Below are 144,179 nucleotides of genomic sequence, written 5' to 3'. Positions count from 1 at the left end.
AGCAGACGTGAAATACAGAGGGGTCTCTTGTGACTAGAAATCTGAAATGTCTCTTTTCCATGCAAAGCTTACCACTGCCTCAGTTCTGATCTTTAACCAAAGACAAGCCCAGTGACAACTACACCACCTGTTTCAGTATAGTTTCTTAAAGCCTCTGTCAAGTTTCTGCAGTACTTTCTCAGAAAATAAAAACTGGTCTTCAGACCAATGCCGTGCAAAAAACTATTATTTTCCAGGCAATAAGAGGATCACTTTTATACTTTTATAAAAATAACTTTATTACGATTTCTTCTCTAAGCACCCACTCCCCTCAGCTGTGCCTAGATATCTTACTAGAAATCAGCTTAACATCTGTACAAAATTGACCAAGGCAGCACGTTCTACTGACTTCAAGAACAGAAAGATACTCGTATCCCAATGCTTTTTAGATAACAGATCTGATGTGAGATCTGCAGTAAATTGAAACCTCCCACTGACTTCAGATGGCTCCCAGATTAGGTGTTTGGGAAGGCCACAAACACCACCTGTGACAGAGAAGTAATTCAAGTGGTGAAATGCCAGGTTTTCTGCCTCTGACTGACCTCTCATAGCAGGCTATAGCAGTGTGTTAACTGTGCTGGGCTGCTGTTCTGGTGAATTTACTGAGTGTGGTTTCTGAACACAGAGCTTCACCAGGCACCCACCTGGCCCATCTGGGGGCTGAGATGCGAACTCTTGCAGTTGTGATTTGATTGACTTTAGCATCTCCCATGAACCTCCAGGGCAAAGTGAGGATGGCTGTGATGCATCCCATAGCAACTGTCAGCAGACTTCTGGGAAGCTCTGTGGGATCCACATGCACTTGCTCCTTCATCCTTCACAGTTACCTTGGATTGTCAGAGAAGTGCAGCAGAGCAGACTCCTCCTCTGCCCATGGTGCACAGACACTCAGGACTGTGCTGTGCTCAGGGTCACAGCCACTTGAAAACTGTTTACATAAGTCACAACCCAACAGAATTTACAAGCTGCTATTTGCTCTTGCATTCTTATGGTCTTCACTGATCCTTCTAATCTGGCTATAATTTACAACCGCATCTGTTTTGGGGAGTGAGGTGGGAGAGGTGAGTCAAATTCAACAGCTGCAACAAGGTCTAAGTAATGCCCAACATCATTTGAGGCGGGAGGAGAACTCAAGACAACCACATGGGTCTGCTGTTTTTGTACCATCACTTGTAGTTGTCAGACCCCTCTTTAGGTCACGTAACTGGTGCATCAGCTGGTTGGTTCAGCTCGGTGAAGGTCACAAAAAGATCCAGAGCCTGTGCAAAAATGGGGGAGCAGGAGGCTGAGAGACTGCACTGGATGTACCAGGGATCTTGGGGAGTGGTGGAGCTGTGCTCAGAGGCAGGAGCTGTGCTATTGCAGAAGCAGAGAGAGCAGCAGGTCATGGGGAGGGAAAATCTTGCTCCTGACTGCTTCCAGCTGTGCTCTCCCTTCCTCTCCTGTGGGCCAGCTCTGGCACACTTAATCAACTGGCTGAGCAGGCAGAACAGCACGCAGGGAATAAAAGAGGCGTTTGCATCTCAGAGGGATCTGAATGAGTGCAGCAAAGGGTCCCTGTGAGGGAGGGATGGGGACAAAGGCAGAGCTGTCCCCTCAGTCTGTGCAAGGGGAAGGTCCTGCAGCACGGACAAAGCCCAGGAGTTGATTCCTGGGGAGAGCAGGTGAGTGAAACCAAGGGAGCACTCGCCATCACTGTGTCCAGAGATGTGAGGATCAGGCTGAGAGCATGAAGGCAGCACATAGCCAATGTCCTGTCTGTGCCAGCTGGGTGCTGGAACAGAAAACAAGGAGAGCACTATGTGCTGAGATTTCTCTGGTACGCTATCCCACTTTCCAGATATCCATGGCTTAAAGGCTTCCTGAGTTAGACATCATGCCTTTGTGTTCCGTGGCCCTTGGCATGCCTTCCTCCTGGAAATATATTTTTCATGTCTTTGAACCCATGAAAGCTTCAAGCTTCAGCATGATAATTGATAAAAGATCCTTGGATGAAAAGAGCCACAGTGATACAAAAACAGATCGTGCAGGATTTTTCCAGTATGATGAAAAATTCATGTAAACAGCACAAATGTTTTTCATAGAATATGTGTGTGTGTATATATATATATATATATATGAAAACAAACCCAAAATTATTCAAATATCAGTAAAATCCATATACCTTTTGCAAAATCATTCTTCTGTTTTTCTCTTCACTGAAATAATGAGGATTTTGTTATATTTATGCTGCCCCTACGTGGCCTAAGGGGTTTTGCCCATATTAACAGTGACTCTGTCTCTCCTCCTGCCTTGAGCACCCACAGTGGGGGAAATTTAGGAGCTGTGGCTGTTGCTAGAGGTGTAGGTACCATGGTATGGTGTTACAGGTGTAGCTTTGAAGTGCCAGAACCAGCCAGCAGCCACCTACACCCCTGATTCCCAGTGTTTACCAACGCAGGGGAAAGCCAAATGATATCATCACCACCAGCAAAACTTCCAGTAACTTCCCAAGCCTAGGGGTGCCCCCAGAGCCAAGACATCTTGGTGTGACCAAGGAGGTGGATGCTAAGAAACCTTCTGTAGGCTTCCAGTGTCCCACTTGCACTTTCCTGATGGAAAAATCTTCTGTGTTGCCCCGTGGAATTTTACTGCACCAACTGGCACCATTTTGCAGACACACAGGTCTCTTCATATTTTATTTTTGCCTTCTCTCTTCAGGAAGAGTGAACAACTGGGCAATAGCCAGGTGAATTTACCAGCTGTGTGACTTTGGAACATCAGGGAAGCTGGCTTCAGAAAAGAAATTTCTCCTGTATTTTACTTGACTAAATCAGAAGAATTTGACAGGGACTTAGAACCACCAGATCAACCCTTCACCCTACTGAGAAGACAGATAGCTTCTACATTAGATCAGGTTGTTTGGTGTCTCGTATGGTTTAGTTTTGATTATCTCCATGGATGGAGATACCACCATCTCTCTGGCCTCCTGCTTAACTGCTTTCATCATTAGTAATTTCTTAATATTGATTGGAATTTTTCTGACGGAGATTGGATCTGTTGCCTCTCATCCTCTCCCTAGGCACACGTGAGAGGAGTCTGGTTTCATGTTCTTTGTAGTCTTCATTTGATACTGATAACAGGTGATTTAGTCCTTTCCACTCGCTGAAAAGAGGGCAGAACTGTGAAGCAAAAATGTTCCAGTCCCATCCCTCCCCTCTTTTCTTTTTGGTCTTGTTTCCAATGAGTAGTGATCTTCTGTGTGACTTCGGGGTGGTGTTCCTCGCAATTCTCTCATTTTTTCGCTCTCATTGACACTGCAGTTTTTTCAGGTGACCCACACTTTACCTGGCTTCTTATACAGCCCCTGTAACGCTAGTTTGGCTTTATTACCACCTGCAGGGACACTGCCCAAAAAGTGCAGACCTGCAACAGAGCCCCTGGGTTGGGTGAGAGGTGTGACACCCCCACAACACAGCCCAGCTCAAGGCTCATGGCCCTGGCTGTGCGTTGGAGGCTCTTGACGATTTTTTTTTTTTTTTTTTTTTTTTTTTTTTTTTTTTTTTTTTTTTTTTTGGTGGTTCCAATCTCTGCTGAATGTCTGAGCTTGTCCTGCAGGGAGTGAGCAGCAGAGCTCTGCCAGTGAGAACTCCCTGGCATGATTTGCATTGCTCTGTTCCGTGTGTTCTGTAAAACCAGAGCAAACCTGTCCATGGGCGCTCCTTGCTTTGGTTTAGTTTCTCACCAGATTAAAGCAAACCGATAGGAGCCTGGGTTTAACACGGGAGCATCCCTCCCTCCGCTCGCTCCGGGGTTTCTATTAGTTTAATGAATTGGTTTAAATTAACATCTACTTGAATGGGTGCAACTCTTTCATGTAGATGAGGCCTAAGGCTAAGAGATAAACAAGAGATGAGGTGAGAAGACCTTTAAATTATTCACAGCCCAGCAGAAACCCATATGAATGGACTGAGAGCTATTTTTCTCCTTATTCTCCTACCTTTTAAAAGATATCATAAAATGGCCGGAACAACTCTTAGCAGAAAGCCAGGGCCAAGGGAGCGGGTGGAGAAGAATGCCAGAAGGTTATGGGTGCAACTTTTGGAGTTTGTACCTTTGAGTGCCTCATCCCAAACAAAGCCAGAGGAGCTGCCAGAGAGCTGCACATGTGCAGCACATGAATGGGTAAAAAGAGGAAACGCAGGGAAAGGCTGCGGGGCTAAATCCCGATCCCATTTAAAGTCAGTGGCAGAGCTACACTGACTAAGATTGGCCCTCAGCCCTGACTTCATTTGCTCTGAGGGTTTGCTTGTGCAATTGTTCATCTGTGCTGATGAGCAATAATTGCTACAGGAAGGGAAAAGCGAAGAGGAGGCAGCACAAAAGCCGTGGAGTCTGTCCTGACCCTGCCTGGACACGGCATTTCACTGCACGGTCCCACTCCGCACTGCTGGAGGGGAGCATCCTCCCTTTGCCAATGCCACATCAGAGGGCAGTGTGCGGTGCAGGCTCCCGGCATCCCGGGCTTGCAGACAGTAACAGCCTGAGCCGCCTGTGAAATGAGCTGGGGTACGGGACTGCTGCCGGACAAAGGCCCACGCTCCTTCTGGAGACATCTGGGGGAACGTAAAACCCAGTCAGTCATACTGGGGGGATTCAGGAAACTCTTGCTGTCGTGAATGTGACAGTGTGACAGCCACATGTGGGGTTTACAAATCAGTGCTTCCCCAAGAAGGCGGCTGACATCATCCCAGTGGGCGTAAGAGCAGCGCAGCGGTCACTGTCAGGGGTCAGATGTAGTCTGGGGGTCAGGGATGATTCTCCTGGAGGAGATTGTCCTCTCTCAACTGTCCATCATCTAGCTGGGTTTCTGCATTGAGGGTCCTTCTCCATCTCTGGCTGTGGTGGGCCACTGGCACAAATCCCGTGGCCTGGGAGGCAGCACAGGACATCAGCAGCTGTTTCCCACTTTCAAATCTCCATCCCGTACGTGGAGGAGCTGGCAAGCTCCCATCTTTTATGAATGCCTGACACTGCATAACTTCTAATCTTGGATATCTGCTGCATTTTCTTCTCCATATCTTCCATTCCTCCCTCCAGCCAGGCAGCCTTAACATCTGGAGTTGAGTTGGGAAGATTACCAGCCTGCAAAGGCTTGAGATTGCGTGAAACCAGACCACTGAGCAGGCTGTCCTGTACTGGTGCTTCCCCTTTTCTCAGAAAAATATCCCATCTAGTCTTTGCTGCAAAGTAGCTACTTTTGGTCTCTAATGAGACTCCTCATCCAGCCTTTATTTTCAGACTGGAATGAAAATAGCAGAACTGCTTTAATTTCCATTAATAATCTTAGCAGCTGAAAGATTGGGCAGAACTTTTGCAAATGTTAGTTCACAGTGTGTTTTCAGACTTTTGGCTCTTCAGATAAACACCCAAACCAGGTTTTTCCCATGTTCTCTCTCACTCCCATTTCAAGCATTGAAAATATAATATATATATATAACAAATGAAATAGAAAATATAATTTAAAACTTTATTAAACATACAAATTTCTGATTACTCAGAAGAGATCCACCCACTAAAGCAAATTTCTTTGGATTTTGTATCACACAGTTTAACAATTAATAATAAACAGCTGTACAGAAGTTTGCCAGAGTTTAAAAATAAAAGTGTTTACATAGGAATTACTTAAAATTCTTACAGCCTGGTATTTATTTTCTTTGTTTCTGTGGTATAACTGTCCTATAACACTTCAGACTCCCAGGCCTGGTTTCAGAGTTTCTGACAGTGAGGATGCTGCACTTGGTTTATTTGGCTTACTTGGCAATATTAAGGACGTAGAGGAGTGGAGAAAAGACCTGTTGATGATATTTCTGGGTAAATGAGATAGCAAGGCAAGGAGGGACATTAAAGAGGGTAGAAAAATGAGACAGATTGGGCTCCCAACAGCCACGGAGGGCAGAGCAAGGAAGAAGATGACATTCATTTGGAAAACTGCAAGCTGGGGAAACAGAGAGGTGCTGGATGCAGCTCCTGGGCATCCTTGCAGAGGCTGGCAGCTTTTTAAAAAGTAGGAAACGTGTTTTCCTCGTTGACTGTTTTTCGCTTCCACCTCCTCCTGCTCTTGTGCAATAGGAATTTTTTTTCACTGAATGCACTGACCAAAAGTAAGGACTTTTACTAGATGGATTGTTTTAAATCTTGTGTTTTGGGCCTTTCTTACTCTTCTTACTCTTAATGTATGTAACCTAGTAAGGTTGACCCACTCAGTTAGTGAAACTGTCCTTTTATTAAATACAACGGAGCATTTTCAGAGAAACTTAAATAATTTTTATTTATAAGAAAAACACTTAGAGATCAGTTTGCCAAGGTGTACTTAGCTTCCATTTGTTGTCCAATGTGTTGTTTCTCTCTTTGTCCACTTCTTTTAAACCTGAGCTAATCCATCAAAGGCTCATCCCTGTCCGTGGAGTCAAACATTCCAGTGGCCAGTGTTGCCCTCAGTCAGAGGAGATCCCGTTTTCCTCTGCAGTAGCTGGAAAATGCAATTCAAAATGGGAGGACCTAGAGCTCCCGTGGTCTCTTGCTTTCATTTGAAGTCTGAGTGTTTTTGCAGCTTTTATTCCTTTACACACTTTATTTCTCCTTGCCTGGTTACAGCTGAGAGGCAAAGGCCCAAGTGTATGCGAAGGAACTGGTGTGACAGAGATAAAGGTTACACTCCATCTCTAGAGAGATCCATCTCTGGATGGATGAGCAATGTCCCTCACACAAGTAATCACACAAGACATCAATATGCTAATGGCTCTCTGTCATTTAGTAGCAGCATTTTTTTTTTTTTTAATTCTTCTGTTCATCCAAGACTACTCTTGTGTCATCAGCCATTTCCTATTTCCTATTCATGTTCTCTCTGCTTCAACAAACAGAAGAGACCAAGACTTACACTTACATTTACACTGTGTTTTTCCTGTTTCAGATTCAGACTTAAACTCAGAGTTTATAGTTTAAGACTTTGTCCCTGGTAAGTCCTAGGATGTGAAAATGTTCCATTCCGTGGTGACAGCGATGTTGCTAAATACAACAGGGCAGATTTCTTTGTTTTCAGCCCCAAAGAAAAGTGACACAGCCAGTTATGTACAGAAGGTCTGTGGTGCTGTGGTTTGCTCTGTACTATCCATACTGCCTTTTAGGAATGCCTGCTTTCCTCAAGCCATGCCAGGCATGCTGTGGGAAGGTATTGATGGGTACAGGCCACAGCTTTATGATGAAAGGCACTGCCAGTTTAGCAGGGCACACAACTAATAGTCGAGAGCTTAAGTTTGATTTGGTTCTGGAATTAAACACACCTGATCTATGAGTAGAGATGATAGGGGTTTTCTCCCTTGTGATTTTGGGTTGTTGTCATCACATGTAATGCTTTGTTAGTGGTTCAGACTGACCCAGAGCACACAGCGAAGCTGCTCGTCGCAGGTATTGTGACATTTCTGTGGTCAGCTTGTGATGAAAGAGAGGTTTGATGGAGGGACGTTTTCAGGCTCGCTAAACACCTCCAGCTGCTCAAAAAATCCTGCTGAAGTTGTAGGGAATGGCAGTTCTGAGGACTGGGCCTGAAGAAATTATTGTTAAGCATTTTGCTGTGCAAGGGAAGAAAAAGGGAGGGGATGGGAAAAGTGAGATAAGATTTGTCATTCAACCAAAACACAGAATAGCCTCACCTTAAATCTTTAAATCTGCATCAATTATAATGCCTTGTTCACTTGCAAATTTCACTTTAAGATAAAGAATCATGGCTGGTTTGTTTGCCATTCCTATAGCCAGAGACAAGCTTCACTTACTCCCATTTTCTTTTCAATGACTAAGACTGAAAGAGCTAAATTACATTTCCTCCCCCCTATGGAAACCTGATGAACCAGTGTGAACCTGCACCTGAGAAGCCCCGGGAACGCCGAGGATTTGGCCACACAGATTGGACAGTTGGATGCTTAATTGCGTTCCGGGCACAAAGCCTGCTTGAATGTGCGTCTTTTATGAAGTGCGTGGGAGGCCAGCAAGAAAAATTAGACCCCATAAAGGTGCCAGAAGGAGGAGAGCGGTGCAAAGGCCTTGCAGTGGCTGTCTGTGCTGTACTGGAGAGCACCAAGCTGCCCGTGTCAGAAGCCCTCTGAAAATTGTACCCTGAGCACCAGCAGGGAGCTCTTAAGAAAGACACAAAGGTTTGCTGCAGGTGCTGGTAGAGACCTGGATGAACAGTTATTTATGGAGTTGACAAATAAAGCTGGTGCCAGGAGCAAAACCTGGAAAGAGAACCAGAGTGCATGTGGAGGGACAAGCAGAGCACAGGCAGAGCCATACGAGTAGCTGCTTATGGCCTACAATGGAGATGATCCTTCAGTAAAAGGATTCACCCAGAGATGGAGGTGGAAACTGAATTTTGGTCTAGACAGGGAAGTGAAGAACAAGGACTCGCTGGCATAATTGGATGAGTTCAGGAAGTGCAAATTTTGTCAGATGAAAGGGCCGTGATTTTTCAATTTGCTAAGGATTAAATTAGCAGTGTGTCATCTACCCCAGGTCTGTGTTTACACTTTCCCAGGCTTTGCAAAAATAGATGATACAGAGCCTTTTTCTGGATGGGAGCCTCCTTAGTCTATGTATCCTTGCATGAATTGCTGTGGATGCCTGTAGCTGGAGCAAGGTCTGTGCCTCCCAGACAAAACAGCACCTTGTGTCTGCCCTTTCCTGCCACCTTGGCCCCTTGGTGAAGACACTGGCACACAGATGAGTGTGCTTACTTCAGTCACGAACAAGCATAGTGCGGTATAAACAGACACGTTAATATTTTGAGTTTCAGGACCTTTTCAATCACCTCCTCATTATATTTCGTAGTCGCAACCCAGCCGAAGCACAAAAAGCCAGCATAGTTTGTGTCCAATATATCTTACGGCGCTCACTCGGGGTTTGTAACTCGGGGCTGTCCTCGGACTCTAAATCAGGACATGAGTGAAGCGCATTGAATGATCCCATTAATATAAATAGCGCTAAAGTTAAAAGCAGGGCTCCGTGAAAGGACTTTTGATACAGTGGCTGCCGTCGCCCTCGAGTCAGCAGGTGGCATTATAGAACAATCAGGAATGCCCAAACCTCGGCCGCTTCCCGCCCGCAGCCCCAGACCTGAGCCCACGGGGGAATGAGCATGAAACCCGCCTGTTCAGCGCAGCTGGAGCCGCACAATGAGCACTTGCCAATTAGGGACGGGGCTATTGTCTGCGAAAGGTCAAGTGCTGGCCTTGCCGAAATCTTTCAACACCGGCTCCAGCGCGATTGGGACTTAATGTATTTCGTACAGCTGAAAACTTGCTCGGCCCTACGCAGGGCAGAGCCAGCCTTTCCTCTGCCCTTCCCCCGTATTCCCCAGGCCGGCAATACGTGCTGGGAAACCTCAGCGAGGGAGGAACCTGGCTTTTTAATCTGCTACCACCTCCCTCCCTGTAGGTATTGTGGAAGAATTGAGTTGTTGGCAGGGCGGTAGAAAAGGAGGTGGTTTGGCAACGTGGGCCAGGGGAGGGTGTTTGGGACTGGGTTTGTTTTACCATCTCCCAAGAGATTTTCTTTATAGCTCTGGTGGTACATGTTTTTACAGCTTACTACTTTTAGTATCTGTCACTTGAAAAGAATAGATGGTCTAGATACACGAGGGAAAAAAAAAAAACAAAAAAACAACCCCATGTGCAAGCAGCAACATGTAACCAAGAAAAAGAAAACTTTCCCATGAAATGTCCAAGCGATACAGATGTTGCAGGGTGCTTAAGGAACAGCAGGTTGGGGAAAAACTCAGCGCTTCTGGCCAGCTTCTGGATCCAGAAGATGCAGATGAGAGCCTTCAAGCCCCCTTGGGTCGGATGCCAGATGATCCATCAGCCCGATGGCCATGCCAGGACACGGTACCTTCCAGCAGCTGTTCCTGGCAAGGGTCTCTTCCCTGACTCCCAGCCAGGAACCGAAACTGCACAAGTGCCTTTAGCCCCAGTGCTGTAATTAACTGCTGCATGGACCAGCATTGCCTGGTGGGGATCCTGGTGACACAGGGGTTTCAGTTTGCACAGAGGCAGAGGTGAGTCCCCTCCCTCCATTCCCAGTGGACGATGAACTCCTGGTGTTACTCCTTTCACCCCTTCATTTGGGGACAGCCCTTATTCAAGCAGATGGTGGCTTTGATTCCCAGGCCACAGTGATTAGTGTCTGCGGTGTCCCCGTGGGCTCTGGGCTACAGCGCCCCCTTGGGGGTGCAAATTCAACTTTTAAACCCCCGCGCAGGAGGTGACCCCTGTTTCCGCCAGTGGCGCAATTAGGATGGACTCAGGGTGGTCCTGGGGAGGACCTCAGCCTCGCTGTAATTGCTGGTGACAACAACCACAGGCCGCGTCGGACGTGGCCCGCATTCTTGTGTTGTCACCACTGCGCTGTGTGACTTTGTGCGGATGTTTTCCAGTGGGCATTGGCCTGGAGCCAGGCCACAGCCCCAGTTACTGGTTAAACCCATGGTTTTAATGCGCTAATCCCCGAGTCTGAGCTACACGTACTGTGTGGCTGTGTGTGGTCTTGAAAACTCACCAGTCTACTTGCAAATTAAAAAAAAAAAAAAAAAAAAAAAAAAAAAAAAAAAAAAAAAAAAAAGGAAAAAAAAAAAACCCCGAAAACACTATGATATTTGCCCATTTGTTGCCATGGTGATGAAGGAGTGTGGGACAAAAGAAAGATATTCCGGTTGCCCCCGGGCCTGTGAACAAGCAGAATCAGAGAGAGTGGGTGAGAATGTGCTGTTAATTGTAACCAGAAATGCAGTAGGTCAGCCACCATCGCCGCAAAGTGTTCTTCAAACCTCCTTTCATGTCCCGAAACGACATCCTGTAAAAGCTGGTGAAAGCACTGACAGCGGGACTTCCATTGTACCGGGCGAGACTTGGCCCATAAATTAAGCAAAACTGAAAACCTAGCCTTGCTCCCTCCAGGTATTCGTTTTCCTCACTCCATCGATAAGGTGGCAGGAGCAGATCTTGAACTAAATGTTATCTCGGCGCTGCCAGGACATGCCGGCAGCTGGAGGGGGAAGGCAGCGCTGCTGACTCCCGGAGATAACAGGTGGAATGCAACAGGCGCTGCTTTTGTCTGCCGTAACTTGCACTTCAAGCTCTCGGATGCTGCCGGGCCCTTTGCTGTCCCAGCCTGCAGACTTTCCTGCCAGCCTGGATAAACGCATGCAAAAGAAATCCGAGGCATTTCACAACTTCCAGGTTCTGATAGAGTTGAGAAAAATGCATAAAATCCCTATAAAACCCCTTCCCCCGTGCATTTGTTGTGCTAAGGAGGCACATCGCTGTTTTCTTGTATACAGAGCAGTGGGCTCAGAAATTAACTGTAATTGTTGGTTCTCATTCTGTACGTGCACAACTTTTGGCATGAAAAGTGTCTGCATCTTCTGAAAATCCCTCTTCAATTATGTGGAAGTGTTGGGCTTAATTTAAACCACGGCTGCTCCCACCAAGTTTAAAAATAAGATAACATAAAAACAGAACCACCCAAATCAGTCATAGTATCTTGGTCATGTTTATGTTATATATAGTTAAATTTGCTCCTATATAGATGGAAACCTGAAGCCCACTCTCAGAGCTACCTAGTTTGTAAAGTTTCAAGAGGCTGTTTGATCCATGTGTAGTTGGTTCTTTCTTCTGAGAAATTATTTTCCCCTCTCAACCCACGTTCTTCTATCCGTAAGAACTCAGAAGGTAATGCAACCTTCAGAAAAAAGCCAGTACTCTTGGTTCATGGCCATAAGGATGCTCAAGCACAGTATTTTTAGAGGCAGTAATATATAGCTCTTGCTAGGTAATTGCCTAGCCTTAAGCCATTGCCTTAAAAATGTGCCCATATTAAATGCAGTCTTATTGACACAGTTTTAAACACAAAGCTGGTCAATATAAAGATCACAGAATCTGGCTTTCAGTCATCAGAGATGGAAAAATACCTATCAGACAAAGCTCCACAAGGGCAGAATCTGGTCCCCCCTAAAAGAGGACTGGCTCTCATCTTTCATTGTTCTTTCTTACATTAACTTGGTCTTTGATCTTAGTTCCTGTTAGAAATATCTGTAAACAGTGATCAAGTCCTAGGCCATTAACCAGATGTTTAACATTGTGAGAAGATCCCTGCCTCTAACAGACCATCTGATAAAGAAATAGATACAAAAGAAATAATAATAATAATAATAATAATAATAATAATAATAATAATAAAAGAAGACAAACATTTTCATTTCCTGAAGGATCTGTCTGTCACCTTTGAAGCAAATCAGGTGGCTGGAAATGTGGTTCACATTTCAGAACCATCCCTTTCAGAATCATCAGGCTCAAGCATCCAAAGCCAAGCTAATATTTTAGTTTAACAAATATGATAGTTCAATTCAACTATATTAATTTGCTACTCAATCCACCAACAAGTCCTTGACTGAAAAGATACTTAAAGAACAGATATTACAGAAACTGACCTTGTAACGGGGCATTGCAATTCCTTGAGTTTAACCTCAGTCTATATAGGATTCAAATCCCTGAAGCTTCCAGCCCCACACAGGTGACATGCTGGGAGCTCCTGGACCGTGGTTAGTGCTGTGGAAGGACTGTGTTTTCAGGGAGAGCTGCCTGGAAAGCCTTCCCACAAAAGATCTGGCTTAACCCAGGCTGATGATGTTCAGGGAGAGCTGCAAAGTGCATTTTTTAATTCACAAAGTCTTCCCCTGACCTAAATGATACATAAACCCACACTGGCCATGCTCTTCACTGAGGAAGGAAGCAAGGAAAAAAGTCAATAGCTTTATTTTAAGTTTTTATAGCCCAGTAATTTTGTACAGCATGGTAGGCAATACGTAATGGAAAGGTGCGTGGAACCATCAGGTTAGAGAATTAAATTCTGTGTATTATATAGCCATTATTTATAAGCTATGGCTAAGGCATTATTTAGTCCCAACACAATCCTGAGTATTTAAAAGTTAAAGCCTATCACTGCAAAAATGAGGCAGAGAAGGAGATCTGCTTTAAATGTACTCCTAATTACTGCAAGAGAGCTTTTATGAAGAACAGACCACAGCACTTCCTATTGTTTTACATTTTGTCCTGTTTTAGAGCCTCAAGAGTGATGTCATAACAGGGGGAAACTTGTCACGGACACACACTAAACCCTGGATGCAAGGAGAAGACCTTTGATAACAGATATTCAGATACATAGATGGGTAATTCAATAAGGGGAGAAAATGCTGAATTAAAGACATTTTTAGAGTTACTTATATGCATGTCTCAGAAATTCTACCTCTGTTCAGAGGCACATGCTGAACTGCAATCAAATTACTATGTCCAGCTCTGCAATTTTAATCATTTATCCCATTTATAGGGGTCTTTTTGTCTTGAATTAGGCAAAATGTGAGCCCAACAGGAAATTAAGCAACTAAGCAAAATCAGGAAATTCACTCAAGTGGCTTAGTCAGTGGAATGCCACTGCTATCTTCAAGCTACAACTCCAAAGAAGTTGAACTGCAGAGGGATTTATTTTCAAAGTGGCTAATGTGCTTTTAATTTGTACAAGGTTGGTAACCAGGAAAAAAATACATTGAAGCTTGCCTTTAATTTTTTTCACAGAAGGCCTCAGCATACAGACAAACACAATGAGTTAAAAAATGTAGAAAAATCAGAACAGCTATTTTAATGACAAAGTTTGAGATGCTTATTTTAAATAAGTACCCGCTGTCTTTAGAACATTAAAAAAAGAACTGAAACAGAAAAAATACACTCAAAGATTATACTTCTTCCTCAAAACACATATTTGATGATAGCACTTGGGGTGGAGAGAGAGGAATTCTTTTAGCTGTTTACAGTGCCTCCCTGCATTTGGGATCTACAGATCTGTATACAGAATATTTTAAGTGATTTTTCTGGGAGGACAAGCTACATTTTTTGCTTCACAGAAAACACTCTACTGCCCTGAACCCTCAAAACAATTTCTTGCTTGTAGATTACCATTATTATTTATCCACCCAAAGTACCTGGGAACTCTTGTGATGGTCCAGGTCCCTGTTGTGCCCGGCAGTGTACCAACACAGAATAAGTGTATAATTCTTGCCAAGAGACACACAAAAGCCAAGAGGTGTCTTTTTGTAGTTTAAAAAGAAGACAGAGGTACCATGGCTGGTCTTTATTATAATTCCACTGGTCCTCATTGTGTTGATCTATTGCTGTTTGAAATCAGACATTTTCTTGTGATTTTAAATAATTATTGCTGCTTGCACAGCAATGCAGTGCACTTGCCTTTGCTTTAAACTAAGCCATGAGATGCTTCATTAGCTTCAAGAGGAAACCATGGAGCCTCAGCCTGTGGGTTTGGAGCTGGAGGGTTTCACTGCTGGTTTCTGAGCCCAGTACCTGTGTCACACTCTTCCTGCCCAGTTCCTTCTTTCTGGGAGTAAATCTTTGTGGGCAGCCTTTGCTGGTGTTGGAACAATTCCTGTTCTGTATAACTATACCTACAGCTACAACTAAATTTTCTGCCTTTAACCAACAGTATCAGAGATGAGGGAGAAAAAAAGAATAGATTTATACTAGATAGAAGGAAGATATTTTTTATTATGAAACTGCTGAAACACTGGCTCAGGTTATCCAGAGGGGGATACCCCATTCCTGGACACATCAAGGCCAGGTGGGCTGGAGCTCTGAGCAACCTGATCAAGCTGAAGATGTCCCTGATCATTGCAGGGGTGTTGAACTAGATGGCCTTTAGAGGTCCCTTCCAAGCCAAACCATTCTGTGCTTCTGTGATAACACACAGCCACTGTTGTCATCTGTGCCTGTCTGTGCATATCTGTACATGATGTAAGAGATTTAAAACCAGTTGGGCAACTTCAACTGAATTTGGTAGAGGCTCAGAGACTTTTTGGAGATGGCACAAAATTCACGGAAGTACCCAACTGAATAGAAAACACCCAAGAAGTATTTCTGCTGAAGACAAGACTTCTTAAACAGCTCCTGTGGTCTCAGACAACAGAGAACACGGAAAAAAAAAAAAAACCAAATTTGTGAGGGTTTCTCCTAATCTAGTGCAGAAAAAGTTTCAGCCAGGATTTGCAACTTAGTCAATCAGCCTTGAAACATATTCAAAAGACACCAAGTTTCATTAAAACAGATTTTAAAATGTACTAGTTCCAATATTATCTCCTCCCCTCTTCACAAACATCCTAGAGGTCTCATAGCTCAAAACACAGAACAGTTCATGTGGGCGCTTGGATGTGATGAGGAAACCCCTCTTTCTACAGAACTGATGGATGTCTCTTGCTCCCTTGCACAGGGTTGATTGGGGGTCAGAAAGACATTTCCCTCCCAGTCAGGGAAGAAGGGACATGAAGATTAATTTGTCTTTTTTTTTTTATCCCTTTCCTCTACAGCCAGCGGCCTCGCTGACCTCCTGAATCATTCAGGTCATCATAAAAAAGCCTCAGGCCGTGGTGATCACTCTTGTTTTGTGCTTGTGAAACACAGGTTACTCTCCTGAGAATGAAAATGCTTTGGTTTAATTGAAACCTTTGGGCTTCATCTATGAGTACCTTTGTTAAATGTAAAGGCCCGAGGTAAGAAGAGGTCACACTGGTGCAGTTCAGAGCATCTGGGGGGCTCGAGGGGCAGAACAGCCTTTGCTTTAGTGAAAGGTAGACAGAGGCACAACAGGCTGTGAAGGGCTTCAAACGAAAAGATGCTTAGTTTGTGGCTGATGCACTAAATAGAGCACAAAAACTGAGCCACCGGTGTTAGGAGGAGGAGGCTGGTGTGGCTAAAGGACATGGCTGGACAGCCACTGCAGCAGTGGGTGGGACTGGATGGGATGAGATTGTGTTAATTGAGGGGAAAACTGAGAGAAAATGAAAAGCTCTGTTTGAGACACAGTGGGCTCGATCTCTCACTTATGTGTCAGGGACAGGATTTCTGACAGGCTGTGATTTCAGCTGGAGCAGAGAAGGCAGGTCTGTTTGAACTGATTTCTGCATGGGAAATTATCCAGAAATACAAGATGTAAGAGAGAACCCTTCAATACTTGAATATCTATCCCCCATGATTAGTATGCTACAAAGCTATGAGAAGGATTCATGGTTAAAATCTTGGGTAGATATCACTCTGCTTGGCTGAAACACAAGGAAAATTCATCCCTATATTCCTGTTTTGATTTGAGGATTAAAATAGTCCCTGCTTTATCTAACCACAGTCAATTTAGGAATGAGATGAAGTGACATACAGATATTATTGGCTTGCAATCACTTTGTTCTCCAGTGAAGTTCCACATCTGAAAGATCTTTGTTTCCTGAGAGATGGTAAAAGATATTAAGGCCTGACACTGTGACACTGCCCCCTGCACATCTACCACTTCACAGACAAGTTTGAGGCAGAATAAAAGAAAATAATACCTATGCAGGTATAAACAATTCTAACACTAACAAAATATTTTCCAGTGTGTTTTCACAGGAAAATTAACTTGCTAATTGCTCTCTCATTCCTGGGTAAGTAAAAGCAGAAAAGTACCAGAACAGTGTTAACTACCATCTCCTTGAAACACAAACCAAAATGAAACAAAAACCAAAATGAAACAAAACAAACAAATACTGCACAACAACAACAAAACCCAAAAAAACCCAAAATCAGCAAAAAAAACCACAAACAAACAAAAAAAGAAAACAAAAAACCCCAAACCACCAAACAAATAAAACCACAAAAACACACACAAAACCCCCCAAAATTAAGCAAAACCAACCAAAACCAGCCCAAACCAAACAAAAAATTTCCAATCTTAACTCATAAAATGAGAAGCAGATGAAATGGCTCATACAGAAACACTATATTAAGGATGGTGAACCATAACAAGTGTGATATGTTGTGCAGAGTGGGCTTTGAGTAATATGGCTTATTAATCATATTTATTTGTTAGTTATATGCTTTCTCTATGCCTTATATTGCAAATCACTGGAGGAGTTTGCAGGAATTCTGCAAGCCCTGTCCTGGCAGAAAAACTGCAAATCTGAGAGCTCCAGCAGCAGGATGCACGTACCTGATGCACCTGTGCTGCCCCTGGCTTTTTCAAGGAGACACAAACTGGGGAAAAGTTCTGGGCTGAGAAAAAGCTCAGCCAAGAGATGAACAAGCCATTTGGAAAAGCAGACAAGTGTTGGAAAGTCTAGGAAGGAAGTGCTGTATACAGCAAAAAGAACAAGGCACTTAGAAATGTAGGTAGGAAGGACTAGAAACTTGAGTAGGCAGAAGATGCTTTGGCTGAACTCTCAGCGGTTTAGAGTTCTCAGGAGCGGGGTTGTTCCTCAGGGACTGCAGTGAAGAGCTGAACAATGCTGTATTGGCTCAGCACATGGAGCTTGATTGGCCCTTTTTGAAATCCGGTGGCTAATTCATACCCTACAAAAGGAAGTATATCCTGGCCAGTTGGCTCAGTTTAAGAAGACACAGGCAAGTGTGTAGCTGGAATAACAGGTAATGGAGGTGAAAGGCTGGGTGTAGGAAAAATCAGCTGTGTGCAGGGAGCATGGGATGGAGCCACCCTTCCATGTAATCCAATAAAAACTGATCTGGTCATGATTAACTCAATGTTTTCAAAATCCTTTTAAGAGTTCATAAGGAACATAATATCTAGCCAGCTCGTAGTGGTATGTGAGAGACCCCTGACTCTAATATCCCTGGATGTCAGTCCACTGCTTGTTTCAGATTTTGATGCTGAACACTGCTCTGCTTCTCAGTTCCAGCTTATTTATTTAGCATTCTTATTGCTTTATCTCATTTATAGCAAGCTTGTGAATTTAAGTAAGGAAAAGTACCCATACATCTATTTGAGCAGTCGGAGCAAGGTCTACATTAAACCCACCAACTGATACATATAATTAGTGGCAGAACTTCCTCTTGTGTCCAGAACCTGTGAAACCGCTCGACAGAGAGAATGGAGAAGTGTGAAAAGCTGCTTTGGTGGGGCTCAGCCATGCTCAAACATCCCCTCAAAACAGGAAGAACATCACAGTGAACTCAGTACCCAAACAGTGTCTCCTATACCTGCTCTGTGTCAGACTCCAGAGTCAGTCCAGTGTCTTTCTTTACCCCTTGAGTGGGGACTCCCTGGGCTGGGAGATAGAATCCACATTGCCCTCTTGTTCCTCAGGGGGAGTGCTAAGTGTCCCTGAGGGAAACATGATCAGTGAAGGATTTTATTGGATCTGGACTCTTTCTGACAGGCCTTCATAAATGTGTCTTTTAAAACAGAGGCCCCTTTGCCATTATATATATTTTATCGGAGAAGCAGATGAATGGTCAACAGTGACTGCTACAAGAAGAGAAATAGCATGATTTGGGGTAAATTTACCTGAGACTTGCTATCCCAACTGAGACCTGCTATCCCAACCTGCTTGTCTTGCTTCTGTAATTCACTGTTAAAAGAATACTGTATGCAGTAAATACACTAAGTTTTGGCGTTCTAATCTTGACCTAACCAGCAAATCCACAGCAAAACACTTTGCAATCAGTTTGAAATAGTGTTGGAAATGCTCATCTGACCTTTATGAGCAGTTGTGCATGTTACAGAGTGTCAACTATTTTTGCACTTCATGACCTTACATCAAATAGCTGCTTGTCTAAAACAGGTTCCTTGTCTAAAACAGTATGAAAATAATAACAAAAAAAGAACGGAGTTGCACAGTCTCCTCTGCTTCCCCTCCTGATCTTAGGTGGTAATTTGCCTAGATAGGCAGCAGCTTAGTTGTAACACACACCCATAGCATTCAGGTGTGTTTGCTGTTTTTGTCTGAGAGGCGATGCCAGAGTATCACCCATGCCTACCTGCCATGCTCTAAGGAAGGGAAAACATTCCCTTTCTTGAGTACCTGGATCCATGACCTGGATGTGGAGATAGGAGATTAGAGGAGCTGCTATTTCTTTATGGAACATGGGAGTCAAGATGGACCAACCTCATCCTGTAGTGAAGACTTCCATATTCTTAATGCAGCAGTTTAGGTGCAAAAAATAATGCTCAGAAGGACATCTTAGAGAAGCCATGCCATCCATTGGTTCCCTAGGTGAAAAATGTCTCCTGAGGTTCATTCTGATTGCACCTATTTCAGCTTGTGCTTTGTTGAAAAGACAGCTTTGTGTCTCTCTTTAGTTTGTTTTCTTTCCCCTGTTTTTTTTTTTTTTTTTTTTTTTTTTTTTTTTTTTTTTTTTTTTAATTTAGAAACCTGCCTACATTCGTGTCTCACTGTTTTGTTGAAAACAGATGGCCCTTCCTGAAGACACACAGTTGAGTGAACAGACACAGACCACTTTACCATGTGGTAGCATGTTTGTAATTAGATATTTAAAGTGCTAGACAATTACTATTGAACCTTGTCATGAGGGAAATTTAGGTCTGTGTTTACCAAGATCTGAATTATAAACTGGGTCCCTGCCAGGGCTTTACTCTTGGGTATAAAATGAAAGAAGACTCTGGTTGAATACTAAGTGACATTGATTAGAGCCACCACCTGCCCTGTCTCAGACATGATCACTCACTCCTCTCTCCCACTCCGTCCTGTAGTTTTTGTTGACCACTGCATGTGATTTCACCATCTGATAAGTTTTGGGACCATAGGAGGTACCACATCTGTAACATCTCTAGTTAAAGGTGTTGCCATATTATGTGAGCTTTTGTGAGATGTTTATAGCTCTGACTGAATTTTCGCACAGCTTTCAGATGTAAACATCTTGGTTTTTTACATTCCTTCTGATGATAGTCAGCTGATGGACTTCTAGCCTGGCCAGTGGGATGGAGAGGTGGTAGCCTTGTTCTCCAATCCCTGGTCATTCTTCAAGACCTATAAAAGTGAGGTCTTTGTAAACAATAAAGTCTTTTCTCCTTCAGCCTTCATTTTGTGGAGTTAAATCTGTATTTACTCGTGTCCACTACCGACATTAAAGGCTCATCTTCCCACATGATTTTGGACTACAGAGAGGTAAAAGCAGTTCCATCACAAAAGAAGCCAGTATAGAGTATTGTCACATTGGGAAAAAAGCAGATGAAGTTGGAGAAGAGAATGGAAAGTGATAAACCAGGGGAGAAATTACAGGGGAACATTACAGAAGAAGAGAAAGAAGTTCAGGGATTTATCTAATGCATAAAATAGTTTAATTCCTGCAAAGTTTTTGCCCGAGATGGAAATACCCAGCCTGTGGAAGCTGAGAGCAGCAGCACTGGCTGCAGGGGAAGGGCAGCTGTGCCTCTTTCATGTGCCTGCCCCAGCACTGCAGCCACAGCTGTGACTGAACAGTTGCAATCAAGAAACTTCAATTTCAGATACGTGCAGTTCCCTCTGGTTTTACCTTGCTCGATACAGAAATAGCACAGGAGTCTGGAGGAAAGTATAATGGAAACACAAATGTTTGCGAACTATGGAAATGGTTAAAGTCATAGGTAAAGGAAAACCAGTTTTACGTCAAAGTCTCACACCTGAGCTGCTCTGCTCCAGTGGAATACTTGTAATGGTTGTGAAAGACAAATTATATCATGACTTCATTTAAAAAAAAAAAAACAAAACCCAAAATTTGTTAATTCTAATTTTGGATAAGGATTTAGCAACGGAATGCTTCAGGGATAACTTGTTTTCAGTGGGGAATTCTGTGAACAAAAACTGATTACAGGATGGAGCCAAATCCCTGCCAAGGACACAAACAGGATCATGGAAGCAGATGAACTACAATTTCCCATGCACCAGAATCCACAATAAGGCCAGGAGCAAAATGAGCACAATCAGGAAGCATTTCAAGAGCCAGGACTGAGCAATGGGAGAAAGCTGTGTACTTTCTTCTGTGTACCTGTAATCGCTTGTAAGATCTTTCTGAAGAGAGGTATGTGTTGATCTTACAGAGAACTAGAACACTGATTTAAATATTCATTGTATAATCAGGGGAAGGAATCTTGGAAACTATGTGAAAAAAGTATTGTGGGGTTGCACAGAGTGCAAAAGATGGGAGGACAGTGATGGAGACGAGCAGTAAAACCAGGTAATGTTGTTTAAAATAAAATTTGGTTTAATTTATTGGTCTCTTAAGGTTCAAATTTGAAAGTAAGCTAGCCAAAGTAAGCATTTCCCAGGAACACAGTTTTGATTTGGATTCTGCATCGCGATGTTAACTCGGGTATCTTTTGCAGCATCGTCCTGTAATTCAGCAAAATCTCACAGAGAAATAAGGTAAATTCAGTGAAAACCTCGCGGGCCGAAGGAAAGGTGAGTGAAATAAAACTCCATGTGCAAACACAGAAGAACAGGTTGCAGAAGGTTGAAACAACAGATGATTGTCACAGGGACAAGAGCTTGATAACAGTTACCGTGCATACGAAATACCTGCACCGCAGTAATGTTAGGCCTGTGGGCAGCAGTAAATCAGGGTTTGGTTTCTCATGACGTTAAGGATTATGCACCCACATAAAGCAGCCTCTGCCCTGACAAGCGCACGGTGTAATTGTTGTCCAAACACATCCCACTTCCTCGCTCCGGCTGACTCACGGCCGCCTTGAGAAACTCCCATCGGAACGCTTCTTGCGGGGCGGGCAGCAGCAGATGCTGCCCTGCATTTTGGGGGCGATGAGGAGCTCGCTGCGGGTGTGACGGGAAGCAGGGAGCGGGCAAGCAGAGGGCAGTGTTAGCACACGGACACAGCGCCGGGGAGCGCCGAGGGAACAGCGGGAGCGCCTCGGGCCGGGGGGCTCTGAGGGCAGCCGCGGGTGTCCCGCCGCACCTGGGCCTGCTTGTGGAAGGCAAACACATTGTCATGACTTCATTCTTATTAAAAACAAATAATTAAATAAAGATTTCTAACTCTGGATGGGATTTAGCAACGGAATGCTTCAAGGGATAACTTGTTTTCAATGGGGAATTCTGCGAACAAGGGCTGATTACAAGGATGGAGCCAAATCCCTGCCAAGGATACGGGCAAGGATCGTGGAAGCAGATGAGCAACAATTTCCCATGCACCAGAATCCACAACGGGACCAGGAGAAAATGAGAACAGGCAGAAAAGGTGCCAAGAGCGAGAAAGAGGAGGAAGAGAAATCGGAAGAGGTAGAATAGGAAGAGAAGGAGGAAGAGGAAAAGGAGGAAGAAAAGGAAGAAGACCAGAAGGAAGATGAGGAAAAGGAAAAAGAGGAGGAGGAGGGTGCGCATCCCCCTTGCGGCTCTATCCGGGCACGCGATGACGTCATCATCCGCGCGCACGAAGCGCGTATTCACCGCCGCGCGCCCCTCGCCTCTCCGCACGCAGGCTGCCCAGCCAATGACCGCGGCGCGTCACCGCAAGGCCTCCTGGGGGTTGTAGTCCAACGCGCGCTCACCACCCCACCCGGCACCACAGCTGCGCGTCCCTGCCGCGACAGGGACAGCGCCCGCCCCCCGCCCCTATGTGGGCGAGGCCGGACCTCTCCGCTGGCCAATGGCAGAGCGGGTCAAGGTTCGGCGGTCGGACGGCGCGGCCAATGGGCGCGGGCGGGCGGTGGAGGGGGCGTGGTCAGCGGTGTTTTGTTCGGTTGCCATTGAGCAGCCCGGTCCATACGCGCGGGGGAGGCGGCGCGGCCGCTCAGGTACCGGCGGCCGCCTTTGGGGTGCACGGGGCGGGGGGGGCAACGAGCGTGGCCGGCAGGTAACAGTCGGGCGGGTGGCAGGTAACAGCCGTGTAGGTAACAGTCAGACAGGTAATAACAGCCCTGCAGGCAGCAGCCGACCAGGCAGCAGCCCCGCTGTCGGCCCGTAGGCAGTGCGGCGCAGAGAGGAGGCGGCCCGGCCATCCTCGGACCCCTTCGCGGAGCCCAAGAGGCCGTGCGCACCGCGCAGCTCCGGGCGGGCGGGGCAGCCAGCGCGGCCCGGGGGGACCCTGCGGGGCGGGGGTGTCACCCCGAGGCTGCGCTTCCCTGCAGCGGCACCTCCTGCTGCCGCAGGGCTGCATGCTGCTCATCCCTCCGGTTCCCTCGACAGATAGGTGAAGCGATGTGGGTATTGTGCATTTTGTTGTTATTGCCCGTGCTCGGCCCGGGTCGCGCTGCCCCCCGCACCGCCGGGGCCGCTGCCGTGCGCCCCATGGGAGCTGGAGGCGTCTGCCCCGCCGGGAGGCAGAAAACCCATAACCCCCAAAATGAAGTTATTAGCGTTAATAAGCGCTGCTGAGGCGGGATCCGGGCCGGCTGCGCGGCGCTGCCATGTCTCCCAGGGGCCTGGCCTGGCCCGGCCGTGCGGGGAAGGGAAGGTGTCCGGCCGCGGCGGGGCTCGGACATTCCTTTGTGCCGCTGCCCTGCAAACACATGTCTGCAGGCACGTACCTCGGCGATTTTGAGGCGATTTCCTTCCCCCCCCACGTCTGGTTCAAGGATAGCGTTACCTCTGTGGAGGTGCCTCTTTTTCCACAACTGCTGACTTCCATAATGATTCCTGGGTGGAAAGGGTGGTTATTTTCTTCCTTCCCCTCCCCTCAGCAATAGGAAAGTTGATTTCTAGTTTTTATGGCCCCGAAGTGTAAGGACCAGTTGGGCTCAGTGGGCAAGTGAATGGGCTCTTTGTGTTATCCCAGCTTTTCTAAGGGCAATAACATGGCTTTGTTCTGGTTATTTGGCTTATTAAATGTCTTCTGGCCTACTGGAAGGCTGGCTGGAAATGCATGGTTGAAATTCTGGGTGCTATTTCAGGAGGTGGCTTTAGGTCCTGTGAGATAGGGCAGCCACCCGCTGTGGAGGCTTCTCAGGATTAGTGTTTGGGGATCTGAACTCCTGGGGTTGGGTTGGAAACGTTCAGGCGTTTTCCCCTTTAGGGAAGTGCATCCCCATCCCAGCATTCAGAAGCTTGGGAGCAACCCCTCAGCATTGGGGTTGAGAGGGACTGGGTGATTCTGTCCCTGGCTTTCACCATGAGCGCCAAGTCCTCTGCCTGGGGATGAGTTGAGCCAGCTGGTCAAATCCATTTTCTGGTTTGCTGTGCCTACATTAAAATCAGCTCCTGAGTACAGTTATTAGAGCCATTACGGTTGCATTGCCTCCCGTGCATTTGCCTGATAGCAAATACTTTTGTCAGAAAAATTTGCCATTTTTGGCAAGAGCCAGTAAGTTTGTATCTCTTGTGGCAAGCTGAAATGTTTCTGGGTGTGTTTTAATTGTGAATGGTCTGCTTGCTTCTAGTCAGGCTTACGAAATGTGGAGCACAATGTTTGCTGAATAGCAAAAACTTTCCTGATGAAGCATGTTACTTGATCTGGTTTTATTGGAGATGCTGTGTACTTATTCAAGCCCAGAGAGCTTGTATCCTTATGGTTATTTAGCATCCAAAAATGCCTGGAAGAATTGTGCTAAGAGGCACGAGACTAAAACATACCTTTTAAATAGCTCTACATATGCTGGTGGAACTCTGAACAAGAAAATGGGTTCACAAATTCATTTGGAATTTTCTGAAAATACTGTTCATATTAACGTGTCTGCTATTTCTAATGAGCCCGATTTTTTTTTTTTTTTTGCATCGGTAGCAAGATGCTGCTCTTCATCATGTGGAAGTAAATGCTACCTATTAGACACAAACTCAAAATAGTGATCTGCAAGATCAGCCCCCTAATGATATGATACACTTTTGGGATGTTCCTGTGGTAATCTGGCAGTCCTCTAGCGGCCTTTACCTGCCAGTGCGTAACCCATAATTACTGTCTCTTTAACTGGGGAATTAAAGTTGGTTAAATAATTGTAAAGGGTTATTTTAAATTCAGTATGGTTAAACTTCTCTACATCCTTTCAAAAAGCTGTTTTTTTTCTGCAGGGTACTATGATTCAGAAGAATGAGGGGGATGAAAGAAGAAATATTTATATTTGCAACCATTGTGTTAAGCTTTGGAAGTTTAGCAGAGGTGTAGAACTATATTTATGAAAATATAGTGGGCAGATAAACTGAAAGCCTGACTGTACTGAGGAGACTGCAATTTATTGCATGGATTGCTTTATTTAAAACAAAACCTTGAAGGATTTATTCTTTCCTTTAGGAATTCCTTGAGAGTCTGGTAGCCATTACTGTGGCTCCCTTTTTTTAGTTCCTTCTTTTCCCTTCTCTGTGCTTTCTCTCCCTTCCTCTGTTGCCTCCCCCCAATCTACATTCCTTTGTGTGAGCAGTGATGATGGCAGTTCTAGTCACCTCCTGTGGTTTGATAGATTATTCCCTTTAGAATCATGGTGTACTTAAAACTTTCCAAACACAATTCTTTCCTTGCTCCTCCAGTTTTTTTTTGATGCTGGCTTTGATTTTTGTTGTAAGATTTTGTTCTCTGTGGTTCTGCTTTGAGTTGTCCTAAAAACTAGTCTCCTTAAGAAGTCTCCCTAAAGCTTTTGTGGACAACATTAGTATTTATGATTTACCTTTCTTTTTGTGTTTGTTGGTGGTCATAATATAAACAGAAATTTTGTTTTGAGGCAAAAGGGAGCTTCTCTCTCCCCTGCAAGCTCAAGAGTTCTGTACTTTCTTTTTAGACAAAATTTTTGCTTGCTTTAAACTGTAATTTTTATTTTTGTGAAATAAACTCCTTGGACTTTTATGATTATGGCATTCTTGAGCTCTGGTGGTCATGTAGGAATGATCTTGCAGGTACAGTTTCAAAACACAAGAGATTCCTGCCCATTGTGGAATTATCTGCAACTTTTACTTTAGATATTTTAAGTAACATAACCTTACTGGGAGGGGTGAAACTACTCACAGAAACCTGTGGAGGGCTTTATGAGCACTCCTGAAGGAAGGGTTAATCAGCACAGGGAAGCCCTGTTCAATTCTAGGGAAGAAGTTCATAGCTAGAAATAGAGGTACTTGAAGTCAGTGCAGTGTCTGGTACTTTCTTGGTAGGTAAGTTTTAATCCCTTGACTCTGTACACTTGTGAGGGAGCCCTTTACGAGGACAATGTGCTTTTTAGATTGTCATAAAGTTTGTGTCCTTAATGAGATCTTAGCACTGAAGTACTGCAATCCAGTGATGAGTCTGAAAATAAAGCCACCTTCACTTTGTTGGTTTCTCTTAACTGTGGCACTCTGTTAGGAGAATTGAGACAGTCATATTTTTGGAAAATAGTTTCTTTAAGGATTTTCTCACTCAAGAGGAGGCCTGTAAAAAAAAAAAAAGGGGAGGGGTGGCATACTTTTAACCCCTTTCTAGGCTTCTCTACTTTTTTTTTTGTGATGATCCAGCTGGATATTTTGGCACTGTTAAGTATAGAGAAACCTGAAATCAAGGTAACTGTCAACTCCTAATGTGGCCCTTTCTCCATTTGGTGATTTTTTTGTTGTTGTTGTTTTGGGGAATAATATCATTAGCAAGCTGGCAAGAAGCTGCTCAGCTAACTGCTAATGCTTTGCAGTGGGTGTAAATAACTTCTGAAGGCCTGTTTCTGCTAATTTTTAGGTTGAGGAGAGGAAGTAGGCAGGGTTGTTACTAAATACATTATCTGGGTTATGGCTCTCAGTTTACTGACAGCACTTTTTTTTTAAACAAGCAGTTGAATATTATGCTTTAAGGTAATATGAAATGTTTCAATTAGGATATTTACTGAGTTATAAAAGCAAAACTAATATAATTTGCTTTCTTCTGTTTGAACTTGAGTGTATTCTGGTAAAATGCAGCTGCTATGTTTTGCAGGTTGGGTGTTAACAGAAAGATCAAGGGTTCTGAGCACCTGATGTTCACATCATTGCTCTGAACCTGGTATGACAACCTTGTTTTAAGATCCTGTGAGAGTTAAACTGTAGGAAAGCACTGGGGAAAATTGTCAGTGGTGTATCAGGCCCAGAGCTTGGGACAGCAGTGCCAGTGATGGCAGCTGCTCTTCAGCGTGTGTGTGGGTCTGTCAGATAGAGCCAAGGGTGTGAAGTCAAACTGTATTTTGCCTGGTGCTTTCATTAGAAGTGTCACTTGCAAAACCAACTCTGTGTACCAAGACCTACACGTCATTGTGGGGAAGGCATTTGAGCTGCAAGAGAGCTGTTTCAGGTTTGGAGCGCCCAGCTGGTACAGGAAATAGTTGAAGAAATAACTGCAGCACTGCTCTCTAAACCTTTATTTTTGTGCTTTAGTCTGAGATCTATGATGCTGGAAGACAGGATCCAAATTCCATTATTTTAAAGGAATACCTGTTTCTCCTTAAGAGTTCCCCTCATCTAGCCAACCTTGATAACCATCTTTCTTGTTTGTTTGCTAATTCAATCCAGCTTTCTTGGGTTGTGAAAGATCACGTTTTTAACTTGCCCAGTTCTACATTAAAGTGTAGGTATTAAAAATTAAGGGAAACATGTACTGTCCTAATAAGACCTCATACAACAGGGCTGTGGCTTTTCTTATACTGTCGCCTCCCCTTCAGTCATTAATAGGAATAATAGAAACTTCTGTTGGTGTTATATTAACTTTAAGTCCCTAATTTGCATCTCAAATAACATTGTGAACAGCATTAATGCCTTCGAGGGGTTTGGGAGGTTTTTTAATTTGTAGGGTAAATGTATTTTTTAACCTAATTGGTTGGTTCAGATTATTATTGCAACACGTTTAATTTTTGCTCTGCACAGCTTGTGTTGATGTCAGTGGCTCTAAATCATTCCTTCAGTGCTGTGCACATGTTATGTTTCACCTTCTTAATTGTGGCTTTAGATTTTGTCTTGGTAAAGTATTCATCCATCTCATACAGTTTACTTCAGATACCATCTAATATTTTTGTTCTTTATTCTACCCTCAAAAGATTGTTTGGAATGAAAATTCTTCTTTTAAAGTTTCTTTTTTCTTTAACTCCCCCTGCTTTCCCAATGAAAAATGCACTTCTCAGTCTTTCTTTGAGGTTTCTGTTGATCTGACCTCCTTTGGTTTTAGAGGGGTGGAAGTTTATTGTGTTTAAGGAAGGGGGCAAGTGACAAAAGCTCTGTGTCATTTGGATCTGTCAAATCCTGTGGCCTTATCAGCTTCCACTGTCCAAAAGCAGTATGCAGAATATGGCAGAGGTTAGTTTGGAGCCTCAGATGTGATGTAGGTTATGAAACAGAATTGCGAGAACATAGTTGAGGGATTCTGCCTTCTGCAGCTCAGCATTTCTTAGTCAATATGTAAATGGCCATTGAGGTGGCAGGTGGTTTTTGTATCATGTTACGTTTTCATGTTGTAGGAAACTTCTGATCTATGGACTGTTTGAGGGTGTGATTTATTGATTAAGTGCCAGTCTCCGTTTAGATACCTGAGACTTATTTGTATATTTGTGCAATGTTTTTGATGAACTGACAGTTAAAATTATAATCCTAGTTCAACAAAGAAAGGAACCTCTTTGCCCAATTGTCCCAGTACGAAATTAGTAGCAAATAATTCATTGCTATCTGTTGGAATGGAGGATAGTGGTGTGTGAATATGCCTCAAGACTACTGCCCTGCTTCAGAGCATAATTTGATGCAGTATTTAGTAAGGAAGAGGAGAGAAGGGTAATGCAAACAGCATTCAAGAACTACTTACATGAATTGACTAAAGTACAGCATGTATTTGTTATAGTGGGAAGGGGGAAGGAACAAGTATCAGCACTTCATCTTTTCATTTCTTAAAAACGATGAAATGAAACAACACAGTTGAACCTTGATGAATCTGAGAAGTGTGAATAACTTGGAGGCTAAGCTGAAGTGTTGCTGCCTGTTGTAAGAGGCTACCAGAGGTTGAGATGACAAGTGTGTTGCTGGTTTAGAGATTGTGGTGGCACTGGAACACAAGCCAGCATGTTCCAGTGCCAACCTGGTACCTGGCCTGTTCCATTCTCAGGATGCATAGTAGTCCCCTTGAGCTTGGCTGCATGTGTGCCTACTGACTTCATCCTTTTCTTCCACTAGCACCCCATCCTGACCAGACCTTTCTGATTCAATATTTGGATAAGAAATTGTTTATCTGTGGGGAGGGTAAGGTGGACTGCAGCTGCTCTTCTGTTTTCATGCTTCACAAATCAGAAGAATTTAATAAAGCAGGAAAGTACCTAGATAAATAACGTGTAGTGCCAAACTGTTACAGCAGATGAAAAAGGATAGTACTCTGTCTTGTTTTATGCTTTTTAGGTGGCCTCTTTATGCTTGAGCTCTTAAGAGTTAATTCCTCTGTGCTTTAGTGACTTTGGATTTTGCAGTTTAAATGTGAACTCTGTCTGTAACTAATGCTCTTTGCTTCAGCTCCCCATCTGTAAAATGCTACACATCTTAATTTTTGTTTTGGAGTATTTGGCTGCTGTGTGCAGCATTTTCCATCCTCAGGAAGTCTTAAGCCAGCCTGAGGCAGTGGGTGTAAAAGGTGCACGCACATGTTTGTGTGACAGTGCCTTGACACCACATCAGTGAAAGCCATTACATCACCCTGCTGGGTTGTTGGAAGGCAAAGCACGCCTGTCTTTCTGAAGTAATAGGCTTCTGGCTTCTCTTGGTCAGAGGAAAGATGCAGCAGGATACTGCAATATTGCTGAAACTTGCATGCTGCCACAAGAGGGGATTGAAGCGGATTGATTTCCGCATGAAGAAAGTATGGGGCAGCTGTGACTTTTTTTTGTAATTATAAAATAACCTGATTATGCAAATCCTGAAGTTTTAATTTTAATAGTCAGAAAAGTAACTTCTAATTCATTGAAACTCAAGGAAGATTGTAGGAGGATAAGCAAAAACATTACAGGGGCTTCAAACTGAGTTTGTCATTAAAAAAAAAAAAGTCTGTGAAAGGTGTAAGCTGGTTGTGAGTCTCCTGCCCCATGCTGGTATTGCACATCAAACGTGATTCATAACAGAAGCCTGAGCAGCTCTTCTTTCTACTTAGTCCAGCGCTTTTCTGTCCTCAGTATTAAAATTTGTTCTGAATATGAAACCAAGACATCATCTTAGTGCAGGTCAAGCTCATTGCCTAGCTCTCTGGGCATAAGGGACAGCTATTCCTTCCCCTGTAGTAAGTAAACTTTAAAAAATATTTGTACTGTTCTTTGCAAGTTCCTGTTTCCTTGTGTCTTGCCCTGCACCCTTGCGATACTTTTGTCCTAAATAAAACGAATGTATTCAGGTCTTCCTGAGAGGTTGTGTTTTTTTCAGCTCTGATCATTCCTGTTGTTCTCTCAAGTTAGTTCATGTTGGGCTTCAAGTGTGGTGCTCAAAACTCAGTCTGTACTGCAGCTGAGACTTTGTGTTGAATAGAGTAAAAAAAATGGCTTCATGTGCCCTGGAGCTGATATTCCTGTTTATGCATCCCCATACATTGGACTTTTTTGCACCAGCTTAACACTCATTTCAAGGTCAGCCTGTTGATCCTACCTAGCTCACAGCTTTCTCCTGAAGAACTTGCCTTCTTGTTTGTTCATTTAATCCTGCCTGAGTATGCCTTTCAGAACTCACTTGTGTCCTGTTACTTGTGGAGCATTTTCCAGCTTGTCAAAGTTATGCAGGATTTTAAGGCTGTCTTGCAGTCCTTCCTGCTGTTCTCCTACATACAACAAGCCTCCTCTGCCAGCAGCAGATCACAGGGAGCACAGAAATGGAACTGAGCTGGGTTCCTGCTCTGTGTGTTCTCCCACACACTGCTGGCAACTGCTCTGGCTGTGATTGTCCCCCAAGGACTGCCTTTGCTTACCTCCCAGCAGCACAAGTCTGTAAAATTTTGGGGTGTGTGCTCACAGGTTCCTCCCTGTCCCTAAACATTGTTACACTGATGTCCCAGTGAACCAGGTGGGTGCTGCACACCTCTAGTGCTCACAAAAGGTTCCCACTCTTCCCAGAGGTTTTACTTAAATGTCGGGGAATTGGAGACGGCTTGCATGAATTTTGACCTTTTTCTTAATGCTGGCATAGAATGAAGAGAGGCCTAACCTCAAACTGATGTCCAAACCCTTTTTTCTTGTTTTTTTTTTTTTTTTTAAAAAGCCCAAACCATGTCCTGTTTCTGTCTGTATTTAAGTATATTATGGTCTAAATCCAGTACCTTGCAGATAATTCCAGGTGTTAGAGTGACTGAAGTCATCTGTAGTTAAAATACTTTGAAGCTGTCCATTCTTGAGATGAAATTGCTCTTTCATTGCAATCCATATGTCAAAGGATAAGCTCCACTACTTGGAACAGCTTTTCTTTAGAGTATTTTTCTTGGATTTGTATTTGTAAGTATTTTTTGACATCTCTATAGGTGCAATTTTCTCTGTTTGAAATCTTAGTTCTCATATTATCTCCCCTGTCGAACTCAATGCACATAATGAATCTTGTGCTGCATAGAAATGGGTTTCTCGGAGCCCTGTCTCTGTTGGGGTTGTTTGACACAGTTCTGTAAGTGCAATTTGTTGTTTTTTCTCCAGCATGTCTTCCTCTAAACTTTCTTTACATCTCTGCCATTCAGTAATTCTCTTAGACTTGCTCTTATCATTGCCTTATTTACAGTCCCTTTATGTATAGCAGTTTATTCTCATCACACATATGTATTTGAGTGTAGTTGAAAATTTTATTGTGCCTGGCTACAAGCTGGAATAATTAATCTCCCAACCGTTCTTTCCACTGGATGCTCTAAGGAGATGGACAGATACACTTTGAAGCCATGTTGCAATGTTAAATTGAGCAGAGGTTTAGAAAGTCTGATGATCCTTTCCTAATGATATTGAATGTTTGTTAGGATTACCTCAGTGACCACTCTGAACCCACAAAATGTTACCAGAACAGTAAGGCAGCATCACCTGGTGTTGGGAAGTTAAAGGCAATGTGGATGGTGAAATTTGTGCTGAGTCGGGGGGGCTGTGTTCAGAAAAGCTCTTTCAAGGTGTGTTCATGGTTGTAGCAGATTTTTCTGTATGAATTGTGATACTCCAATTTTATGAACATAGTTGTCTGCAAAATGCCACATATCTTTGAGATTAAACTTTATAGTTCTGTTAAATACACAGTCTTAAACTTTGGAACTAGTTTGGAGGGACCTTGCCTTTGTCCTTTTCTCCCTGGAGCACAAGCTGATCAAATAATACCAAACCTAATTCTGAGTTCTAAACTAGCTGTTGAACTGAGCCAGACTGCAATGAAGTAAATGCCTGTTGCACCTGCAGAAAAGGCTGCAGCTGTCAGAAGCTTGTTTATCACTTCAGTGTTCTTGAGTCCAGGTGCTCAGCCAGTGACTTCCCCTAACACAGCCATTTGTTTCAGATCTTCAGCAGAAAAGACGTTAGTGCTTTATGCAGATTATAGTGTGCTTAACCTTTGCATGTGTGAAGATGCCAGGAGCGCAGATGTCATTTCAGAGGCTCATTTTAAAGGAAGCTTCGATGGAGTACACTTTTTGTCAGCACTGAAAGATCACTTGAAAGACCGCATCTCTCCTACTGCTGACTTCAGATCAGATAAATCTTTACTGGCTTGTGCTTTCAGCTTGGTTACCAAAGCTGATCTTGTTAGAATGCTGTCTATATATATGTATATATAAAGGTAATTGCCCAGGTGGGAGGTCCCATTTCCCTTCCAAACACTCTTGGTCCTGTCCTCCTTTGCACAGTTGCTGTCTGCAAATGTTATGTGCTGGACTTGCCAAGTTACTTACCTGCTGCCGTTCAAAGCTGCTAAATTTCTGTCTCAGTCAGGGAAGATTACAAGTGAAGGCCTTCCTCAACACTCAGTTTCTCTCCTGGCATTTTTGTGCTCAAATAAAATAGTTATTTTGATTTATACTGACTGAAATACAGTCTATAGTATTTGTGCACCAATTGGCACTTTTCTGCCTTTTTATTTCCTGTACTGGGGCATGGTTTTACATTAAGGCTTTGTAGCCCATCCTCTGTGAGTAAACTGTAATTTGGGGTTCTAGAGACTTCTGTGAATCCCCTTTGACAAGTAAATCTTTCCACAGACTTTGCTTGCAGAAGTAATGAGTTGTTTGTTGAACATCAGGTAGTGTTGAGGAAGTACACAGAAAATACTGAGCTTTTCCATCAAGCAAAGGTGATCTTCCAGTATTTAAAGAAAAAACAATCATACTAATGTAGCTAAAATAGTTCACTTTTTTACCTTCTCTGACATGGTGTAACTTTGTCTCATGACATTTCATTAGTTGATGTAATTGTTACAAGTGCTTTCTCTAAATACCTGCTGCAATGGTTTGTGTCTTGACCTCTAACACGGTGTTTCCTGAATCCAGCTGTTCAGTGTGCTGCTCAAGGCTGAGTGCATAGAGACAAAATGCTTCTCTGGCTTTTCAAACAGTCCAGTGAGCTAGTAAGAGCTGCATAGCTCAACTGAACTAAGTTTTATTGAAGTACCTGTAATAGGTCTGGCAAGAGGGATGTCCCCAGTGACACTTGAAGTAATGTCTGAATTGAATGCTGAAAGCACGCACGGTATTGATGTGTACTGCCTTTGTATTTCATTCCATTATTTTAATGGGCTTTAATTTGTGGTCTGCTCATACTTGGGTCATTTGTGGACTGAGAGCTCACATGTAGAGCAGATTATCTGTAATGCAGATCTCTTCAGAGACTTCACCATTCAGAAGCTTGTGGTATGTGCAAAACAGAAGTTGGAAACCAACTATTAAGTTGACAGGAACCATAGTTTAGCAAAGTAAAGAGCAGCAACCAGAAAGTCTTCAAATTACCATTGAGTTTTGCTGTTTGTAGTGTGACACCAAGGCCTCTTTATTTAAAAGAAAATTTTTCCTATTTGAAAGCTGTGTGGTACTTGGGCTTTATTTTTTGGATTCTAATGGATCTGCTAACTTAGATGGGTGTTGTAGAACTTGGGATCTTTGTGTGCCACCTCTTGAGGTGGTATCTCCTGCCACATGAATTAGGGTTTCTTCAGTGAAAATTGCAGATGGTGAGCCATGATAAGAACAAGTTTGGGCCTTGACAGGGAGCTTGGTTGTCAGCTACATACCATATTTCATACCTGTTCAATGTGTTTCCTTGCTCTTCCCGCACAGATAATGTAGCAGCAAGCTTTAACTACTTTATGCAAGCCTGCATGGAATTTTACTGTTGTGTAAACTCTTTGTGTAATTTGCTCTTATTATATTTTAGGGTTTTATATGAAAATATGTAAACTTGTGTACTTGTGGACTGCTAAAATAAGGCTACACACATCTAAATGCTTATTCAGTGTAGTTGCACAATGAACTTCTGGAGAATTCCAATTTTGAGATAAAGACACTTTCCTTAAACTGCTAAATTGGGCATAATGCTTTGTCATAAGAAGGAAATATTACTCATAATATGAAAAATAAGTACAGTGAGCCTTGGAGAAACGTGCTTCATGTTGCTGTAAGCATTGAGATGTATGGATATTTACAGAATACTGCTCAGAACTTGAGTTCTAAATTTAGTGCTATCTGCAGTTCACCAGCTGTACTGTTTACTAAGAAATATTTGGACTACCATAGGTTCCTCATTTTTAATTACCATATATGCATGTATGCAAGCTAATGAAGAGAGACTTTGCAGATTATATAGCTCATTAGATCCCTGAAATGCCATGAAGTAGCATCTTAACATGCGTGTTTTTCACCTGGCCTGAGGCCTCCACCAAGAACATTTCACACTTGGGATCATAAAAACAAACCTAGTACTTGGGCTTTTTATTTTAAACAAGCCAACCAGATGTCTAAACCTCCTCAGAATGAACCTGAAGGCAAACAGGAGGAGGTTTATTAGCTGTGTGTGTTTTGGGAGTAGGATGTATGGAAGAGATTTGTATAATCCCTCAGCTCCAAGCCCATAGGCTTTGGTAATAGAAGAGTACTTCAGTGCTGGTATTATTCCATTCTGTCACAGGGAAGCAAGATGTGCATGGGGTAATCATTGTTGTCACTGCTATACAAGTTGAGGGTCAGTGCTATTTTTTTTTTAAGCCCTGGATATTTTTAAAGTATACATCTATGCCTGTTGTACTTCTCAGTTTTAAGGGCAATCACTAAGAGAAAGTAGGTGATACTACTCATTATTTTTTTTTTCCTTTCCGCCTCTGGCTTTTCTAACCGGTGAAGCAAACATCTTGGTAGCAGGGCCATTTGTTGTACTTTTTTCATTCTTCAAGCCTTAGAATTAAAAAAAACCAAAAAAACAACAACCAGTCTCAAGGGTCTTGTACAGTCTGGATCACTTACTTTAGTGGAAGTCTGGTAGAATTCTCCCAACAGTAATATTATCAGTATAAATTACTGCTTGAGTCTGAATATTGTATCTTACTGGATGCTTAGTCTATGAAGTAAATACTTCTGTTGGTTTTAAATAGAATATTTATAAAAGCAGTATGTGGAAGTCAAAGTAAAGGTGTAGGACCTGAGCTTTGAGCTTTTAGTAATATACCCTGAAAGTTACAGTAAAGAAGTGGTGATTGCCCACTAGGTTCTGTTCTGAATTGCTTATACAGGCAATAGCTCTTGGTTTGAGTAGTGTAGTCTTGAAATGACTGTTAGCTCATTTAGTTCATAATTACAGCAAAAGCCAAGGGCTTGGTGTTCATGTGTTCAAGCCTCAGTAGATCAGGCTTCTGTTCCTCAAAGTCACATTGTAGCCTTGGGCTTTCTGCAGCAGGCTGAGGGGAAAGAGTCCAAATCTCGCATTGCAGGGAGATGACTGGTCATGGGCCAGTGCTGATGGCTCATTCAAATGGAGCTCCAGACAGAGTATATGTAAATATTCTTCAGCAAAGCTAATGAAATCCTTGCCTTGTCATTGTGGTGGATTATTTTAGGAAAGAGTGTAAGTAACATAAGCATCTTGGAACAGCATCTTTGTACAGCATCAGACACAAGGCAAGCTCATCCATTGTCCTGTCTGACAAAGATACTTTAAAAGATGCAGGATGACTTGTCTGTGATATGAGTATTCGGCCTTCATCAGGTCTGGAAGAAAGGTTTAAACCCGGGACTGACTTCTCACTGATGAGTTGGCAATGAAAAATGCTTTAACCTCTGGCTGGGTTTAGTTCTTAGCCCTAGTTTTCTGTAGTGATATATTCCCTGCTTTAATTAGGTATGACCTGGAAAAAGTCTCTTGAGCTTACTTCACCATTTCTGTTGCTTTGAGAAGTGTACTTTATAAACTGTGACAAAGGTTTAACATTGCCTATCTCCATCCTTCTTTTTCTTTTATGGAAGGAGACTCTTGAGTATCTTGTTTTAAAACCAAACCCAAACCACTGACAGTAACTTGAGAAATAAAAAGGGGTGTATTTATTGCAGACTACAGTTCATGTAAAATATTTTGATTCCAGTTCAAAATGTGTTAAATTATTTTAGGTCTTTGTTTGGTATGTATTCCTCACTGAGCTGGGTGAATTGTACAGCTAAGGATGGGAAACCATCCCATCAAAGGTAGTACTGAAGTATTACCTTCAACCTCTTTGCAGCATATCACCCTTCTTTTAAGTAAAGTGTAATCCAAAGGCTGTGTGTGATGGTTGAAGCTTCCCTTCCTTCTCACAGGAGCTCTTGGATCTGAACTGTGGGAGATGGAGTAGAAGTGAGTGTGTAGCTTTATTTTAGTAGCAGTTTATATTTAGTCTCAGCTGCCTCAGTGACCATTTGGTCTTAGTGATGATGCTTTAGGGTCAAAACAGTGAAATTCTGGACTCAGTAGTGATTTTCTGCATTTGAGGTAAGCGGACCTAATATTTATTCTCATCTATCTCTGGAGGCATTTACAACCCAAACCCTAATTTTTAACCTTAGAGTGGTGATCTGTAGTCCTGCTTTGCACAATAGGTGATGAATGTTTTTCAGCAGACAGTTTTGAGCTCTTGATATTCCTTGTGCTTCCAGAGCCTGTGGAATATCTGAAATTTGTCTCCAGTGGCCATAAGTTGATGTAAAGGATATCTTCTAGCCTATTTTTTTGTCTCTTTTTGGAGTTTTGTGCTGGAGTTGTGTCAACCTGAATCCAAGCTTGAACACCTCATAATATTGAAGTTTCCTTTTAATAAAAAGTGGCTTATGAAAACACTGCGTGGAGAAAGTGAAGAGGTTCTGTAACTCATGAAGTCTGTCTTCAGTCCTTTTGGAGAAACCCTTAAGTTGCAAATTTTGAAACTGGGTTCTTTGGTTGTTTTTTTTCAGAGTTCTGGAATGTGTAGGGTGTGGTGTTAAGGCCTTTTTTTGTCACATCTGAACTCTTCAGGGAGAACAGCTACAATTTAAACAATTTTTTAGACGGTTGTGAAACAGTTTCTACAGAATTACAAACTAGGATTATAAACTCTCTTCTTTGTCCCTTTTGGTCAGAAACTGTTATTCTAATGCACTGCTAAAAACCTCTTTATAAAAATCTCAGAAAATAAAGGGGTGCTAGTTAATGGCATTGAAAAAACTCCTGAAGTATAATATATTGGAAATGGAGGTGTCCTCTTTTAGTACAAATCCCCCAAAATATTGATTGATAACTTTATAGCTTAGGAAACTTCCTAATTAAAACGGATATTTTTTTTTTTTAATGATGTGGAATTTTGGAAGGTTTGCAGAATAGCCACACTGTAGGTTAGTGCTGGAAAGGATAGAGTCCAAATAATTCTCTTTTAAGTGCCTGCTATCAACAACTTTCCTGGGCTAAAAGTTATTAATAATAGACTTATGTTGTAAGGAATGCTTAGCCTCTCTGTGAACTTCTTAGCACTGTAGTAAATAATATGTATTTTTAGAAATAGAATGTTCTTCCCTTTTGGATGTTGGAATTTTGCATTGCAGGAAACTAGACATTTTGTAGCTTTTTATCAGGTGGCATAAAGTATTAGCTTAGCAGTCTCAAAAGTGGGTCTTCCAACTTAGTGTTGCTTCAAGGATAAGTAGGATGAGGACAGACAATGCTCTGTTAAAACTTGATCTGTTTTGTGTGGTGTTTCAATTTTAAAGTGCTTCTTGGATGTTGCAGAAAGTGCCAGGAGGCAAAAAAATCACATCACCTTTCATCTAGAGTCTAGTAGTGAAATAATCTAGATCTGGAGTTAGTACTGCTGGAGTGATTAGCTCCTTTGGCTTGCTGAAGCAGAGATAATATTTTAAAGGACCTACTTAATCCGAATTGGAATTTTGACTCCAGCTAATCCTTTTCTTCTGCAGGGAGCAAGCTAAGTGCATGTATGGGATTGTTGGTAACAAAGGTTCCATGTGGCACTCAGAGCAAAGAGTAGGAAACAATGTGAAGTATCAGAGGAAACAATCCTCTGTGTTCTCACGGGTCATTTTAGTATCATAGGCAGAAAAAATAATGGAATAGTGATCACCAAGAAACACCTACATTTGTCTTATGGGGAAATCATCTAAAAATCTTGTGATCACTTTTTCTCTATCCAAGATGAACTTCCAGAAACAGAGAAGAATTTGTTAGAAGTGTTTCAAACAAATGTAAATTTTCCCATTGAGATGAGCTGTTGCTGGAACATTTTGTCCTGCAGGATGCAGAGGAGGAGGAGGAGTGGGTTGGAAATGAGTCTGGCTGCCTTAATTTCTCAGAGCCAAAGAGATTTTTTTTTTGTGTGTTGGCTTTGTGTTCTTCATCAGGACTCTTCGTCTCTTTGAAAGTAGCTTGTCAAACTGAATGAGCATCTGACATCCTTTAATTGACTAGGAGGTTGGATAATCTATATTTTTAGTAGTCTTCCCCAAAAAAGACACTAGTGATGTCACAGAGAAGATACAGAATTCGTGACATGAGCGCTGTTAATTTTGGCAGATATTTTACAAGTCATTACTACTTGTAGCTAAACTTTTAAAGAAATAATCCCTCTCTGCTTTAGTAGTACTATAGAGATATAATAATGAATCTTTACTTTTCTCAGCCTTCAGAATGAAGAGCAAAGAACTAAATCAGAGACAATGGGGATACTGACTCCATCACAGCTCATTTTCCAGCTTTGAGGAATGTTAGCTTTGGCTTGCATTTGGAGTTTGATTTTTATATTCCATTTATTCCTTTTGATTAGTCTACCTTGCAACAACAACAGAAAAATAGCTTCTCTTCCTCCCCACCTCTCACCTCTTCGCCCCAGCTCAAGGAGATCATAGGAAGATTAAGTCTCTCCCAGGACAGAGACTGAGTAACATCTTTTGTTGTGCATGTTTATCTTGGAAGTCTCAACTTGCTTGCTATCCTACCTAATCAGGCTCCACAAAGGATGGTGTGTTAAGGGAAAGATGGCCATAAACTTGTAGGACTCCATCCAACTTGGAGCTCCAAGGCCTATTGTGATTAGCTCAAGGCTTGGAGGATATTCCTGTTTGAACTGGCAGCTCCTGGCTCTGCTGCTGTCTCTGGAGACATGGTGACAGCAGAGGTGTGTTACCTGTGGGCTGTGCTTCCAGGCTCTGTGGCTCTTGGATTGTGCCAAGATCTCTGCCATGAGGTAGCTGAAAACATGCAAATTCAGCAGCATCCTCATTGCCCTAACAAAGATGGTCAAATGGTTCATATTACTGGAAATCCAATTAGCATGAAGTGCTGAGCAGTTTGAGAGGGATTCAGCCTGATAAGCATAAAGAGTACGATAAGGAGAGACTGAAAAATAAAGTTGGCTGCCTTTAACCAGCTCTAGAAAAATAGCATGGTGGAAAAAGCACATAAAGTAAACAGCTTACTGTATTCTCTCTGGAGATCCATTAAATACCTACCATAGCAGAGAGTCTTGAAATAAACTAAACCCTCAAAAATAGGAAAATTAAGTGAGGAGCTTCTCTCTAGGAGGTTCTGAGGGACAAAAAGCTTATAAGCACATAATAACAAAATTTAAAATGACCACAGTTGAGTGAAGTCATTCTGAAGAATCTTTTGTCTCCTGGCAGCCAGTATTAATTAGCAAAGATGAGGGAAACAATTCCTTGTAGGGTATATATATAGCTCAGCCAGAGTGAACCAAGGGTTTGGTCCTGGAGTTAAGGTGCTGAGGCTGCAGGGAGGATTTCAGATCCCTCTGAGCTGGTGAGTTTGACCAATCAAAGGAGTACAAATTGGAAAGGGAAGATGGGACCAAAGCATGTTCAAACCATGCTTCAGGAGGAGATGCCTAATTTCTAATTAAAGAAGGATCTGTGTGGCTCAGTGTAGGAAAGGCTGATGTCTACTGGCTTTCTTGTGTGGTGAATTTCTTTTTCTTTCTGATGCTGTAGTTGGACAGGTGCTTGGACAAACAGTGTCAGCATCCCACAATGTACCCACACAAGCATTTCAGTCCAGTTCATGGCAAACCAGGCTGGGGAGCTGATCCAGCTGGAGAACTGCATTTCCCAGAAACAAAAGGAAGTGTTTTAATTTCATCCAGTTATAAAAATTCCTTGATCTAGTTCTCTGTGATGAGCAGAAACACTTGTGCTGGCACACTGCTGAGGGCCACAAATAGCCAGAGAAGAGAATGTGTTGGCAGTTGTGATGGCAGCTGAGGTACATCAAACTGCAATCTAGAATGGCTTTCAGTGGTAGGAGTGTGATGGTGACATTTCAGTGGTAGGAGGAGTGTGTTGGTGACATTTTGACCACTTAAACATTCATTGTGTCATCCTTAACAAGAACTGCCCAGTAAAAACAGTCAATACTACTGTACCGATCAAACACATTTAAGAGAGGTGAGAAGGCAATTCACTTTACAAGTGTGCTTCTGATCTGAAATACAACCCCTGCTATCATCTTTGTGCTTCATATTGAGAAATGGAATTTACTTGTGATGGGGAGCAGGAAAAAGTGGGAGCAGATAGATGAAGGTTTTTTTGGACTAAACAGCACCTTTTCATCCCAGCTCCATGTTTAAAAACAAAGTGTCAATGGAGCATGTCTCCATTTGAAAAATAATTATTGTAATTATGAGCTGCTAAAATGAAACTTTTTGGGGGTGTTTTCCACATTGCCCGTGTTCCAGAACTGAGTGGGTTGCATGCTGTCAGGGCATGGTCGCAGTGCCCGAATATTCTTTTCAGTAGCTGATAGGATTTATGACTGTGGGTAACAGCAGTTCAGCATGATTCTGAAAGTGCTATGCTTCTGTGATTTCATTTGCTTTCCCTTTATCCTTTGATTCAATTGGTTCATTAACTAGAGTCTAATGTCATTCTGTCTAGTCTCCTTATTTTATTAAGGAGGCTTGTATTAAGCTGACGTAAATTGCAGTGAAACATTTGAAGATTTGAAGTACTAAGCAAAATATAACTATAATTAACTGATTACAGATCAGTTTTTCTCCCATCTTTGGTAGTTTTATTGGATTTTGATTTTTTTTTTTCCTTGAGGGAAATAAAAACCCACGAATTCTTCCTAGACCTTTCCAAATAGAAGTAACTAAACATGTGCTGAACTTTTCAGCTGGTTCTTAGCAGTAGCCTCTTACTAGTAGAAGCATTCATCCTTAACATAGATCTGAAAGTCTTTGCGCCGGTTATGAAGCTCCTCAGTATTTTTTTAATCTTTAAAGGAACAACATCTGACCTCCAGTCAGCTTTTCTTGTGATTTCTATTCCGGATTTACTTTAAACTCTCCCAGGTTTAAAAGGGACACAGCAGTGTTTGATTGTGCTGCTCTAGATTTTGCTGTGTTCACATGCTTGCCACTAAACTTGGCTTCAGCACTTCATGGACCACACTTAGCTTTGACTGCTCACGTTGAACAGTGTATGTGCCACCTTTACCAGTGAGTGTGTGAACTTGAGGGTTTTTTAATATTTGACCTGGTGTAATTTCAGAACAAGATGTAAATATTTAAAGTTGTGTGCTTTCCTGAAAGATAGAATGCATGAAGTGAAAAAACCAGCGCAGTTGGTTTTCCAGCTGTCTGGGTAGCGTTATTTGTGGTGGAAGAGCATTTCTAAGCATTCTGTCTTAAAGAGAAAAAAAGAGTAGGTAGAAGAACAAGCCCAAAAGTTGGGCAGAAGTTACATTTATGGGACAGCTCTCAGGCTGAGGGAGGCTGGTGTGTAGCAGACGGCTGTGAAGGTGAAATAGTGCATGGTTAGCATATGAAAATCGTATTTGAGGATGTACTTAAAAGGCAACAGGTTTAAAAGGTACTCTAAGATCACCATTACTGCTATTAATATCTTAGTTTTAAGTGGGTTTAACTTGACTCATAGCCCCAAGTTGCTTTTTTCCTTGCTACTACTGGTTATTTAAACAGCTAATTAGTAGTGTAGAAGAGGCAATATTTTTATGGAAACATTACTTGAAAATAATTTTCTGGGTTTTTTAAACTGTAGGTGTTGAAACTAGAAAATGTAAGTAAACTTGTGGTCCTAGTAGCATCAATATTCCTTCCCAAAGCCTCAAAGTTCCCAAAGTTTAAATTTGGAAATATATCTGTGAAGATCTCTTCCCACTTTATGTTCCATAAGTGGTCCCTCAATATGCTTGGCCAACTTAAATCATCGAGCATGTTTAATGCAGGTCACTAGAGAGGAAGAAAATATGCAGAGGAGGTTTAGGATGAAAAGAGGTAGCTGATAAACATAGTGCTTTTGATTTAGATGACTGCTCACAGAATAACGATCTCCAAGCTGTTGTCTGTGATACTTTTATGTGTATGGGAATCTGCCCTGGTTACCAGATCTGCTGTTTAATGACAGGTAACAATTATGTAACCTTTAAAGAAAAAGCTGAAAAAAAAAGGAGGGCTAGGTATTAAAAGTAGCTGAGGGTCTGGGAAGTGGGTATAGTGTTTGTTACCCACTGCTTCACTTTTCTTTTTATCAAGGGATTAGTGATGAAAAAATACAGTAGAATGCTTTAACATGCCAAGTAGTGTTAAATGTGCAGAGCAGTGTGGTGGGTAAGTGCCTGTGTCATATGCTGTTCTAATATACCTGGCTTAGGCTTCAGTAATTTAAATGAGGGAGAGCTTTCCCTCTGCCTTGGACTAAACTCCTGGGTCGAAGCAGTTCAGTAGCAGGAAACAGCCAAACTCTGATCTTCACCATTAATGAGTCTCATCTCTTTTCTGAAATTTTAATCAGTGAAACCTACTCAAATAGGCGTATTCTTTCATGAGTAGAGATGTGTAATCTGAAATGCTAGGCCATCAGCATTGGTGAATATATCACAAATATATCACAAAGTGATATATTTGCATGAAGGAATAGTCCAAATAAGAGTTGTGTTATTACAATACTAATTATGATATATGCAAGAGTTTTTCTGACTTTTTCCTTTTTTTTAATCCAATTTAACAGGAAACCAGACATGATACACTGACAGCATTTGGAAATAAACTTTGGCAGTAAGATGGCAGCATAAATCTCAAGATTCTAGACCAAAACAGAAATGGCTCATGAGTATTGAAAGAAGAGACTGAAGAGCCTCCAACACTTGTGTGAGCAGTGGAAAAGGAACAACTACCATGGTAACACTAATAACAGAAAAGCTGCAGAACCAGAGCTTGGATGATCTGACCTGTAAAACATACAATATTAATCTGGTAAGGATCTACCTAAACAACATGAAATAATGTGAAATGCCAAGTAACTCACAACTGCATAACAAATCCAAGAATGCAGATCAGCCAGAATTCAGCTATTTAAGTTAGGACTGGTTTGCAAGGTTGGGTGAGAGCTCTAAGGGGAAGAAGTGGATCTTCAGTGTTTAGTTCCTTTTTGAAGTGATGCTTTTTTATTTTAATGATCTTTTTAACCTTGCTACTTCATACTAAATAGCAAAAAGCCAGTTCTCTTCATAAAATACTGTTCTAATGACTGAAAAGGATTATCCAAGCTTTTCAGGATTCCTTTTTTGCTAGTAAAATGCACATGTGTTTGTATGGGTTGAAGTTTCCTTCACCCCATATAGACCAAGTGCTTGATATCTTTATATCTGACAAGAATATTTACTTACAAAAATTCCTGACTGCCATGTAGGTAACTATTAGCACTGGGCAGAAGGAGAACAGGTTGTCAAGTAAATACAGTTAAAGTCAGGTTATTACCAGACTGTTGTTGATGCTAGTAGAGTGGATTCTTGCATTTTCAGTGTCTCAGATATCTGCTGCTCTGAAACACTTTATAGTTTATGGTGTTGCTCTTGCTGGTTGAATCTCTGGGTATATTGTGTGGTTCAAGCATGCAATTCAGGCATGAAGGAATCTATTCTCTTCACATCTCTTGTGAATGAAATACCTACTCCAGAGTGAGTAATGCAGAGCAGTCTTGTGTTGGTTTTAAGTGCCTACCTGAGAAGCCCTAAACCATGTTCTGTATGGAATGCACTAGTTTTGTTTTACTGACTCATAATTATGGTGGCACCCTTCTGTAGGTCAAACTTTAATGTTCCAGTGGAGCACAAAAGAACTTAATTTGACTAAATGTCAAGTTGTTGTTCAACTTTACTTTTTAAAATAATCAAATCAACAGTGCTTTTAAAAATAATCAAATACTGCATCCAAAGTATGTCAGTTACTTTAAAATTCTCTGTTGTAAGTTACTTAAACAACTGAACTACTTCCTCATTTATTTCATGAGCGCAAATCAGGTGAAGCATACCTTGAATGTGGTGGAGTTTGTGCACAAGCACCTGCAACTCTCATGTATGCAGTTCCTTGTCCAGTAAGGGTATCTAACAGTAGACATTAATCAAACAGTTTTATTTTCAAAACTGTAGCAGGCCCATTTAGAATTCTTCCAATAATTAGTTTTACTTTTATTTCACCTTCGCCTTATGTGCTATTCTTGAAAGGCAGATTTAAGGTGTTGAAATGATGTTAACTCTCAGGAGAAGTGCTTAGCTTGCATTTATTTTGTCTGGTTTGATGAAGCACTTGGGACATGCAGTTTGTAGGAGAATCTGCTGTATCTGTGAACTGGCAAAGTCACCATTTGTAACTAACCTCTGGAGCCTAATTGTGAGCCAATAATGACTTTTAACCAGTAGCAGTGCTTAGTTCCAAATGTGTAGCAGCACCTTGTGATTTCAAGTCTTTTTACCAATAGTCGCTGTAGGTTTTGGACCACAGACCTCTAATAGCAGAGGAGGACATATTACTGCTTTTACACTGTGTGGAATCTGTACAGGCATGTCTGTGTTGGCATGCTGTAATGTGTTGTAGGTTGGTTGTTTTTTTTATTCCTGTCCTTATCTGGACTTACAATAAGGCATGAAAAAGAATAAGTGGAGTGGAAAATGGCACACGATGTCTCATCAGTTGTTTCCTCCTCGCCCTTCTCCTGTTCCTCTCCTCCTTTTATCTGTCAAGTAATTGGTTTTATAAGTGCTTTAGTTCCTACAGAAAATAGGTTCTGAGGACAGGAACAGGTTCTATTTGTACACAATGGCACCCTGAAAAAGTGTGGAAATTGCATAGTGAGGTGTGGAAATAGAGAAGCAAGTGTGAAAGAAGTGTGCAAGTAGGTTGCTCCCTACTAAACAGGATTCATGGATGCAAATAATGACTTCCTGACTAAAAGGTGAACCTAAGATGATAAAAAGTGTGCTTTTTCCACTGGTGAAGGCAATTGCTCAATTTCACTAAGAGAAAAAGCCTGCTGGTGATGGTCTGGTATCCCTGCTGGCACATTTAGGCTTTTTGGCAAGAAGCTGAGGTTAATGCTGTAGTTTCTTCTAATAGCAGCAGCAGTTTGGAGCAATTCAGAAGTGATCTTGCCTGCACCTTTTGTTACTTGTGCTGGCACAAAGTTCTGTGACACCATGTGGTGAACCTCATTGTGAGCTGATTGAGGATTAAGACTAACTTTTCTTGCCTGGGTTAATATAGTTAAACCTTATCAGTTTTGCGATAGCTTTTGCAGTGCATCTGCACAAGTGTCTTGGCACAAGTAGATAAAATAGCTGGGGAAAAGCTATTCTGTGAAACAGCTCATGAATGAGGGTTATAAAAGAAAAAGGAATAGCTGTTTCAAAGCTATTTACTGTGCAGCTGAACTGGGCATAAAAATAACATGTACAGGACATAGTACACTTTTTCATTTGTGTAAGCTGTGTGGTGACCAAGTACCTCTCTTTTATGTTGTAAAATACTGGCTGCAGCTTTTTACTGCTCTGCTAAATGACATGCTAATTTTCCAAGCTGGTGTAATTCAGCCAGTGTGTGCTCAGTTTTGTTGTACAGCCTTGTCCTGCACCTGCCTTCAGGAAAATGACTGAATGACCTGCTGTAGAAGCAGGAAGGTTTGTCCCAAGCTTTTTTTTTCCTCAATTTGGGTACTGTAGCTCAAAAGGTAGTGTGCCTGGTTGCTCAACTCTACCTCACAAAAGAAGTTCTGTGAGCACATAGTGCTGCTGTCAACCCATGAAACCCACAAAATCAAATAGTTGGTCTCTATTCCCTTAGACTCTCAGAACTTTCATAGAGCTCAAAAGTCTTGGATTTTCTGTATATTCTGACTAAACTTGTACCTTTTTCATATTCTTGTATAGAATCTCATGTTGGTTTGTGAAGTAACAGCATGTGAGCTGTAAGATTTCAAGGTGTAATATTAAGAAAGAAACATGAGCACTGCCAGTCAAGGACTTGTGGGAGGAGCAAGTTTTGCTCGAAAATCCTTTCCAGGCATGTGGGGTTTCGTTATTTTTAATTTTTGAGGCTTATTTGTGTTGAAAGATACAGAATTAGATTGACTTCCTCAGAGGAAAAGCCACTGGTCAGACTACTTAACTTAATCACTTCTTTACATCCTGAGAAAAGGTCAAAATGTTCCTCATCACTGTTTCATATCCAGTCATATTTGGAGGATATTTGGTTGAAAGATGGAGGTCTGACATGGCCTGTTCAGACTGTGTCACATCTGTATGGTGGTGGTTAGATTAGTATTTGAATGATAAACAGTGGCTTCCCTGTGGTTTGGAAAGGATGCTGATAAATTGAAGGAACATATATATACTTGGAAAGTGGAAAAAATGCCTTGAAATTAAAGCCATTAATTTTAAAAGTATGAAGTTGTCATTCTGAGAATAATGAGGAGGGATAGCATAGGCTGTGAAGTCCTTAATGCAGTATATTGAGGTGTAGAATAACTAGAATTATTTTTGTTACAGTTGGCTTCTGGTAGCAAAGAACACTTAAATTAGTGATGTAAATTATAATTCATTGTCAGCCTCATTTGCCTGGCTCTTCCACTTACTCAGTTCAGACTAGGTGTCTTTTTGAGTGAGTGTTTTAACAAAAGAACAGCTGCTAATATTCGAAAAAGCAAATGAAACTCAGAGCACTGTTCTAAATGTTGTACCACACGTTTCCTTTCCTTTTGAACATAGACTCTCCAGCTGTACAAAAGAGATTCTATTTGTGAACAAGCATTTCAAAGTAGATCCACTTCTTGGCATGAAGCAAACAATTCTAACCTCAGGTGAAACTTGTAGTTGCATTGTTTTGTGTGTTTATCTTAAAATATGCCATTATTTCCCTTATAAATTCTCCAGAGGCATGAGATCTTGGTGGATGTCTTAACATCTATTCAAAAAGCAGTAGTTGCAAGATGGATGTGTTTCCTCTTCAGGAAAGTGACCTTGTTGAATAATTTGGCCTTATTCTAAGGAAGATTTCCTTTACACAGAGGGTAGCAGACTTCCCTGTCAAGGTTCTTAGCAATTGCAAGCTCTTTTCAAGCATAATCACAAAATAAACTATTCATTGAGGAAGCTTCAGGTAGATCATAGCACAAAGGGAATGACTGGGGGAGGGTGAAGTGTGGCTGGTCCAGGAGAGCTGATAAACTGGTTCAGTGCCCTGTTAGAGTAATATCTAGTGGGACTTGTGCCATGTACTGAATAGATAAAAAAAATCCTCCCTCCTATAAAGAATTTACAGCCTGACAGGGTCTCCTCAAGTTTGGGCTTTCAGCGTGGTTAACGTACACCAGCAGACACTGTTTCCAAGTATTTTAGTTTCAGTTATAGAAAGTCAAGCATATATTATAAAGGAGATTTGTTACTTACTCTCCTCTTAGTCACTCAACCTTTATTTCAGTGCCTTGAGCTTTTGCTGGAAAATAGTGCAGCTCTCCCTTTCAGCATGTGATGTCACATGTCATGTTCTTATGGTTTTTGGTCTGAATCTCCAAAGAATTAGGAAAGAAATTTTTTGTGACTTAGCAGGATTCTGTGTAAAGGATCCCAAGCTGCAGAGGAAGTATGTCTGCTTTGTCTTGGAGCTGAGCACTGATTTCTCCAGAACCTGGTCAGAAGTAGCTGTAAGGACAAGGCTGCTGCCTAAGTTAGAGAATGTTGTAGTTCACTGGAGGACAAATGATCTCTGTCTGTGATCCTGCTTTTTCCGTGGTCCTCCTGAAAAATGGTTTCAGTGCTCTGCAGCTGTCAAGGGTAAAGTAGTTTAGTCTCTACCTGATGGACAAGGCTTTTTAAGGTGGTAAAAGTACAGGTAGTCAAATAACTTGGATGTTCATGAAGAGAACCTTGTTAAAGATGCATTTGGCTGAAAACTAAAAACTAAGCATCAGCTGCCACATAGGATTGTCCTTGATGTTCTTTCCCTTGTAAGTATTTAATATCTTGGTCTGTGTGAATAAATAGTCTTTTAAACATCCCTAACTATTATGCTCATATTAACTCATCTTGCTGCCCTTCTCATCTGGCTCAGGATGAATCAGCTGTGGGACTTTTTGACACAGAATTTTGTTAGAAAAACACATTTTCCATCACTACTGTCTGATAGTTGAATAGGTTGGTATTGCCTTTCATTTGGGGAGTGCTGGAAGGGAGGAATTTGTTGGAAGACCTTATCTTTTAGCCTCTAATTTTTCTGTTTCCCCTTCAGGGACAGCTGAAATGTAACTACTGTTACCTTAATGTGTTCTGTGTTTCACATGGAGCTGGTACCTGATTAAAGTAAACTGGCTTTTTAAAATGTGAATTCTGTAGAACTAGCAAGTTGCATACTTCAAATAGTTTTGACTAATTAACAGCAGATCCAATGGAGATTTAAACTTGGGATTCTGCTCTTTACATAAAGTAGCTTCTTAAAAAGGAGGTTATAAATGCATCTACAGATGCATTTACACAGTAAAAATGTAATGGTTTGTCTCATATGCAGATGCTGATAAAAAATAAGATTAAAAATCTCATTGCTGTCCTATCCTTTCATCTGTTCTGTTATTTCCTACCTGTCAAACAATAACACCAAGGGAATATTACTACAGCTCGGTGTCTCTGTTGGGGCTCAAAGATATAAAGTTGTCACTAGCACTATGTGCTGCTGTAGAGGAAAAAAAAAAAAAAAAAAGAAAAAGCTTTGTAGCCCAAGGATGTTTGTTTAAAAATTGACTTTGTATGTGGAAAGGAAGTGTATGTACAATGCTATCTTCTTTGGCTGTACACAAAGAACAATGTTCACATAAAGTGTGTTGCTGTTTTTTAAAGCAATCTTCCTCTCCATCCTGAGGTGGTGGTGGGGGAGTGAATAATGACCCTTGGGCTGATGGAGCTATGAGCCACTTATTTATAGCTCCTTTATAGGAGGCTGGACTGCAAGCTCTGTGCTTTGTCTGAGAAATCTAGACCATTAAGAATGCCTTTGCAGTAATATTTTTTTAGGTAAATTAGTTACAAACATGTCTTACTGTGCAGATGCTACTGATGAGGCTTGATTGAAGGTCTTTACACACAAATCTTGTTTTAAGCGTGGCTATTGTGTTTTCCACCAATAAGCTGAGATTTAAAAAGCAGTTAGTCTGTTGAAGATGTTTTGGGGATAGGAAAGATTTTTTTTCAATGGTTTTTCTACTTTGAAGAAATAATAAAAAAATCCCTGCATTGATTATAAGAAAATGTAAAATACTAATATGATGCAGTGTTCATGGTGGTGAACTTCAAGACCTTGTATATTTAATTTAGATAAAGCTATTCCTGTCCTGTAGTTGAAGATGAAGTGTTTTGCCTTCTAGCTCTAAGATTTAAAATGGAAACCCAACTAACAGATTGTAATTTCCTCTCTACTGAAATGAGAATTGGATCAAAGCTTTTTCATTCAGGATGAATTATCACTCTTTAATTTTCCAGTTTATTCACATGGGCTAATGTAACTCTTGAAACAGTTTGATAGTTAGCAATATATCAGAAAACATTACAAATAATTAGGTGCCAGAGGCTTGCTTTTATAAACATCAGCTGTTCAGGAATTTCTTGAAGTTACATTGGTAAGCCCCATCGTTTTAAAGGCATTGTTAAGTGCACATATAGAAAACCTAAAAACTGCATGCAGTTTCCTTGAAGTGAATGCTGACTCTTTCCATAGTTAAAACTTTTTTTTTTCTGATTGATTTCAGTACTCATCTGAGAAGCTGAACAAAAGTGGCAGCTTGTTCCCTTTCGAAATCAATGGTAAGTTCTTCAGAAACCTTAGCTGTGTCTTACTGAGGTAATTGGTATAGCAAGCAGCCTTTCTTTTGTAAATAAGGTGAGGGGGATGGAGCCATGCTGCTGTAGAGCCTGCTGGTTTAAGCTGGTCTTTGAACAATACTGGGAATAGCTGGTTGTTAGTTTTGTACTTGTGATCTGCTTTGCATAGTAAAAAGCCCTTGTAACACTTTTTTTTTTTTGTTCAATATCTGCCTTGGTGTACAGAAGCAGACTAATGCTGTTTTTCATGTTAAACATCTTCAGATTTCTCAGCTCCTCGAAATCTTTTTACACCTTATTATATTCTTTGCCACATAGACCATCCAGCATCATGCAAACCATAAGCTGAAGTCCAGGTGCCCTCACAGAAGTGTTATTTACTTTTATTCCCCCTTGGTCCTATTAGAATAAGTTTTATATAGCAAAAACAAAAGTTCCAATTATTATGTAAACTGTACTGTCTTATTAAGTGGTGGACTTTGAATTTTGCATATGTTTTCTCTGTGCATGGAGGACTTTTATTTGCTCAGTAGGATTCCTCATAAAACGTGAATCTCTGTCTGTGAGAGGTTTCAAAGGCAACTGGTGCTTTGTCTTAAATAGCATTATCAACCAGGCAGGTATCCTCGTGGGGGTCTGTTATAGACCACCCAACCAGGATGAAGAGAGGCAGAGAAAATACTCTGTAAACAGCTGGGAGAAGCCTCACAATTGCTAGTTCTTGTTGTTGTGGGGGACTTCAACTTACCAGATGTCAGCTGGAAATACAATACAGCAGGGAGGAAGCAGTCTAAGAGCTTCCTGGACTTCATGGAAGAAAACTCCCTGATGCAGCTGATGAGTGAGCTCACCAGGGGAGATCCCCTGCTGGACCTGCTGGTTTTGAACAGGGGAGGACTGGTGGTGGTGTGGTGGGTAGAAGTCGCCTTGGGTACAGTGGCTGGGGTTTTTGATCTTTGGAGAAAGAAGGAGGCAGGGATTAGGAGAACTGCCACCTTGAACTTCTGGAGGGCAGACTTCAGCCTGTGTGGGAGGCTGGTTGGCAGAATCCTTTGGGAGGCAGTCTTGAATGACAGAGGAGTCCAGGAAAGCTGGATGTGCTTTAAGAAGGAAGTGTTAAAGGTGCAGGGGCAGGCTATCCCATGTGCTGGAAGATGAGCCAGTGGGGAAGAAAATTGGCCTGATTGACCAGAGAGCTCTGGCTGGAGCTTAAAGCTAAAAAAAAATCTAGGAGAGCTGACCTTTGGAGGGAGGGAAAGGCAACTCAGGAGGACAAGGATGTTGTCAGGTTATGCAGTGAGGAAAATTAGAAGGGCTGGAGTCCAACAAGACCGTAATCTGGCTCCTGCCATAAAACACAATAAAATATGTTTCTATAAATGCATCAGCAACAAAAGGACGGCTAAGGAGGATCTCCATCCTTTACTGGATGCAAGGAGGAATATAGGGACAAGGGATGATGAAAAGCTGAGGTACTTAATGCCTTCTTTGTCACAGTCTTTACCAGTAAGACCAGTTGTTCTCTGGGTACTCAGCTCCCTGAGGTGGAAGACGGGGATGGGGAGCAGAATGAAGCCCCCATAATCCAAGGGGACATGGTCAGAGATCTGCTACATCACTTAAACCCACCCAGGTCTGTGGGGCTGGGTGGGATCCACCCTAGAGGACTGAGGGGGTTCATGGATGGGCTCACTGAGCCACACTGTCATGGCAGTCCTGGATCCCTGGGGAGGGCCCAGGTGACTGGAGGTCACCAAATGTGACACCCATCTACCAGAAGGGCCAGAAGGAGGATCTGGGACCTACCAGCCTGTCAGTCTGGGCTTTATGAAAGGCAGGTGACCAATCTGATCCCCTTCTCTAACAAGGTGACCTATCTTGTGCAATGAGAGAAAGGCTTCTTCTGAATAACAGGTGACAGGACAAGAGGAAATGGCTGCAAATTGCACCAGGAGAGGCCTAGATTGGATTTTATTTCTTCACTGGAAGGGTTGTCAAGTATTGGGACAGGCTGTCCAGGGCAGTGGTGGCGTCACCATCCCTGGAGGTGTTTAAAAGACCTGTAATATGGCACTTGGGACATGGTTTAGTGGTGGACTTGGTGGAATTAAGTTTGTGGTTGGACTCTGATCTTAGAGCTGTTTTCCAGGCAAAATGATTAGGTGCTTCTGCCATGTAAACTATTAAAACACAGGTTCAACTCTTTCAACTCTTGACTTATTTAAAAGCTTAATGTAGGGGAAAAAAAGGCATCCTAGCCTGGAAGAAAGCTTCCTAAGGGTTTTAAAAACTCAGGTTGAGCCCCAACTCGGAAATTGTCCTACACTAGATGCTAGGAGTTTCATACATTAGCTGGATCTCGTTGTGTTGGCTCTTTTACTTGTATTGAATTATGGATGGTCCCTGCCTTGAAGAGCTTGCATGCTTAAGGCAAATCACAGTATGTGGTTGTACCCATCTGAAAGAATGGAGAAGGAAGGACAGAGGAATTCTAATAAAACATGTTTGAATAGGCCAGCTGTCTGCACAGTTAAATGAATTTGAGACAATAGGGTGTTCTTTAAATAAGATCCAAATAAACAGGATAATCCGTGACATACTTTGGGCATGGAACATGCACAACTATTTGGGTTTGCAACTTTTAAAGCTACTCAGCAAATGTTTTAGCTGTTGATTACCCTAAAACTTAGTTTAGAAAGTCAGCCATAAGAATATACTGGTATTCAGTGTTTAGGCTCTATCTAGGTTCTTAAAATAGGTGTATGGGAAAAAATGGGTATTTTAAATGTTCTTTCTTTAAAGCCAAGATAAGTGAAACTTATTTGGCTAATTGGTTTAAATTAGCAAATTTTCTAACGAAGCATGAAGCACTGTTAGCTGGCCAACAGTTTTGCTGCTTTTCAATTTGCAAATCCAAAGTCTGCTGTAGTTCTTCTTACACTTCATTGTATAATGTGGAGGAACAGCTGTAAAATGTGCAGAATGTTCTCAAAGAAACGCTTCACAAAAGAGTGAGAGGCTGTGCTGGCAGACTGCTTTTAACCCAGCGTTGCCACTTCAGAGGAGAAGTTGTGCACTATGTCTGCATTCACAGTAAAACTTGCAGGAGGTTCTTAAGGGGATACTTCATTTTATGCATTAAATTAAGATCTGAGTTTTTTCCTTACATTCAGAGTGTAAGGGGGGAAGGCAAGAGTCTTCAGTCTGATTTAACTTTATACTGTTTCTAATTTAAAGTAAAACTTTCAGAGCAGAGAATGTGAACACCCTTTTGCAAGCTTTCTTTAATAAAGTTTTTGTAATAGAAAAGCATAAGGGCTAAATGAAGAACAGCAGTCCGAAGTGATTATCCTGCTCTTGCATAAAAAAATAAAAATAAAAGTTCTGGCTTCTCACATTATTAATCTGTTTTGGTTGTACCTGAGGTTGTTCATTGTTACATGATATAGTTTTGGTGTGTACTGTGTGCTAGGAAACTGTTGCTCAGTGAAGGAAAACATATTGTAATTATGCAGTATAAAGGAAAAAGTGTTAATAAGGTACATATCTATATATTGGAATGCCTGGATTGGTTCCTGATGAAATACTTTGGTCTTTGTGGAATTTTTTTTCATTTTCTATCTTTTCTTAAGTGTGAAATTTTGATTGAGAGCTGGGTATTTATGGCTCATCCTTCTAAAGAAGGTTTTGATGGCTTTACATTAAACTAGGTGTAAAACAAATTGTTCTTTCCCTTTTCACCTTTCACCTGTATTTTTCTTTTTGCTTTCAGAAGACAGTCCCTGGAAAGCTTTAAATGGGGGTTACCCAATCCATCCCGACACAACCACGAGGAATTCGGCTTACCCTTTCCCAGCGTGCCCGTTCAGCACCAGCGCTGCCAGCAATGGCAGCGTGCCGTGGCAGCAGGAATCCTCCAGCACGTCCATGGTGTCGGGATGGATAAGCGAGCTAAACCTCAACGAAAACTCGGGTCAGCCCCTGGCACCGCCCACCAAGCGCCACTGCAGGTCCCTGTCGGAGCCGGACGAGCTGGCTCGCTGCCGCTCACCCTGGAAGCCCGGCAGCTCCAAGGTTTGGACTCCCGTGTCAAAGAGACGCTGTAACAGCGGCGGCAGCGCGACCTTGCAGCGCTGCAACAGCCACGGAAGTGCCACCTTGCAGAGAAGCACAAGCATCAGCCTGCCGCAGAACATCCTGTCCCTAAACAACGTCTTCACCGTCACCAGCTTCAACACCTCTCCAGTACCCAGACCTTCCTCTGCCAGCAGCGGGTTTGTGGACAGCAGCGAGGGCAGCACGAGCTCCAGCACCCGCTGGAATTCCGGAGGCCCTTGTGACTTTAACCCAAGGCGCCGCCTCTCCCTCTCCCAGGAGCACATCACCGAGACGGGAAATCTCTTGCCTTCAGCCAACAGCACTCCCACCTCCACACCCGAGCTCAGCCGGCGGCAGGGCCTGCTCAGGTGCCGCTCGCAGCCCTGCGTCCTGAACGAAAAGAAAAGCCGGCTGAAGCGCAGACGGGAGGAGGATGTACGATGGAACAGGCCATCGTTAGACTTTTTTAAAATGACACGGGTGAGATTTTACTTTCCTCTCGCAGAAAGGCTGTTTCTAGATCAGCGGCACTTGTTTGTGGTTGTTGCAGATTTGCTCGTGCGCCGTATCTCTCACCTTCGGCAGGAGAGCAGGTTGCTTGCACTATACCCTAGAGCAACTTATATTTTGCCTGTGTAACGCAGTTTTTGAAGTCCGTTCTGCGTGATAGAGAATGCTGAGAGCTCTGAAAAGACACCTAAAGCTGAGGCCACAGAAAAATGGCTTGATTTTTGAAAAGCAAGCAAGCCTTGAGGGATGGAGTAGACACAGTAGCAAAGAATTTATACCACAGTGTTCCCAAATGCAATTGTTTGTGAGTAATCTTAGTGCAAATCTGTTTGATTAAGCCTCCCCTTAGTTTGAGTAATTCCATAAAGCTAAATAAGCGCAAGCAAACCCCTGTATAAATGGATTAACTAAAGAGGCTTCTAATAAGCAGTTGGAAAGAGATAGCGTTCTAATATGGCAACTCCAGGTGCTCCAGCTCAATGGAGAGATGTTTTACTCCAGAATTTTATTTAGAATTCTACTCCTCCTCATGAGAGTAGAGGTGCTGATTCAAGAACTAGAAAACTTCAGTTCATGCCTATACTTTGCATGTAATACAAATTCATGTAACGCAGCTCATTTTTTTTAGCTTCTTCGTCCATAGAGTTGAGTGCTACAGTTCAAAATGCAAAACTGAATTGAACATTATGGTCAGAAAACACTTTGTGATGTGACTATAACCTTACTGCCTTCAATAGATACCAGACTTCGAAGGCTTATGAGATAGATGTGTTATGACTAGTGGTGAGGTGGCAGTTTGCAGAAGTAATAGCAAAATTGTAAGGAAGAGACATAGTTGTACACCAGTGTCCCTGTGCGTGATGCACTGTGCAGAAGGAAAGCTGAATAGCACATGGTGTTGGCTAGAACATGCAATTTGTGGCACCCCAGTATTAGTAGGCTTTACATCAAAATATGTGGGGAAAATACCAGTAAGATAGATACTGGAACTGTCTGATGCTAACTAATTTATATCTGCTTGGCTAAAAGTCTCTATGATGACAACTGTCCTTCGCTTGTACTCTTCTGAAACAACTTCCTCATATCTTAGAAGGATGTTCTTTAAAAATACAACATTCTTGGTGAAGCTATGGGGGTTGAACAATCTGTTTAGTTACTGACAAGGTTGGTAACCAGTTCTGTTTTAGGTATGACTAGACAGTGTTTTGAGTTCTGGCTAAGATGCAAGTTTGCTAGTTAGCTAATCAGATTTTACCTGTTTCTCTGTGTTAATCACTGCTGGGATTAGTTTGCTAATCTAGACCAGAAGTATTATTGGATTTGCTTTTCAACTGCCTGTGTGGTCTAATGCAGGTTTCTTTATGTAAAATTTAAAACCTGCCCCTTCTTTGGCTAGACTTGATGCTTGCATTCTTCAGGCTCTGGAGGTGAGATGTAGTATTTCAGGCTACTGAACAGCTTTGGTTGCTCAGATTTTATGCCTTTTAAATAATCCATACAGCAGTGTGTGTGGAGGAGACCTGTGGTAGCCCAAGTCTACGGGAAGTTTTTTGACTGTTCAGATTTGCTGCAGAATTGTATATGACACTAATATTAGCCAGTCTTGACTACTTTTTCCTGTGAGAGTATTTTGATGTGATGATGTCACGATAAGTAGTTTATTCTGCAGTGTCAAGGTCTGATGTTGTCTTTCCAGTTAATTCAGTAGAATCTTCCTATTAAGATACTACTATGTATTTAATCAAAGGCACAAACTATGGCTTGGAAGTACATCAATTTCCAAACATGCTAAATTTATATGAAAACATCTGTTTAAAAACTAGGCAAGTTTTGGAAACATTTGAAGTAAAAATTAAGTTTCCAAGAAATGTCAGGGTTTTTTAAGAATGTCAGCTTGCTTACCCTTTTTATTGTTAGAAGTCTTTGTATCTTAACCTTCTCTGCATGCCCCAAATCCTGGCAGATGTATATGCTTTGAAACTTATATTGCAGTCTTAAGTGAAATTACCACTGTGCAAAATATCATGAGCTAATACTACAGAAGGCTTGTTTTGAAGTGTCATACAAAGTATCTTATATCTGCATAAAGCTCAGTGAAGATCAGGGATATCATTAGGGAAAGTTCAGTAAGACCTTCCTTTCATGTATCTTGATGGCTCCTTATTGTTTCCAAAAATACTTTTTCTGTGATTTCAAATTCACTTCCAAGTCAGCTAATGAAAAACGTCTCCTGAAAACAAATGCTTTTAAGGATTTTTGTTTTAAGCTTTACTGCAAATATTTTGATGTTCTCAAGTCTTCCCAAAAAGCTCAGCTTACCAAGTAGTTGCTCAAAACCAGGTCAGCAGTTAGATAATAGTGCTTGTGGAGAACTTAACATGGGTCAAATATGATCTATGATAGGTCTGAAGGTGGTATATTGGAGCCACAGCTACTTGAAGATAAAGGTTTTGGGGCTGCAGATATTTCTGCCGATGCTCTGGTGCCCTGAGAGGTTGACACAAACACCTGCTGAAGTTGCAGAAGGCTCCTCTGCAAGGAGTTCTCAAAGCAGTATTTATCAGCACTAAATAATTTATTTACTTTAGCTTGAAGCAAGGGCTGTTACATCTGAATAAAGATCTTGAATAGCTGTGGTCGGGTGAAGCTTTAGAGACAGAAGGGGATGAAAAGTGGTTTTTAGTTTGATGTGGTTTGTTTTCTTGTTTTTGTTTTGGTGTTGTTTATTTGTTTTGGGCTCTGTTTCATTACTGAACTGTTTTGGGGGTTTTTTTGTTAGCTGAGTTCTGAAAATGTACTTGTTGGTTGCTGCTTCAGTCCCTAATAATTTGATAAATATTAGCCAAAAAGTCTAATTCTGAAAACAAAGTTTTCATTGTCATTGCTTTTTAAGTTCAGAATTCATTGATCAGGAAATTCAGGTTATTAATTTATGCATGCCTGTTCTTAGTTTCTGTCTTTGTTCATGGCTTGCTCCCTTGCATCTTTAATATTCTGATATTAATATTCTGTGCTCTTTATTTAGAAGAGGTAAAGAAATTGGGCAGCTCTGAATACCATAAACTGTTAATTTCTGTGTACTATGTTTTAGTCTTCCACAGACCTTCACACTTCACTGCACTCCTCCTCTTGTTTAGGTTTTCGTGCCCTCTTGGGAAGGAATATGCAATATCTTCAATTCTCATGGAAAATGCTACATTAATATCCAGTAAAGTGAGTGATTGACATATGTAGAAAGAGATTGAGGTGTTCAGGCAGATTGCTGTACACCCCTGCTTAACTCTCACATAGTGCTAAATTCTGGAAGGATCTTTTTCTGGACTAGAAGCTGAAAATACAAACTTGTGAAACATCAGACCTAGGACACGAAGACAGCTGTAAAAACAAATTGAAGAGACTGTAGGAAAAGATAACAAAATACGATAGCTGTTTTCAGCCCCTGAAGGCTCAAAATTACTTTCTCCATTCATTCTCCATTCAGTTTTGTGTGCAAGAAGAGCTTGTAGGAGTTGCAGCACAGCAGAACTCGGTGTCTGTGCCCGCTGAGCATTTGTTCACAGCCACCCCCGGCAGAAGCTGGCTGCAGTGAGCAGTGGCAGCCTTCCTCCATGGCAGCAGACATCCCGTCACCCTGGTGTTTGGAGACGCCTGCGTGTGGCAAAGCCTCTCTGGGCTTGTGCTCTCCTGCAGCAAATCCACTCTGGCTCACAGGCTGCCACAGAATGAGTCAAGGTGGTGTTTAGACTGCTAACTGCAGTATGAGGAGAGAAATGTTTCTTCACTGAAGTGGAAACTGCTGAGTTTTTTCCAGTGTTCTGCTTCGTGAGTCTCGTCAGTTGATCCTGAGGTGCGACAAGGAAAGAGCAGCCAAGAGGTTGCACATGTTTTTTTTGTGTGTAAGCAAGTTTTTCTGTGACAGTGAGATTTAATTCTCTCTTAGATCAAACAAAACACTGTATGAAGTCTTTCTGGTGTTCAACATTCTTGTGTTACTCCTCCCCCGTTGCGGTGGCATGAGGTTGGTTCCAGAAAGTAATAATCCTGGTATCATACTTAAAAATCCCAAACTATTTACGTTTTCTGTGAAGTGGTGCTTGGCCTGTTTAAATAGTTAATACAAAATACCTGGCTTTATTAACATAAGTAGCAGTTTCAGCTATTGAATCCTGGAGCATCTCATGCATTAATTAACATTAGACTGATAAGGCAGCACAGTGGAGAGTTTTAAGGGTCTCTAAACAGTCAACTCAGGGACTGAAATTGTAATTTCCTAGTGCAGGGCACTTCTTTTCTTGGAAATGCTTTAAAGTCATCTGGATTTTCTGCTACTGGATTTTCTTGGTACTGAGAGAGATCCTAAGTGCCACCAGGTCAGGCCAAAGCTGCAGCTGGCACCCTGCCCAACCAGAACAGCTGCTTTGAGGGATGCAGGAACAATGAATGTGCAACGTGATACTTCCTGCAGCATGGCCTGGCTCCTGCCAGTGTGCATGTGGGGGCTTCAGAGTGTGCATCAGTGGTTCAAACTCTGTCAACTACTGATAGAACTGTTTTCTGTTGATAATCAGCTTTTTTAACCCCATATCTTTGACCCCCACAGTGTTACACAACGGTTTAATCTTTGCAAATAGTTCTTCATCTGCAACACCTGAATGCTTGATCAAGTCTTTCTTGAAGTTTCAGCTCTTCAAGAGGCAAAACACTTGGATAACTTTAATCCTTAAAGTAAACTGAGCTAAAATTATGTTGCCTTTATGCTGCAGATAGCAATGATATAAAGGCTCTATATAGTAACGAGGGCTTTTCACAGGGTAGGTGTGAACAAATGAGTCAAATATATCAACTTGGACCAAAGCAGCAAAATTAGTATCACTTACGTGTGAGAATAAGCAGCACAAGTAGTTGGTAGTGATTTCCACAGCAGTTTAAAAGCATATACAAAGCAGGGGTGAATGTTGGGTGGATGTGTGTCCCTGAAGGGTGGGAGGAGGAGGCAGTACTTAATAAAGTGCAGAGCAGATCAGCAGTGTTGCAACTGAACTTGGGTCAGGTGGCTGCTGCTTTTATTACAGAGACTTTCCTGGTAACTCCTCATCTCTGTTGTGCAATCTCTGCATCCACTTACTTGCTTTGCTTTGTGTGGGCCAGTTTGTAGAAGCCAGTGTGAATAGATACAGAGTGAGCTGTAATACTAATTATTTTATTTAGGTATATAAGCCAGGGTAACAAAATGGATGGTTGCAGTCTGAGAACTACAGGCAATGGCTGGGTTTTGCCCTTTGGAGTTACTGTAATGGTTAGTATGGGCACAGGTTTATGAATTAGCCATACTGTGACCTCGCTAAGTTTAAGCAAAGTAAATGTGGAAGCATTCTTCTTGATTCTTTGAATTCCTGTTGTGATTAGTGTAATGAAGGAGCTGCTCCCTTTTGTTAAGCTCTTTCCCAGGTTGCTGTTTCAGCATTTGCACGATAAAGAAGTGTTATCAAGTCCCTCACTAAGCTTGCAGGGTGCCTGCCCTGTGAGTCAGGGCTGCGCTGGCTAAAGTAGGTTAGGTGCTGGCTCATGAAGTTCATTCAGATTGCGTTCTGGAAATAGTAAACATGTTGCTTTAAATAGCTTGAGATGCTTATGTAAAACTTGTCTCTTGTAGCCTCCTGTCTAAATGGGCACAAACAGGTTATTTGGGGTTGAGGTAATTTCTGCTTGTGGAGTCAGCAAAGGCCGTTCTGTGCCCTGCACACAAGTGCAGTGTGATCTGGGGGAGGTCTTTAATATGACTGCAACATGTAATCACTTAAGCTCTTGTGATTCACTTGCAAGATGTACTTACAGTATCTCTTGGTCAGAATGTAGGTCTGGTTTTTCTGCCTCTGTATTACGTGTTGCAATTCAGTGGTGCATTGATGGTGCAGCACTGCTCAGATAAAATAGATGGTAGATGGCCTGGCACTATATGTGGGTATCTTGTGCTGCAGGGCACCCTCAATGCCATTTGGTTTTGGAATATGGTTTGTGGAAAATACAACACAGATGAGTAATATGTACAGAAGGATTGGGCTGGGGTTGATTAGGATCAATAAAATGGTAGCAAATATAGTTGTATTAACACTAGTAGTTTACCTTTGTGTAAGATTAAGACTGAAAAGAACAGCTATGAATGAAGCAATTGAGCCAGGAACAGAATTTTAGTTCTTTTTTGAAAATTTAATACCTATTATCAGGGGAGCCTTTAACTTAGCATTTGAAAAATAGAACTAATTCTGGCCTACATTTACTTTGAAAAGCACTTTGGGGACTTGTTGGTTTGTTTTTTTTTTTTTTTTCTTTCCTTCCTGTGGTGGTAATTCCTGCAAGTGATCATAAACCAAGAAAGCAAAAGATAACTTGATTTGTATTTCAAATATCAAAATTGCCCAGCTAAGTAAAGCAGTGGTTTAAATCCATTCTGTGTAATTCTAGGCATAAACATAATTTATAGCTGGAAATAAATTGTGAGCAATGGACCTCAAGGAAAATGTTTCTACTCTTGGTCCATGTAGTGTCCCTCTGTGTGCAAGAAGCCAAATACTTGAATATTTCAATGTGTTTTTTCTTTAAGAGTAATCTAGTCTTGGAGGACAAATGTCTGAATGAAAATGAGTACAGTAAGATACTTGCAGGTTTCCTAAGCTTCAGTAGAGTTAAGATAAATTCCTGCTATGCCTGCGGGATTTTGAACAATGAAGTGCAAGTTGGCTTCAATCTGCTAGAGGTTGGTCAAACTCTATTTGTTTGATGTAAATCGATTAAGAGGCCAGAGTATTGCTGAGATCAAGAAGAAATTCTCTTTGGAGGGGAAGAGATATGTGGAAGGTAGAAGCAGTTTCTTGAGATGCTTCTTCCAGTGGCGTTTACTTGAGTAAACTTCAGTGATGGCTGGTGGCAGTTCCAGCACCACTGTCACTGCTGGAAGAGCACAGGTATTCCTGAGCTCTCACCTCTCTGACAAAATAAATCTCCAAGTATTTGGACATGTTATATTTGCATCTCTGAAGTTAGTAATATGTGTCTGCAATGTAGTGTGATTAAACCTCTCAAATTAAATAAAAAATAGTGTACAGCAGTTTGAATCAATTTTTTTGTGAGTAGCTATTCATGTTCTGCTATCAATCTTGTAAATTATCAAATTTTAAAAAACAATTGTGGAAATCGTGGCTGAGGAAAGATGTCCTAAATCATCCTGTTTTGTTCTCTGTTGATGCATGATTACTTCCCACAATATATATTTTTCTAGTATTTGGCCCACTGTAGCCTTTTAAATGCCTCCAGGGATGTGGTTTCCTTAGCAGATAAGAGTCTTTTGTGGGAAGAAGGGGCAGTTTTGCCTAAGCTATAAAAGTTATTCAGACTCACTTAAGATAATGTAATGTGCTTTTGGATCTCTTTTCTACTGTCATGATAATATTTCATGGCGATAGAACTTTTAATCCTCCTGGTCCTCTAGTTAATAAAATCTAGTGAGATGTCTTGGTCTCCATTTGAAAGCAACTTCTGTAGGAGCAAGAGGAGGAACAGCAGATACTAAATATGGTACCTAGAGCCTGGGAGCCTGGATCCAGCTACACTTCTCTGCTTTGTGAAAAATTTATCAATGACTCTGCTTTTTTGGCCTGGATTTTTTTTTTTTCCCCAATGAGTTAGAGAATTACACATGAGCAGGAGTTTTTGCTCTGAAAAGTTATAGCCAGGGATGAGAGCTCCTTGCAGAGCTTCCAAGGATTTCAGTAGTGCCAGCTGAAGTGTTCAGCTAGATCTCCGTTTCCAGTCAAACATTTAGACTTTCTCTAATAGTTAGGTCTTTTAATTTAAACCTCTTTGAAGTACTGCAGTAAAATAGGTTAATGAAATGAGTATTTTGTAGAAAGTGATGAACCTTTTTCAGTTACTTTAAACCTTATTTACCTTATTTTATAAGGTGTTATACAGATGGTACTTCCTATGTTGAAGTACTTATGTTAGAAATACTCAAATGATGATTTCAAAACTAAAAAAAAAAATTCTTTAACATGTATTGCATCAGAATAAAAAGACTTAAAGTGGGCTTAAGCTCCCAATATTTAAAAGAAACTCAAAACAACCCCCTCCACCACAAGTTTATTTTATGCCGTTATAAATCAGTATAGCATTCTTCTAAACTTCTTGATCATGTGTAGCAGCTAGTAGTTGTCTCTTGCTGTGTCCATTGTTTGAGCAGGAACTTGTTTAAATAGCAGTAGTATTTTCAGGGGGATATGAAACTATTTTTAGAGTATGCGTTTGTGCCATAAGTAGTTGACTTAAGCTTAAATACAGCTTTTTAACCTTGTCAAAAATCTGTATTTTCCATTGGGTGTTATGTTACTATCTGACAATCAGTTTTGAGTTGGATTTTGTCATTTCAGGCATAGTTGTATGGCTCTTTCATCTTTCTAATCCTAAATAGATGAACTGCACATCTGTTGTGTGAAAGTAACGTAGGAGGTCTCTAAATTTTTCTATTTCAAGAGTGACTTTGTTAATATCAGTTAAAAGGCTTATCTATAATTACCCAGTTCCTATTAACACTGTGGTGTTGCAAAACTGATGTTCATTTTCCATCCCTTCCCAGATGGTTTTTAATGTGAAGCGTGTGAAAAATCTTTATTTTTGAAACTGGGTATTATGCTTAATAACTAGCAAAGCAACATAGCAAAATCAAGCTTTAATTTTTAAAAATCAGTTCAGGCACTGTACCAGGTGAAAACAGAGGTACTGTTGTACAAAGAGCTGAGGATTTTCACCAAAATGTGTGTAGCAGCAGTGCCTAAGGACAGCACTTGTGCTATGACTGACTTTGAAGGGCCTTTAGGGGGCAAACATTAGGAGCTTTCTCTGCTACTGGGGAGGTGCAGAGACTTAAGTGTCATTTTTAGTTCTTTAGTGTGTTGTCACGAATTTTTGTGGAAGTGAGAAGAACAGCTTCTTAAAATGAAGAATGGTAACTCATCTAATACATTTTTTCCAGGAGGCAAACACTTTCTAAACCTTCCAACACCTGCCTGTAAGAAAGGCAGGACAGGTAATAACTTAATTTGGCAATGAATCTTGTAGGGCTTAAGACCCAGATGGTGTCAATGGTGTGTAGCAACTGACCCGATTTGTCTGAGCTTTTCATGTAGAACTTGTGAGCCTTATCCAAGTAACACGTAACTCAGCTTAAAGTGGATTTAATTGTCAGAGACACTGCCCTGTGGAATTCACTTTCCTTTTGAACACTGTGTGAACCTTTATGACTGCAGAACATGTGTAGATGGTGTAAGCTCTGAGGGCTTCCTGGCAGAGCAGTGCTGCCTTAAGAGTGTAGTTATTGCAAGAAGGAGGTGTAGGAGACTAGCAGTGGACTGGGGTGATGAGTTTGGGTCCTCTATGCTTGATGGTATAGCATCAATGAAACAGAGGGATGCTTGAATTTAACAATATTTTTGATTTTCCTTAAAAAAAAAATAATTTTTTTTTGCACTCAAGTAGAAGCATCTCTGATAGCAATTAATGTTTGCTCTACCAGTTTCTTGAACTTAACAGTCCAGATAATTCTACAGTTGAATGAAGCTAGAGAAAAGGACATGTGTAATTAAATACAAAAGGAGATGTTGGAACTACTGCTTCTCAACTTCCTCTCAGTTCTTTTTGAATCTGGGATGTAATTGAGACTCCTCCTGCCCCATCCAATAAAGTGTTTATTGGGAAGTGGAATTAATGTTTTCCAATAAGTTCTGTAGGTGAAAAAAAAAAAGTAACTTAAACTGTATCCTTTTCTGTTCTGAATTACAGACCCTACTTCATCACTTCATGCTTTACTTTTATTGTGTTTAATTTTATGTAGATGAAGATGTGCTAATTGTGAAACACTTCTTTTCATAACCTCTACTGTGTAATTTTAAGTTTGGGCTTTCCAACTACTTGAATTTTTGTTGTTAAAGGATGTCCTTAAGCAAATGGCAGAAAGCAAGGCACTGGTATAAGACCTTATCTTCCTTGCAGCTCTGCTTCCCTGTGGTCACTCTGCAGCATGTTAGTGTCACATGCTTTGAAATTATGGAGAGTTTGGTTATAGAAACCACTCTAGCATTTGTTTTTCTCTTCCTCACTCCCCTCCCCTTGCCACCCCTGTGGTTTGAGTTTTGTATGAGGAGGACTCAGAGGAAGAGAAACTGAATTCCTTTTCCTTGTTTTCATCTTTCAAATACAATGGTGATTACAATGTCTGTATGAAACAGGCATTATATTTTGGTGATAATGTTTTGTCTCAAAGTGAGTGAGTCATCTTCTGAGTGCTAGGCTTGAGAGTGTGACAGTCCTTAAGAACTTTCCATATGAGGAAGCACTAACAGATTTGTGGGATGGCTAATGAATCATGGATAATTAGTGTCCTGGTCCTGCAAAGTTTTAGCATCTGACAGGTATTTTTACTTTTAGTGGGATGGTTTAGAGAAACATTCCCTTCCTGGTTTATAATTTGATCTAATATGTGAAACCTTTAAATGCCAACTTTTTATATCATGGTACGAAGCCAATATGAATTGATCTCACAGGGTTATCTTCTGGACTTTTTTTATTTGCTTAGTTCTTGTATATTTTAGGGCATCACAGATTAAGCTATAATCTATTAAAAATGAAACTAGTCTAGTAAAAAGTAGTTATTGTTGTAATGAGAGGGATAAGTGATGTATTTTGCCTGTATTGGTGTGCATGTAGTGCTAGCTTCATACCGCTTTAGATGTGAAGAATCCTTGATATATCAAAGACTATGCATTTTTAGCTACAAATAATTACTTCAAGTAAGCTAGAAGTTTCCAGTTCTGAGAGTAGCCTGGGGCACTCTCCAGAGCTCACACTTGTGGGAGAGTCCTGCCCATAGCATTTGGTATCTGCTGAACATGAGTGGTCTCCAAGTCCCTGCTATTTCAGTGCATCTGATGATGTTCCTATAAAGCTCTGTGCTTGGTACAAAACTAGTGAAAGTCCTTTGGTTATTGATGACTTTTTTTACACTAGAGATGTTAGTCTTTGTACCTTGTCCAAGGAACAGCCATTTTTTAGAAGGAAGGCCTTTCACTTCTGTGCTGTAGAACAGGAAAGCTTTTCCTAAGAGCTCCAGGGCCCATCTGAGGCTTCTTCTCAGACTTACAGGAGCAACTGTTCACACTGATGACAGATCCTTCAGGCAGGACCACCAGGTGCTGTCCCATTACTTTCAGCTTCTAGCACACTTGAATTCAAACATGCTTTTAATTTTTTCCAATCCTGTTTTAGTAAATAGGCCCAGTTAACTGAGACTTGATTTACTCTGGTACCAATATAAGTTAACCCAAGGATTGATCTGCAGATAATGCCAGACTTAAATGTGATGCTTTTACCTCTTCCTGCCATGAACAAGATATCTAGGTAGCTTAAAAAAGGGGAGGGAAGGGGGTTGGGAATTGCTGTTCATCTAGGGCTCCATTTCAGATGCATCTGAACTTCGCTAATCCAGATTTTATGTAATTGCTTCCTTCATTATGGTGAAAAAGGTCCTTTACTTATAGCTAATATGTAATTTCTAATTATTGGCATCCTTAATTTGTTAAATTTTTTTTTTTTGGTTGAGCAGTGTTATAGGGAAGCATTTTTTTCCCAGTCTTGCTCCTTAAAATGATCTTGCTGTCAAGAACAGATTTAAGTTTTCTGTGCTGAAGCATAACTGATAACTACATTCCAAACTGGAGTTACACGGGTCATAAAGTTTGTCAAGAAGTGGCCTTGTGGTTTTTTTCTAACCACAGCAGAGTCTTTTCTTGACCTAGTTATTTTTCAAAGACAGATGACTGTTTTTCTTACCTTGAACATTGTTGCCTGAAGGGGTTAGTCTGATGGTTTGACACAGAGTTTGGAGAACCTCTAGTCTCTCTGCCTGTGATACTGTTGAATTTGGATGCTGTTCTGCCCAGCTGTGTTCTTAAAAAAAAAGTAAAATTCTTGAACTTGAAAAGCTCCTTCAGTAACAAGCCTTGAAAAAGGAAACCTTTGTCTGCACATGAGGCTTTTTCCTCTAGGATGAATCTTACATGGTACAAACCTAAAGTATGGAACTGTTCTGCTGGGAGTCAGTATTTTTTTCGGATGGCATTTAAGTATCTTTACCAAATGTATGTATGTGTTTATTGGGAATTGGCAACCCAGCATGAAGTCTGCTGGCTAATTTCACATGATCAAAAAACTTCTAAGTGTTGCCAGCTTCTTTCCCTATTACTGTATCTGTGTGTTCCTGCATGTGCTTATGTTTTATAAGATGTTATGGACTATTACTTGCTGCTGTAAGCTCTTTCTTTTGGAGGGAGGACAGCAGAACTGAATGTTGGAAGCAGGAGCAATTCTTTCTCTATTACTGTGTGAGAACAGGACATGTGCAGAATTAAGTAGTTTACACAGCTTGCCACTCCTCAGGATCTGCTTCGTGTACATTGCTGTTCGGCGAGTCCCTTTGGCTTTGCTTGGAGTTATTTTTGCAGCTCTGCTCTGCTGCTTTCTGTTTAGGAATTTTTTTTCAAGTTCTTTGGTCTGGTGTCAAAATCCTGTTTAGATCCTTGTAGAGAATAACTGTCCAGAAAAGCAGCTGTCCTTCCTGGTGCTGAGCATTGCTAAGTCCCGCTCCACTTTCATTATGGCAGTAGGGAATATTCTATGACTGTAGCTGAAAGATCCAGTGGAACTGAGTTCTCTGATCCTCTTGTGTGGTGGCATGACCCACAGTCCTGTATAAATACACTGGGCTATTCTTAGGCTACTGTAGAAGCTGCCCTATACAAAACATTTCCTGACTAGGTAGGCTTGGTATTTAGTGACCCTGATATTTGCTGGATGTTGTAGCCATGGCATATGTGAGAGTCAGAGCTGAGATTTTCCAGCATTTGTGAAACCATGTGAACTCACTCAAACATCTCCCTGACCCCTCTTTGCTCCCAGACACACAGGACATCTTTCTAATGTGGTCAACTCTTTATGGCTTGTATTTGTATTTTTTTATAGTGAATCTGCTTCTGCAATCAATGACTGTGGTTTTGAGTCTTTAACATTACCATATTAAATTGAAATCCACTTAGCATAGTTCTGGCTTTTTCTGTCTTAATACATACTCTGAAAAAAATATGAAGACCTTTGGGGAGCTACAAGAGAAGTTGCATGTATGGCAGTCAGCAGCTAGAGGATGGTGGCAAAAGGGTGAAAACTGCCCAAAAGGTCTGTTCCCAAGCAGAATTTGGGGATATCTTTCTTTTTTTTTTTCATTGCCACTGTCAGCAGTTTGATACTCTGGAAAGTTAGTGCCTTAAAGCTATGGGTTAAAAAAAGCATACTAGTGTGCTTGAGGGGATGCCAGAGTTTGAGGGGGAAGGAAGGAATGTCCTCTGCAACCTTTTTAGTGTATGCTCTAGGTCTATGAATAGCTCTCAATGCCTGTCTCTTCCAATTATTAATTTCCTGAGCTGCACTCCTGGTAAAGCTGATGTTCTTGAGATGGCCTTTGGCTTCAAACGTCTGTTTAGGCATAAATGCTACTTTTTTCTTCAGGTGTGAGTCTACTGATACATGCTGGATCTTCTGCTTTAGAAGTTCCTCATGCACCTGTGAAATAATTTCAGTTAAGATTCCTGTTCTCCTGAGTAGTGATGAAAACAACTGCTGTTACACAAAACAAAAGTCAATATACTGCCACATTCACCACAAGTGATAGTGGTGATTTGAGGTGTTACTCTGTCCTGCAGTAACCTATGGGAGTAGCAGGAACTGTGACCTAAATAGGAAGGAGATACAGACTAGTGCTACAACACATTGTCTGCAGAGTGTAACAAGTGACAGGTTTGGGACACTTTGACTTTCTCCTCTGTTTATCTAAAAGCAAAACAAAATAAGCTTTTTTTGCTTTGATATCTTACAGGAGATGTTGCAAGCAGTACTGCTTGGCTGACTTTAGCTGCTGTCATACTGGGGTGGTTTTTTCTTCTGTTGTGGTGAAGTCTTTCCCTTGCTGTGAAACAGATTTCATCATGTCTTCCATGGGGGATCATTTGATCTATATTCATTCAGACTGAGGGTCAAGTACAGTTTTGTAATGATAATATGGTTTGTAATGCATATTAGTGGTTTTACCTTTGGGTTACAGCAGAAATTACTTGATCCTTGAAGTTCATGTTTGGAAACCGAAAACCAAAGGATTACAGAGAGGAAATGAAGGAGGGGCAGGATGTTGAAATGCATTTTTAGCGAAGAGTTGTATTTGTAATAACCTAATCTGTAAGAACAAACCTCAGTGGAACTGTTAGTGAACTAGGAGTGCTGCTGTTACCTCCCTCTGCTTTAAACCTCCTTTACCTTCTACACGTCAATTCCAAACCAGTTGTATTTAAATTCTTTAATGTGACTCATACCTACTTCGAGTGTTTTTTCTTCTCCATCTGAAAAGGTTTTGTGTACACAGAGTAAGGCTACTTTCACCCTTCACTGGCCAGCTTGTGGTCAAAATATTTTTCTGTGATCTATTTCTATATGTCCTGAGTTTGTGATAAATTTGTTCTTGTGTAACACTCCCCACCCTGCTAGTTTCTCTTCCTTAACCTTATTCGTTAGGCTTACATACTGTGGAAGCATCAGTTTCCAAGAAGTACTAACTGTCAGATGTATAGCTAAGCTGAAGTCTCTTGTTGAAAGAGATTACACAGCTTCCTGGGCTTCACTATCCTGTAAAAATCAAGTGAATAAATATTGCAGAAGTTTCTGTGGTTTTGTTTTACTTTTAGGATTAGCACATGAGCACCATCTAACGTGGATTTTAATTGGAACTGGATTTTATTGTTCATTCCCAACATAGTTGGTTTATGTTAGAACACTGCCGTGAACAAGAGGGTTGTGAGTAATTTCTTAAACTTATGGCTGATCATACCACATGTCCTTATCAAGTGTGTTTGTGGCCTGGAGCTGGTTCTTTAGCTCTTCCTTCCAGCTGATCCCTCTATTAGACAAAGTTACTGCTGATTGTCTCTTTTGCCATGCTAAGTAAACCAGGCTCTGCTGAAACAGACTGTGAAAACCTTGCCTACCTCTGACTACTATTTTTTTTCCTATTTACTTTTATTCTCTCTCCTTTTACGGCTGTTTTGTGTTGGTGATTGCAGTCACTTGTTTTCCTTGTCCTGCTCTGACCCTTCCAACTGATTAATTCCTCATGATGCAGTTTGATGGTGTGACCTTGTGCTTTTCTATAAATGTGCCTATGATATCATTTCAATCAAGTTCATGAATATTCTAGCCTTCCCTTATGTGGCTGATGTCACTCAGCTTTAACTTATGAAATATGTTAATATAATGTACTCTTTGGGGCGTATTTTTCCCATTTTTGATCAGTCTTCAGATGCATTGTCACAAAGATGTATTGCCACCTCCATCTTTGTGCAGTTGTTTTGTGTGTTGATTAGATTTCTGCTCTATATGAGGGTCTCAGTATTGCTGCACTGTGTCTTGCAGAACTCCTAAGTGATGATTTAGCTGGTCATGGAGGACAACATTAGAGTAGGGAGCAGGTTTGTGTGCCACACTTGAGATAAACATACCAGTGCTTGTAAGTACATGAAACTAGAAAAGATAGAGTTCTTAGAAAACTGTCTGATCATGGTGAAGATAAAACAGTTATTCTCTTCTGGACTTGACTTTTCTGGAGTAAACAATGGAGGTTCAATGGTTAGTTTATTTTTTTGTTGTTGTAGGCAGTGCAACTTTGTTGCTGTTAGGGCCTTTAGTCCAGACTATAACTTGACTTTTTATTCCAAGTGCTGTGTCATAGCATGGTTTTGGATAACTCACCCTTTTCCTTTTAGGACAAGGCATAACTTCAAGACTAGTTGTGTCATGCTGCTGTTCTGGGCTCCCTTGGACTGAACTCTGGTCACTCAGCTCCCTTGCCTGTCTTACTTGTGGAAAAGTCTTTTAACCTGCTTTGAGTATGTCATTAAGGGCAAGTAGAATGTGACATTAATTGCTCTGCTGAGTGATGGGGGTGTGTGATCTCCTCAGCTCTAAGGGCATGAAGATGTGCCAGGGCAGAAGTTTTTCTCTGCAAATGTATTCTGGTTTGAGATCTGTTTGGATGGTAGAAAGTGGGTATGTGTAATAAACCCAAAGTAGTAATTCAGGTACAGTTCAGAGGCTTTTGAAAACTTTCTCAAGTCTCCACCCAAGAAACTTCCTGTGAGATCAGTGCACACAAGAAGATAAGAAAGTACTAGGTTTAAACTGGATTAATGGAGAAGACTCATCTTCTGTGGGGTTTTTGATGTTCAAAAAGACTTTTTAACTTCAGTGTGGTATATAAACATATTAGGAAAAATAACTTGCTTCAAACTTGTATCTGTAAGACTACTTGAGTGTAATGACTGCTGGGGATTTTTGGTGAAGGAAGAAAATTGGCTTACAACAAATGCAGCTGCAGTCCTGATGTGAAATGAGCTTTTGTTGCAGAAGTTACAAGGGTGAGGTCTTGTGTATATGCGTAGGGGAGAATTTCCATTTTGAAATGAGAATGGTTTAAGTTTGCAAAAAGCAAGAGGAATCTTGTCTGTTCTAGAAGAATTACCCAGGAATAGACAGTGCCAAGAAGCCTCTAAAATCTGACAATTTTTTTTGGTATGGTTGAAGGCAGAGAGTAACAGGAAGGTCACTCAGTGCTGGTAGGCAGTCCTCTGGTGTGGATTTTGAGTGTTTCTGGAATCTGTGTGGGAGTTTAGCAGGATTCAAGTGGTCAGGTGTATGAGGTTTTTACTATGCATTTTGAAGCAAAGGATTAAAGAATTTTTGTTCAATAAAAAAAATATCGGTGGCAGAAGTTAGTACAGTTACTTTCAGGTTAGTCTAAAGAAAATCTCCGACTAAAGGAGACTAAATTTCTTTCAAATCTTGCTGGTTTCTTCATATCCAGATATTTGGAGTTGTCCGACTTTCTATGCAAGCAGAGATGAAAAAATGAATTACTTTAACATGCTTTTAGGTCCTGGAGTATTTGGTTTTCTTAGTTTTTTGAATAATTCTCAAAATTGATTCACTTTTATTTATATAAATTATTCATTTATGTGTAGCAGAAGGAGCTGGTTTCATAATTGCTCTTGAGATTAAGATTGAAAGTGTCAGTTTGGAGTGAAAAACACTGCTTGTACTTGGGCAGTGCAGTATGAAGTTACCACTCATGGTGTTTTGATATCGGGAGGTGTTGCAGCTTTTTTTGTAGGTGATTTGCTGTTGTCATGGTTATAGTTTCTCTGCACTCCTCCCAGTGTTGGAGATCCCACCACAGATTTTGAGGTTGCTTTGCCGCGTGAACACATCTGCTGTGTTGTGTATCTGACTTTCAGGAAAATACTTTGATCAGACATCAGCTGTCTGGTTTAAAAATGCAGTTAAATAGTTCAAGTAAATATTTGCATTAGCTAGGAAATAAGGTGGTACCTTGGGGATTAGGTCTGTTGTAATAATGAAGTGATAGAGAACAAAATGCAGCTCCTGAACAGTTCTTAACTCTGAAGTGCAGTAGAAGGTAATCAGGGATGAAATAAAATTTCCAGTGCAAGTCATCAACTGGATAAGTAGTAGATAGGTCCCTTTATGTTAAGCCTAATTTTGCTATGTCAGAAGATGTATTTTGCTGACGGGGTGTTTTTGATAAACGTGTAGTGGCTAAAATGCTCTGACTTCACCAATAAAATGGCAGAAATGTGAACAGCAGAAATGTGAAGCGTTTGTCTTAGCCCAAACCTTTTGGAATCTGAGCTGCAGCAGCCTGTGTGAAACAGAAGCCTGGGTAGTTTTCCATTAGTTGTTCTTGTTGCAGTACTGGTGTGACACACTTCATCCGCCCAACAGCCTTTTTTAAGAATCTTGAACTTGCAGGAGTTAAAAAATAACTTGGTTCATTCAGTGCTCTGTGAAATGACTGTTCCATCGATCCGGATGTTTGCTTAACAGCACTTCCATTTTAACTGCCTTCCTATGCTTTTGAGAAAATAGCAAATGCATCCTCAGTTCTTAGATGCAACTGCTTCTGCCTGCTTCCCGTACTGCTGAGCAGTGTGCTGATAACTCAGTTATTGATGTGGCAACCTTGTAAACTTCAACCAAGTGACTAAGTACCCAACTACTCAAATTAGATATAGAAACTGATAAACTGATGTAAACTAAAACGATTTCAACAACTACTTTTTCAAGTGTAACTGAAACACTTTAGGGCTAATCTTGGCAGTTATTTTTTTTTTTTTCCTTTGATCCAAAAGGGTATCCTTTCTTCTAGGCATTGTAAAGAGGGGGGAGCAAAAATGCAGAATACTTTGGAAACTGGGAAAGAGAGTCAACTCATTGAACTTTTTTGCAGATGTTTGCACAAATGTGTTTCTCTGACGTAGGACCATTGCTTCCAGCTGCATGAAATACAGTGTACTCAACTGAACTTAGGTTTAATTGACCTATGCTTTATTAATGCAAGGTATACAGGATAATTTAACAAGGGTTATCTTCAGTCTGTCAAACATATTTCTCCTGTAGTAGGGAAACACCCTCTGGTTTTAGTTTGAAAAAAGCAGTAACATTTTTTCACATGAATTATTTTGCAGCACAACCAAAGGAATCCAGGACTTTATTTTTTTTTCCCTTATCATGCCACCAATTTGACAACTCATTACTTTGAGGGGACAATTTGTAGGAAGGCCCCATGTATGAGTGAGTTAAGGCTTGCCTAGCAGTTACCAAGTGAGAAGGGAGTGAGATTTGGAGGACAATGACTGTTGTAGGATAGCTGAATGCAGACAGTCTTCTTTTAGTGTAGTGCCTCTTCCTGGCTCTTTCTTGGTGCATGAAAGCCCTTCATAATTTGTTTTCCTCTAAAAAAGGAGTATATCTTGGGGTTGTAAATATGGGCCTTCTTGCACAGTCAGTAAAATGTTTTGAACGTGGGTTGTCTCCAGCACAAAAGTGCTTTCGTGATGTGTTTCAGTGGGATAAAATATTGAGCTATATTTTGGAGGCCTAATGAAAATTCTTAATGTTCACAATTTGCAGTACCCTAGTGTTCCAGGTATCATTGCTTAGTCTGCCTTGATCAGAAATATCAAAGTGTTGAAATTCTATTTGCAGATTTTTTTTTTTTTGTATGTAACTATTTCATTTTCAAAAGGACAAGATGTTCTACTGCAATAGGAGAACAACATCCTGTGCCTGGCAGTGAAAGGGGAAGGAGAAGTGGTAGATCTCACTCTTGCTAGATCTTTAGGTCTGCATTAGAACCAAGGCCTGGCTCAGTGTGTTCCCTTCTGGGGTCTCTGGTGCCTGCTGTAGGTCGAGAGTCTCTCCTCCTTCCACCTTACCCAGGAAAGGATGCATGTAGCAGGAGGCTGCAAATACCACACTTTGGGCATTTCTAGCTCCTTACTAAAGAAACTGCCTTCCCCCTCAGCCAAGCCTGAATAGTAAAACCAGAAGGCACGTAGCCTATGTGGTCTTTTTTCTCGTGCAAGAGGTAGACTAGATTGTCCCAACTCAAAAATTCATGATTGCTTGGGCCTCTAAAAGGTTTTACAGATGCAGAGTTTAAAAGAGTCTTTAAGACCAGAGGTTGAGTAATTTAAGCTCTGCGAAGATGCTGGCCTTCTGGGAAAGGGTTTTGCATATTCCCAGTGTTCTTCAGGTGTGGCTTTTGATACCATATGAGACTTTTTTCCTTTGTCTAGTTATATTTTAACTATCTCAGTTTTCAGTTCTGTTTTACGATGATCAGTGTGTGCTTTGCTTGTCTTCTAGATGAATTCACATAACCAGTAAAGAGCAGGAGAACTTTGTGGTCTTGGCAGTATTGGAACAAGAATACTGTGGTGTAAATTACTCAGCAGGGCTGAAAGCTTTCTGAATTTCAGCTGATCTTGGGTACCTCCATTTCAGCCAGTGTGTTGAAAGTTATTCCTTTTAAAAGATGTACATTACAAAGGTATTTAAGTTTGAGTGATATGAAGTAGTGTTTTGAAGTACAAATAGTATGAAAGATCTTAAAACACATATGGCAGGTGCTTGTGGCTTAACTGTCATGTCTTATTTTGTAGAGCTTCAAGGTTTCTTGTAGCTGCTGTAGTATGTGCTGAGAGTGGCAAAAATCAGGTGTGCTTGAAGCGTAGCCAACATAGGTCTCACTGAAATTCTTCATTAGTGCACAAAACCAAAATTGATCCAGAGGCTGAGACTCTTGATGTGCTCTAAACCCCTCAAATACCAACTTAGTGTGGGGTTTTCTTTTGCTTCTCTCCTTTGAGCATTTAATTAGAGTTTGCTTTTGCATAATAGCTTGCCTAGCAGGTTTGGGGATTTTTTTGAGAATGTTTTTCATCATACTTGTTTTTAAGGATACTTTTCCTGAATCAGAATACAGACTTAAAGGTTTCAGTGTGATTGTACTGTCCTGAAGTGCTCAACGCACAGGCCATTGTGTTAAGCATTTAATATTATTTTGGTTGTGTAACTCTTGTAACTTGAGCCTGTGTTACTATAGAACCAAAATTTTTTTAAAGTTGAATTTCCAAGGGTTGTTAAAATTGCATGTCCCAGAGCAATAAACTTACTTTTTTCAATTTTGCAAAGCTCACATAGTTGGCACAGTAAGGTGTGTTTTCAGGGCATGCAAGTGTGCAGTTGGGTTGGTAAATGGCCCTTAAGCTTGTTAAAGAGAAATGCTTTGTCAGGTGAGTAGGAATGTAATAATGGAATTTAATATGAACAGAAATGCTTTGCGGTGGAGTGTGTTTCACCTCCAGACTCACCTCAGACTTAGAACTAAAGTAAATATATGCTCCATGTTGAAAAATACTGTTCTCTGGTATTCATATTCTAAAAGAACTGAATTATTTCTGCTCTCCTAGGGAGAGGACACCTGGTGGAGGGTTTGAATAACCGTAAGAAGAAACGAGAATTTTCTATCCTTTCTCTTTCTGAGCCTAAGGTCCTTTAACAGCAGAAAGCACAGACCCTGAGTAGTTAGCTAGTAATTAATAATCTTGAATGGCTTCAGTATACTGGAAAGAAGTTAATTGATTCCCATCTTTTGAGGCATCAATAAACACTTCAAGATCCAAACTGTCTGGTTGTTTTCAACTCCTTTGGACCAAACCCTGGTTTAAATTCAGCTTATCTTACCTCTGTTCTGTGGTGGTTGAGCTCTGCAGGAAGTGTCCTCTCCCTGCAGGAGTGGGCAGCAGAAAGAATTCAGTTTGAAGAGAAATGAGTCCTCAAGTCAATGGGGCGCCTGCTTGTCAAGTGTAGTGTTTTTGTTGTGTCTTGTAGTGATACATTCTGATTCAAAAATGATTAGATTAAACTTTAGGGTGTGGTTAATGTGGTAAATACGTTATTCTGTTTGATGGGGGGAGGAGGTATCCTTTGTAAAGCATACTTGCAATAGCTGAAGTATCTATCCACTTCTTAAATCTTAACAACTAAAGGGTGGGATTCCCACCTTTAGCTTGAGTAAAGTATAACACAAACTCATTCAGGTGGCCTCCAGACATTTGTAGTGGACATAAGCCAGCAGCATGTGCTTGTGGAAATACAGCAATTATAGAAAATGGTGAAATGTTGGATACTGTCAGGAAACTTTGTGTACGTGTCACAATGTTTCTGCTTGGGGGAACAAGGATGATACCACTCCAAATCAGGAGGAGTTAACACTGAATAAGTTAATGTTAGTGACCTTGTAGGCTAGTATTGATATGTTTATTCTGACTAATGTCAGGAGACAAACATTTGTTTGTAGCTGCCTGCAGAGCACATGCACAATTCATTTATATATTAAAAGGCCTTTCTGTATGTTTTTCACTGTGCTCTGCCATTGGAGGCCTTGATGTGGAAACATATTGCTAAATAATGATCGTCATGAGGACTGAAGTAATGCTGTTTGAAATGCTAAGTGGTGGTAACAAACTTATCGAGGTTTACAAAATACATTTATTGGATGACTTTTTAAACAAAGTCACATTTTGTTCAAACTACCTCAATGCTTTTGGAGCATTGTTTTTAAAGTTGGAGGTTCAAGATAGATAAGAACAGACTTCACTTACAGATTATTAGCTACTTAAGTAGGATAAAATACCGGCCTCCTAATGATTCCTGGGTTTTGCCAATATATAATTTGATACAGTTAGAACCAGCTGTAGATCAGTTTCACATAGGCTTGCTATGTAAGAATATTGACTGAGAGAGGGTTTCAGTGTTGGTATTGTGGATCCCAGTTGCTCAGATGGAGTTTTTACAGATTCTTCTGACTTGCCACAGTTCCTTTCGCTGGCACCCAGCCACCCCTCAAGTGGGTAAGGACTTGGGAGTTAATCACGAAGCCCTTTCTTTGTGATCACTGATTTTTAAGGACAGATTAACTGTTGTCTTTCCAGAGCCATCTGGTGTGTAAGGGAAGGGTGCATGGGCAGATCCTAGCAAGTCTGATCCTGGATCTTTTTGCCATCATTTTCTCCAGCTGTTTTCTGAGACTGTGATTCATCTGTCCCTGTAGTCCTGTCTGAATGCAGAATCATACTAAATATGCGTATGTACTAGCTGATAAGGTGTCAGCTTTGAAAGAGGAATCCAGATCTTCACAAAAGTGTATATTTATGCAAACAAGTGAGCATCCTTGCCCGCATGAAAGTTGGATACTTTGCTATAAGGCTTGCAACAAGCTGCATTTTTGAAGATTTCCAGATCCTCTGATTATATTCCTGGTTAATCACCAGTATTAGTTTGCTCTCATGTTGTAATATATTTGCAGGTTATGCAACAGCCTTAGGGAATTGAACTACAAGTTGTAATCTTAGTTTTTACTCTTAAACATACTTGGCAATAAATCTTAAATTTATTGCGACAGTTACTGTATGTGCTGGCTTTTGTCCATGTGCTTTGTGTGGCCATTCCAAGTACTGCAGACTGATTCTGTCCTTTGAACAGCTTTTATTGGGCTCTCTCAGTTGAGGCAGACTGTCCTTTGAGAGGTGTCCTCTCCAAGCAGCACTGATTTGGAGCTTTTTTCCCCCTGGAGAGGGACAGACCACTTGTCACATCAGTGGCAGATGGGACACGGTGGTCGCTGCTGGGGCTTGTGGAGATGCTTCTCACCAGGAGCAGACTTCACCATCCTGGTTCTGATCCTGGGAATGGCCTGCCCCATGTATTGTGCTGCCAAGGATGTACCTGGCAGTTTGTTGTACTTGCCGTTAGATGTGCTGTGTGCCGTTTCCTCTGCCTTTTTTCTTCTACTAAAAAAAAAAAAAAAAAAAAAGGCAAAAAAACCCCCAGTGAAGTGGAAGGAAACATCCCAAGGGCAGCTGGGTGGGCAGCACTGCTGTATTTCCTTCACAGTGAAATTACTGTTGCCTAATTTGCCAGTGCCAGATGAATGTTTTATTAATAATATTGATCGCTTGAAAGTTTCAAAGCCCTCAAGACGCTGTTGGAACCCGTTATAGTGGCTGTATGTTTCCATTGTGCATTTGTAGAATTTAATTTGGACCTATGTACTACATGCTGGGAGTTATTTTGGTTTTCTGCTACGCACAGCCTGCTTCCTGGGAATGCTTTGACCTGTGCTGCAGGGCCTAGGAAACCAGCTTGCAACCCTTATTGCTGCTGCCCTTTGTAACAAGTAAGAACTCCACGAGCTCATATTTTAACATAAGTTTTCTGCTTTGCGCTACAGTAAAATTTCCTAGTCTGACACAGTTACCAGTGAAACTTTTGAATCTTTGCTCTACTGTTTGGGTAAAAACAAAACTTTTGTGAGCCAGGAGGGTAAGAAGAATATATTGCTGCTATCAAATGCATTTCTGAGAACTTAATCAGCATGAAGTACCCAAAGCCTTGCTTCTCTCAGAGTTCAAGGAACCAGCAATCCCTTCTTTCTGTCCCTTGCCATGCTGCAGAGAGGCCACCAGTGTTGTGTCACATACTAAAAGCAGAATATCAATGTAAACTCAGAGGTAATTTGAGGTTTGGGGGAGTTTTTGAATGGGTAACAGCTGCAGCTTGAAACTCATCTCTGAAACAAGGTGCTTGCAGCAGCTGCTTATGATTTGTCTCCCCCTCTAACAGCAGCCTGGCATGGCAGAAAGTACTTGTGATCAAAAAAAAAAAAAAATCTGTATATTTAATGAGGGTGAAACTTGGCAGCTATGTCCCAGAAAAGCACTGCCAGGAGTTGTGAACCACTTTTCAGATGGCTTAATGCAGTTAATGATCAGTTGTTTCTTTCCAGATAGTAACCTCCTTTGTGTGAAACACGTTGCCCCTTACATTAAAAAAATCTGCTCAGTTCTGTGAAGACAACATATAGTGTTACATCAGCCCAAGACTGTCCTTAGTCAGCAGGTTTGATTTCCAGAACATGATTAGGAGGATTGCTGCTCAATAAATATTCTGAGTGATCCTAACTTGTGCTTCGATTTAGACTCTGTGGATTCTTTTAAATGGGCAAGGAAAAGGGAGCTGGATAAAAGTATGCTCTTGCCTAAGCAAGGGAACAAACTGGAAAAACAGATGGTGCTAAAAATAGTTTATTACCAAGGTCTAAATATGGCTCTGTGATTCCCCCCCTTATAAATAATGCAGCTATAAATCCTGCTACGTATCAATAAATATTGAATTAACTCCAAACTGCTGAGTGTTACAGAACCTTTTGGCGGCTTTCCAAGCTTGGTGTTGCCCTTCATTCACAGGATCAACATTTAATTCCTTAACAGGGAAAACCTGAAGAATTTATCCTCTTTGAATGGAAACATAGACGCAGGGAGCTTGAATGAGTAGCTCCAGGCTCAGGCATCCCATTGCAATGGAAGGGGAGCTGTGCTTCATGAGTTTCTGCTAGGTCGCAGCCAGGATGAATCTCCTCCTTTCTTTTCTGCGATGCATGAACAATCAAAGGCTCCTTTTTTATCTATTTGTTGCCATGGAGGGTGTCCATTTAAAGTTCAAATTCCAGCAGGCTTGGGAAGAAGGAAAGGAGATAGGAGTAGGCTGGGCTGGGAGGTGATAGGCAAGCTTCAAAAGTGAGCTGAAGACAAGCCAGCACTTTGTCCTGTGACAGGACAGACCGGGCTGGGGGTACGTGGTTTTGAATGGATGCCTGGAAGTTTTTTGGAGCAGTGAATGAAACGCTGCTGAGGTAGCAGGCACAGAGAGCATCTGGCGTTTTGCTTTCTTTGCCTCGGCAGAGCGGGTCACAATGTGAAATTAGGCCCGAAATGGCATTTAATGAAGTGAGCCCTTGTGCTCGAGGTTCCCTGTGCTCTGACAGTGAGGGAGTATAAGCCCTGAGGAGAGTGAAGAAAAGGAAATCTCATTAAGGATGGAGGTTTTCCCCCCTCTTTTGTAAATGGATTCTGTAACAAATATCTTGCAGATACCCAGAGCTTCTCATCGCTGTGTTGCTTTGCCATACCTGCAGTCAGCTCTGCATGTATGTTTATGGTACTTTCCTGTAAGCAGTGTGCTGAGAAGAGGAGGCAGCTAAATATCTGCTGCAAAGTTGCTTTTCCTTCTTGTAAGTTCCTGTATACAATAAGTATTCATTTCTGAAAGAGCTAATGAGTACCAGACCAGCTGCATTTGACATTATGAGAAAAGAAAGGGGCCATCTATTGACTCACATGCCAGGTTTCAGCCAGCTGTGGATATTTTTTAAATTATTACTTATCCCATCAGAAAATTGGATTATGCTGAAATTATTGATGATGTTGTTTGGAAAACAATACAATATTGAGTTAAGAGCTATGGTTCAGTGTTGAATATAGTGTACTTATAGTTAATGTGCCTAAGCTGCACCAGAGGGTTTAAAGAGAGGTGAGAGCACTTTTCTCAGGTTTTACCATCTGGGTTTTGGCAGGTGGCAGGGGATTAAGTTTTTTTTTTTCCTGTGCTCTAAATTACAGGAGATGATGTCTAGCAGAAGTGTCGAGTAGTGTTTCGACATTGATGCGGGAACTTTTTCCGGATTTTTTGGCAAAAAATAAAATCCCAGTGAAATCTTCTAAAATTTATTAGAAAAAGAAGTTATGCACATTTGAATTTAACTCAGGGTGATTCAGGGAGAGGGTTCTTTAAATACTCAGTATTTTTGTAATAACATGTTAAATCAGTAAATAAGTATATCTTTGTGGAATCTGAATGCAAGGACTTAACTCAGAAACTAGGCTTTGTTGTTCCATACTCTGTTGTGTGAAACTTCCCTTGCTTTTGACTTTGACTTGATGCATCATCATCATCTAAAAGACTTCAAACCAAGTTGATTCATCTGAAGCTTTTCTCTGCAGAGAGGTTTATTAAAATCACTTGGAAAAGTCTTAAATTTCACTGTCATTTGGTCTTTTGTCTTGCATTGCATTGATCAGTTCCTGCTGCATCTATGCACTGTTGCATAGGTGTGATAAAAGCAGAACAGATATCTCAAGTGTGTGAAAATGAGCTGGTCAGCATTTCTCTATGTTTTGCTTAATGGTGTAAATTTTTCCATTAGGATGGGAAATACTGACTTGTTTGCATTTTTTTTTTCAAGTATGTACAAATTGAAGAGAAGTTTGTTCTGTTCTTAAGTTGTTGTTAGATGCAACTTCTGATGGAATATAGTTAATAAGAAGATGTTTTCTGCATAAGTGATGGTTTAGTGTTATGGTGAGCTGCAGATAATCAAATAGCTCATCTGTTTCTTTATTTGAAAGTACTCACTTTTGTCCTTATGACATGTGCTTTGCAAGAAAACTTAAATATTAGCAGAAAAGAAATTGTAAATAAATGAGATTTCTGATGGGTTTCCTGATTTCAGTTTTCATTATATTAGTAACCACGTGACTAAAACTCAAAAGGCCTTCATGGTATGCTAGGAAGTTTGCAAGCTGGGGTAGCATAAACAGATCCTCATCTTTAAACCAAAGCACATGTAATAATTGAATGTACAGGGGTTTTGAATGTTGCAGGTTTTTCATGCAAACTCTGGGTTTGCTGCACAATAGAGGAAAACTGAGGCCATACGGTGAGAGGCTGAGCTCAGCTTTAGTGTTACCTCAGTATTTTAGGAATCTGAGTGTTGACTCTGCCTTACACAAGCTGTGTGTACTTTGCTTCTCCTCTGACTTGGTATGATGTGTTTAAAATGTGTATTACACTGAAGGATAAAGGACCACATATATGGTTCCCTGACTTTTTAAAAAAACATACTGAGCATCAACTGCTGACATGTTGTCAGCTTTGGTATTTGAACCAATAAACAAGCTTGTCTAAATTTTATTTATCAAACAGAAGTTGTAGTGCAAGTTGACTTAGTATTAAAAATATATAGCAGTCTTGTCACTTAATGTCAGGAACACTTCCTGAAGCACATGATTTCAAAACTGTGCAGATAGCCCAAAATCAGATACCATGCTAGAAAAATGCAGTCTTTGCACCATTCACCTTCAATCCCTGGTACTAATTCTGTTCTTTTCAAACAAATGCATTGTGTTTAATTTAACTTGTCCCTGGAAATAATTAGTGGTAAAGGTCCACCTACAGTTTAAATTAATGCTCCTGGAAGAATTTACTGTTCAATTGTGGGTTTTGCATTGAGCTGAGCAAAAGATTCATAGCAGCACATGTGCTTTGTCTCTGTGTCCCTCTGTGCACTTGCATAACAAGATCTTAGGGCTTTGTTTTGGACAAGTATTTCTGTAGTGGAAAATTGGTTTGAAGAAGGGGGAACTGTTCCCAAGCTGATGGGGTAGTTTTCCCTTTTTTTCCCCATCCCCCTCCCCTGGCAGAAGTGAACTTTATGGCCCAATTATAGAATCCCTTAAAATGCTAGTTATGATGGAGTTCCAGCATAACCCAATAATATAGGTGAGTCTGACATCTGTCAGTAACTAATGAGAGTAGCATTGGAATCAGGATTTGGAGTTTACTTCTCTAATTTCTCCTAAGTTTGACCCATCATATCAACTTATATTGGACCTGAGGATAAATATAAAATGAAAAGAGAACATGCAGGAATTTTAAGAGAAGGTGGTATATGGATGTACACTGCAGCAATCAGTGCATATGTGATTCAGTTGTTAAAGTAATTGTTTGCAGCTCATAGCAAAGTCATGAAGGAATAAGACCTTGGCTAAACTTCTCAGGAATAGAACTTCTCTATAAAAATAGATGACACATAAATGGCAGGAAATGAAGCCAATATGGCCATGTTTTGAAGCCACAAGGGTCAAATCCTGTCCTGTGTTACTCCAGTGCATAATCAGTCAACTTAAACCTTGTTACTTGAGAGCAGAGTTTGGCATGGCAGTATAAACTTTGAAATGTCACTTTTTATTTGGAGTTTTGTGGGAGCACAGGTACAGCTTTTTCTCTTCTTGTCTAAATGTATCTAGTTAGAAACTGAGAAACTCATTGAAACTCCTGGGGTTGGAGGTAACTTTTTTGTTTGTTGTTTCAGAGCTGATTGTAGTCTGTTAATTCCTCTGTCAGAGGAATAATACATCAGAAGGCTTTGACTACCCAGGGTGGTCTTTGTTTTTGGATCCTGAATGCTGAACACTGAGAGATGGTACTGCAAGCAATCATAGTCTTGTTAAGCAGTTTTCTTGTGCTGCTCCTTTTGTGCCTGTGTTTCTGTTCAGGGATGTGTGTGTAGCTCATGTTAATGATGTGTGTGTGCCTTCTTATTTCCCAGTCTAAAATGTGGAAGAATGGATGCATCTTTCATCTGTATTAATTAGATTTGGTTTAAACTAGGTGTTTGTAAAATTATTTTGTCATCTTACTAAGGAAGATGGTAATACATAGTTTAAGTTGTTTCTTGTTTCTGCAGCCTGTTTTCTTTCTGAAAGGAAACGTAATAGTTCCTGAATAGGAAAAGAGGGAATGAGTCTGGCAAAGCATGAATCACTTCTGCTGGGAGAGAGCATGTGCTTACATTGTTTCCCTCTGTGTACTTCTGCTAGAAAACCAGATGTGTTTATCATCCCTGTATGCACACAAGTGGTGCAGCTGTTTGTTCATCACACTATTGCTCATTAATGCTGTTGGCTGATTGGATTTGCCAGACCGAAGCCTCTTGAGCTTATGCAGTTCAAGCATAGTAGAGGCCCAATTCCATATTGTCCAGCTCTTCAGTCTGTCCATAAGGTGAATAAATTCACTGTCAGTAATAAAGATGTGCTTTGGGTCCAGCAGTGAGTAGGAAAATAATCTGGATGAAGGTGTGCAAAGGCAGTGGTTTACCTTAAAGCAGAAGAATTTCTGTGGTACTGCAGAGACCCCTGACTGCAGCTGTTGCTGAAGCAAGACCAGAGCAAGAACAGAGCAATATTCTATATTCCTCTTTAACTAGAAACTAAACTGTGTTAACCTATGACACCATCCTCCAGGCCCTTTCCCTTCTCTTTCAGTGCCCTTTGGAATAATTTTTTTTTTCTGTGGTGCTTCTTTGCCTTTGAAGAAGCCTCTGTTTTAATGCATGGGTGCATTTCAGATGAATGCTGCTGCTGTATCTAGGATTTGTCCTATTTGGCTTAAAGCTCCTTCTCCCTGGCCCGAGCCTTTTGTACTGTGTTATGCCGCTGAACAAAGCCATGTCACTGTGCTCCACTTTGGCACTGTATTGATTATTAGTCACTTCAGAAGGGTTAAATCCTCTGTGTGAGCCCCCTCTGTTGTAGCTAATGGCATAATTCATAGCATCTGTAGGTGCCTGCTGGACTGGTCCTAAGAATAGCTGAAACCTTCTCTGCTTAATTGCATGCAGGTGAAATAGGTAGGCCTGATGTTTGTAGAGTGTAATTCCACATTCTTACAATAAAAGCTTGCGTGATTTACACTTAGACAGGGCAGTTCACAAATCCACTGAATTAGAAAATCTAAGAGGCTAACATCTTGATTAAAATCCAGTAAACTTTTAAAAACGTGGTTTAATGTTGGTCTGGGCTTTTAAAGGGGAAATTTGCTATGTTCACCCCCTCCATGTTAGCACTAGTGTTGAATCATATTCTTGACTGTATTACATTAAGTACTGCATTAACTTGCATAGCTTTCAATTTGTCTTTAAAAGCAAACAAAACCTAACCCCTGAGATGAATGGTCCTGAATTTGTAGAAGCTGCTAAATGCCCCCAGCACTGAGCTTCCTGCATTAAATTGCCTCATCTGACCAAAATTCAATTTTTAAAGGAATAACTACAAAATGACCGTAGTTGTTTGGCTGCTTAAATTCACTTTAAACACTTCTAGGCTGATGAATTTTTTCATTAGTCTGCTTAAATTAGTTTGTTTCTTATGTTACTTAATGTTGGATCTTCACTAAGTGCATGTACTCTGTGAGTAGGAGAGGAGTGAGCTGATAGCTCTGATGGGGGCTGGGGATGCTCTCAGTTGTTCAGATCTTTGCAAACCACTAAAAGGAAAAGATGATATTTTGTTTGAGAGGGATATTTAGCTTGACTGTGAAATTTACTATGGTATGTGCAGTGCCCATGATGGATGATTTTTAAGTCTGAGTTTGGGGTAAGGGGCAGTAGATATTTGGGTGGAACTCAGTCCATGATATTTGTAATCCCTGATGTATTTGGGATCTGCCATGCCTCCAGCTTGACTGTTTGGGTTGTGATGTGATAGCAGTGAAGTTAATTGGGTGCTACAGGTTTCCCAGCTGGGTGAGTAGGCTGCTTTACAGCTCTGAAGGCTGCAGTGGCAGAGTTCTGAAATGCCCTCACCAGTGCTGGGGACCCTGTGTGGGTGCAGTGATGTTCAGTCAGGGAACTGGACCCCCATTTCCCCTTCTGTCCCCCAGTCTTGTGCATTTTATTTTTTTCACTTGGAGATTTTGTTATAGTGGTTTCTGTCAGTTACTTCACACCATGAGCCTTGTATTCTGGCCTATAGGATCATAATCAGATAAATTCAGCATTTCACCTAAATATTTCCTAAAGTCTTATTATTTTTTTCAACTAATAGCACTAAGTAGACGGCCAAATTAAATCACAGGTTCTTGCAGCTTATAAACAAAACTTGTAAGGACACTGTGGCACAAATATGAGCATAAATATTTAGGCCAATAAATAGATCAGCTTTCATGGTAGACTACACCAGAAAACTGCACACTTAAATCTAGAACAGTCTGGCTAGTGGGAGATGAAAGCCTGTTACATCAGGGTGCTGTTTAGCATCTGATGTGAAATGAGTTGATGGCAGTTTCCTTCCCTTCCTGGGCACCTACGTCTAAAAAATTGAAATAATCTTTGAAGATAGAGCTGAGACAAAGCACTGAACAATTGTCATTTCAAGATGTAACCATATTACTGTGTAGTGCTGCCAGCTTGTATTGACTTTTAACTGGGTCTTTGGCATTGCAAATAGAGTTTTACCTTATTTGACTGGAAGAATTGCAGCAGCAATTCTTTCTCTGCTGGAAGAAATGGTTATTGGAGTTCAGTGTCTAATTACGTGGCAGAATGTTAGAGGCTGTTGCTCTTTCTCATTCATATCCAGTATTCTAGTCCTTTGCTGATTACTAGCTATAGATGATGACAACAATTGCCCTCTTAATATATAAAAGTACATGTCAAATTTCCAGCAAAACAAGGGATAACTTTGCAGAGCTAAGAAAAGTGAACAAAGTCTTTGGTTCCCAAAGAAATTTGAACAAGGATTTGATTTCGCCCATGAAAGTTTCAGGAATTCTCTTGGGATTTGATGGTTCCCACATAATACATAAATAGAAACTACTTGCTTTTTAACCTGGTACAAGCAAAATAATTACGGCTCTTTTGATTTATTTCAAAAGCGTAACTTGAAAATCTGCCCTGGTTTTGGACCTGAAGTATTTTCCAAGACACTTGAATTATAAAATCTAAAGTATTTCTATACCTTTTCATTTCTTGTTTGAACAAGGAGAGACTCTTTCCCACTTAACTTTGGGTTTTAATTTCTAGTGCATTAGCAAGCCTCAAGCACATAACATCATGGAGACTACTATATTGTTTCCCTTCTGTCAGCACCACTGTACCAGTGAAGCAGCATTTCTACACAGCCACAAGTTTCTTGAAAGCAAAGGTTATCTGCAAACACTGGAGTGTTCACAAAATGCTCAGTGCAATTCAAGACAGAAAAGTCAGAGTCAAATGTCAAGAGATCTACTCTACAGAAAGATTAATACTTTGTTACATAAACACAGCATTTTTTCTTACTATTTTCACTTCATGCAGAGTAGAAGATGGAGAGATTAGGACTGTGATGGGATATTTTTTTAATCTATACAACCAGTTGTCATTTCTAATAGTTTACAGTAGACACAGTACAGATCTCCAACTTGAATCGTCACAGGTGAAGGTATTAATGTAAGTAATAAATGAAGTGAAAATTCAGTTTACAGGCAGGGACACCCTTCACATCTGTGTGGTTGGATGTGATGTCAGCCAGGTGATGGTTTGTTCTCAGTGTGATTGAGAGCTGCTCAGCACCAGGCTTTTGTGTCAGTTCTTAAAAAATCCTTCCTTAAGCCTCCCCCTTAGCTTCACCGAACAGAATCTCTTCAGATAACAAATTTGTACCATGGCTGAGTTTTGTTGTTGCTGAGACTCAACTGTGACCTCTTTGAGGACAGGCTGGTGTCTGAGACATGAATGCAGTTGTGCTGTTTGTGGTGCTTCTGATCTGAAGTTTAACTGTGAGTTACCGTCAGTAAAGGCATTTTTTGAGCGGGTCTCACTAATCTACAGGAAATGTAATTCAAGGAAGTGAAGTAAGGACCCATAAGAGTAAGGAAGCCCTCAAAGGGAGAAGTGCAGCCCATCTAACTTGCCCCATCTCCATCAACTGGCTAGATACAGGGAAGGAACAAAAAAGCCACGTGTTGCTCCATGCTTGGGTTCTGCTACTTCAGTGTTTTGCTCTTGGATTAGATGCTGATACGCCAGGAAATTCCAGAATCTCCTCATCATGAGGACCACGGCACCATTAATGTATTTCATATTACTGGTAGAGAGTCTTTAGCAGTCAAGAAATCCTCTGTGCCAGTCTGAAAGCAACATCTCTTGTGCCATCATAGGCACAAGTCTCAGGATGGGAGAGGAAGCAAGCCAAACAACCAGTCTGATTATTGTGATGAATTCCCTCTTTTCCTAAGCCTGTGACTTCAGGGAGCAGCCCATCCCGAGGTGGTAACTGGTGCTGAGAAAGCAATAGGATGGGCTGAGGGCTCGTGGTGGTTTCAGGCTTCCTCTGCTCCTCAGTGTGTGCCAGCTGCTGCGGCTGCACCTCTTCAGAGCAGCTGGATCTTCACCCCCACTCAGAGCAGAGGGGTGGACTTGGAGGATGGTGGGGGCTTGGGGCAGAAGCATGAGAACTGCTGCTCCCATTATACACTAGGTTTTCATGCACGTAAGTGTCTTATTTTTTTTCCCTTGACTACTGTAGCAAATGCTCTAGTTTTGTTAGCAAAACAAAAACAACCTTTTTATTGCTTCTTATATTTGGAAAGTGATGTATTACGGGTTTCTGAACTGAGGGTTTAATAAAGAGTACAGACACTATCTTCCTTTCAAGCTGCTCTGGGCCTTTCTTGTTTGCGTTGTATGGCAAGGGTCTAGAGAGATTTCTTTTATTTCCTTCCCCACCATTGTTTTTGGTACAAAGTTGGGGTTTTTTTTTCTTAATATTCAGACATTTTATCGCCTCACTTCTTTTAAAACGGAGGTTCTTTTTTTTCCCTTTTTTTTTCCATCACACAAAAGAATGCTTCTAGCTGATTGAGTTCTATCCATTGCCAACTGTGGACTCTTTTGTCTTGCTAGTCCAGCATCCTTTATAAAATGAGGACCATTGAGCAAGTACTCGCAGGCTCCCCACTGAGCACAATTGTTCTTGAAAGGTGTGGTACTGTACCAGTGTAACATGGAAAGCTGCAGTTCAGAGGGCCTGAATGCATTGCAATTTCTACCTTTTGCTTTGTCAAAGGAGCTGGATTGTGCTGCCAGATAATAAATCCACCTATTTTTAGTTTGGTGAGGTTGTGACAAGTGGGTGAACAAAGAACCAGTTGAATGCACTTGCTGTTGTGTTGAAACCGGCTAAAAGTTCCCATTCAAGTGGTTTCAGCACAGTACAGCTAACAGGCAATTTTCCATTTATGTACACAAACCTTCCAGAAAGACAGCTGTGTGGTTGGATTAATTTCTAGCAGTAAATTGAATAAAAGATATTTTGAAGGGGGACTCAGGAATTCCTTTCTAAAGCACTGAAAGCAGAACTTTCAAAGCTTCTCTTTTATTTGGTTCCTTTCCCTCCCAGTACCTACTATAAGTTTAAAGAACTGAAAGTATTGTCCCCTGTATGGAGATAGAGCACACATTGTGTTTTTCAAAGCAATGAGATAGACTTAGGATTAAAATATACTTTAATGGTTTTTACTTTAAAAATATACTGGTTTTCTTTAAAGTAAACATGAGAGAAATTTGTACCTGTTAGTCATAGAAAGAAGCTCAAGTGTTCTCAAATGTTTCTAGCTGTGAGCTATAAAGAAGCATTTTGAAAGCAGGAATGTATGTTATACCAAAGCTGTTTTTACAAGAGAGTGAAATTTGAAAATAGCAATCTTTTTGATCATGCAAGGTTATTTATCTTGCTGGTGTTAGTCACGTGCAAAATTGGATATGGACTTTAACCACGGCTAACAAAGACTCTGAATTCCTCCTGACAGAACTATGACCAGCAGTAATTTTTTTTTTTCTGAGAGGTCATCTTCAGATGCAGGCCTTGGAGTTACATAAATCAGCTCCTAGATGAGGTCTTGTCTGCTCAAATGAATGAGATGATCCCTTATAGATCTTCCTGGCTGGAAATGTATGACTCGTTAACTAATTATCTAATGGGTGGTGTGAGATATGAAAGCTGTTTGAGCAGGTGAAGAGCAAAACAAACCTCTGATCAGTAGAGAAATGTGTTGCATTGGTGTGTTTAATGTGGTTAGCAGGCTCAGGGAATGCTGCTGCAGTGCCTTCCCTGTGGAGGGGTACCAGCGATGGGGCCACCATCCCATCCCAGTGCTGCTGATCACCCTCAGCCTGCCTGTGCTGTGACTGAGCCCCAAGCCTTGAGTGCACTGTTTTTTACCTTTACCTGAGCTTTCCCTCCAGTGAACCTTCGTGTAGATTTGATGTAGGTATGTCCAAGGAACTGTAGGACCTTGCAGAGCATGGCAGTGGGGTTCTCTGCAAGGTGTTCCATATGTAACATCAACCTAAGGGATCAGGCTAATCCCCTCCCCCTAATGAGCTTCCCTCTTTTAACCAGCTGTATACAGACAAGGCTAATTCAAATTTCTTCTGAATTTGTGAAGTTTTGTTTAAAGAATACCCAAAGATATTGGTAAGCCCCCTAAGGTGGGTGCTGATGTGCACTGGGGAAGTAGGAACCATTCCACTGTTCACTGGAAGAGCATCTGGAATACAGCATGCTAGGAATGTTGCAATGTTCCCATTTCAAATAAACAAATATAAAATACTTAAGAAATGACAAATTGGGGGAGGAAGCTGGAAATGGGTGTGAAAGTTGGTCTTGTTCCCTGTGGATCTCCTTGTAATACAATGATTGCCATGTATGAGACTGGAGGCACTTAACCAGTGAGAGACTGAAAATGAGTGTGACATTATTCTGTCTTGCACCACCTCTCAGAGGAGCCCTGGCTATTTCACTTTTCTCTCACTGAGTGCTTGCATGAGGCACAATTTGGAAGTTGCTCACTTGTTAAAATTTAAGTTCTGCTCTCTGTGTATTTGTTTTTTCTTAAATGCTCTTTCTGGATTCTAGCCAATGGTCCCTTACAGCTCTATGAGGAGTTTAGGCATTTTTCCTTTATCTCTGGTACAGAGGTTGTAGCACATTTACTGAGTTTTTTTCTTTTGCTGTTGTACAAATAAAGATGAGTACCCCTCTAGTTTTAATATCCTTTGAATTTAAACAGAATTGCTCTTCAGCTCTTGTTCAGACAGTACCCAGCTAATAGACAAACTAAGACTGACTCTGGAGCAAGATGCTCCCAGTAGAGGCTTGGGTTTCTTCTGTTTGAGATTACCCAAATGTGCCAGTTGTCCTGGCAGTCCTGCAGAGGTGAAGCCTGAGGATTCATTCTCTGCAGGGGAAATGAATTGTTGACCAGGCTGCAGTGCAGCTGTCTGACCTAAATGCTGGTGTCACCAAATCTCTGCTCTGGATTTGCCAGAAACCCAATACACCAAACTTGGGTGGGTGTCTCTCTTTCCTCGTGTAGTTGGCCATGGGTGCATTTTTGGATCTTCCTGCATGAAAAAGGGGACTGTTTTTCTCACAAATGGGAATCTAAGCAAAATATCCATGCAAAGCCTGACTGTGTAGTAAGTAAATACCATTCTTCCTCTTTCTTCATGCCTCTCATTTCTAGGATTACTTTAAATACGTGGCACTCCTGAGTACATACACTCAAACCATTCAAGAATTTCAAGAATTTATTCTGTTCCTCCTGTCTAGTCATAGTTAATATAGTCATGGTTTCTCTTTCTTTTTTTTTTTTTAATTGCAGACTTTAAAAAATTCCAAAAGTCTTTGCTCCCTTGACTATGAAGATGATGATGATGACACACAAATGAAGACAATTGTGTCATCCCCATGTGACTCAAATGATCTAATGAACATCATCACCCCTGGCTCCAGCCCGATGAAAGAGCAGCTGGATGAAGGGAGGCACCACGGGTCGTGCCAACGTAGCTTCAAAACAAGGGATTATAAGAAAGCAGACGCAGTGTGTGAAAGCGACGAGGACACGAGTGATTGTGAGAGCACTGAAGAAGGAATCTTCCCTCTAGACTGTGGGGACTTGGACCTAGAGCAGATCGAAAACAACTGAGACTCCAAGTTGTGTGCTAGAATCAGAATTGTTCTAAATTAAAGTGATAGAGGATTACCTTTGCCATGCATAATCCATGTCCCTGAATCTCTGTATTGCCTATTTTTGGGCCTGTGTTAGAAGAAATGTTTCAGGTGGGGGAAAAACGTGAACCATTGTTACCTGTTTAGTCTATTGGTCAATATGTGGATGATGACAACAACAACAAAGTAGGAGGTTAAATGTTATTTTGAACATTAAGGAATAATTTTGATTAAAAATTTCCTAACAAATATTTTGCATTTTTATGGCTTTTACAGTTCTGGAGAAAAAGCATCTCTATTTTGAAATGAATTTTCAGAAGGGCATTCTATAAAACTAAATCTGTCTACAGTGATTCTGGTGCGGGTCTATGTTGCTTTTGTTAAAGAGCTTAATGTGAAAAGTGAATTGCATAATGAAATTGGTAATAAACCTTCAGATAGAACTCTTAAATATCTGGTTGACAACTGGTCCAAAATACTTAACTGCCATCTTTGACAGTGTCTGGTTAAAAAACAACTTCATAACATGTACAATTGTTCTTTTCATACATTCAGGACTTTTTGATCAAAATATGGTAGTGACCTTAAAGGTTAACATTTTTCATTATTTTACTACTTGAATTGTTTTCTAGCCTGAAGCAATGCTGATTTAGGTGGGCTAAAACTGCAAGTAGCTGCCCACCTACTTGGTCATTATGTTTTCTGTGTTTCAAAAGAATGTACAACAAGAGCACTTGAACTTTTAGACAGGGACTTTGTAATGATCAATTCCCCAGGAGGTGATCCCTTCAGCAATACTAGAAGGAAAATAGTCCTTGAATTAAATAAAATGACATTTTGCTTTGCACTTGTGTCTGTTCATGGATTTTACTGGTGAAAAATGTGGTAGATTCTGTAATGTGGTACATAAGCGTGGAATTTGGTGGAGGGGAAGGGCAGATTCCTGGTCATCTGAAACAAAAGTGACATCAGGTTTGTCTGGAGAGCTGTAGAATAACTCATGCTGCATCCCAAAAGTGTCTCAGTGATTACATACACTGGAATAATCTCAAATGTCATACTGCACGCATTGCAGGCTATTGCAACACATAGTTATTTTTTTTTTAGTTCAGCTACATTAAGGGACTTCCTCAACAAGGGGGAAATTGATCTCCAAAAGGTGTTAAATGGGATAGGAAAAGGAAACTAAAATAATGGCATTTGAGTCCATCATGTTAGTGTGCTTAAATGAGCCAACTTCTACTGGAACTTGTGCCATAAAACCAACATAGGGCAACCAGTCATCTCATGGAATATGATTAAAATATGAAAAAATATTATGAGGGTTGTACCAAAGGCTGTGGCACAGTATGATATGGGATCCACCCATGTGGTTAGGGCCAGCCTTTGATCATAAAGGGATTGGCCCTTAATTACTGAACAAGTGCACATAACTCAGAATCTAAACAAAATTTTAAAAGGATATTCCATAAGGTGCTCTAAACATTTTTCTTTTTACGGCTCCCACTGCAAGTGGCAATGATCTGTGCTATTGATAGTGGCATGTGTGCATAGTAAGGTGCAAGAACACCGCAGAGACTTGCCAGGTTCTTGGTGTGTTACTGCATTTTGTGTGGGAGCACTGAAGCTGCTCACTCTCGATGGAAATCATTCTCCTTTTTCTAGGTGAGTAAATAAAGGAGTTGCTGTTGGAGCAAAGACTTGAGTTCCTTCAGAAGCTTTCGCTGGGAATGTCTTACCCTACAGATTCTTGCTGTGGGGCAGCACAGAGCAGACAGGTGCTGGCACATACAGCCATTTGGAATAATCTTATGTGATGGGGGATCACTGCTCTTGGTGCTTCCCCCAGAAACAGTGGGTGAGGTGCAGCCTGTTCCCCTCGTGGGTAGATGGGAAAAGTGCTGCAGTGTGGTGATGAGATACTGTGGGTAATGGAACAACCCAGCTCACTCCTGGGCTGCAGTTGCTGGCTGCAGAGCTGCTTTTCCTCTCTGTATATTCTTAATTGAGCAATAGAGGTAAGTAAAGTGAATCAGCTTTAAATGCAGGATTGTAGCAAAGGCCAATGGTACTACTGGGATCACTTAAAAGCTAATTTACCTATTTGCAAGCACTAGTTAAAAAGTGTAATGGCATGGAATGAGAAAGCTAATGTGGCAATCCATTTAGCTCTTCCTCCCCTAAGGAAGACAAACTGCTGGAAGAAGTATGAGAAGAAAATGCCTCAGAGGACACAGATAGAAGGAGGTTAAGATGTGCATTGTCAACGAAAAAATAACAAGAGCTGAAACTATCAGTACGATGGTGATAAAGCAAAGGCAAGGGTAGACAACCAGACAATGTTTGTTCTAGCTTTGAAATACAGCCTGCCTGTGGTGGTGATGAGCTGCTTTTGTAGGTGTGCTGTTTTCAGTCCACACAAAGCCACATTCCCACCCCGATCCTTAGAGTAGGAAGGGGTTTCCCAAGGGAAGTTAGATACATTTGCTCATGGTAACACAGGACTCAGTCTCCTGCTAAGCCAGCTGTTAAAACTCTAAATAGCCCTTTCATGGAAACAAACAGAAAGGAGTGGGTTTGGATACTGAAGAATGAATTTCATGACAGTAGGAAGTAGTAATTATCTAGTTTAGGCTCGTGTTAGTCAGTGACAGGAAAATAAGCAGTTGAACAGCTGTGCAGTGACACTGGCAAATGAAGAAATCTGCTGGAAGGAATCTGTGCACTTTGTCTGCAGATTCCAATGCAATCCCCCCCTGAGAACCAACAGCAAAAGGAATTGTTGGTTGAAACTTCCTTCAAATGGGGCAGGCTTGAACTTAGCATCTGCCCCGTGAGATCTGAAGTCCCTCTCTAAAACAAAACCACAGATGATGAACGCTGCAGCTTTGTACTTGCTTATAGGATGGTGTAGTGGCTGTTGGGCAGACAGAGGATGGCCTGCAAGAAGGGAAAGTGTGGTTTCAGAGATTGAATTGTGCTTAGAAGCAGCTGAGTGGGCTGTAAGCAGCTCTGCTCTGGGAGTGGTTTCCTTCCATCTTGCACCCAGTGTCAGAACGGAAGGCTGTGTTGTGTGGGGCTGAGGGAGTTGCTCTAGGTCACTTATCTTTCATTTTTATTACAACCTGGATAACAAAGTAGTACGCACGTTAAATCTACAGTCAACAGGAAGCTGGACAGATGTGAAAGATAAGATAGCATTAGAATTCAAAATAATCTTGGCAACTTGTAGAAATGCTTGCAGCAGGGAGGAGATGGTGGGGAAAGATCCTTTTTAGCAAGGCACTAAATTTAGGTAGGGTAAAACAACTGCACCAATTCAGAGTTGTGACAGCTTGTAAGCACTCTTTCAGATAAAGCTGGTCCTGCCTGTGGTAGAAAAACCTCAGGCTGGGATTCACAAATGGTAATGCATTTGGTGAGATTCGAGATAATCCTGTACTTTGAAGGTGCAATTTGAGACGCTGCACATAGGGCAGGAAAGTGCAGTGGAAAATGGCATGACTGATACCTTGAAAATGTGGGAGAAGGCACTTGTGAGGGTGCAGTGGAAGGACTGAGCTTGAAATCATATCGCAAATGGGGCTTAAATTGTACTTAGGATGAGTGGTAGTTTCTTCTAAGGCCAAATATTAAAAAAAAAAAATAAAAAAAAAATGGTAGAGAGTCACTGAACAGATGTGTGGGGAACCAGTAGTAGCCGTTCCACAAATGGAGATCTGTTAAGAGCAAGCATCTGTCATCAGTGTTACAGCTTGCATTGGGGCAGGGGACATGGCTGGCTGGCTTTCCACAGTCCTTTTTCCCTGGATCCTGTCCCATTTTCCTCTGGATACGTGCAGCTTGCATCTCAAAGCAAGCCTTGACGTTTCAAGGTAAATAACTGCTGGAGGAAGAGAAGCTGAAAATAAGGTGGCAAGGAGAGCACTGTGGAGTAGAAAGGAGGGAGCTCCCATGCACAGAGCTGGGATCTGTGGATCCTGCTCAGAGCTGACATGATTAGAATATAGGCCTCTGTGGTGTAATGTTGGGCTAAATCATCTCTCAGAAAAACATAAGTATGCATTTTTGGGTATGCCGGTCCATTCTGAGGGGTGGTGCCTAGTGAATTTACCTTTGCTTTCAAATCACAGGTGAAGTTGCTGCTTACCTGTTGGTGTAAAGATGGCCTCTGCAGCTCCTCTGAAAACCCACAGGTTTGTTGGAAAGCCCTCAGTGGAGGTCAGCAGATGCTAGAATAATTTTTCTCAATCTGTCCACTGTGATTATTTTGCAAATGACATATTGTTTTTTTCTAAAAGTACCCGAGTCTAGATCTGTGTGCTTGCACAGTGGGATCTCACAGCAGGGCTCATCCTTTCATTAGGAATCACCCAGTGCTGCTCAGCGGATCACTCGGGATGTTTCCTTCAAGGTCATGTCATCAGAAGAGGACACAGCTAGGCTGGTGGCATGTCTTACACATGCTCACCTTACCTGGCCTGGTCCAGGAGCTGCAGGCTGACACTTCCACCACACCTCTGCACCTTTTCATCACCTGTAAAGGGACGAGCATCAAATAGTTGGGATCTGGGGCCCTGCTTGCTGTGGCTGCTGGTCCTTGGACCCCTTGGTGGGGCTTGTTAGTTGTTTCAAGGACACAAAATGCAGTTTCAGCAGAGCGTTGCTGCCATATGCTGAGCAGCCCATTTTGGCGTGTTTTCAAAGTGAGTTTGGACATCAGTTGTTTTGGAGTTTTTGTGCAGTTAACATCATCCAGCTTACTGCTCCCACCACCATCTGGTCATCACAATAGTCACTGGCATGCTGAAATGCTGGGTATTTACTAGGGGAAAATGAGGCTGCTTTCGCTGTCTGCAGCTTCTTGGACCCATCAGCAGTACTGCTTTTTTTTTTATGGATTTTTTTGCTGTTGTTAAATGCCTTTGAGATCTATGCTGTGAGTGCTTTGAACCAGGAAAGTATGGCATGAACTCCACAGAAACAAGTTTAAAACTTCCTTGGGCAGCATTTCATTTCTTCAAACTTCTTTCCACTCTTTAAAACCCAAACCGTAAGTTTAAATGTTTCATGATGCCTCAGTTCAGATGAAGAGCTGTGGTCTCCTCATTCAGGTAAGTTGGTGTGATATGAGCAGTGACGTGAATTGGAAGTGAGGACTATTCTGTAGAGTACTCAAAACTTATGTCCTACTTTCCCAAGCAGACTTGGCTGAACTCCCTGCAGCAGCATGGAGTGAGGATTCACTCCCAGAGCTCCAGGTATGGCCTGGGATGATGTTCAGCTGCCCCAGCTCCATTTTTTTTTTTTTTTTTTTTTCCTCTCTTCCTTGCTTCATCTTACATTTGCTCTGTGTCAGGTGGGGGTTTGGGACACTGAACAGGTTTCTGGAAGTGTGAGAGCTCATGATGAGGTGGGTACAGCAAGGCAAAGGTCAGTGCTGTAGCCCTTGCTTGTGATTTTGCTGCATGACTGCTTTGTTCTCCCAATGCTCTTTCCATGCACTGAGACAAGTTCCCATGGAAAATGGAGTGTTTTGTTACATGAATGGACAATCTTGCATACTGCAGAAAGGTGCACGAGAGCAAACTGTGAGTCTGTAGGCAGCCTTGACTCTGCTGTTTGCTAATTCTGAGGAACTTTTCAATGTTCATCTACCTTGAAAACATTATGTGATATAAATCCTCCACTGAAACAAGACAGGGAAATGTGCTAATTGTCCAGATTTGGTCATCAGCATTGTCATGACCTTTGTAAGTCCTATAAGGAGCAGCTGAGGGAGCTGGAGGGAAAAAGCCTGGAGAAAAAGAGGCTGAAGAGAGACTTTGTCACTCTACAACTCTCTGCAAGGAGGTCGGGAGCTAGGTGGGGACCACCCTCTTCTCCCAGACAGCCAGTGGAGGCTCAAGCTGCTCCAGGGGAGGTTCAGTTTGGACATCAGGAAAAAATTCTTCATAAAAAGTGTTATTAAGCCTTGGAACAGACTGCCCAGGGAGGTGGTGGAGTCACTGTCCCTGGAGGTGTCCCAGAGAGGACTGAACGTGGCAGTCAGTGCTGTGGTCCAGCTGACGAGGTGGTGGCTGGTCAGAGGGTTGGACTCAGTGATCCTGGAGGGTTTTTTCAACCCAAATGACTCTGTGTCATTTTGTGTGGCCCACATCAGAGTCACTCTCTATGCAAGCATACAACCCAAGATTGCTGCATTTATTGTCTGATAGAATGGATCCACGAGAGAGGAAATAAGATACATGTTTTGCAGATGTCTTCATAGCTTTTTACTTGCCAAGAAAGCAATATCCATGCCTAGGGAGCATAGGATTTACTCTGGAATTTAGTCTGGCTATTACAAGATGATCTAGTTCTGGTTTTCCCCTCTGACTCATAAGCATCCCTAATGTTTCCCTATCCCCATCATTCTGTTCTATCTTCTGTACTGCTTGGTTACATCCATCATCCTCTCTCAGTTTGGAAAATTAAGTCCAGAGCTGGTTTGTTGGATGGATTTGGGTGATTGTGTGGGCTACCTGGGCATTGAGAGAGAGCTGGGACAGCAGGTGTTTGCCCATCCCATGTGAAACGTTTAAGAGAGCTGAGATGCTGAAATTTCCAGTCTCCAGTAAGAGTTTACAAACTGCTGTGTTTCTCCACTTAAAGGAAAGGTCAAAATTGGATGAAACTTTATAGGAATCACAAATCCTGATTTGTGACACAAGTGTTGTGATGATCACAGAACATGAGTCCTTCTAGATGCTGTTAGGGCTTCTTATCTAAATGGTTGGTGATTTGTTTTGGTGTTGAACAAGTTTAGCTTTTTTTCAACAAATGGAAGGAATTAATCCAAAGCAAGTACCTGTCATGGAAGAACTTCAACCTGAACACCTTTAAATCATTGGAAAAAAGCCTAAAATCAGGATCTTGAAATAAAAAATCTCATTGATCTGGGAACTCCTCTCCACCATATAGGGCCGGGTGGGTGTGTCTGACTTGCCTGTCTGATGTGGATGTTCTGCTTTCAAATGTCATGTTATTGGAGTCTGTCTAGGCAGATGAGAAAATGGTGACAGAAGCAAAAAGGGAAAACACAGAATTCAACAGAAATAGCAAAATTTTAATAGGAAAAGAAGTCCAATCTAGGCAATCATAATTTAAACCAAAAGGGTTGTGGCACAGTGTTTGAACTGTAGCAAATGCAAGTTATTCTACCCAGCATATTTTTGGTCTGAAACACTCATTCATTCTAAAGGAAGGAATTTCTTTAAGTCAACCCTACTCAGGGCTAGTGGGAATGGCTGGGACAGTCTTTAGACACCAATCTCTTTGAGTTTTTGCCAAGAGAATTTTCCTAAAACTCTTGCCCTTGAGGAAAAGAATATGAATTTAGCCCATAGGCAGGGAAGCACTGGGACTGTTCTTATTTGTGCATATACGAAGCTGTCCAGACCTTGAACTCCTGAAGACATGTATCTTGCACAGCAAGAGCTGTTCAGAATGGTAGCAGCAACTCTCAGACAGGAAGAGCAACTTCAAAAGGTATGGGGTTTTTTTCCTAATTTGTGTAGTGCTGCGTTTTCACATATTCCAGTATTCAGAGTTACACCTGTTCCTAAATCCACTTGCAAATGGTAACATCCAAGTTCATTTCCATGCTCCCAGCTCCCCTCACAGTGAGGGCTCTGTCCCAGAGGATCTGTTTCTGTTCTGATCACTGGGATATTTGTATACCTGCACAAACTGAATTGGCTGGCGAGGGGCTGAGCCGGGAGCACCTCGAGTTCCCGGCACAGGAGATGACCGGGTGGGGGAAAAAGCTTGAATATGCAAACGGAGTGAACAGACATGGGGACAAAAGGATGATATAATCCATTTTGCCAATGGCCAGCTGTTTGGCTGCCCCTCTCCTCCCATGGATAGTTATGCAAATTGAGGGGGGCACAGGAAGGCAGCTGGACCACGCTGAGGCTGGAAGCGAGGCTTTGTGTCATGAGCTTGCTCCTTAGCCAGGCTGTTGTGTCTGCCCACGGTGCTTTGGGATGAACTTTGCCATTTCCCTGCTGAGAATTTACCTTCGGCCCCATGGCATGCCCCCAAACTCCACTTTCTTCAGGCGAGGTATGCTGGATTCCCGAGGTGGGTGCACAGGCTTTTGTAAAGCAGGCTGGGTGATTCCCCTGCCTGTGGCCCTGCTCCTCCCTCCCACCCTCATCTCTTCCATGCAATGAGAAAAGTTTTGTCCGAAACTGGGCACAGGGCTATAAAAAATTGTGATGTTTCAGCAAACGTCCAGGCTCTGCCACATCGAGTTGGCTCGTCCCGTGTTGTTACCCCTGTTTGAATCCCTCTGACCATGTGCTGGAGTTCCTGGGCTGGTGTGCACAAGTCTCCTCATTGCCCTGGTGTCAGATTTGTTCTGCAGGGAGGTAGAAAGCTCCAGGTTTGGGAGACAGCTGTGTGGGTCATGCCACCTGAGCTCAGCCTCCCACGGGGTATGTGGGGGTTCCAGCACGGGGGCCATGAACTGGGGTCTCAGGCTTGGAGATCAATGCTGGGGAGCAAGGGCTGGGTGACCCCAGCCAGGGAGTGGGACAGCCCAGGCAGGGCTGGATGGGACAGGACATCACCCTGCATGACCGTCCTGGCTCCGCAGTGTCCGTGGTGAGGAGCTGTGGTCTGGCACCCTACAGCATCACTGGGACAGGGACGGGTGGCCTTGGGCTGGGCTGAAACAGGGTCGGGATGCCTCACAGATCTTTTACAAAGGGCTGGGCCCCTTCCCTCCTCCCTACCTTGTGGCTCCCTGTCAGTCATTGTGTTTCTCGTCCCTTGACAAACACACATCAGTGCCTGGGAGTTCTCCCCACTGAAGCCAAAAAACAAAATCTCTCAGAGCAGACCTCTGTGGATGAGCTGCACCACACCTCTCCCTTTGTCATTGTACAACACACACTCCTGTAGAATTGCTCCTGGAAAGCCCTCCATGTGTCCACACTGACATCAAAACCCCCATCGTGGTTCAATGGATGACAAGGGCAGGGATGCTCTGCCCTCAGTGCAGCCAGGACACCAGGCACACGGATGCAGAGAATTCACCACCCTCCTTTTGGGCAGAGGTGGGAGAAAGGCTAGGAAAATACTATCAGCAATTCATCTGGCTGAAGGCCGAGCACCGTTTCAGGTGTTGAAATCCACTCCTGCAAACTTTGAACTGTAATTTGGCACGTAAATCATTGGGCTCTTGAACGATAAATTGCATTGGTTGAAGAGGGGGCATCAGGAAGGACAGATAGGCAATGGGGGCTCATGGGGGGCTGGGGCAAAGCTGCTCATCGTGGTGAGATGTCTGTGGGGAAAGAAGGTTGTCTTGGATGGGCAGGCCAGTATATGGGTTCCTAAAGCCAAAGGAAAAGAGCAAATCATAGACAGAAAGAATGGAAGAGTTCCACCTCTAAAGACATTGAGCCAGGTTTGAGCAGTGCAACCCACAGAGAAATTTACTGGACTTGGCAGCAGTATCGGCTGTATCAACACTTTCAGATGTGTAGTGAACCTTGTTCTCCCACAGTCTTCCTATCCTAAACATCAACTTGATGCATCTTTCAGATCCTTGCTATGACATGCTAGGGAGAAATCCAATGAGGTGGTGGCAAAGAATCAAGAAAAATCCCACCATCATCTGTAAAGAGAAGGTGCTTTCCCCAGGAACACTCTTTTTGACTTGTCAAAACCTTGTTTGAAAGCTGACTCATTCTCCATGTCTCACTCTCTCACCAGAAAATTGGTGCTTCTACCAATGATAATCCTTGCAAATAGATTTTGCAGTCTAATTTTAATGCATTTTGTGAGTAGTCCATCTGAAAACACAACAGATTACTATGGAGAGAGTCCAGACTGCTGGGAAAAAAATGTGTCTTTACTGCCTGGTAGATTGTTGAAAGTTTTCGTAAAATTTTTAGTCTTTAGAAGTCACAATTAGTTCCCTTTTTTAAGTCTCTTCTTTGTAAGTGAAATTAAAGGTCTGATTAGTGGAGAAGTCTGTCATTTCCTTAATGAGGTTAAGTGATTAGATGAAGGAAATCCATGACCACAATATGTCCTGGCCTAGGAGCTCCATGCAGCAGTCTGTGCTTTCCAGACTGGGAGCAATTCAGCCTTCTGGCCATCATTAGTTCTTTTGCAGCAGGGATAGAAACATGCTTATTTTATTGACCACTGGACTGTCAGGATGATTCTTGGCTGTGTTTGCCCAGGGAAGACCCCCTCCAAGAAGCTGTGCTTTCCTGGTTGTGCCTGCTTAGATGCTGCAATGACAATGCACACGGTTTTCAATATTTTCTTGTACACCCTGAGGACGGTGCTCAAGGCCTGTGCTTGATCTAATTGTTAGGGCTATACCTTAAAACTCCTGACAGAGCTGCAGCAGAGCTGGGGGTGGACTCAAGGGTTCTGCCCCTTTGCTGAGTGGTGCTGGAGAGCTTGTCCTCAGGACTTTTAACATCTGACATTTGCTCTCCCCTGGTTTTCCCAGCAGGACCCATGTGCTACAGCACCCTTGGCATCCCGGCTGCAGCTACTTCCTCCAACTGTAATGCAAGGCTTCCCTAATGGATTCTCTGCACTGTTTTGTAGCCTAACTTTTTTTTTTTTTTTTTTTTTTTTTTAATTTTCCTGCTCTGACTGGAGGCTGACAAGGTCTGCCTCCTTTCTGCCCACTCAGCCTCACGGATTTCAGTTGGAGCAGTTTAACGAACGTCAGCCTTGGCCTCATTGTGCTGCTTTGTTTTTGTGGGTGTCTGCACCTTTCAAACCAACCCCAATTAGAAGAGCGGGGGAGAAGAGGGGGGAAAAGAAAGGAAGTAAATAGAGGCAAAATGATTCAGCTTTCAGCAAATGTGCAGCCTGTTTGTCGGACAGATGGAGCCACGTAGTGGATGGCTTTGCTGCAGCCTGGCCCCTGAGCAGGTGGGTATTTTGGAAACGAGGAGCAGTTTGTCCCGCTAATTCGTGGCCGCGCAGCTCACACAGGACATATGTCGATTACAACTTGCCTTGGCTCCTGCTGTTGTGGGCATCAGAACGTGTCCACCCCTCCCCACCAGGCTTTAAAGAGAAATTGTTGGAATAAAAACAAAGAGAAAAAGTTACAGACACTTGTTGCATTGGAGTGGGAAGGACAAATGAGGGTTCAGAGCCACCCAGGCACAATTTCACTGAAGTACTAATTGCCAAGTGCCTTTCATTAAGAGACTATCGTGGCTGTCCCAGCAGCACTCTGAACATACATGCAGATGGGCAGATGGCCATTTGCTGTAGTACAGGCAGACGCATCTAGTGTTACAGATGGATTATTATGTTGATTCATCACTAAAAGAAAAACTTATCTCACAACAGGGCACTCGTTGGAGCACAGTTCCTTCTTGAGCTTATGTTTCTTCTCAGTATCACCAGCTTTTACTGCTTGAAACACAGTTTTCAATCAGCAAGGCTAGTGTTTTCCCTTCTGTGCAGCACAAAAGAAGAAGAAAAAAGTTTAAGGGCCTGTCTAAGAGTAAACTGGTCCTTTGAGAAACCTAGAATGCGTTGTACAACTTCAACTGCTGCTGAGCAGGGAGGGCACCTTTCCTAAGTGGCACTCACTCTTTATCTGTCTAACTTGTGCTGAACTGTGATCATTTCTCGGTCCCTGTCATCAGGAGCAGAAACATCATGTTGTCCTTATGGGAGAGGAATAAGTTTAAAGCTGAAGATGATGGTTTCTCCTCAAGCACCATCATAGCTATTGGATTACAGGTCCACTCTGGTGGGATGAAAACGGAACTTCCACAATGGATGCTGAGGAGATGCAAAAGCTTCATGGTGTCTTGCCTAGATATTTTAAATGATAACACCTTGTGCAGTGTGGGGGCAGAGGAAAAGTGAGGCCTGCTTTCCCCAGGCCCAGGGGGAACGAGACAATGAAAGAGGTAGATGGCTGAGTTCTGTCAGACCGTGGCTTTCCTTAGGAAATCAGTCCTCTTGCTGCTCCCATGGTGATCATCCTGGGCTGCATATTTTGTCACAGTCTTCCTTAAGGTAGTTCTTTTCCTGTGGACATCCTCTGTGGGACACTGGAGAGTGAAGTACAGTCTCTCATGCCTCTTGTCACCAGGTACATTGCAGTTGTGACAAGAATATCACTCTTGTTTCACCCTGTTAAAAAAAATATAAAAATGGAGGGGAAAAAAATCTCATTTTCTGTTTGACCTTGATATCTGGATGCTGAATTTTGTATCCATGAGAGAAACTCATTTCCTGCTCCTTATCTACCCGGCTTTTGTAACTTGGTGCTGTCACCCTGAGCAGAGCTCTACCCGAAGTTTGGCCAACAAGAGAAAAGCAAACAAAAGATGAACATGGAGATATGAAATCTGGAGCTGCACCTGCTGCAGACAAGGTTATTCTGAAGCTGGCTGTCATTGCACACTTCAATAATGAAGCAGCAGCAGAAGGTCCCACTGATACAAGCAGAAATTGCCCCACAACTGAGGTATGCATCCCTATGGTTGTGTCACTCTGCAGTAGCTGTCCGTCCGGAGATCACAACTTTCCCCTTTATCAGGTGTGGTTTAACACACCTACCACCCTAAGGAGGTCTGGGGAATTGAAAAATCCTCTGATCACACTGGCATTTCTCCAAATAAATGGGGAATTTGTGTGCCAAACACTGAAAATTAGGCTCCAGAGACAGCTTAAATTTACCAGTTATTACTTGGGCAGATATGCCTCCCACCCAGGCTTGATGCAGTATTTCAGATTTCCAGATGCATCTAGACAGTCATCAGATATATGAGCATCTGGTTCACAGGCTGCCTCAATGGTATCTGCTCAAGGTTTGGGTGCAAACAGTCCCTGTGAGTACCTGCTCATGGGGCTTGGCACTGCTCTGTGGGGCTGGGAGCTGCTGGGGACTCCAACATGTGATGAAAGCCTGCAGATAAGGGACATCTCTGATAAATAAGCAAGACAGTTATCTGTGGTTGCAGAACAGACAATCATGGAAGGCAGCAGAATTTAGGATACACACACATGTAAAATACCAGGAAAGAAATGATTATATAACATGAAGAAATATTGCACAATGCAGGGAAAGGGATATAGTCCCTAAACCAGAAAATGACCTTTTGGTTTTAGTTTCTGAATGACATCAGCTTGTGCATCAGGTTATGCAACAGTCGACCTGTCTGTAAAACGGGGCAGTGGATATTTACCTGCACCCCCACCACACGAGTCAGCAATTAATGTTTGCAAGGCAGTTGGAGGACTTTGGATGAGTGACTTTGCAGGTACAAAGACAGGGTTTGGAGCCTCCTCACTGAGGAGCAGCAGCCAGTGCCTTCACGTGTCTGTGCACAACCACACGTGCCCACCAACAGCTTTCCCAAAGCAATGCTGTGGTTTCAAATGTGCACGAAACACGGTCCATTGTTAATTAGTTAACCTCAACTGACAGTGCCTCGTGCCTGGAGCCTCTGTGGCCACCATACAGAGGTATTTGTCATATTCAAAGAAGGAAATGATTTTTGTACCGAGCATACAAATCCAGGCTAGACACCTGCTGTGGGTCTTCCTGGACTTGGTTTCATCCTATCAGAGTATGAAAATGTATCTGCTTAAATGTGTCACCTCTACCTTACAACATTAACTTCAGTGGTCCCTACCTCCTACAGCTGTCTGATGCTGCCAGTGTGACATTATATCCCAAGCTCCATGGGAAGCTGACTGTCGGTACAGGAAGCTGTTTAGGGCAATGTTTGGTAGATGGTCTCTGCCTTCAGCAGCTCCCACTCTCACTTTTATGACCTGATTTTTCAAAGAGCCCTTTGGAGCTAGGGAAAAATCCAGGCCATTTATTTTCCTTGCCTACCTGGGACTTGAAATAGACTTTGAAAATCTGGCCCAAATATTTCTTCTATAACTAAAAAGAGGAAAAATTCTATTTCTTAGAGTTATAATTGTCAAGGAAATGCTGGTGTCTTTGTTATCTGAGGCAGAGCCCTTGAGACTTCTCACATCTATATCTTGCTGAGAGGCACTATCCTCCCATATGGCTCAGGAAAACAAGGCAGTCAAAGCAAAGAAAGACTGAGGGAATCGTAGGATAGTAGTGATAACATCTTCTGTGGAGTTTATAGTGACCTCATTGCTTTGCACTGTGATTTGGTTGACTGTTTTGAAAATACAGAGTGAATAAACCAGGGTGAAGCAAACAGCCCATCAGTGTGAGGAAAAAGACAAGAAAGCAAACTCTTGCTAGGGGCTTGTTTCTGCTGGAAGAAGAACCCCCAGCTCTCTGCAAAGGATGGACTTGAGCTGGCAACAAGCTGGGATGTCCTTTTGAAGGTGGAAGACAGCATGAGCATTGAGGTTCTGCTGCCTTTGAAGCCATCTTTGTGCCAGCAAGAACTGGAGCTTCTCTGCAAAGAAAAAAAACCAAAAAGACAGGCTGGTGTTTCACAGAGAGAGCTGATAAGAGCAAGTGGTTTGCAGCTAAACCAGGAGATAAACAGGTGTCTTGAAACGCCTTCTACATATCCAGGATGAGTAAAAGGGGAGCTCTTTTCTCTGCTGACGGTAAAATCAGGAAGCAACATCTGCAAAGCAGAAGTTATGTTAATGTTTGGTAGGGTCCCATCCACTCTGGCTGAGGTCTCTTTTTTTCTAGGTGATTCACATCACCTACAGCCTCCATCCTCCTCTCCTGCTTGCAGAATTCCAGTTTCCAAGCTGTCAGCCCCACTGCATAAAGGAAGACGCTGGCTCAGTTTGTTAAGACCATGCCAAACGTTTATAGGATAGAATGAAAAAGTAAAGGTGAAATGTGCAGCCCAGGGCTCCCAGTTCTTTCTTCTGTGCTCCTGGGAATGGAATTTTTGTCCATTGGACTTGAGCTGCTCTAAAAAGCACAGAACAAAAGCTGATCTTAAAAGTGATCCGCAAAGGAATAAATGGCAGGCTCACTCTTTGTTATTCATGTATGGTACTCAAAGAACACTTGAAATGGTTGGGATTTTCTGCTGAACATTTTCTTTTTTTAATTCTGCTTGGGTTTTGTGGGGTTGGGGTATTTGTTTTAGCAATGGTTCAGGCATATGTCCCTCCTGAAAATCATTATGGCTGACTGGGAAAACCCATATATTTATAACATGAGGGAACACATGAGAGTGAAATGGGCAGAAATGGGAAAAGCTGGGTGGTTAGAGGGGTGATATTCTCCAAGAGGCAGCCTAGCTTTTGTCTCTTGCTTAATTTTATTCCTGCCTGCCCTGTGCTCTGTGCCACACGATTCACTCACTGAATCATGCTCAGCAGCTGTATTCACAAGCTGGCATAAATTTATTTTCGTCTGCTGGCCAATTACACCAACTGCCTCAACTGTTGTTTATTTTCTTCTGTTGCATCCTCTTGAGTTACTGTTAACAGTGTCCCTTTTGAGCAGAGATGGGCTTTTTGGCATGGGGGCCCGTCGGCCTGCCAGACTAATGGACCATATCTGTTATTTAACTAGTTGTAAAGGCTCCAGTTTCAGGACAGCTTGCAGTTGCTGTGGCCACCTGTAGCACATTGGCAGGGGTGGAGGCCACTGCCCATGTGGGACGTATCACCCCAGCTCAGGAGTGTCCCTTGGCACTGACCTACCCTCAGGGGCACAATTCTGGGTTTGCCTTGGGGGACGAGTGCCCTTCTGTGGCTGTCACCTCCCTGGGGCTGGGTGGCACGAGCTGTGCCAGGGGAGCTGGAGGTCCCCAGCTCACAGCTGCTCTGGAGGCTGCTCCTCTGGCCAGAGAGCGACTTGACCATGGAGAGGCTGTGGGAGGAAAGAGCCCAGCAAGGCCACAGCCCCTGAATGGCCGGGTCTGGGGAGGAGGTTCAATTAAAGGAGGAATTAGTCAGCCTGAAATGCTGATTAGGGTAAGGACATGTTTCATGCAGTGCAACTGTAACTCTGTCTCATTTTCAGGGGCATCTCTGTGTACCAGCAAGACCAGCAAGGTCCTACCTTTGCAGGGTGCTTTGGGCACACAGCCCTTGCAGGATCTCCTCTGATCCTTTCTCTTAGCTTTGTGGGATCTGCACTTGTAAGCTGGGCCTCACAACCACATTTGCCTGTTTCAAGGGAAAAGCAGTTATTGTGTTTGCAAACTGAGGTTTGGCTCCTGTTAAAAAAAAAAAAAAAAAATCACTTTAAACCAGAGCCCTACAAGCATTACTGCAGGACCAAGGGCTCTGGAAGTGCGGCAGCAAATGCTGCCTCCTGGCCAGTGCTATCTGGAGAGGGCAATGTCCTTCCATAACGATTTGGCCACATGCCTGAGGTTTGTAGGCTAAAAGTGTTCCCAGATGAGCAGGACAAGCAAACTCAGCAGCCTCGAGAGGGGAGATCTTCATTCCCCTGGAGTCACTTTCATGAGAAGCCCCGTGTGATCCCATGGCACAAGGGCCTAATCTCTAGATGTGCTGTTGGCTCTTTGACAGCCATGACTCTGCCGGACACAGGGGCTGCCTGCATCCTTTTGAGAGCCACAGTTTCAGCAGGTGTTTGCCTTTGCTTGGAGGCCTGTGGCAAAAAGGTGTGCTCTGAAAGCCTCCTCTGAGGCGTTTGGCTTTCTGCTCCCCTGAGAGTGGCAGGACACTCCAGCAAAAACGAGCCTCGTGCTGCCAAGTTCGGAGTCATTTCCTTCTCCCAAGTGCTCGAGGCTGTCTGGAGCAGAGGTTGCACTGGAGGCTCATCTGTAGCCCTCAGCAAACTTTCCAATAAACAGGAAAGACCCACAGGGAGGCCGACAAGACGGAAATCAGTCCCACTCTGACCTTTTGTTCTCTCTCTCCTCTTTTGTCTTAAAACCAACAAGGCGTCCCTTGATCTGAGAGCTGCCAGATGGAAGTGGAACTCCTTCCTTGGGAGCATGTGGTGGGGCTCAGCAGGGCCTGAGGTGAGCAGGGAGGCTCGAGGGGCTCAGCTCACTGCCTGGCTGTGGCTGGAGCCCATTTCCAGCAGGGGACATGCCACCTGCCAGCCCACACCCCAGCTCAATGACACACTTAGAAGAGGACAGACAGTCAGTACCCCCACAGCCGCTGTCTGCAATGGGGTTTTAGGGTACAAGGGTGCAGGGCATTATTTCAGCCCACTGTCACTTTCTGTTTTGTTTCCTTCAGTAATGTTGCTGATGTGAAGGGGAGGGAAGCCTTTTTTTAGAAAATGTTCTCTCCATCCTTTCACTGCAGTCTTCCAGAGTACCAGAAGGTGTTCAGGAAATCTTTCCCTGTGCTGATGAGGCTTGTCCTGCTTTGAGGGGACAAAGAGCCACTGCAGGAAGCAGCTCTCTCAAAGCAGATCTCTTCAAAATTGAGCAAAAGAGCTGCTCCTCTTCTGTGTGATCTATCCCAGCCCTTCCAGATTTAACTGGCCTCTGAAAAAGTAAATGGATGAGAAAATTCTGTGATACAGAATTTGTCCTGGAGACTGGAGGCATGGTGTAGTGATAAGGATATACAGCTTAAGCTGTGCGTCCTTGAGTTGTGAACAAGAAGTGGGAGTGAGGGCTCTGCTGCACACCTGAATTACCAGGTCTCATTTCTCTCCACCTGGCCCCCCTCTACCCCTACAACTCTTTCCTGTGAGAGTATATGCCCTGACCCCCTGTGTTTGAGGGCATCTTCCAAACACCATGGGGCTTTGAATCTTTTCCAGGTGGAAGAAGAGCTCTTTTCTCATGCCCTATGTTCTGTAATGCTTCAGCTTACTTTCTGTAACTCACCTTCAGCACTTGCTCTGCACCCACAGAGACTCCTGACTCCTCTTTGTCAGCTGGAGTCCCATTGAGACCACAATGTGTTTCCACGCGTTTCCTCCCAAGACCTCTCCTTTTCCTCCTGCCCAAGACTCCAAAAGAGTGTGTGAGGATTTGGATCCATTACACACCCGCAAGGCACTTGGCTGCAGAGAGCCACAGCGTGAGGCTGTTATAGTCTGTGTGCCTCAGTGGGGGTGAGGTGGTTAATGACTAACTTGTAAAACTGCTCGGTGCATGGGTGAACTGAGTAGGTGTTTTCAGAAACAGCTGAGCCAGTTTCCCCTGTCAGGACGGGCTTGGGTGCTGGCCAACTTTCCTGTCACACACTCTGCTTGCAAAACTTTGTGGGGTTGAGTTTTGATTTCTGAAACCTGTCAGGCACAACTGAAATGCAAAAGTGGCACTTGCTTGGTTTTGCAGGACTCTGTAACAACATTCTGTAAGAAGCAGAACAACAACCTGCAAGAAGTAGAAGTCAAAATATTACTGCCAAAAATACTACTGCATCCATGACTTACACATTGGTTATACTAGGAGCAGAAACCCAAATCCATCTAGATGATGGTTATCATACCAAGAGCTCAAGGGTCTCTATGTAGAGTCTGGAAAACTGGGTTTGAGAATGGGTGGGAACTCTCAGCCTGACCATTTTGGCATCCTAGCTCTTAATAAACTATGTTGTAAATCTCCCAGTATATCTGAGCACTTTTAATGAAAAACTTTCTAGAAAGTGTTGTCCATCAGACAAATTTTTCAGCTGTCAGAAAAACAGTTGGCAGTTCGGGTCCCTGCCTCTTACGGCAACAGAGATGGAGAAAGTTCTTTGTGATCCAAGAGGCAGACATCTTTTCTTTCACTGGACTCATTGCCTGGGAACAGTTACAGGCAAGTCAAATTTTGTGCACCAGTCCCAGTTTGGGCCATGGAATATAGTGTCCTATTCCCTGCTCTTGGTGCCCAGACCGTGTCCTCCAGGTTGAACCTGCCACAGCCCCTAACACTGATTTTTCTTCAGAGAGCAGAGATTTCTAGACCAATTAGTTCTCTTAAAAACTGGAAATAAGAGTTTCCACCCACTGATGCTATTTATAAGTAAACAGTAGTGGCCTTAAACTGGAATCCCTGCTGTTCCTGATGCCACTTGAAGGATTCGTGGTTGTTACAGTCCCATCATGGAGCCTGTGGGTGTGAAAGATGCATCTTATGTTGAACCATTTCTCTTTTATTCTTATCACACTTGAGCACCTGTGAGTCAGAGGTCTGTCTCTTGCTTTCTTCTCTTTTCTCACTCTCCTTCTGCAAGCTGAAATGGGGAATTTCGGGTGGACTTTATCACATATATGAAATCTGGCCTTGCAAAATGAAATACTGAAGTGGTGTCAGGCTGCTTATTGTCCTGTCTTCTGCACACGTTATGGGTGGCACCTGGGTGCACAGGTATGAATTGTGCATAGTTATGCTTTTTGCAAGGAACCTATGCCAGGGTCAGGGGAAAGTCAGCCTACAGATGGAGCAGCCAGTCTCTGGTGTCACTGCATGTGGGGACACACCCCACCATCAGCTCTTTGCAAGCTGCAGGGTTCACATTCTCACTTGGCACAAAAAGGCCACTCTAGGTCTCTGATCAGTATTTCCTTCCACAAAACTTGAGGGTGTACAATGGATTTTAAATTTTGTTCTCTGCTCTCTTCTGATAAACCCTATTACTCCCTTTTTCAAAGCCTCTGGCCTGGAATTTTCAGATAATTATTCACAATTATGTCAGTTCTTTTTCTGTGCATGGATAGGATGTCTTCTCCCACATAAATTAATTTGTGTGTATTGATACTGACTTTTAACTGTGGCTTCATTGCCTGGATACTCATTGTCGTCTTTCCACAATTACTCACAATCAGGCTTAGATCAGAAAGCCTTGGATAACTTTCAATCATTGATCATTGGTCATTTCACCCATCACTCATTCTCTTTCCAGATGACTATGATTGCACTAAATACCTGAAATTCCAGCACAAATTACAAGGTGTTGGGGAATTTTCCAGATACTCTTCTTCTGTTACATATGTCAGAATATACAAATATATGCAAAAATATGGTCCCATATGTGTATGTGTGCATTCATACCATCCTTTATCCTTCTTTTAACTTCCTATGTTTTTATCTGGTATGACTTTATGATAGTCCATGACAATAAATTGTTTGGAGACTTTACCAATTATCAGTGTTTTTCAAAACCCAGCTGCAGTGAATCAAGCTGCTCTGTCCCCCATGGCTGGCAATCCTTCCAAAATATCTGACAGAGTTTTGAGCTACAGCCTTGCAAAAACGATGTTGGCTTCCACCGATTGGTTGATCCATCGAACAATCTGTTGACAGAATCACAGACACACTGGTTGGAAGGGTCCTCTGGTGATCTCTAATACAACAACCTGCATTCAAAGCAGGCCGTAACAGGTGAGGCCACCACAGCCTTTGTGTCACCTGCTCTGGAAAACCTCCAAGGGTAGTTTATACCCCATCTCCAGTCACAGGACCCAGAGCTGCCAGTCTGAGCCTTCTGAGCTGCAGCTGGGAACCTCCTCTGCTCCTCTTCATTGCTGCCTCTAGCCCTACCCTTTACCAGTGACAGGAAGAGTTTGTTCCCAATTCTTATGACTCTTCTCTCAGTAGTTTCAGTATGGGGATTCTCCATCTTTGAGGATAGTTAAAAGTGGAGCAGACAGCTCTGAAGGTGACCTTATTTCAAGCAAGGGTTGGCGTAGGGGGTCTCCAGAGGTGCTTTCCATCCTAAATTATTCCATGATTTTGCAATTAGGCTGAACTCTAATAGGTTCCTCCACAAGAGACATGAGTCCAAGGTGACATATGAGAAGGTGTCATCTACTAAAGCACAATTCTGGCATCCCAGGTACTGCTCAAAAATTTCCAGGCAAGTAGACTTGAGAATCCTTGGCATACTGGAGCAATGTGAACAAGCAGTTTGTCCATGTGTTCTGATAGTGTTTCTGGGATGTGCCTGTCTTGAGCAAGAGGCTGTAAATTGATATTTTGCCACTCTCTTATCTTGGATTACCAGTCTATTTCTGGATCTGGTGCTTTTTGTAATAAAATGATGTCTGGAAGACAAAGTTCATGTCAGCCCTTACCAGCAGGGCATTCTCCTGAAGATAAAGAGCTGGAAAGCAGCATGGTAGGATCACAGAATCCTATCAGAGCCAGCAACAAAACACTTAAATGCTGAAATAATTCAGCACCTGCTTGGAGCAATAACTATCCATATGAAAGACACTGATCTGTCACAGACTTTCAGACAGGAAGGGACTGTGGTGTTCTTTCAGTCTGACCTCCCCCATGGTTCAACCATACAAAATTTTGTATCAAGCTCAGAGTTCCCAAATGAGCTTGTATTAAAACTCTTAAATAAAGGACTGAAGGACCCCATTTTTGGGAGATCATGGTAACGTTATCCTCACAGCTGGGAAAAATACACTCTGTTTCAGTACTTTGATTGAGCTTCCACCCTCTGGCATTTGTGTTGGTGGTTTGGTTTTTTTGCTGTTTTTTGTTTTTTTTTTTTTTTTTTTTCTGGATTAAGCATTCTTCTACTGCCAGGGTAAGTTTGGATTCCAAGGAATATTTTGACCAAATTTCTTACCTCTTTAATACTCTCCATAGAACCCAGAAGAACCTATTTCTGGCTGGGCTGTAGACATTGCAGATAACCTTGACCTTTGCTTGTTTCTGCTAACAGCCATCCTCTGTAAAACAGAGATAGTACCACTTTCCTCCCTCTCACAGGTGTTGGCTGTTCAAAAAAAGAGACCATTAACATTTCTCAAATGCTACAGTGGGAAGCCAATATTAAAGCAGTCAAAGATCAGAGACTGGATATTGCATTCCCAAACATGATTTCATGCAATCTTATCTACTGGAAACTAAATTCTCTGATAGCACTAGAAGATATGAGCTGTGCTTTCATATATGAATATTGATGTTCTTAATGAAAAGACATCATCTAAAAATGGTTGTGTACATCAATAACTGGATACACTTGAAAAAGAGAAGGTATTTGGTGAGAGTAGGGATTAATTGTTTCACTTGTAAGAGACCTTGGAATAAGGCATTGCAGACCTTGTTAAGAGTACTTCTCATAGGAAAAGGCTTTTAAAAATGTAAAAACAGAAGCTGGTCTATTTGAGTCAGTTCATCTGTTTACTCTAGATGGGGCTTTTATTTGTAATGGAGCCAGTCATCTCAGCTATCAGCCACACCATTTACAGTCAAAGGCTAGACCAAAATAGCTCCTAAGTCCTTCTGATTTTCTATTTTTGTCAATGATCTACTTAAATGCTGACCATATCCCACTTAGGACACTCGGATCAATCTAACTGGCTAAGCATCACTGTGCTGTGCGGTGGCGGGGGAGTGGATCACCTCTCTATATTTAAAATGAATGTATAGGAGGTGTCCTTGTGGTGAGTGGCTGTGGGCAGGCCTGGCACTGCAGAGTCATGGCTGGGGCTGGGGAAGATGCTCCACTTCAGAACAAGGCTGGTGTCTCCCACACTATTGCTCCGTGGTGCAAAGTGCTGCACAGGGATGAGTCAAGAAAGTGGATGCTCCCCCTATGTTGCCTCCCGTGCTGGGGTCACCCCGTCCTGAGAAGTCACCAGGGATGGATTCTTCTTTCCTGGTGATAGGGAATGACTCAGTGGAGTGGGATTGCTCTCAGCTGTATGTCAGGGAGCAGTCTCTGCTCTCAGCTCAGCTATGGCCTTTGCCTGAGGGCCTGAGGAGGTGCTTGTTGTTGTCCACCATTTTTGGTTATTCATAAGTGATGTAGGTGGCTTTATTTATCTGTTGCTCCAAACACAGTGCAGAGCTGGTATTTGGGCTTGAGCAGCAGCCTAGAAATCCATCCACATTTCCATACACAGGGACTGAAAGGCTAAAGCCCTTGCCTTTCTGCTACCCTGTTGACAAGTTATCATCAGCAGAGCTGTCTCCAAGTCTGCTTTGCAGAAATCATTTATCCTCTGTGGCAAAAACAGATATTGAATCAGAAATATGAGCCTTCTTCTGGATTATCCCGGGGTGAAGGCTTTGGTCATGTGTCTTGTGTAGCTCCTGTAGATCATTTGTAGGTTGACACAGAGAGGTTCAGCATTAACCAGCATTAATCAGTAATTATTTAGCTGATTAGTTTCAGCTAAGCAGAAATGCATAAGAGGTTGGGTCCATCTGTCAGAGTGATTCTCTGCACACTTGCCTGTGTAGTGCCAAAGAGTCTCACTTCTGATTTTCAAAGCAGGAGGAGATTTTTTTAAAATCCTCCCAGAGCCCGGCATTGTTGTTTATGAGACTACATAGACTCTAAAGGAAAGTTATGGAAAAGCAAATATCCTCTTTATTTTTTAATGTAATCATCTAAAAGAGATGAGTCCTCATGTCCTCCCTGGGGAAAGGATTGGGCCAGGTGTGTGTTTGGGAGCTGTTGGGCACATCAGGGGGATTGCCCTTTGTCAGTGAAATTGGGCACATCAGGGGATTGCTCAGCGCTCAGTGTCACTGAGTGCTCGCAGCCGTGGTTTTGTTTGGAGAGAACATGCAGATTTTGCAGAGCTACTTAATAAAAACCAAATCCCATCATGACAGGACCAGACACAAGAAAGTCCTGGCAGTTTGGTCACAGGTCCCACGTCAGGTCATAACTGACCGTGGCAAAACCAACAAGTTCTTTAATGTTGTTCTGTATTACTTTAATTAATTAAACACTGGGAAACCCAACTCATAGCCTAGGTCTCTTCTGGGTTAGTAATTACAAAAACTGCTTTTGCAGATCATAAGTAGCTAGGATATTTTGTTGTCCTTGCCTTGCCTTGAATTTTCTTAGTTTTTACCAGTAAGAAAGTTTCATAAATTATTATTTCCTCTGAGAAATTTTTGAAGAAAAAATTAAAAGGGTCTGGCATTTCCACCCACCCATCTTGGATTTCATTCAAAAGTGCTGTGTTCAGGATAATATTTTATCTTTGCCAAACAGGAAAATTTTGGATATCACTGTGGAATATAGGTGTGTTTTGTCTCTTCCTTCTGCTGAGGACATGCTCTATGTTTTCATTAATGGTGTTCTTCCTGTTTCAGGCTTTTCTGGTTTTCTATTAACAATATACCACACAATATTTTAACTGGCAGTGTTAGTTATAGGCAGTATGTAAACAGACTTTTTATTAAAAATTCTGCCTCTGATGCATGACAAAATAAGTGTATTAAATGGGTAATAACCCCCAGCTCATACAGTGTGCAAACTAAACCCTTACTTTGCAGCAGTAACTTTTCTGGTGTTATCCTACACATCATTCCAGAGACATTAGTGCAGGATGGAAAAGGAATGGAAATTTTGGTTTTATTTGATTGTATAGTATGGGGAAAAGTTGTGTGGCATCACTGGTTTGAATTTAAGAGCATGGGCTCAACTGATAGGTTGTTTCATTGCTCTCCACTGACCTGTCCTGCTGCTGAGGACACAGGAGATCTGAGCAGATATTTCCTCTGTCTCTCTCAGAAAAAGGAAAAGCATTTGTGAAGGAGATCTGCACTCAGAAAAAAAAAAAATTCTGAAGTTATTCTCTTTTTGGGAACAGCTTTGGTTTAAGTGTAAGGCTTACTTTTAGTGGAGAAAGTACCCCATGGTTACCCAAGCTACCTGAGAGCTGGACAACCTGCAGGCTCTTAACATTTCCTGGAGACTATGAATGCACCTTCTCAGCAAATTTATTGCATTTTTCTTTCCAGTGCAGTGGTGGTTGGGTGTCCCTGGCACACTATCTGCTCCAGAGGTCATGGGGTGTTCTGGAAGCGTGGGTGGTCACCAGGTGAACAGGTTGAAAATAAATAAATTAATGCCTGGGAGGTGTATCAGATTCAGGTCGCCTTGTGTGTGACAGGGAAGAGCACGGCAGGCAGAACAGACGGGAACAGATTTTGTTTAAATTTAGCTGCAGTGCTGTGGTTGGAAAAGGCTGATGAGAACTTGGCACTTAACTCCTCACCTCATACTGCTCCCCCCCAGTAGGGCTGTCAGCCTCCAAACACAGCACTGCTGGTGCAGAGCCTGGGCAAACACCCTTTAAATAACCTCTTCCCTCCTGCAGACTGCTTTGCTGAGCTGTTCTGTTTCTTCACCCACAGTATCCACTTGAGCATCCACAATGGTGGCCAACATTTTAGCACGTGGAGGGATGTAAATCCCACGCCAGAAGGAGGTGGGTCATGAACTGCTGTGAACCTTCCTGTCAGGCAACCACCACCTGCAGTTTTGGTCATGTTCCATGACTCCCCTCCCACCCCATGGTCCAGGTAGGAGATACACCAGGTAAGACAGGCTGATCTCCCATCTCTTGAAGACAATTGCACGATGAGGCCACTCTGGAATGCACAGGAACTGATCCCACCTTCCTGTTCTCCCTTCTCTCTCCCAGCCCTCACACTGCACAGGGCAGGTGGGATCTGGGCTTGTTGTTGACAGCTGCTTATCTCCTCAGCTCCACTTCCCATGCCAAGCCCCTCTGTTTGTCTTCTGGGATATGATGTCTCCAAGTATCCCCAGTGCAACCTTAGGTCAGGAAAAGCTGGCACAAGGTTTTGGCATCTGGTGACTTCAGGTCCCCCATGACTACCCCTTCTGTGCAGGCCTGTGAACTTCCTTAACTCAGAGCAAGTAAGGGAGGCCACTGGAAACTGTGCTGCCATCAGCTCCCTGTCTGCAGGGAAATTGTGGATTCCCCAAACCGGTATTTTGCCAGAAAGTTACAGGGGAATCATTACCTTCTCCAAAACTAGGAGAATGCCATGCTCATTTGCATCCCAGGTAGCAGGGAAGAAAGCAAAGACAAAAACCTTATTCCCTATCCATCCTTCCTACCCCAAAGGAAATACTCCTCTGAGTTTTCCTACGCTGGCACATAAGCACCAATAATACAATTTTTCTCTAGCTACATCCTGACTTTCCACAATGAAAATGCCAGTGCTGTCTCTGTCACCATCTGCAAACCTGCTAAGCGTGACTGTTGTCCCCACTCATGGGAAGGGGACAGGGCTATTTATTTTGTGTAGTCCTACTGAAAGCACATCAGCTCCAGTGGAAACAAGAAATGGATTTCAATGGAGAGGTGTGCTTCAGACTGTCATCTCATCATGGATGTTTTCCATACTGCTATATTTGTTTTGGTTTTGGTGACAGAATTAATGACCCCTCAAATGAGTATTTAAACCTTTCTTTCTTTTTCAGTTTAATTGGAAAAAGAAAGGTCTTTACAAAAAATTGTGTGCCCCTGTTTTGTGAAGGAACAACCTGGTTTTTATCCCCTGTCCTTCCAGGTTACATCCACCATGCCCAATGTTTGTTTTCTGCCCCAGGGATTCAATTGCAAAGTATATTAGGCACCCTAAAGAAAGAACACCCACTTGTGTCTGTGCTGCTCAGCTCAGGTCAGCAGGGCTTGCAGCAGAGATGGACCTTGAAATGGACCCTGAATGTGTTGCAGGTATCTTTAGACCTTCTTCCAGGAAAGGGAGGGAACGCTTGGTCTCTCCTTTCTGTGCCAAGATGAAATCAAAATGGTGTGCTGAAAAATGAATAATTGCTTCTGGTCTGAAGTTTTTGGAAGCCTAATGATGAAAATATGAAGGTTTAGGACAGAGTTTTTGTTCACACTGTAATAGCTGGGAATTGTGTCCTCACTGAGGCTGCAGGACTGAACGCCAGTGAACTGCACGTTGCAGGAGCTGGGGGGAGCTGGGGGTGTTACTACATTCCCCTTTTTTAAGTCCCTTTTCCCTCTCTTCCTCCCTGCACAAGAGACAAGCCCAGCTGCCTGCCTGGGGAGAAGACCTCTGTCAAAGCACGCCCACTGACAAATGAAAGCCCCCTGTGCTGAGATTATGAGGAACTTTCTGGTCGTGGGAACTTCTAGACAAGGATATATGAGCCTCCCCCTCCTGCCCTGGCAATGACCCCGGCTCCAATCCCAGTCCTGCAGTGCAGCCACGACTGGGGCAGCTCGTGACTGCTCTTGGCTACAGACCCCAGGGCCCCAAAAGGTGAAATGTGAGGACAGAGCTCTAAGCATGACCTCACCTGATGGTCATAAGGTGGGAAAAGCTGCTGGAGCATCCTTGTACCGTGACCTTTTAGGAGCAACATCACAGAGAAATGTCATGGCTTGGTGGGGCATGGCATTGAGAGCTGCTGGCCATCAGGAAGGAGTCTAAGGAAAGGTGACCACCTTTCCAAAACAGAGCATGTTGCAGCTGCCTGTGGCACTGCCTTGCAAAAGTGATGGGTTATGTGTGTGGGGAGAAAACACTATAGAAAATAATAGTATAATTGGCTGTCTGGCAGGCTAAAACTTCAGCAGAAGCTGTGATTATACTTGTCACTATCTGTTAACCTTCAAAACAGGTGTTGTGCGTTTGAGGTGCCAAAATGGTGCTCAGGCTGCAATCTGTGTGTGACAGGAGCATGGGCTTGAGGAAGGGCTGGGGGCCTGCCAAATGGGCACGGGGCAGAAAGGGGATGGTCCTGGGCAGGCAGAGCATGTGACACAAATGGATTTGGCTGGCTTTGAAAGGGGAGCATGTCCCAGCAGTGCTGGGACCCAGCAGGACCTGTCCACAGCTGATGGCAGACGGTGCTTCAGGGGGAACTCAGCAAAGGGGCCCTCTTTTGTAGGCTGATTGAACAGCTGAAGAGTTTGGGCTAGGTCCATTGAAGTTCTCAGATTACTGAAATCTGTAATAATCAGCTGGAGGAACCTTGACTCCTGCCACAATTTTGAATTTTTTCTTGGTTTCAGGAATTAGGGTTGTAATGCTTTGTTGCACTCTTGGTCCAGCTCAGTGTCTGGCTTTAATATGTTTTTTCTTGTGAGAGCCATAAAAACAGTTAACATTTTGTGTTTAATATTTTTTAAAATAAACAAATTAAAATGCAGTATTTCAGCAAAACAAAAGAAAAAGAAGAGTTTTCTTTTTTTCTTCCATGGAGTATTTTCATTATAAACCTCATTATGACAAGTGTGTTGGGGTCTTGCAAGGCTGCATTGTTAAGTCAACAAGCATTGTAATGCTTGGCGTGAATGGAAGGTGAGTGAACAACATTAAAATGGGAAGATTAGGTAGGTCTCTGTAGAATACCTAAGAATCTGAAATACAAGATTTCGAAGAAAAATGTTAGGGATGAAGACCAGGAGATTGTAGGGTGCTAATCACTGGCATTTGGCATAGTTTGCAAGGTAAAAAGACTGTCAGCACACTTAAAAAACTCCTCATCGTGTCTAACTTAATGTAATTAACTTTTAAATTTAAACCCAATCAGGGATGAAAATGTGCTGATACCACACGTATGAGCAAGATAATTTTGTGTCTGGGCTCCACCATGAGAGTCTTTTAAAAGCAATCCATGTCAGGTTATCTGAGTTCTTTTGAAATTACACCTGTATCATGCCCCTGTCCCAGATAAGAACAACTCAGAAACATTCTCATGTGAATGTTCGTGACAGTCATCAAGCAGAAATAGCTGATTGTTGACATAACAACAAGTTTGCTCTAATTGTTGATGAAACTCCAGAGTTGGTATTTTTTATTCCTGCTACTGTTTATTAAACAGATGTGGGTTTGGGTGTGAAGTCAGCAGGTGTGGAAAATCTGTTTCTACCATCCGAGTTGGTGCTGCGGGGCATTGTCTCAGTTTGGGGTCCTTTTTCATACTGTATTTTGGAATATTGCAAATCATAACGCGATAACCGAGTACCCATAAACAGTCTCCTGGCAGCATATCTTGATGATCAGAGATGTGCAAATGTGCCTCCTTCCCTCAGGCGTTCTCATGCCATGCACCTCCCACCCTGCTCCTGAAAGTGGGGGAGTTCACACCAAAGGTTATGGCTCAGGGTGACCTGAGCGAAAACTGCTGTCATTTCCAAGCTCTCTGCTGCAGGAGAGGGGTGGCTGTGCTTTGTCTGTCTGAGCTGGACAGTCTTGCTACAAGGGATTTGCAACCCCTGCAAGCCTGGCTCCAAGGCTGTTGTTTCCCAGCTGGAGGTGGAATGGCACACACAGCATTTGGGAGAAAGCTGTACTTTTCCTTCCTTCAAGAGAGTCAAAGGGCACGTCTAGAAGTAAGGAGGAACAAATTCTCACAAAATCCCAAAAGCAGACTGATATCAAGGCAAAACTTTGGTTTTATTAATTCTTGAATGGTACTTGCAAAAATCTTGGTGTAGCTGCACCCATGAGACATCACTATTTGAGAGTATAGAGCTGTGAAGCAGAGGAGTTTATGAAAGCTGAGGAACTACGGGGTCTTTAAAAGAACATTTCCTTTAAAGCAGCAAGCAATGCCTTCTCTGTGGCCCTAGGGAGAAATTTTATTAGAGAAAAACATAGATTGAAGTATTGCCTTGGAAAAGAGGACTCTGTTTTCCTGCTGCAAAACATTGGATCAATTTCTCTGAGAAAATTTGATGTTAAAGGGGCTTGTGTGGAATTTAACCTGCTGATGAATGTGAGTGCATTCTACAGGAAAAACAGCTCTCCAGATCTCTCAGACTGTGTTGACTCCATGTCCACTGACCACAACGGAAATTTGGGCACTTTGCTGTGCTCCCGTGTCCTAATCTTGGATCTCAATTTCAACCAAGTCACAGACAGTTTTAAAGCAGGTGGGATGGTTCAGAGATTGAAAGTGAGTTTCATCTCCATATGGTGAAAAGGGCTGTTGGGAAATGCAGAAATCGTGGCACAAAGTGATCGGCAGCACGAGCCACAGTCGTTCCCTAAACTTGGTAACCTGCCATTGCACGCTCCATCTGGGAGTGGGGATTATTTCAGAAAGTTCAGGACAAAAAGGGAATTTATCTCTTCACCTCAAGGAATTGATGTGCCTTATTTCAGCAAAGAAATGACAAATTTAAAAGAGAAAAAAAAAGGAAGCGTTTCAATTATTTTTGGAGACCATGCTTCATGCCTATTTCTGACTCGGGTGGAAATTAGATCTAACTGACTGTTTCTCTTCCACTTCTTTCACAAATGATTTATTTTTTTATATCAGTGGTTAATTACTGAAGCTTATGTAACAATAGAGAAAAGAGTATTTTGTATCAGCTCTGGGTGTCTACAGGTGTTTTGGCTTGCACTGCCTTAAACCCTTAAACCATCTGACAAATACTGACAAAAAACTATTACTTCACCACCACAACTAAATAAAAATTTTACAGATTACAGCTGGTAAATTTAAATTAAAAATTAGTTCAAATTGTACAAGGGCTAATTAAGGCCTCCTTTATCTTTCTAAGATTGATAACAAATCTTTTTCAAAGAATGTAACTGTATTTTGTGTCACATTTTTCTAAACCCTAAATATTTCTTACTTGGTGAATATGTGGAATATTTCTCATCTTTTCTGGAGATGAGAACAAGTGAAATCCACAGGTCTTATCTGTCTCTGTCTTTGGCAGTGAGTACAACAGGAACTTTTAGAAGCTCTTTTTGCCATAAATTGCCAAATATTTAGAGTACCTCCTTGAAATCTTTAGTAGTTAAGTCTTGTAAAAAAATTCTGTTATTGCAAGCCTTAGTGAGTGCCAGGATGACAGATTTATACTTATTTGATCATTTCCTTCACCCTGTCCAAACATTGCAATATTATTTTCTTTCTCTCATATTTCTGCCACTGCTGGGCCTGAGTTACTAAAAGCAGCATCCAAAGGAACTTCCTAATCTGCACTTTTAGTAGTCCTGGTCCCACCTATCTGGTTGTTAAAAAGTTACTTAGCAGTGACTGTTTTCCTTCCATTTTGATTATGGCCCGAGAAGAAAATATTCATTCTTTCCTCATGATATGAACATGTCCTGGTTTACTCCTGGGAAGGGAAGATACACGTTCATTAACACACTTCTGATTTTCTGCATTATTACTGACTATTCTGATGCTCTTACTATTCATGGGCTTTTAGTATTAGTAGGGTTATTCTTGGTCCCAATGGACTCAAACATCTGCTCCTTACTGCCTTTTTTTTAAATTTTATTTCCCCGTATATATTTCCTTGCATGCTTTTGCTTCCTTTTTAATTTTGTATAGCTCCAGGATGTATTTTCAGTGTTTACAACATCTGTCTTCTAAACATCCATCCATTATTACTGCTTATTTTGCGTCCTTTTCTATTCTAGATTTTTTGAACCATGCTTGCTTCCTTACTTACAGTTTTAGTCTGATTTTGTTGTTGTTATTTGATTCTTTTTTACATCTAGCTAAATAATTTTAAACTACTCTTTGCATGCATCACATTTAGTCTTTGGTCCTTCCTTACAACTGGCTTGTACTTGTTTCAGCTTTGTGAACCTGGTTGTGTTGAAATACCATGTGTTTTTAACTGACTCAGACAGGGATCCAACATAATCATTTCCACCTTAGTTACCGTTAGCTTTTATTTCTTGGTTAGAAAATTGTCATCCATGATTTGTAGAAATTCCAGAGGACTTAGTACTGCCAGCAAGAGATTTTGATATATATCAGCCTGACTCAATTTTCCCATGACAGTCCTGCACCCATGGTAAATTAATGGCTTTGGAGCCTCCCCACCTAATTTTGAGGGTGGTTTAGCATTGAGGCAGGCAGCTATTATAACCTCATTTTGTCTTTTACCCATCTGGACGTGATCAACAAGCAGTCAAAAGCATTTGCTCCCTAGCTATCAGTGCTAGAGAAGAAATTAATGCCAGCCTTGGTCTCTTTTGCACACCTGATGCTCCTCTGGAAGGCTATGGTCACTGCCTCCACCTCACTCAAAAAAAGTAGATCATTTCTCTAGGTTTTGTTAGCAGGAATTAAAAATAACACTTTGACAAAGAATTTTGAGAAATACTTCACAAATGTTGATGAGCATTTTGAATTTTTCTTCCAAGGTTATATTTTTGCACATAAAAGCTGTGTTTCCCCACTCTCTCACTAACTTTGGTTATTCTCACTAATTTTACCTATAAAATACTTTATTTTTTAATAAAAGTTTTGTTTGAAAAGTTGTGAATGAGAGAGATACGTCAATTGTTTTCACAAGGCTTCTTTCTGAACTGTGTTCTTAAAACATGGTAAGGATGGAAACAGTGATATGAACTTCAGAGGCTGAATTCTAGTTGATGTGATGATTGTGCTCATCAGCAAAGGCAAGAAGTAACTCTGTATAAAGTGATCCAGAACAGGATCCTTTTGCATTCTGCTTTTGTTTATTTGTTAAGCCCAGGCTCTCACCACCTTTTTGGGTTCAGCAGACCACACACAGAAGAATTCACAGCATTTAGTGTCAATTTTCAGCCTTCAAAACTGCTGGTCCAAAAGGGGATACACAGGAGAGGGGTGACGTCCTTGGGAGCAGGAGACCCCATGGAGACACTGCTGTCCTCAAGATGGTAACTCTCAAGCCCCGTGCCCAGGGGCTAAATGTTACTGAAAGACAAATATTGACTTCTGACAGAGTTTGGAGAAATTCATGTGGGTATTTCCAAGAGTTTATGAATTAACCAGAAATGGAGATAAGTCCTAGGCTATCTATTTCATCAGCTAAGAAATTGTTGACTGAAGCCTAGCGTGAGCCAAGTACCTACATGCACAGTGTTTCAAAGAATTAATCATATCTTCAGATGTGGAGATGGCTAGTTAGTTTAATTAGTCCCTTTTTTTTTTTTTTTCCCTTTCAGTAGCTAAATGGATCCAATGACAATTCATTTTTTTTTTCATAGATGAAAGAGAAGCAGGCTTCAAAATAGATAATGAATTTCTTCTAACTCATCTGGAGACTTAAGAGCCATAATTCTGATTGATCAGATACGGTCTGCCTCAGAGAGGCACCAGATGTGGTCCAGATTTTAAATAGATGCTGCTACTGTCAAAATACATTCGCTCCCTCCTGGTATAACAGAGTGAAGTCCATCTGTCTGGAGTCGTGCACTTTTTTTAGTGGTAATAACAGTTAACATCAACAATAAGCTTTGTCTCATTAGTATCACATAATCCCTACTACCAAGTCCCCAGTTTCTGGTCCCCATATTATCTGCCATGGAAAAAATAAAGACCACAGCAGGAGCTAAGAAGGTCAGTGCATTCTCAGGGTAATCAGCTGTAGTAAATTCAATTCTGACAAGACAAGGCTTGCAAATGTCTGGGGAATTAAGGGATCATCTATAATTTCATATGTTGAGTGGGAAAGTGTCCTTCCAAACATTCATTAATTACGGACAAGGGTGTGTATGGTGATTATCCTTGGAGAAATTTCTGCTGAAGCAAAGCAAGAAAAATAGATTTAACTGTTTGCTGCTATTTCTAAAGAAAAACTACTGATCTTCTCACTTGGTCTTGCAGTGGTTTCAGTCAGTATTCTTTCTCTCCCAGTGTTTATTTCTCTGTCTTAGCAACAGATGCCTGTCACCCCTTATGAAACCTTTTGCATAAAGGGTTCCCACTGTAATCAATGGAGGAACTTGCCTTGGCTTTAGTCTGGCTCAGCGCCCTCACTCCAGGGTCTGCGCTGCTTAAGAAGAAACAAGTAAAGAACAACTGACAAAAGAGCTTCACATTTAGAACTGAACTTTTCACTTGAAGATCTTGGAGCACTTTGGAAAATTTAATTACTCCCCTTTGAGGTCTGTGTTGTTCTTTCTGTTTTACAGATGAGGAAATTAAAGCACAGGGAGGTCAGAAACTAACATTTTCCAACCTGGGCAACTGAGGGCAAGCACTTACATCCACACCTTCCTTCCTTGAGAGGAAGTTCTCCACACTTTCACACTCTCTTTGCATCTTTTTTTTTTGAAAATATGGGCTATATCTAAGCCAAGAGCTCTCCAAAAATCACTGGAATAACTGAAAAGACCATTAAATTGTATTAAAAGTAAGGGATGTAAAATGTGTAACTCATTTCCCTTAGTGCAACCAAGACTGAGGAGGAGGAATGAAAACAAAATGCATTGGGGACTAAATATCCAAGGAGGAAAAGAACTATTCAAGTAAAAGAATAAACATGAGAACAGATTGATCACAGTTAAACACAAATAAGCATGGATGGAAAATTAGGAGAAGATTTGTAATAATCAGAGCGAGGTGTGGGGACAAATGGGGAGCTTGGGGGAGAATAATGTCACTCAGATTGAGATGAAGCTGGATCAGAATCTAAGAGAGATGGAGGGATCCTGTACCAACATTTCCAAGGGACTGGACTTGATTGTCCAGCATGCGGCTCCTTGTTGTGTTCACAGTATTGCAAACCAGGTTCTTAACCCACACATGAACTCCAGGACAACCCGGTCTTCCTCCTTGCAGAGACCCCTGGGTGCTTCTTTAGGATGTAGGTCGTTTGGGGAAGACAACGCTATTGGTGCCACAGGAAAAAAAAAAAAAGAATACCTGATGATATCAAATACCACTCTCCCTTTAGACCTGCAGTGCCTCATATGCCAGATTGCAGCTATTGTATGAAGAATTTTCAGTTCCTTTTTGTGCCTGGCGGCTGATTGAACGTTCATATTATTTATGGCAGAAAACAGCAGTGTACTTTTGAGCCTGAGGAAGCTGGGAAAGTGCAGTGGGTGTCAATCAATTAAGCTATTCAACTTATTTATGAAACAGGACAAAACAATGTCTAGGATATGAATTCCCATCTCAATGGGATCCCCCCGATATAAAATGTCAGAGCTGAAAAAGGGTCAGCTCATGACCCTTGAATATTCTTTTAAACTATTTGCAAATCAATACCTCTTCTCTGGGTTTGTGCAGGGACCATCGTTCTCTTTTATTATAAGTCACGGGGCATAGACTGCTTATCAGGGAGTATGGAGACAGATCACTGCACTAAAGCAGCAGCTGGTTTTGGAGACTGGGCCTGACTCTCATTTCTGGGAGGTGACTCACTTCACTATACTCTGGTAGAGCAAAAGATTTTAAAGTGAGCATAATTATGGGTTTTGCTGACTCTCAGGCTCCTTAATATCTGCTGGAAGAGCAAAGAAGTCCTTTGCCATGCATGCACTTGGGCTTGTCTCCCTCTTACTAGTGTCTATATCAGCCAGGAACATCATGCGCCATTGTCTCTTGCAAGTTTTTTGCGTCAGGAGGATGCCGTCTCCCTGGGTTTTGGGGTTGTAGTCCCAAATTGTCACCCTCTCTCTCTTAGCAATAACCTGCTGTACAGGTAGGGCTTGAATGGACAGATGGCCTGATCCTCAGCTGAGCATCTGGCCTTATTAAGCTCTCTAAAAAGGCATCATCTTTACAAATCCCATTCTTAATCTCATTGCCCACTGCGTGACCCATGGGGGTTTCAGATCAGTGCCAAAGAGGGGAAGAGGAGGAGAAGGAGGGCAGCTGGAGGATCCATGGAGTCAGGGGAAGGGAGGTGCCTGCAGGGCAAGCCTCCGGGCTGAGTGCTGACCACTTCTTGCCATGAGGAGTTGGAGAAGGTCAGCAGTCCTGGCTACCTTGAGCTCTCCTGCAAGGAAGAGGTGCACAAAATGAATCCTTGAAATAGCGGTCCAGGCTTTTGGATAGGTTTGTCTAAGGGACCTCCCATTGAATCTTCTCATGGCATCTACTTTATCCATGCCAAAACACGGCATCATCCCAATGCCTTTCAGCAGCACTTGGGCCAGCTCAAGCCGAGGCAGGTGAACTGAGGATAAAACAACAGTGGGAATGCCAAGTTGCCTGCTGAGGTTTATCAATGAGAGCTTTTTTGCCAAAGGGAGATGAAGAAGACAGCAGTTTGCAAGGAAAGGAGTTGTTCATGCCAATGATCCCATCTCCTAACAGCAGGCCGTTCCTCATGGGTAATCAGTGTACACAGCTTTTGTCCAGAAGGCCAGCAGCGTGGTATATCCTGTGAAAAAGGGACCCTTCCTTTCACTTTGCCTATTAAAGAACAAACCTTGAGGCACAAAAAATTATAGTGTTAATAACACGAAAAAAAAGGGAAGAATTTCCAAGTTGAACTTGCATTGTACTGAGTGACCTGAAAATGACCTGAAAATGACTGGTTTTGAGGTAGACCAGGTCCAAATAGAAAATAATTTAGAGTACACTTGGATTGCATTCTTTTAGAATTAAAGACATTAAATTGACCATTTGAGTTCCCTGAGATTTTCCCCTCAAAAATTCAGAATTAATTCCTTAAAAAATGAATAGCCACTAATGCATTAAGTGCTTTATGGTAACTAAGCATAGAGATAGTCCCCTTCTGTTTTTCAAAACGAAAATATTTTAATGTATTTTTGAAAGATCAAGGTAGCATTTTTTTTTTCTTTTAATTCAACCCATTTTAATACCTGAAACACTGAGTAATTCTGATATTTTGAGTTTGTGCTGATGGAAAAAAATGTATCAGTGAAAGTCTTCCCTGTGTCTGTAAAAGAAAATTTGGACACTACTTCATCTGCATCTTTGTTTGCACTCAATAATTCTGGTGCAGGCCTGTAATGATGGATGGTAGGAAGCATGAAACAAAAGCCCCTAACGAATCTGAATCTCTCATTGTTTGGATTTTTTTAAACAAGATTTTCCTTTAGTTAGTGAATCTTGGAGAAATTGCTATTCACTTGGGTCTAAGACGTGCAGTGAAATCCTACATCAACCCAAAAGGGCCAAAAGGAAAATGAACCTCTAGGCATGAACACAAATGTGATACAATTTTTTTCCATTTTTTGCAGACAGACACTCTTTAAATTTAAGTCAATTGTTACAAACCTTTGTTTCAGGCTTTCATTTAGAAATGTTATTTTTGGACATTTTTAACTTAAAATGTATATAGAGTTCTCTAAAGTACTATTCAAAAGGACAATTCACTTATACAGTTTAACTCTGATATGCTTAGGAAGGTGATACAAGCATATTTCCCCCAAACAATCAAACAAAATTGTTCATGATCAAAATAAGGAACAAGCAGTTCATTAGCTATTAATCCACAATTAAGAAAAAGAAAGCAAGTCCAAGAATAAGAAAGAAATATCTAAGTTCTATTTATAGGCATATAAGAAATATCTTTAATATGATATTAACTGGAAAACTTTCTGGATAGTTCTGTCATTGAAAACTGAAACAAAATTGGGTGAAAACATTTAAAAAACTGGAATATGAATACAGAAAAGAAAATTTCCACTCGGCTAAATGTTTGTTATTAATAGACTCCTGCCACACAATACTTCTCAGAAATAGATTAGGAGTTGAAAGTTCACCATGATGTAGCCATTAGAAAAAAAAAAAAAAAAAGAAAAAGAAAAAAAAAAAAAGAAAAAAAGAAAAAGCTGATGAATTGCAGTTGTTTCCATCTAAATAAAGAGTAACTAACCAAGAAACCATCTGTCGGTGTATGATTACCAACTTTCTTTTTGTCTTTCAAAGCAGCCTGAGAAATCAAGGGCACTGGGAGTAGAGGGGAGTGCACACACACGCTGCAGACTTGCCAACAGCCAGCCCAGAGGGTCTGATCTGATCCTTGCCTTTTTCTCTCGGTGCACTGATTTCACACTGCTGGTTTTCATCTGGCATGCCTCTGTATTTCAAATACATGCTACACACTGATAGGGCTATTCTGCAGTAAATGTGGGTAATTTTGGTATAGTTGAGACCTGAAAAGTAAAACTTTTCCAAGAGAGGAAAACCTCAAAGTCCCCTGTCTCAGTCTGTGAAACCAACAGAATAATATTAATTCATTTTTCCCCTGTTATTGAACAGCAAGAAGCCTCGGATACCCTGAGAAAGCATATCCTTAATGGTTTTCTTAAGCCTGAATGCCCTACTAGCAGTAAGAAAGACAAAGCAATAAGATCTAAGGCCTTTTAGTCTCTAAAAACTGTGTAGGTTTTCATGCTGGAAAAATGAGGGATTTATTCCTTTTTCTCGGTCACATGAATTCAGGGTCAATGTACAATTTCTCTTTTTGTTTCTATTCCAATGACCACCTATTTTGGGGTACTTTATTCCCCCAAACCCCATCTGACTCTGATCAAACTCACTGCATCTGGCTCTTTGTTGCTTTGCAACGTCTGCAGCCACGGACCCACAGCCCACACAAAACCCAGCACCTACAAACCACCCTTTCTTTGTGAAGGAAGAGTGACGGACACCAAGAGATTTGCCAATGAAAGCCTGTTTCCATCCTAGCCCAAATTAATTTTTTTATCTTATATTTTTACAAATCCCTTGCCCCTGCCCATGATTCCGTGCCTTGCCCTCCCTCTACTCCTCCAGCTGTTCTCACGCCCCCAGTACCCTTGCCTCAGGCTCAGCCTGCTCAGCTTCTCTCCCTGCTGCACTTCCCCTTGTCCCCAGCCCTTAATCCATGCTTCCTACCTCTGACCCAGTGGCTTGGGAGCAGGTGGAAAGGCAGGTGATAATATAAAATACATGTACAAATCCACAAAGAGGCATATTTCCTTTGTATGGCCACCAAAACAAAGAGTCCCCCTGAATAATCAATAATAAACCTCAGGAGCATGAAATTCAACAGACCTAAGTTGCCAGAATCAGCTACTCAGCAAATTTCTACAATAGGAAGCCAGACAGCAATTACTATTACAACTACACGAGCAAAGCAAATATTTACATGTACATCTTGTCAGTTCAACATCTTGGTTTCTGACTCTTGTCACGTGTAAATGGGAACAGTCATTAATTAATTAATTATGTAAAAGAAATTTCAATTTCTTTTACATAACGCACTGATTTACGTGTTAGTGTTGCGCTAGCCAGTCCAGCATCTAGGTGCCAGTGAACATCCTATGGCCACAGATTTAAGCAAGTAAAACAATATGCAAGCTGCTCTAATAGGTACCATCCCACTGCAGGCCTGGAAATTCTTTCAGCCTCATTAAGCAGTCAGCAAATAAGACACATTTGTCTCCCATTAAAGAGTAAATTGGAAATACTGAGAGAAAACCTATGCATGGCTATGATTTGTTAGAGACTGTATTAGCAGGAGCAGCCACAGTATGTTTAGCAGTTGGGTATGAGTTAAAGCAGGAACTGGAGTGAGAGGAACTATTTTAAATTGTCTCTATTAATAATCTGAAAGTACATTTAAAACCATCAGCAGTCACAGCCATCTTTGATTCTTCCAAGAGGAAGTTGCCATTTGTTGCAGAGCCGCTGTTGCTTTTATTTGACACTCAATATGTGTTTTCCCCACAGTATCGGATATCTTGGGCTCTATCCAGGACACATTTGGAAAGGAACTGATCCCTGTAGTTCCTATGCAACGATGAGATTTACTACTTAGGTCGATGTGTATCTTCAGTGAGTCAAATAAACATGAGGAGCATTAATTAGGGCTGCTTGCTGAATTTAGATTGCATTCACACAACCTGATACGGTAGTTGGTGAGGCCAGGCTGGTTCAACCAAGGTCTCACTGGGTGAGACAGGCAGCAACCCTGGATCAGCTGTGGGCTGAAAAACAACCAGCCCTGATGATCTCCCTCAAGGCTGACTTTGGGAAACTCCTTGGAGTTTATCTGAATTTAAGGAATTAAGGAGTAAACCCCCAACTTTTTCTGGATAAAGAGAGGTTTGAGATCATTTAGGGACATGTCAGCAGGAGAGTGGTGCTGTGATATTGAAACTGATGCTTCAACACACCACAGTACTCAGACATACATGTGACAAGTGAGTATTATAAAAATGCATCTTTAAAGTATTTTAGAATCAGGTTTTCATCTAGGAAGGCTGGAAGAGGGATCCATGATTGTTGTTGACTTCTGTTCACAGCCCTGCATTAACTGTGGTCTCTAATGACAGAGACAGACTCTCTGGAGCTATTTGCCTCTGAGTGCCCTGAAATAGAACAACCTGTTTCAGAAATCACGAGAGCTTTCCTTTCCCTCAGCTTCTGAGTCCTGAGTCCTTCCAGTCTCAGAGAGGCAAAGTTTTGAAGAGGCACTTGGATTGAGGTACTTCCCAAAGAACATGCATGACCAGTACAGCCAGCATGCATCAATGCAAGTATTAGCAAAATCACTGTAGTTTTCACCAAACCCAAACTGGACAGAGAAACTCTTTGCCTTCCTACTTAGGAGGCAGCCATCAGCTTTTTTTCGTGTCATGCTTGCACTTGGGCTGTGATCAGTTCTTTATCAGCTTCTTTTTAATTTTTTTTTTTTTTTTTAAGTTATTCCCTCACCAGGGTTTCCAAGGCCCCCCCCGCCCCCGAGGTTGCATGAAAGGGGCCTAAGGCATTTCAGCTGCTGCTGGGTACTACAAAACACTGCAGGGACTTCAGCGTGGGAGCTGCTGAGCATTGAGGAGGGAACAGGTAAGGCTACAACCCCCTCATGTCTTCAGCAAGTCAAATATGGGTGAGACTCTCTTGCTCCAACATCCCCCTTCTTCAGCACACGCTGACTGAACATATCCAAAGGTCTCAGTACTGTTTGAGTTATCTGTACCATGGGGTTTTCCATGTCAGATGATTTTGCCAAAGGAGACATCTATTTTAAAGTTTTAAACATAATTTTTTACAGCCCCTGTTGTTGTGTTAACTCCCTGCAGATTTTACAGAGGTGGTTTTGGGAAGTGTAGGCTCCTGTGTGAGGGGGGAGGAGGAGCGGAGCAAGGCAGACCTGCATCCTTTTAACTTTGCTGCATGCTCATCTCTGCTACAGAAAAAAACCCAAGTATCTAGCTGACATTACGGTATCCATCAGACATGAAAACTGGAGAGCAAATGTGGCTTTTCCTCACTGCCTGGGGGCAGAGACATTTCTGTAATGTACTGGTCACCTCTCTCTGGATGCTCCCTTGTTTTTTGCTGTTGGGATTGAGGCCCACCATTTCCCATCCTTGGCTGTCACAACATGTCAGCAACACAGGATACAGAGGATCTCCTTTGGCATATCCCTGATATATAGAATCATAGAAACATTAAGGTTGGAAAAGACCAAAAGTTCATCAAGTCCAGTTGTTAACCCAACATCATCGTGTTCACCACCAAACCATGTCTCCAGCTGCAACATCCACACACATTTGAACAATTCTGGGGATGGTGACTTCATCACTGCCCAATGCCTGACCACCCTTGCAGCGAAGAAATTTTTCTTAATATCCCATCTAAGCTTCCCCTGGTGTAATCAGAGGACATTTGCTTTTGTCCTGTCACTTGTTACATGGGAGAAGAACCTGAGCCCCACCTTACTACAAACCTCCTTTTCAGGGAGTTGTAGGGAGTGGTAAGTTCCTGAGCCTCCTTTTCTCCAGGCTAAACACCTCCAGTTCCCTCAGCCCCTTCTCATAAAATCTGTGCTCCAGACCATTCCCCAGCTCCATTTCCCTTCTCTGGACTTACTCCAACGCCTCAATACATTTTTGCTGTTAGGGGCTCAAAACTGAATCCAGGTTCCAAGGTGTGACCTCACCAGTACTGAGTACAGGGGACCATCACTGCCCTCAGCCTCTTTATGGGGCACATCCCCTTCCCATGGGTGCTGGAAGGACTTGGAACAACTTCAGTGCTGTGTGCTGGATAAAGCCTTGCTGTTTGAGCGAGATCAAACATCTTGACAAGGTTTTCTCAGCAGGGTTGGGGTGAGGAGCCACCCTCATGAGCAACAAGCACCTGAGCTCACGGTAGAAGATCCACCTCTATCCACTGTGGATAGCCAGAGGGTAGGGTAAGGATAGGAGAGTCCCAGAAGAATCATTTTTAAAAGGAGAATGAGGTCACATTACTGAGGATGAGATCAAGGAATAAAATAAGCATGTAGGGCACAAAGGTTTCCATGCTAAATGAATTACAACCAGGGTGGAGTGTTAGGATACAAGGAGAAAGGTGCTATAAATACAGTAAAGTAAGAGAAAGACAGCAGCAGGCATAAGCCCATTATCTAATGAGAAACAGGAGCGGTACAGATGACCTAGAGAAGGCAAACATATTTAATGCCTTTTGCTTCACTTTTCTCCAGCGAAAAAGAAAAAGAAACACCACAAAAAGCCTCAACAACAACAAAAAAACCACAACAAAAACCCGCCAAACATTTCACAGAGATATAAAGCTGGAAAGACATGAGACAAAGAGAACAGACAAGGGACATTGTGATTAAACTGAATATATTCACCAGAGGGTACAAAAGACAGAGACCAGATGAGGGAGGGGATTCTGCACCTCTCCTCTGGTGAAACCCCATTGCAGAGCTGCATCCAGCTCTGGGATCCCCAGCCTAAGAAGGACACGGACCTGCTGAAGTGAGTCCAGAAGAGGCCATGAGAATGCTCAGAGAGGTGTAGCACCTCTCCAGTGAAAACAGGCTGAAGAAAAAAAGAGGAGAGAGGAGAGGAGAGGAGAGGAGAGGAGAGGAGAGGAGAGGAGAGGAGAGGAGAGGAGAGGAGAGGAGAGGAGAGGAGAGGAGAGGAGAGGAGAGGAGAGGAGAGGAGAGAGGAGAGGAGAGGAGAGGAGAGGAGAGGAGAGGAGAGGAGAGGAGAGGAGAGGAGAGGAGAGGAGAGGAGAGGAGAGGAGAGGAGAGGAGAGGAGAGGAGGTTTCAGGGACACCTTAGAGCAGCCTGCCATCACCTAAAGGGCTACAAGAGAAATGGAGAGGGGCTTTACAAGGGTGTGTGTTGATAGGACAAGGGGGAATGGCTTTAAGTTGAAAGATGGTAGATACAGATATACTTTAGCTGTTAGGAAGAAATTCTTTACTGTGAGTGTGGTGAGACAGGCACAAGTGGCCCAGAAAAATTTTGGACACTCCATCCCTGAAGATGTTCAGGACCAGGTTGGTTGGGGTTTTGATCAACCTGGTGCCAGTCAAAGGTGTTCCTGCCTATGGCAGGGAGGTTGGAACTGAATATTTATTGTCCCTTCCATCCCCAAAAATGTGGAATAAATTGCATCCCATATTAATGGGAGAACAATGAGATTTTTTCTGCTCTGAGCATAAACTGTTTGGGTTTTCAAACATGACCATCACAGGATATTTAAATGCCCCCAAGTTCAATTAATAGGTATGGGAGTCCCCACACCCAAGCTTCTGGATGCAGTCATGTGAAGCGTGTTGTTGCGGGATAATTCCAGTGTGCTACTCTGTGCTACAGGGAAGGAGAGGAGGATGAGCAAATTAGATTTACCTTGCTTTTATGTATGGTAGGTGTTCCAAAAAAAGCGAAAGAAGGCTGGAAGTCATGGATGACTTGGCGGGAGGGATTTTGCTCCCAAGTAAGTTTGGGTCAGATAAAAGCAGGGAGAGAGAGGCTTGTTAAGGTTTTTGAAGACAAAGAAAAGGAGATATTTTTCAGGATTCAGGATTTTAGTACTTTCATCGATACCTACTAATCCTACCACCAGCCTTCAATTTGCAGGTTGAAAAAAGTTCAAAACGTTCTCAGATTTTCCTTCCAAGGGCAGAGTGTTGTTCGGGGATTATGTAATGGGAGATACACAACAGAGAACAACAAGAATCTTCCCATTTAATCCTGTGTAGCACTAATGTGTACGTGACAACTTGTGCACATGACAGTAAATATGAGTTTCATGTGTTGCAAAAGCTTTGGTGTATGATCAGATCCTGATGTATTCAGCTTATGGGCTGGTGTTACTCTTCTATTTATGTGGTCTAAGAAAAGGAAAAGAGAGATGCAAGCCTTCAGGGGCAGTGACCCTTTCTTTATTCAAACCTGAACAGAAAGAGGGTTTTTGCTTCCAAGAACTCATTTCTTCTTTCTTCTTGCCACACAATGTGGACTCCGAAAGAATAGGTCCTTCAAGCTAACAGGGTCGATCATCAAGGAAACTTCTGTGCTTTATGAATCCTATGGCTGTGGAAAAGATTTAGTGCTTTACTGAACCAACCTTTGGAAGTAGAAGTTATGACAGCTCAATTTGAAGGCTGATTTTAAGAATGGCTATGCACAGACATTTTCTGCTCTTCCCCTAAACAACACAGCACGGACCTCTGTATGCCTCCATCTCCTGAAGAGCCAAATAATGCCCAGTATTTCCCATATGATTGCAGCAGATGCCTTCTGCAGTCAACAGTGGGCCCAAGGTTAACGTTTAACATGGAGAGGGGGTAGAAATACAATGGCAGTAAATTATGGTCATTATGATTGTAGGTTAAAAGCAGTGCTGCTGCAAAGATGTCCTGCTGGGAATGCTCTGCTGGGGGAGTGTTAAGTAGAACAGCCTGCCAGAAAGGACAGCATGAAGAAATATAAATAACTGCACACAGGAGGATGGGATGTACTCCAAAGGAAAGAGCAGTGTGAGGGTAAAGCTGGGCTTTGAATGATGTTAATGTGAAGGTTTTATGTCCACTTGTGTTTTACACATGTAACATGGTGGTGAGAGCGAGGAAAAAAGCTGTTTAGAGATCTCCTGGTCCGTATTTTCCCATCTCTGCGTGAGGTCTGCTGGTCACAGCTTTCCCATGTCCAGGTAACGTGGGTCTCCTGTGGCACTGATGTAGTTTGTCCTGTCTTGAAAATGTAGAGAATAGTGCTAAAAACCTGGCAAGAATACTTTGTGACATTGTGTTCTAGCCATCAAATTCCCCTCTTCCTAAGTTTCCTTATGGATTAGCTGCCTTCATGATACCCTTGACAGAAAAGGTGAATCCAGAATGCTGGAATTGTCTGCTTGGATACCAGTGGAAAAGTTACCAGGAGCCAAAAGAAACTAATTTAGGAAGAGTATAGCTGAGAACAGCTTGAAATAAGTTTTGTTTCTGTTCGAGCCTAATTTCTTACTGTCCAGAAGTATCACTGTTGTGTGAATCACATAGCTGGGCTCTTGGTGCTTCTGCAAACAGCAACCTGGTCATTACCACTTTTTCTCAGCTACAGGAGTGCATATCAGTGGCCTCTTTTCTGGAGCAGCAGTGCTGTCAAATGATGAAACAGTGAGTGCAAAATGCTTGATGTAGTTGCAGTTGCTGTTGCAGATCAGGAGATCCATCGCTGATGTCCTAGGAGAGTCAACAGCATAAAAGTGGTATGAGAAGAAAACAAGTCCTGTCAGCCTTGCTGGCTGTATTTATTTGCTAATGTGAAAAGCGTGGTCTGTGCTAAAATCCTGAATCCTGGTGATCCCACTGGAAGAAGCAAGGTGAAGTATGTTGACATGAGGCTGTTGCAGTGTCCACCCTCACTGCAGCACACAATACCCCACCACCACGACGCTGCCAAGTGCGGTGCTGAGCTGCACCCAGACAAGGCAGCACATTGGCACACCAGGGGTGTGCCCAGGACACCAGGCACCAGGCAGTGTCTGGTGTGAGCCACACTTTGTAGTCAACCCCTGCCTCAGGGCTGCAGTGCCCCAGCTATTCTCTTCCTCTTCTCCTGGGCCATAATTCACAGGTTCATCTTCCCCCTTACATGCAGTGTCTCTGTCCCATGGAGAGAAAGGATGGAGCTGACCTCAGATAGGAGCCATCTCCCCACTGATGACCTGTGACCACTGACCCCAGCTGAGTTTCCCATACTTCTGGGCCTTCTGAGGAGCCCAGCTCCTCCCACAGCTGCTCACATAGCAACGGAGCAAAGCAGAGGGTCTGCAGGGGCCGTCAGCGCTGCGTGGAGATAGATACTAATGACTTTGGATGGGCACTGAGCAGCAGATTTGGGGGGGGGCTGCAGTGACACACTCACCTCCTCCCAAAGGTCAGTGGTACATGGGGCTTGACCCCACATTCCTGGTGCATCCCCGACCCCCGCTGCAGTCAATCAGATCTATTCTGTGGCACCATTAACCGAAAAGATTTATGTGCTTCGGGCAGTGGGAGGAGAGCTTGATTTCATTTCCAGCACAGTTTTTTGCTTTCCTACCCACATTCATGTTAATGATAACAGACGTGGATTCAGCTCAAGTAGCCAGGGAAACAGCTCAGGCCTGACTCTGTTCCCAAGCAGATGTGATCCACTGGATTATTCTTTAACGAAGCTGTTGACAACTAATGGCCTAATGAGGGGGTGTGGGGGCGGGGAAGGCAATTGATTTTGGACAACATTTTAAAACTGCAGACTCAGCTCAACAATTTATAACCCCGGTGGTGGTTTATTGCTTTGGCAGAGTTAAGTGGATTGAGTGGCCACAAACTTCCACCAGTCCCTTGTTACCATGATCCATGTTTAATGCTGTTATTGATTTGATCTACCATTTTCTGAAAACAAAAGTTCTCTTTAAAAAAAAAAATCAAAAAGAAAAAAAGCCCCTGCAGCACTGGATGTGATAGAGAAAGGTGTTCCATTGCATGAACATGCAGTTTAGCTTCAGGGAATTCTGGTTCTCTTCACACCTGGCCTATTTTTGGGTAATGCTGAGTTGTTACTCAGCTTATTGAGCTCAGCATGTTACGCAGTTTATTGAGCTTCATTCCTCTTGCAGAAGAAACAAGAGGTGTTGAGCACCGGATGAGCATGAGCCTGCACTTTTAATCCAGGAATTATCTGGAGAGAGTTGAATCTGCCTGAAAGACATGAAACAAGGGTGTGAGCGTGAGAACAGACTGTCATGTGAGAGGTGCAGTGAGAGTCATTCCAGGGCAACCTGTAGTTCAAATCCTTCTTTTCTGAACCTGAACTGACCCAAAGGCAACCCTTCTTCCAGTTGACTTCCAGTTAAGTCCTTCATTCTAGAAAAGGTGGGATCTTTAGCACCACTAAGGAACAAAAGGAGAAAACCTCTCTGGCAAAAGACGAGTCACCCTACTTTGCTGCCTGAGTTCTTCCCTTCTGCAAAATAAGGGTGATAAAACCCAGCTGCTTCAACATGTTGTGAAGATTAATGGATTAAACAGGTCTGATCCTGCATGAATTGAAGGTTGCCTTTTGCCAAGTGCGTTGGACATGGCAACTCTGCCTGCTGGTGGTAAAGATCCAGTCATTCATTACTAATTATTATTCTGAACAGTGAGGTTCTTCTGAGTATCTCCCAGGATTCACCCCATTGTTCCTAGGACTGGGCACATATAAAGAACGAGGACAAATGCAGTCCACCTTTTCTGCCGTGTGAAAACTCTTCGTACTTCAAATCTTTTTGTTGTGTGAATCATTTTCACCACTCTACACCAGCTGTAAGGTCTTCGGCAAAGGACATTGCTGCGCCCACACTTTCAGAACATCTCCTGGGAAGGCTGGTCCTTCCTCAGTGCCTCCCAAAGGAACAAATTATTCTGCCCAGAACAACCCACATGACTCCCAGCAGGATTCAGGCAGGGAGGAAGGACAGGTGGATCAGCACAAGGGTAACACACACAGAGTGTGACACTTCACAACCTGAAACCAAAAGAAACAACACACTGAGAAATAAGGTGGGCTGTGAATGGACTGAATCAGTAAAAGTGTTCTTCAGGTGTGGTGAGTGAAGAAATGTGAAATCTGTGCCTCTGTGCAATAACTTTCCTGACTGGCCCTGCCCCAGCAATGACTCCAGAAAGCTGGCTTCCTGGGAGCTGGAGCTTGTGTTGCAGTCAGCTCTGGCGCCTGCTGCAGAGCCCAAGATGAGAGTGTTCACACCTCCCAGAGCAAGGGATTATCCAGAGATACACCAAGCAGTCACTGCAACACTAAATCGTATCTGCTGGAAAATGGCAGCATGGCTATTTTTGGGGTGACTTGTATAACTTTCCAAGTTTTGGTGTATTTTAATTTTAAAGTGCTTGGCATCACTGAGGCAGGATGTTTTGGATTAACAATTATGTAACTCAAGTGCTGAAGCAAAGGGCCTGCTAAAGTAAGCGAGAACTTAGCTTTGAAGTTTATTGGAAAAAGAGCCAAGTCTATAGGATCTAAGGAAATAGTCCTGCAAAACTGGTTTACTGAGAGAAGAAACAGTAGAATCAATGAGGCTTTTCAGAGATCTTGGCAAATCTTGTATTATGTTCTTTTAAAATGCACTTTTCCGGGGAAAAGAGAGAATAAATACACACAAACACATCCTTTTCTATTTTGGATATAAAGTGTAATCCTAGTCATCCTCATGTTCAGAAATATGTAGGAGAACTGGCACAAAGGAAAACAAAAAGGACAGAGAAGAATGGAATAATTTTCATGTGTAGCCTGTGAACCTTCAGCTTGGAAGTGAGGTGGCTGGAGGCCATGAAGACACATAAAATCCTCAACAGTGTGGAGAAGGTGAATACAACCCAAAAAGTCAAGGGCACCCAGTCAAATTATCAGGTTTAAAAATAAGTTCTACCAAAGCTCTAATTCTTCCCCCAGTGGAATTGTGAAAATCATTGCTAGGGATAATGTGGAGGCCAAAATTATAAATGAGTTCAAAAAGGCATTTTCAAGGAGGAAGAGTCCAAGAACAGTTATTAAACACACTGTTCTTCCAGCTTGGCAAGTCCCTGGATGACTGCACTTTTGGGGGGGGATACCTCATGGAAATACTTGACCTACATATGTTGTGTTTGCCTTTTCTCAGGCACTGATAGGACTAGGTGGGGCATTGTCCTCACTTGGGGTGATCTCTTGTAGTGTTATCCTGCAGTTTTGCCCAGAAGTATCTGTGTAGAATGAGAAATGCATGATTGTATATCATTTAATCTAAAGTTAATGCCCTGATTTTCGCTGCTTTTGACCAGCTTCTGCTTTACACAGACATTCAGGGCCCATTTCACAACTTCAGCAGAAACAGGGCTCCCATATCTCATTAGCACTGCCCTTCTATGCCTCCCAAAAAGACATGGAATATTAAGATCCCTTCTCCAGTACACCCTCTAGAAATATGAGCAATTTCTTTGAAAGAACCAGGTGTGATTGTCAGTGCCTCTCTGAGCTATGACCTACAGTTATCCAGGGGACTTTCAGATGTGCTGCTTCATCCTGCTACTCTTTCCTTGGGTTTTTAGGTCAGGGAGCTCAACTCTGAACACATGCCTACCTCTTTCCTTGAAGCTCTGAAACCTTTAATGAGTAGGCCAGATCTTCATCTTGTGCAGCTGGCAGAGTTCCACTGCCTGCAGGAAAGTTACAGTGCTTTACAAAGTATTTCCAAGTACCTTTGCATCCACCTCAACCATTTCCTGGAGTTACTATTTGCAAATGTAGCCAACATATGTTGAAAAAGTGATATTAAACAGCTTCAGGTTAGCATATTTACCAGTGAAAACTTCGTTTTGCACGGGGGAAGCAAGTATCCTTCAAAATTATTTTCTTCTTCTGTCAGTTATCTTAAACCTGGAGTGAGAGATGGTTTTTGTTCAGCTGTTTTAGATGTTTGCTCTCTGACCTTTTGAAGTTATACTTCTTCATCTTCTTCAATGTTATATTCTCTTGGAGCTGGTTCTGATACCTAAGGCACTTGCAAAATTTTTTCTTTCTCTCTTTCTCCTCACTTTTTTGACAAAGTCTAGGTAGACTGTTGAAACTGAGCCTCTTTGAAGCTTAGGATTTAGCAAGGTTCAAGTAGGAACTGGACATTTTATATTGATAGCAAGTGCAGAGTGAACTATGCTGCCAAAGCTAAAAGACCTAGAGGTTTGGAAATATTATCAGACCTCATTCTTCAGGGTTTAAGTGTTTCAGTATAAAGATTTAGGATGAAATTGTCCTGGCAGGCAGATTATCCCACAGCTGCATGAATTTTGTCTGAAGCATCTGATGCTGGCTTACATGTTAAAAAATGTCGTGCATGGATGTGCATTTGGTCTGACCCAGGGTGTCCCTGTTGACTACTGCCCAATCCACTATTTTAAGCCTTTCTGTAGCAGTTTGTGGAAAACCTCAGTGGGACTTTCTTATAATCTGAGACAGACCTCTCTTTAAAAGAAATTGCTTCAAGATTTTGTAGTTGGGATTTTATCTTCTTTAATTCCCCATATTTTAAGGTTACTAAAAATCCGCTAGAACAGACACCAGGAAATTTATTATGGTTGATCTCAGTAAAAAAACCCTTTCATACCTGAAACTGTAATAAAGTTTGCTCATCTTTTAAAAAGCCAGTACAGGCTGGCCTGAGCTGGTTAAAACTAGGACCCAAACATTAGACACTGTGGGTCTGAAATGTAAAGAATACCTGACAATACGAAGAGAAAAATCAAACAATATTTTTTCAAGTTAGAAAACCTCCTTTGTATCCAGTTCTACTTTTAAGACTCCCACCTTTATTTTCTCACATTTCAGATGAGATGAAGATTAACAAAAGGTATTGTAGAGTCTCTGTGACTGCAAATTTGGCAGAATGGTTGAGACAGGCAGCATTGAGAATGGTCTAGGCAAATGGATTACCTGATTTCTACTCATAGGACTCTTAATCCTTAAAAAAACTGGTACCATTACTTCCAAGGAAAAACGATGCCAAATAGAGGCACACTCCTTAAATATATCCATTTATACATATTATAAAATGTTTAATAAATAAAGAAGCATGGCAAGGGCAATGGATGTGAATGACTTGTATTTTTGATATTCTCATTAATTTGCTTTGTAATCCTCAGGGAAATCAGTCCAAACCTCTGTGCCACACCTCCCTGGCCATCATGTGAGTGACTCCATTGAAGTTTCAGTCTTCTTGGCTCTATTTGGAGATATTTGTTGTGTAGAGGACTTACTACCGGGACATCTAGCACATGCTGAAATGGATGTTAGTACTAAATTCTCTGCTTCTTTGCTAAAGCACTGAAATTGTCAACAGTAGTTCAGAGACTCTCCCAGTACAGGAAGAATTTATTGGGCAGAGAAGGAAGATGACAAAGATAGAGACTAACATACATCTAAGAGTTCACAAAATGAGCCATCTTTAAAGGATTTCTCTTCAAAATTTTGAATTTGGAGACATCTCTCTTGATGCTCTTCTGCTTCCACAAATGTCTTCCTTTGCCAGGGGTGACCACTTTCTAATGAAAAGGATCCCACAAAGATATTTCTACAGAGGAGCATTTCTTCCCCTACTTTCTTTAAAAACTTAGGGAGAATATTTTTTAAGTCTAGGTAAGAATTTTTATTTGTATATCCATCATCACTAGGTCATTTACATAGGCTATGTAAAGGCCTCATTCATCTTTGACTTAAAAATTCTGCTGCTTTCACTGACTGAATTTAGCCCAAAAATTTTTTTTGGTCCTGTAAGCTTGGAATTATCCAGTGTTGTGCCTATTTTCTACCAGATTATACATTACTCCTCACTAGTCTTTACCTTTATAACAATTATATATTTTTTGCTGCAGGGACTTTGCATTGAGCTCATGCCAGGCCTCTCTTCTCAGCATTAACAGCATCCTGCAGTCTGTTAAAAAGTGCCCTGCTCAGGGCTGAGGTAAAACAAAGCCACTCCAGGCTTGTGCCCAAGGCCGCTGCTCTGGCACTTACCAGACTGCATCATCTTTCAGCTCCCATTTTTTAGGAAAAACAAGTGTCTTGCTCTTATGTTTGCAAAGAAGGGCTTAAAATTCACTCCTAATTAATTTACTGTTGTTAAATCTTGTCCTGTTCTTCCATTGTTGGGGGTAAGCTTGATACCAGAGTGGTGGGTTTAGCATCTCCTCTGGGACACTGCAGGGTGCAAGGGCCAAAGCTGTGCCCTGCCTCTCCTGTCCTGTACCACTCCTCCTTTCAGGGATAATCCCCTCTTGCCTGAGCTGTAGTTCACAATCTCCACCCACTTGCTTTTATCTGAAATGTGGACCCTTCTGAAGCTTCTCAGGACAATTTCCATGGGAAATGTTTGTCTCACAATGGAGCAGTTTCCCATACTTTTGGGAGCAAAGGGGCAATTTTTTCTCATAAACCGGACTGTGCACCATTGTGCATACTGTAAACCTCTGTTAGAGGCCTGAAGAAGGACTGGTTGCCTCCAGTTAACAATACCACTGGGCTAATTGGTAGAAATAATTATCCCAAAGGCTGGAAAAACTCAATTAGAAGAAAAACACATTAAAATATTGTTCCCAGATACTCTATCTTCATTATGAGACCACCCATGTGAGTCCTGTCTTCCCACTGTTATACAGAGGTGTTATTTTTAAAAAGTAGGAGATTTCAGACAGGATAGGGAAGAAGGCAAGGGGAGTCTTTGGGAGAGACACAAATCACACTGTCACCCTTCACTGAAGCGACAGTGTTAGAGGAGTAACAAGCCATTAGTGAAAGCCAAGTGCCGAGACTTCATGTTGTTTTTTTTTTTTTTCTAATAATGTGTGGTCCAAAGCCATTGTATTAAATATAAACGGAGAAGGAAATTATATTCCATATCCTCCACACTGTATTGTAGTCACACAGACAGCTGATTGCAGCAGACACAGCCTGAGCCACCTCTCTGGCTGTACGTGCCATCCTCACTGAGGTCAGTATTATTTCTTGTCCTGACAAGGATTCTCTCAAAAGA

General features: G+C 42.1%; 1 protein-coding gene across 1 annotated transcript; it reads left to right on the top strand.

Annotated features, from left to right (window-relative positions):
- Nucleotides 1-22,615: 22,615 nt before the first annotated feature.
- Nucleotides 22,616-92,847, top strand: FAM53A (family with sequence similarity 53 member A). The gene is made up of 5 exons (XM_040064852.1): nucleotides 22,616-22,695; nucleotides 43,251-43,495; nucleotides 50,307-50,361; nucleotides 54,152-54,957; nucleotides 91,654-92,847. The coding sequence occupies exons 2-5, from the start codon at nucleotides 43,418-43,420 to the stop codon at nucleotides 91,975-91,977; spliced, it is 1,263 nt and encodes a 420-aa protein (XP_039920786.1). The 5' UTR covers nucleotides 22,616-22,695; nucleotides 43,251-43,417; the 3' UTR covers nucleotides 91,978-92,847.
- The last annotated feature ends 51,332 nt before the right edge of the window (nucleotides 92,848-144,179 follow it).

Source organism: Hirundo rustica, chromosome 5 (assembly GCF_015227805.2).
Source record: "Hirundo rustica isolate bHirRus1 chromosome 5, bHirRus1.pri.v3, whole genome shotgun sequence".
NCBI classification, from domain to species: Eukaryota; Metazoa; Chordata; class Aves; order Passeriformes; family Hirundinidae; genus Hirundo; species Hirundo rustica.
This window is presented reverse-complemented; position numbering and strand designations above follow the sequence as displayed.

Coding starts and splice junctions, on each gene's coding strand:
- FAM53A (XM_040064852.1), top strand. CDS start 43,418: ATGGTAACACTAATAACAGAAAAGCTGCAGAACCAGAGCTTGGATGAT. Junction 43,496..50,306: donor AAACATACAATATTAATCTG/GTAAGGATCTAC, acceptor GATTGATTTCAG/TACTCATCTGAGAAGCTGAA. Junction 54,958..91,653: donor ACTTTTTTAAAATGACACGG/GTGAGATTTTAC, acceptor TTTTAATTGCAG/ACTTTAAAAAATTCCAAAAG.